The sequence below is a fragment of the Pinus tabuliformis genome, chromosome X (assembly GCF_031772625.1).
Source record: "Pinus tabuliformis cultivar Carrire ecotype Pingquan chromosome X, CPIR1, whole genome shotgun sequence".
In the NCBI taxonomy this organism is placed as follows: Eukaryota; Viridiplantae; Streptophyta; class Pinopsida; order Pinales; family Pinaceae; genus Pinus; species Pinus tabuliformis.
In genome coordinates, this window is record NC_142308.1 from 1,640,213,003 (window position 1) to 1,640,357,181 (window position 144,179).

Consider the following 144,179-nt stretch of genomic DNA (forward strand, 5'->3'; position numbering starts at 1 on the left):
AAAGTTTAGTGGCATCTAATGATTTTACCAGTTTGAGGCCTAGCAAAAGAGCCTCATATTCTACCATATTGTTGGTACATATGAAATTAAGCCTATAGGCCCGCCCTTGTGCATGATTGCTTTGTTTATTATGAATCCACACTCCAGCAGCTGCCCCTAATTTGTTGACTGATCCATCAAACTCAAGGAACCATAAGATCTCCTGTTTTAAGGGATTTTCAACATTCTTTCTATAATTTGGGATTATAAGTTGGAGTTCTTGTTTTTCATCTGGTTTATCTTTGAGGAGTGACTCATCAATTGGTTTCTCAATTTTGATCTCTTGGGGACTCGGTTGCTTACTCTCATGCATATTTTGTTCAAGTGTGACTGATTTATTATCACTCTCAGGACTTGTATCATCATTGAACAGGATAAAGGAATCCATATCTGAATGGACTGCATAAATGGGGAAATTTTGAGGCTTTTCTTCACTGCTCACCATGTATTTCATAAGTGACTCTCTATATAGCCTCTTGGGCTGACCAAAGACTGAGATTGTGGCATATGACATGTCTAACTGCAGGGAACCTTGGATTTTAGCCCCCCATGATCTTGATAATAGCATTCCATATTTGGGTGGGATATCAGCAACTACAACATCCATTAAGATTGTTTTGTTTGGATACTGGACAAGGGATACACATAGATCTTTTATCAAACCTAAACACTTAACTTGGCTGGAGTCAAATGAAAATAGGTCCTTATATGGTCTTGTAATGTCTAGGTTAAGTCTCTCCATCACTGATTTAGGCATAAGGTTATGAGAAGCACCTGAATCAAACATTGCATTGTGTAATATTTTATCATGAACATGCAAGCTGACATAAAAAGGTAAGATCCCTGTAACTGCTGTCTTCCCATCAACCTCTAGACCGAAAAGTAGCTCTGGGGTATCATCCAACACATTGACATCATCTTTATTATGGGTAAGTTGAAGGTACTTTTTGATTTGCTGTTTGTAAATGTCATGCTTGGCTAGCTCTGAAAGAGGAATGACTATATTCAATTTGCCATTTTCGGCTTCTAAGTCAAAGGGTTTTTCAGATTGGACCTTGGTATTGTGGTTGAAAACCCTTTCTTTGTTGTTCAAATTTTCTTGTTGGTTTTGACTCTGATCATGAGGCTTGTCCTTTTTACTCATCTTTTGGGAAGTAATGCTTGGATTAGGCTGCAAGGGTGATGTAGCCATTGATTGTTGATTTGGGGAAGATGCTTCAGTTATTTCTTCAACTGTTACTTCATTTGTAATTGAATCAGTTTTGTCAATTGGCTCTGTGACAATGGTTTTCTTAGGTGGTAGAGTGTCCTTTGTTTTCTCAGGCTGTGTCACATTTATAGTTCTGCTCCTTAGCTTGTATTGTTTATGAACTTCATAAACAGCTGTGTCATAGCCTTGTTTAAAGTCGAATGACTCACCTGACTTGGTTTGAAACTGTTTAATATCATCATCCTTATGATCTTCTTGACTCAGGAAAACTTGTTGATCATCATTCAGGCCCATTAGGTTAATGTGGGTGTCATCTATTTGTTCATTAGAAGTGGATGCTTCTGTATAATTTTCTTGGAATGGAGGTCTAATCTCTGGTTCAGAATTTGCTTTACCAACATTAGGATTTTGGTTTCTTCTGAAATTGGGATTCCTAATAGGATTATTCTGTGGTGCTTCCCATGATGACTTCCTCTCAACTGATTCTACTCTGTCACCTAATCTCTGCATACCAGTGATTATTGCATCCAATTTTTGATCCCAGCCTGAAGGCTCTTCTTTAAAGGTAGTCTTTCTCTCAGTTCTTGTCCTATTTCTCTTGGCTATCAGGTTAGCTTCTACACTTACTGCTATATCTTGCATTTCAGCTAAAGTTCTGGGAGCCCTTTCCCTTAATTGATATGCCATATCTGAATCAAACCCATCAGGAAAGGTATATAAGGCTAGATCCGGTGGGGGTCTAAGATTTTGGGGAATAGCATTGTAGACATTGTTAAACCGAGCACAGTAGTCCAGGACAGTTTCTTGTGGACCTCTTTTGATAGTATTGTATTCAGATAATATATGAAGTGGGTCCTTTTTCTTCTCCCATCTGTTGATAAATGTTTGATAGAGGGCTTCAGGGTCAGCTATTGAGTTTGGTGTAAGTGACCTAAACCATGTTCTTACATCCCCCGTTAAGCTTTGCACAAAAATTTTCATTCTAACCCCATCATCATCTATTTCGTAGTTTTCAAAGTAGTCCTGCATTTTCTTAGTATGTTGAAGGGCTGGATAAGAGCCAATACCATCAAAGTATGAGATTTTGCTTTGGTACTCTTGAGGCATAGGAGCTGGATTGGCCGGTAACTGCAGTGGGGCATATCTATTAGCCATGTTTGGTGGGACAATAGGGATAACAGGGATGAATGGGACAAGTGGAGGAAATGGGATGAAAGGGGTGTGTGTAGTTGATGGAGTGGTTGAAAGGATACCTTGTGAAGTGGATGAAGAACTAGGAGATTGTGGACCAGTTGTATGAGGATGTAGAGAAGCCTTAGCAGGGGTTGGAATGTCAGTTTGGAGACCTGCTTCCGAACTTGAATCTGATAAAGTGCCTTGTGATTTGTGTCTCTTGAGGATTCTTGCAATCAAGTTTGGATTTTGAAACTCAGGTGCTGGATCAGGATCTGGGTTTGATCTTGTGTAACGAGTTTTCTTCTTAGGAGCCAGCTTCTATAAATTTCTGTGTGAGAATTTCTAAGGAGGTGGTGATCTTTTGACAAGGACTGGTCAATTATAGCACAACTATATGAAACCCAATACTAAATAAAGATTGAGTGAGGCAGCTTTTATATACTCCTGCAAATGCAAAGCAGCGGCAGTTTCTAAGGCTATCTGGCTGTCACTCAGGCTTTATCTACAGCATTAAGAATCAGATAGGAGGTTGCAAAGTTCATCCAGGTCCCCAGTGGAGTCGTCATTTATGTTAACACCCAGGTTGTTCCCTATGACTCCCAAGTGAATACGGCCGGGGTAACCAATAACCAAGCTTTGGATCACAGGTTCTAGCCAACCTGTAATCAGAGAGGGCTCTCTCTTTAATTGTTTAACTTTGTTCTTGAGAATCTTAGGCTAGATATGAGGTGAGGGTTTGGTTTGTAATTTTGGTTGAATGATGTCTTTCAGTACTTAAGGTGATATTTTTAGACAGTTTTAGACCATTGGGCAATGGAGTCTGTAGTTGCAGGTTGTCTGAATTTGTTGAGTGGGATTGTCTAAACTGCAGGGCCATTTAAGTATTCCATGAAACAAACTTTAAATCGTGGTGATGAAATATGATTAGCTAGTGGAAGGCAATTAAGAGTTTTCCACTAAACTGGTGGTGTGAGAAAGAGATGTATTGACCAGGAGCAGGTTTGAATTCCTGAATGATAATCACTGTGAAAGGTATAGTTTGGAAGTGCAGCAATTAAGAATTACACTTTTATAACTATAACTGAGGAGAACATACATAATAGCTTAGACTGAGCTCAGGGTATTCCATGAATAAATCCTGGAGCTATTCTTTTTCTTTGCCATTAAACTTGTGAAACAGAACATGAATGGATTATGAAGAAAATAACAAACATAACGAACAGGTTAAAGAAACTTATTGTTCCATGAAATACGCAGGAATCCTATAGCATTCAGCAAGCACACCAAAACGCATCAGACAACACAGAACTTTGGAAATTCCATCAGCTTTGTTGTATTAAAACTCTGAATATTTACAACATAGTATCTCCTGAAGAGAAAATCAACAACCCCTGCAAGCTTATGCGACGGGGAATATATACAATCGGTTATGCAAAAATATCTGAACCGCTGAGTCACTTGATAAATAAATACGCTCACCAACTTTACAAAATAGCAGATAAGGAAGTTATTGCTGCTCTAAATACAAAATGAATACTCTTTAATGCTGTGAGAAGTCTTTTTGACCTTTGGAGGCCACTGAGTCGGTTGAGCGTTCTGCATTAATGCTGAATGATGTGTCTTTATGGATTTGTCATGCTGTAGCTTTCTCGGCCCTGTCATCTGTAGCTGTCAGTATTGATTTAGTGGCCGAATTGGTTTGCTGAGCTGGCTCAGTCCATTCTTCTTAAGACATATTGAATGCATCAAATTTTCCTGCACATGATGGCTTATGTTTTTGATGAAAAAACTTGATGAAAGCCTTTTGTTTACAGTAACAACTGTATCATTTTGGTCCACCATTCCTGTGTTGGCAGTTGATGCCACAAAATTGCATCTAAGGTTTCATCTACCTCTGTATATTTGTAGAAGTTTGGAGGCACTTCAAACAAATGTTTGATCTCATTCATAATAAAAAATAAGTTCTCTACCCTGTCATAGAGACTTTGCCCTGACGCTGGCCCTGTTTCCTCTGAAGTACTTGCTCCTGCAGTGATCTCGTTAGTGGCAAATGTATTCACCCTTTTGGCATAGTTTTCATGTGAAAGTAGCCTCCCTGCGCTGTTCAGCAAGCCAGGAAGACCTCTGCTCTGTAATGCTGCAAACCTTTCCATGAATCTGTTTACTTCTGTTTGCATGTCCTGGCTTCTTCTATCCAATGTTTGTACCAGGCTTCTCAGTGTGAGGACCCTCTTTATCAGTAGGATGGTTTCAGTTCTATTGGGGATCCCAATTGCTGCCAGCTGAGGACCTGTGCGGTTATTGAGCACGTTGATCATTCTGTTGGCTATCTCAGGCATATTGCCTAGAGATGCTCTTGCTCTTTGGACTTCCCTGTGTGCTTTGCCTATGAGCTCCATTTGCTCATGAATAGTCTCTATATACTGCCACTGATCTATTATGGATTGTCCAATGTTGGCCCATAAAACTGTCTTGACCTCGACTACAACTTTGTCAAGAGTGAGATCTTTCTCCAGCTCCTTTATCTTCTCCTTGAGAGCCTTCACTTCTCTTCCTTTTTCAGCTACATTTTGTTTGGATTTGTCATATTTTTCATTTAGCTTAGCTAAATTCTCCTTGGCCTCATTTAGCTCTGCCATTTGGGCTTCCAGGGCTTGAATTTCATTCATCAGCTTCTGCATGTCAAGGCTTGGAGCCTGCTCTGATGTTGTTGCTGGTGCTGATGTTGATGGAGCTGTCTCAACTGTTTGCACTGCAGGAGGAGTGACAATTTGAGGGGGTTCCTCAAGGTTGATTACTTGTGGAGGGGGCTGAACTGTTTGGCCTCCTTCTTTCTGCTGTAGGGCTGCCTGCAATGCAGCCTCTGTTTCTATTAATTTTTCTTCAGTCTGCACCAACTGTTTGTGCAGTGTTACCAGCAATGTTGCTGCATCCTGGTCCTTCCTTTGCTAGGCAATCTCCTCTGTTTGAGGGTGAAGAGTTGCTGGGACCTTTATCATCTTCCTTAGAGCTGCAATGTCTGCATCTCTTATCTTTAGCAGCTCCTTTATAGCTTTAGGGTCCTTTGGGTCATGCCCAAGCTCTATGATTATATCCTCCAAAGACCTTATCCTATTGTCTTTAGCCTGGGAGGATGCCTTTTCTAACTCCAATTGTGCAGTGGTATTATTCAAAGAATTCTGCAATCTATAATTTGTCAATGTATTATCTGCTAGGGTAGCATACACCATCTCACCCGTCTGTTTATGCAATTCAATTTGATCCATTGGGTGGATTTCCTTGGATAGGATTTCCAAGTTTGTTCTTATATAATCAGCTGCGGACTGTGGTTGCAGCGCTGTGGGCTTGAAATGGCTCATTATCATTTTGCCCTCTTGCACATCATATGAAGACATCAACCTCTGCTGGTTTGTAGGAGCCATTTTCAACAAGTGGTTGTATAGTTGTAACCTCAATGGCTCATTTCTGGTCTTGATGTCTATGAATTGTTTCTTTATGCTAGACTCACCCTTTCTTTGTTGCCCTGTGGAGCTGACCTCTCCTCTAAGTGTTCTTTGATGCTCTTGCTGTAATGAGCTAGCTGATACCTCTGTGCTGGGGGGACCCATCTACGTTTGACCAAAAGGCATCTCCTCCTCTGAGAAAGGATCGAGCCTTTGTCTCTTTTCCCCTTGCTGTGATGCTGCGGTGCTAAGGGGTGTCTGTTCCTCTCTATCTCTCTTCTTACCCCTCTCTTCATTTGTAGGGGTTTGGAGCACCGAAGTCTCCACTATAACATTCTGCACTGAGGCCTCCTTTTCTTGCGTTTGCTCATCATTAAGACCAGGAGCCTCTGCCATTTCTTCCCGCTGTTCAGGATGATTCTCAGGCTGTTGATCTTGGGCTGGTTACTACTCTTGAGGGGCCTCTTGTTGTTATGTTTCCTTGCCTTTATCCTTGGCTGAAGTTTCTGCTGTAATTGGGGCTTGGACTGTCTTTTGTGGAGCTGTAGATGATGAGGCAGATGCTCCCACTTGAGTGCCTAGAAGAGAAAATACCTGTGAACAAAGCTCCAAGTCAGCCAATTTTTGGAGATTTCTTATTCCTCTTTGAGCTAGTTCTTCTTGTGTTGTAGCTTCCTCTAAGGTGCCTTCCCTCCATTCTAGTTGATTTGCATATTTTTCTATGTGAGGCAACCTTAAGTGACCATAACTGGCTAGCCTATTTCTGATCCTTCTTAAGCTTATGAAATGAGTTGGGTCGTATGGTTTCCAAAGGAAACTGGTTTGTAAGCCAAGGCTTTCTAGCATTCTATCTGCCTCTTGCCAACCTTCCTCCCTTTTATTGTAAATGAAGTGGCCTAATTGATTTCTAACTTTAAGTTGTGCTTTCTTGCCCCTACTTGAGAAATGGAGCACATCAGCATTCCCAAATTGCCTGAAGTATTCGAGGGCAAACAATCTCATGGGCACATATCTGGGCAATCTGTATGGGGGCAACTCACACCCATATACTCTAATAACTGTGTGGTTTTGGTAAAAATACCAATCCCCAATGCTGTATACCTTGGAAAACTGAAGAATCCTCTGCATCTCATCAGTCAGTCTTGGAGGAGGTGAGCTCATAAGCAGAGACATGGCTGGGTGGATGAAGAGGTCTATAAACTCAGAATAAGTGTATGGGGAATAAGATCTGCAGTGGAAAGCAAAGGACCAATAGACCACTGACCTTGGATTGCCTTATGCATCCACTCTTCTCACAGGGAACGGAAATTTCTCATGCTGATAGTATAGGATTAAATGGTAGATATAGGAGGTGTATCTGAACAGCCTTTCTCTCGCCAAGTTTATCAATTGCTCATGTATTTTATTGGAGATGTAAGCGGCATAGTCATAACAGATTGGGCGCTTACCAGGGGAAAACATGGCCATCATTACCAGCACAGTTTCATCAACAAATTCTATTGAATTATAGCCCAGTATGGGACTAATCATATATGCAAGGTCTCTGCCTAATTGATTTAGGTATACATGAGAAATGGGAGGGTACTTCATGGTCTCAGAGGTTGAATCAATGAACAATTGATTTATCTTAGTGATTTGAGCATCTGTCAGTTTAGCTCCTTGTTTTATCAGATCCAATAGTGACAAGGGGACTAATTTCTTATCAGTCTTGAAGTTCAGCATCTCTCTGATGGCTTCAGGGGTGACATAAAAAACAACTGAGCCTGAAGGGTCAAGCACAGCCCTCTGAGTGGGGCCATAGCAGTCAGCACATCAGTGGATTAGGTCAGGGAACTGGTTGACCTGAGGGAGCTTGAAGATGGGGAGGAAAGAGTCCCAAATTCCCAATATATCCATTCCACTATCATGCTTGAGTTTTAATTCATTTAGCAAGTGAATGTGATACTTGCTATGCATCAGCATTTCCTCTGATATTTGGTAATCTTGATCTGCTAATGGTTTCCACTCCAACTCTCTCTGAGGGGCATTCAATGGGGCAACATTCAGGGCAACATGTGCTACTGGTGTATCCATGTTTTACAAGTGAATTTGGTTTGAATTTCGACTGTTTCTGGAAGAAATACCGTCCTGCGCGGTAGGTTAGGTAATTTGCTGAATTACAACCCGTTTCAGAGCAACAGGGGTGTAATTGGGCACAATTGGCCGGTTTAAAAAGGATTTAACTTAGTTTCAAGGTGTAGCAGGCCTATTTCTCAGGTGAAAATGGTCAATTTCCTGGTTTTTAATCAATGCAGGACGTAACAGAGTGTGCAGTCGGAGAATTGGTAAATACCTGGTGTTATAACGATGGAGGAGCTTGGTTGCAGTCAAATGCTGAGCGGCAGCAGCTCTGGAACGGTCTTGGTAGGTTGGCGGCAGCAAAGGACGTGAAAATGCATGCAGGAGGCAGAGCAGAAAAACATATGAAAATGCGCAAAAACGGCAAAATTCGGCCAAATATGGACTTTTGGGCGTTGGCGCGAAAATTTGGATGACGTCAGCATGACGTCATCAGGTGGGGTCAGGGTCAGGTGACGTCAGCATGACATCATCGGGTGACGTGGCGGCCTGTGATTGGTCCACGGGGACTGCGTAGTTGGCGTGACAGCTCGGAGCGAAGGCGGGTAGGGGTGTGATGTGAAGTGCGTGACGCTTGCATGACAGGATAGCGGAAAACCGGGAGTGGTAAGCGGTATGATATCGCACCGCTATTCATACAGAAGCAAGATTGTTAGAGGGCGGCCCGATAAGATTTGGGGGCGACGCGTGGCAGAGGCCTGACGTCACCCTCTGACAAATTTCGGGAGGTAACATCCGGTCTTCGGGGCCCGTCCGATATGGATGTGGGCCGTCGGATGGGAAAGCCCAGATCTGACGGCTGGCGGGAGGGCAAGTTGTCAGGGCGATAGGGCAGCGGGCGGGAATATTTTAATATATTCTTTGAAATGCGCGCCCAGGCGGAACTTTGGGTTTTGGTAGATTTGCGGGTTTTTCCAATGTCTTTTGTGGAAAGGCGCATGGTAACAAAACTTTGGATAAGGCGGAAAAAATGGTTTTTTAGTGTATTTTGCAAATAGCGCGGGTTAGGAGAAATAGTGGGTTTTTACAAGGCCTTTTGCAAATGAAGTGGGTAAATGATTTCAAAGGTTTGTGAAGGGGAAAGGGGTGTAGCTTAGGTTATTAGACTGACCAAGGGTCAATATAATCCCTGCTTTTAGGCATATGGCTATAATTGCTAGGGGGAGGGAATATTTATACATTGCTTGGGGTTTATACACCATAGTGTTTATAATAGTAGGGGAAAAGGGGGAGATAGGGTATTTAGATAATAAGAAGTTAGGAGTTAATATGAGTGGAAAAGGTGGATAAGGGGGAAAAACCACTAAGTTTTATGTGAAATTTACTTAGTTTAGGAAGTAGATCAAAACGAAAAGGATTTTACAGAGGAAATGTGGCTTTTAAAGAGATAAGAATCAACAAAAAAGTTTGACTTTCTTTCATGAACATAGGTAGTAGTGGGATGTTAGCAATGAGTATAATGGGGGGTATTAGGGAGTTAGACATGCTTCATTTTACTGTTGCAAAACTGCTGAATAGGAGACCTGCACTGGCACCATGTTTTTCCTTTGCTTGAGCCAGTGATAAAGGAATCATGCTTCTACAACCCCATCTACCTACCCACCTACTCCCTAGCATTTTTTGTTACTCCAAGGAGGGTGCACTTAGACTTGCAAACCCCTATGTGCCTTTTCTTTTCCTTTGGCTTTTCTTTTGATTTTTCTATCTAAGACTAGCCTTATTGCTTCCAAGGCCACAGATTAAGCAGTTGGGAACCTTAATTCTCTACCTAACTACTAGCCTGCCAAGATTAGACAGTTTGGACGGGCTTCTTTCTCTGATATACAACACAAAATTGAAATATGGCATGATCCAGATTAGGCTGTTGGACCATCCATCCAAATTCAGTTAACATCAAGCTATGTACACATATTGCATTCCCTTGGAAATATGGGATCTTTGCATCACCAAAGTAGAGCATATTTGGAACTTCCTTTGCCAATCATGAAATATGAAACCTATTGGTATAGGTATCTAACAGGTGGTAACACCGATTGCGATGAGTGCTGGACCTGAAAGGGTTTAGGAATGAAATCCATTTCCCGTGTTTTTAAGTATTTCAAAATATAAGGGGAACAAAGGGACCACACAGGCTGTGATGGACGACAGTGACCCAGGGAGTGGAACCAATGAGAGAATAGGTGATGTTTAAGGAATTTTGAGGTCCTAAGAGAATAGAGAAGGGCAGGATTTACATAATTGCAGTGTTTTATTTATGAAATAGAAAACATTCCTGGTTATCATTTGAAAGGGACTGTTGCAGGGATTTCATAGGCCCGATAGCCAATCCATTTGCAAGATCAGGTGGCCAACCATCCTTAGAAGCATCGTGCCGAAATGTTTAGATGCCAGAAGAGGGATTTGGTTGGGATATAACGGCCAGCGGATAGATCCTAGAAATGGAAAGAGAGGGGCCACAGCATGCTACAACTTGAATCAAATGAGATCATGGAACATCAATGGTTCGGCCAGCATAGCAGCCATCTTAAAAAACATTATGGGGCATCTCTGGCATGAGAGAGCTCCCAGGCTTCACATCAAGCTGCCCAAAAATATATGAATATGGTTAGTCTTCTGTCAGAAGAAGAAACCTACAAATCATGCTGCCGGTTGAGGGAATCATATGGTTAAACAAGACAGAGGGATAGATTAAGAGACCTAAAGCCTCAAAATGCTTAGGACCATTGTAAGCGAGCTATAAATAGCTGAAAACAAGATGAAAGAAGGGTTCAACTTTTGGAGACTGTTCCTCCTCTATTCCTTCAAGCTTCTCATCTGCATCCCTTAGTAATGTATGCTTCTTTTGTTGTTATATGTTCATTATCCATTTCTCTTATGTTCTACGCTTGCACTTGAACAATCTATTCATGTTCTCTGTGTATCTGAGGCTAGATAACTATCATCTTATCTCTACTTTGATATACTAGATTTGCAAGCTTCTTTGTTGCCTGTAGCTAGCCATTTACATGTGTTGTCATATATGTAAACTGCTGGTACAGTTAAGCATTCTCCATCTACCCATTAAATCTGCAAACTATTGAGCATTAGTGGTTTAAAGCCTTGTGTTGTTAAGAGTGTTCATGCATGCCTTGAGTGAGAACAAAGCTGAAACGGTCATCTGACATGTTCCAAATCATCATCCATTCGAATATTTCAGAGAACAATGTTGAAGATTATATGTTACCAGGCATCTCCGAGCTACAACCTAGGAGAGTTTCCTAGAGTGCTAACATAATTGGTGTCATTGCTGGGGAGAGGAAACTGAAGCTCAGCTTCCCTGGGAAACAACATAGACCCAGATTTGATGGTAGACAAAGTCTGGACACATTTTTGGTTGTAATCATCTATTTGGCGACTCTACTAGAGGCCGAACCTCTTGGCAACTCCACTTCATAATTCTGGCTCAGTTTGTGAGGCATACTCGAAGAAATCCTTAGAAATTAGAAGCTGACCCAGTACCCGACCCTGAAAAGACCATCAAAGAGAAGAAAGTATTGCAAAAAGTAGCATCAGGTTCAAGTAAACCTAAACAATATTCTATATCTCTTCAAGAAAATCCTGCAATAGAACAAATGCATGTTGAGAGTACAGATTCTAATACTAGTAGTGAAGAAAAAGTCTCAGAAATTCATAAAGCTCCTTATTCTTTAGTTTCTCCTTTTTTTTTCAGCCCAAAAGGAACCTCACCTCCTATCCATCATACTCCTTTGGTCTCATCAGTCACTCCTCAGCCTTCTGTCATTCAGACTTCTAGTACCCTTTTAGTCACCACAGCAATGGAATGTCCACAAGCACCCACCAAAATGGAAAGAATCATAGCTACTAGGTATGGATCTCTAATGCTGCCCACTCCTTTGAATGCTATGCCCACTGGAGAATATCAAAAGTATATTCATAAGTTCATTGGGACTGAAGGTGTTACTGCTAAAGAACACCTTGAGTCATTTTATATTTATGCTGATAATTTGGACATTAGTGACGATAATGTGTGGATGAGAGTCTTTGTCCAAAGCCTAGATGGGGAGGCTAGAAAATGGTTCAGAGAACAAGCCCCTAGATATATAGCAGATATTTAAGCTTTAGATGATGCATTCCTAAAACATTGGGGGCATAAGAAGGATCTCCTCTACTACCACACTGAGTTTGGAAACTTGAAGAGGGAAAATGGGGAGCTGCTGTCCGATTTTAGCAAGAGATTTAACCGCATGTACAACAAGATACCGATTGAAGTAAAACCTACCACTACCTCTGCTAAACTCACCCATGCTAATGTTTTTGATTCTGACTTCTACCTACTATTGAGAGAGAGGTGATGTGCTACTTTGGCTGACATGTAGGATCCAACCTTGGAAGTAGTATCAAACATCATGGCTGTAGAAAAACTCAAGGTAAATGCTGATAGAAGAAGACAAAGGGGCGAGTGTTCATCATCCTCTAATCCTAAAATAGATAAAATGACCAAAATGATCGAGTCATTAGCCTCTGAAATTTCCAAATTAAAGGTTGAGCAGCACCCTCAGAAAGGGAGAGTTCCCAATACCTTTGCTCCTAGAAATCAAAATCCATATAGAAGAGCTAATGAATAGTTGCAGATATTGCAAAGAAGCAAAGATTCCAATGGAGACCAAAGGGTGAAGACCCTTTTCTACAATGTAGTCATGGAGGAGGATTAGTTTGAAGAAGATGATGAGATCCATTGCCTTGAAGACAAAGGCAATGCTTCCTTTTTGACCTCAGCTGCCTATGAAAAGTCATTATGCAATGACCAGACTAACCAAGAATGGGGTGGTGAAGTTGTTCTGCAAGCTGAAGATCAGTGAAGATATAATTTGCAGTAGAAGATGAATAATGCCAAGGAAACTCCTGTTCAAAGGGCTATTGACCCTGCAGTACAACAAGATAATAAGCAAAAACAACCTACAGTTGATCCTATCATCCTCAAAGCTTGAGCTCATGAGGTAAGAGGCCTTGACAAGTCCCCTTCTCCTTTCAGATTTCAATAAGAAATTCAAAAGATAAGAATACCTATGCCTCTGATTGAACTAGTGAAAAGTGAGTCCTTCAAAAGATCCATCCTCGAGGCCCTTGAACCTAAATCCATCCAAGCCTCCACCGATTGTGTAAATCTACAAGATGACAAGCCAGCTGTTATTCTCAGCCCAATGATTGAAAATGGCGAGGACAGCTCCCCATCATTCTATGTCTCTCTGAATATTCATGATAAAATCCTCCACAACTGCCTTTTGGAAATTGGAGCTAGCCATAACTTAATGCCCGAGGCTGTCATGGACAAGCTGGGTCTCGACATCACTAAGCCTTATCATGATTGATTTTCTTTCGACTCTAGAAAAGTGAAATGTCTAGGATTAATCAAGGACCTAGCCATCACTTTGTCTCAGCTACCTATGAAAAGCATGATGATGGATATTGTGGTAGCATATGTACCTCCCAAATTTTTCATGTTACTTTCCAGAGGTTGGATCAAGAGATTAGGTGGATCATTACAAAATGATCTATCCTATGCCACTATCCTAGTTTTCGGAGGGGAGAGCAAGAGATTATACAGAGAGGTACAGTTGGCTTACATCATCAGCAATGAGAAGAATCCGACTAATCATCCCATCTATGTTGTTGATACTGATTTTGGAGCATGTATTCTTCATATTGAAGAGTCTCAGTTGGCCTCCACGCAACTCAAAAAGCTAGTTTGCCAGATCGCACAGGATGGAAACCCACAGCTTTGGGGTATGTTCTTTGATGGGGCTTGCTCCAAAGAAGCTGCAGGGGAAGGTGTAGTCCTTGTGTCCCCAACACATGAATACATTCATTTGTCTTTCAAATTAACCTTTCAGGTCACAAACAACATAGCAGAGTATGAAGCTTTGATTCTGGGCTTAAGCGCTGCTAAAGAAATGGGCATCGAATGCCTGCAAGTGTTTGGAGAATGCCTGCAAGTGTTTGGAGATGTAAACCTCATCATTCAGCAGCTAAATAAAGCATTCCAAGAAAAGCCTCCAAGGCTGAAAGCATATAGGGATGAGGTATGGAGGCTCAAAGATTCTTTCAAAGATTTTAACATTTCTTATATTCCAAGAATGAAGAACCAGCTTGCCGACTCCCTTGCTATCTCTGCTAGCACGTTTATTCCTCCTTTGCCTCCTAAATTGACATATGAAGTTCATGTAAAATATAGACCATCCCTACCAGACAATGTCAAATATTGGAGAGTTTTTGAAGACGATGAGGAAATTAAAAGATTTTACAATTCGTTAAGGAATTCGCTGAAACGAACATCGACCAAGAAAATCAAAACATGGAAGAATTTGTCCAGTCCAAGCTAAAAAGTGAAATTGGCCAAGAAAGAATCGTCCAGCTGCCCAGTAATCACATACGAAAGGGATCGGTGCCTCTAGAGAAGATTTTCGATCATAATGACATGCCCTACAAGCCAACCACAATAGAGAATGAGTCTGTTGTTTGTAAACATAATATAGGGAGCCCAACCCATCCAAAATTCATCAATCTATCTATTCATTTGTCTTCTGCCGAGAATTTCGAGTATTGCTCCCTCATGAAGCAATTCACGGATATTTTTACCTGGGAATACAACGATCTTAAAACCTATGACCTGGACATTACTGAGCATAGGATCCCACTGGAAAAGAACACCATCCCTTTAAGCAGATATTAAGACTTGCCAGCCCTCTCTTACTGCCTTTGATCAAGAAAGAAATCAAGAAGTTGTTGGATGCCAAAATCATAATTCCCCTAAGGTATTCAAAGTGGATAGGCAACCTGGTGGTGGTAAGGAAGAAAAATGGAGAAATCAGGCTTTGCATCGACTTCAGAAATCTGAACAAGTGCTCTAAAAAAGATAACTATCTCCTGCACAAGATGGAACACTTGCTACAAAAAGTTTCAAGGGCAAGAGTCATGTATTTCTTAGATGGATTTTTAGGTTAGAATCAGATTGTTGTACATCCTGAAGATCAGGAAAAGACTGCCTTCACTACTCCTTGGGGTAATTTCATGTACTCCAAGATGCCTTTCGGGTTGATGAATGCTGGGGCTACGTTTCAGAGTGCAATGGACATAGCCTTCGTGGGAGAGAAGGACAATTTTTTCCTTACTTATCTTGATGACATAACCATCTTCTCCAATAGCTACAAAGACCATTTACATCATTTGAAGAAGGTCTTCCTAAAGTGCAGAGAGTTCAGAATCTCAGTAAACCCAAATAAGTCACAATTTTCTCTAGGTGAAGGCAAACTTCTAGGACATATTGTTTATGCTGAGGGTATGAATATTGATCCAGTAAGGGTTCAAGCCATTCATACACTATCCATCCTGAGGTCGAAAAGGGCATCCAATCCTTCTTGGGTAAGATCAACTTTGTAAGGAGGTTCATTCCAAACTTTGCAGAGTTAGTAAAGAACATCACTTCCATGCTGAAGAAAGGATTAGAGATAAAATGGACAGCTACTTCAAGAAGCTATTTTGAAGCCATAAAGCAAGCTATCATGGAAGCTCCCACTCAAATCAGCCCAGATTACACTAAGGAGTTTTATATCTTCTCTTTTGCCTCTTATGATACACTGGCAGCAGTTTTGTTGCAGAAAAATGATGAAGGCATAGAGCACCCCGTGGCCTTTTTCAGTAAAGCTCTGAGGAATGTTGAACTAAGGTATGACCTTATCGAGAAGCAAGCTTATGCTCTCATAAAATCTTTGAAAGCATTCAGGATTTATATTATTCATTCCAAAGTAATTGCATATGTGCCCTCAGCCTCAATGAAAGATGTCTTAACTCAGCCAAATATTAATGGAAAGAGGGCAAAATGGATTGCAAAATTCATAGAATTTGACATATAGCTGAGGCCCACTAGGCTTGTTAAAGGTCAGGGCTTAGCTAAGCTCATGGCCGAAGAAAATTGCAGCTTGTTAGACATAAATTGTATGGGTCTAAATGCAGATTATGAGTAAACAAAGGGAGCATCAGAAGAGCAAAAGTAGAATCAATCCTTGGCCGAAAATCTAGCCAAATGCGAATGGTATTTCAACATAGTTCATTTCTTGCAGAAGCTGGAAGTTCCTCCAGGGCTCAGCTCAAGTCAAGCTCGTACCATTAAACTCAGATCAACCAAATTCTACATTGACAAAAATCTGCTTTATTGGAAAGACCCATCAGGAATCCTCTTTAGGTGTATAGATAGATAACAATATATAGAGGTCATACACCAGTTCCATTCTAGCATCTGTGGTGGGCATCATTGTTGGAAAGCCACAACTCACAAAATCTTGAGGGTTCGGTATTATTGGCCTAGTTGTTCTCTAATGTGTTTTCTTTTGCAAAAGCTTGTGACAAGTGCCAGAGGTTTGCAGGAAGACAGTAGCTAAAATCTCTACCTTTGAAGCCAATACATGTCAATGGTCCCTTCTAACAGTGGGACTTGGACTTTATAGGTGAGATTAAGCCACATTTTAGTGGCCAACACAAATGGATATTAGTAGCCACTGATTATTTCACCAAGTGGATCAAGGTTGTACCCACTAAGAGTGCCAATCATCAAGTTGTCATAAAGTTCTTGAATGAGAATACTTTCACCAGATTTGGTTGCCCAACCAAAATAGTCACTGATAATGCTGGAAATTTTAAGGGAAAAGAATTGATGGACATGACTGAATCCATGGGCATTCAAGTCGTGCATTCTACCTCATATTATCCTCAAGGCAATTTCCTTGCAGAAGCATCTAACAAGAGTCTGGTAAGGATAATCAAAAAACTGTTAGAGGACAACAAAAAGACCCGGGAATTCCAAGTTGAAGTTTGCACTATGGGTTGACAGAGTTTCCATCAAAACATCCATAGGGAATTCTCCATTTAAACTGGTTTATGGCACTGATGTTGTTTTCCCTATCCAGCTGATCCTCCCTGTGGCTAAGTTCTTGCAAGAAGAACAAGATGAAGAAAATGACATGGTAAGAAGAATGAATAACCTAGTTGAACTATAGTAGATTAGAGAGTAGCTGGTTGAGAAGGCACAAGTCCATTAGAAGAAAATCAAAGAAACTTTTGACAGGAGGGCAAAAGTGGACAATTTATAAGTTTGTGATTGGGTGTTCAAATGGGATGCATTGAAAGAAAATAAAGGTAACCATGGAAAGTTTGACTCCTTATGGACAGGTCCTTTTGTCATCGCTCAAGTTTAAAACAACAATACATTCATCCTCCACAATCTAGAAGGAGGAGACACTTTGGGTAGCCCAGTAAATGGGTGCTTCCTGAAACTCTATTTCATTTAATTCCTTAAAGCCTTATTATTGTACATATGTTTTTCTTTAAGCTTTTATGTCTATGCTAAAATGACTCCATGCCCAATGGAACACTAGGGGGAGATTCAATTTTGTTTTAGAGGAAAGGCATTGATCTATGATTCTTGAAACCTCACAGGGAGGATTTCATCCCCAAAAGCAGCCAGTGTTAGCCTTGTTGGCATTTGGCCCAAAATATGGGTCAAAAACACTCCTAAAGTCTTCAAGAGTTGATTAAAATCATCCCAAGATCGAAACAATCATATGCCAAAAGCCCTTAGAAGGGAAAAAATAAGCTATCGGGAGGCTAAAATACTCCAAAACAGTGGAAAAATAGAGTATTGCAAGTGCGAATAGAGCAACGCACAGCTGCCGTTAGATCTGGCTAATCAATGGCCCAGATCTAACCAGCTAAATCACAATGGGCCAAGCTGAAGGGACAGTTAATTGACAAGTCACATCAGCAGTCCTAGCAGTGGAGAGCATAATCTATAAAGCCTCGGCGTCGAGCGATCAGTGATTGAGATCATATTGCATCGCTACATCGCAGTGGAACATTACTAAGGGTCGGGGCCCACATTGCATCGCAAGTTCACACTCAGCAGGAACATACGCCATGTTATATGAAGACCGTTGGCTGGAGCAATATGCAATTGCGATTAGATCGCATCAGAATATTGCGAAGGAGTAGGGCCTCTATACAGGTGGTAACGCCGATTGCAATGAGTCCTGGACCTGAAAGGGTTCAGGAATGAAATCCATTTCCTGTGTTTTTAAGTATTTCAAAATACAAGGGGAACAAAGGGACCACGCTAGCTGCGATGGATGACAGCGACCCAAGGGGCAGAACTGATGAGAGAATAGGCCATGTTTAAGGAATTTTGAGGTCCAAAGAGAATAGAGAAGGGCAAGATTTACACAATTGCAACCTTTTATGTATGAAATAGAAAACATTCCTGGTTATCATTTGAAAGGGACTGTTGCAGGGATTTCATAGGCCCAATAGCCAATCCATTTACAAGATCAGGTGGCCAACCATCCTTAGAAGCATCGTGCAGAAATGTTTGCATGCCAGAAGAGGGATTCGGCCGGGATATAGCGCTTGGAGGACATATCTTGCAAAGGGAAAGAGAGGGGACACAGCACGCTGCAACCCGAATCAAACGAGATCATGGAACATCAACGGTTTGGCCAACGCAACAGCCATATTAACAAAAATTATGGGGCTTCTATAGCACGAGAGAGTTCCCAGGCTTCACAACAAGTTGCCCAAAAATATCTGAATATGGTTAGTCTTCTGTCAGAAGAAGAAACCTACAAATCATGTTGTTGATTGAGGGAATCATATGGTTAAACAAGACAGAGGGATAGATTAAGAGACCTGAAGCCTCAAAAGGCTCAGGACCATTGTATGTGAGCTATAAATATCTGAAAACAAGATGAAAGAAGGGTTGAACTTTTGGAGACTGTTCCTCCTCTATTCCTTCAAGCTTCTCATCTGCATCCTTTAGTAATATATGCTTCTTTTGTTGTTATACTTTCAATATCCATTTCTCTTCTATTCTACACTTGCACTTGAATAGTCCATTCATGTTCTCTGTGTATCAGAGGTTAGATAACTGCCATCTTATCTCTGCTTTGATATACTAGACTTCCAATCTTCTTTGCTACCTGTAGCTAGCCATTTACATGTGTTATCATATATGTAATCTTTTGGTATAGTTAAGCATTCTCCATCTACCCATTAAATCTGCAAACTATTGCATGTTAGTGGTTTAAAGCCTTGTGTTGTTAAGAGTGTTCATGCATGCCTTGAGTGAGAACAGAGCTGAAACGGTCATCTGACTTGTTCCAAATCATCATACATTCCAATAGTTCAGAGAACAATATTGAAGATTATATGTTACCAAGCATCTCCGAGCTACAATCTAGGAGAGTTTCCTGGAGTGATAATAGTTCCTACTGAAAAGGGAGTAGAAGATGTTAACATTGGCACAGCCGAGAATCCTAAATTGGTCAAACTATCAAAGTCTCTATCTCCTAAAACAAAAGGTAAGTACATGTCTTTAATGAATGATTTTGCTGATGCATTTGCTTGGGATTACTATGATCTGAAGGTTTATGATAAGAGTATCATTCAACACATCATTCCTATAAAGCTAGATAAGAAGCCATTTCACTAGAACTTGAGAAGAATCAACCCCAAGTTGCTGCCATAAATTGAAAAAGAGGTAAATAGACTTTATAAGTCTACAATTATTTTTCCCATTCGATTTTGTGAATGGATTTCTAATCTAGTACCTGTGAGGAAAAAGACTGGGGAAATTTGTAGACTATGTATTGATTTCAGGAATCTCAATAAGGTGTCCTTGAAAGACAACTATCCCATTCCTAAGATGGATAACATACTTCAGAAGGTGGTGGAATCCTCTAGGATGTCACTGCTTGATGGATACTTTGGGTACAATCAAATTCTGGTACACAAAGACGATTAGCTCAAGACAACCTTCAAAACGCCCTGGGGTACATTCATGTATTCCAAGATGCCTTTTGGGCTGAAGAATGTAGGAGGTACCTTTCAGCGGGCTATGGAAATTTTGTGGCCACCAACAACCCCCCTCCTTATTTAGTATTAGCAATAAGACTATGTAAGTGGGGACCCTTAGTCAAAAAATTCAAAAAATCAATTAGTACTCATATATTTTACTCCTTAAGAAACATCGCATCGCACAGAGAAAAATAGGGTATTTCCTTATGAGTCAAAATGATGAAATGCAGATTGCGATGCAAACTCCTTCGCATCGCATGCATTAAGAAAAAATCACGTTGGAAAACTTAAAAAAAAAAATCACCGATATGCGATATCGCATCTCGCGTCTCGCAAAATTGCATAAAAGACACATAATGATTTAACGATTAAGCGATCTGCGATCTTGCAATGCTGCGATCTGCGATCTTGCGATAGCGTGATCAAGCAACCTTGCAATAGCACAACATGATGAAATTGTGGTAATGTGATACAGCGAAATGCGATACTGCGATGCAGATCGCAGAAACATTCCATCGCAGATTTTCCTAGCTCAATATTCAAGAAAACGTTTTCCATAAACTAAGAACTGGTTACGCGCTTTAATGATAATTAATGTATTATATGCCAGTTGTTAATAAAATATGGTTTTGTGTTGTTCAAAGAGCCAGTTCACGTCAGGTGGCGTGTTTTTGCATATCCGTAGCATTTAAAACTTTCCTGTCGTTATTTATTATCATTACTCTCTCCTCACCTGTGAACTGCAAGAACGAAAAACAAAAGCTACACAAAGCAATGTGCAAGAAGCTATGAGGAAAAAGGGTAAAGCTCCAATGTTAAAAGATAGAGAAAATATGCCCTCATAAACAGATACCGTATGCAACAAAGTCGCAGATTCACAGAATGCTGCTGAGCCATCCATTACAGATCTTTCATATACAACCATGGTTGAATGAGTACTGAAGGATGCTGATATCAACAGGCAGTTTAATGCTCAAGGTCAAGAGCTCACAAAGACATTATTTTTACAAATTTTGAAGCTTTATACCCGATAAAGATGAAGAGGCGCAAAAGGAGAAAAACGCATTAGAGAAGCCTGGATCAAAGAACGAAGGTAGTTTCCGATGCGCGCATCGCTGAGAAAATTGTTCAAGAAGGAAAGCCTCTAACTGCTCAGTCACCTGTAAGCCCGAAAAGTGCAAGAAAAAAATGGTAAAAAACAAGCTGGAAATAGAAAGCTAAAGAAAAGGCAGAAGAAATCCAAAGGGTTAACCAAGTGAACTGACATTATTACTGGGCAAACACAGTAAATCCACATAGTCAGAGGATGACTCTCGAGTATATCATCGACTTTGCTGAGAAGATGCTGCCAACTCTTACCAATTCTGTTTGCTTAGCTCAACCAAAAGCGGAAGACAGTTAGCCAACTCTACCCAGGCAAATACTGAATGCTTGCAACATTAAGGAGCAAATGCAGAAATAGTTAGATATTAGATTTAATTTTTAGAAATAGTTTTGTTTTATTTTTGCTTAGAAAAAGGGCGGTCATTTAAACCGTATCCTGAATCTGTGTAATTAAGTTATTTAGTTAGTAGTATTTAAACCCTTCTCATGCATTTAGAGAAGGGTCCAGAAATTTATCAAAAACTTGTCCTCAGAACATGCACTTTTGCACCCTCAGAGGAGGTTTTGGTGAATGAATGGATCAAGATTTGTTGATGTTTGCATTTGATATTTGCTACTGATGTTGCACTTTTGTACTCTTAGTGGATGTTAGAGCAAGGAGAGATAAATCATTGTCGCTTGAAGCTTATGAGTAGGACTAGTCATAAATGGTACTTTTATCTCCTGACCATTTCTACTTATGTGTTAAAGTGATATACAGTTTTTAGTTGTTTATGTATTATTGCATGAATGCCTGAGTTATCATTTGGCACTTTTGTATGGTGATAGCTATTTATTTATGCTTAATGTATGAATAGCTCATTATGCGATATGTTTTTCACAACTATTTCGTTTAACTTTTTATGCGAAGTGGTTCATCCTTATTGATTTCCTTTCTTATAATAGCTGAATGATCTTTATAACCAGTTGTTATTCGAAATCTTTTTAGATCGCATAATAGAAGAATTACATCCCGGGTTAGTATAGACTTAGATGTTGCTGCTTATTAGATTACAATAGCATAACATTAGATTAAAATTAGAATTAGAATATCTTAATTAGGAAGTATTAAATCAGGAACATCAAATTCTACACACACACACTCATAGATTGGGAAACTGGTCCCATATCCCCATTCAGACCTGCTATACCAAACGGATAAGGAGTTGCCAACCAAGGTCCAGACCGGGCGGGTATCCCCCTTGTTGTAGACCCGATTTTCGGGGCTTCAACATATTTGGCGGTAGAAGGAGGGCCTGAACTATGAATGGCAAGTAAATCTAAATCTGAATACCATTCTGAGAGTAAATCGCCCTCACCATCTCCCCCAACTTCTCCATTACACTTAAATCCAGAGTTAGAAGTCGCTCGAGTATCAACCGCTGCTACAAACCCTGACAACTTCCTAAAGTCGAATCTCTGATTCACAAACTTCAGCGATTTTCCATTTCTCCTCAAAGGTCTGATAAATCTCAAGGCAGCATGACTTCGCAATATAACCCTGCTCAGCCCTTATCAGGCTAAAGAGTGAAACGTTTGGCGTTCAGCCAACCGAATTACCTCTTCCCACAAGGAAAAGAGCAAGGAAATCACCTAATAGTCTGATAGTGAGACTCTTTCGTCAAAATCATCCATCTCAAATTCTTCACCGCGAAGTCAACCATCCACTCCACCACTTCAGATCATCGTCCATCCGTCCACTGGAACCCCCACAACTCTTCCTCAATCATCCACAATCGTAGTATCCTCATCTTCCCAGCCACAGAGATCATCTTCTACACTTTCCACTGTTCGTAGTATAGCAATGGCCCAGTCTCCATGGAATAACCCTGGGGCAATCTTAATGCCTGCACCCTTGAGTCAAATACCAGCCCATCCTGAGAAATGGCTGCCTAAATTTAATCCCGAGGCAGGCATGCTAGAAGAGGAGCACATAAACAACTTTATGCTATCCATTAATCTTAATGGGGTTACTAATGAAGATGTTGTTGTTCGACTCTTTCCTTATACTCTGCAAGGAACAATCGGATCATGGTATTTTTCATTACCCTCTGGATCTATCACTAGTTTGGATATCTTCCAGGAGCAATGCTTGACCAAGTTTGGTGATGACAGGTCTACGACTACGTTAATCAATGACCTATCCAACCTTAGGGCCGAATCTAGAGAGCCTATCAAATATTTCAATTTATGTTTCAATAAAATCCTAAACAAAATTCCTACTACTTCCCAGCCCAGCGAAGAAGTACGAAGTGAATGGCATATCACCGCTCTACCATTAAACATAGAAATCTTCATGGACAGGGCTAATAAAACAACCTTAGCTGAAAACATGAAAGAAGCAATAGCAGTAGAGAAACGTATAATAGCCCTGGAAAATAAATCCACGATAGAGGAACGTAAATCCAAGAAAGTCACCTTCAAGGAAGACTCCAAGAAGAAATAAGCAAAGGATCCATTCAATTTGGAAGAATTGCAGAAAGTTCTAAAGACCATGTCCAATGAAATGGTCGACATCAAAAATCAAGTAGCAGAAACTTCTTCAAAAAATCCCTACAGAGCTTTTAAAAGAGGCCCTTCAATGGATTCAAAGCCACCCAATGCTATTTCAAATGCTAAATCCGAAGAAGAGGAAGAGGAAATTGCCACCGAAGGGAAAACTGATGAAGAAGAGGTTGTGGAATTACAAGGAATGTGGGATTTCATCCTCCCACAAGAAGAAGATCAAGAAGTATTCCGAGTTAGCACACGAAGCAAAATTCAACTTGATCCTCCCCAAACTATCCCTAAGCCAAAGAACGCAAGATTTGCAATAAAGGATAAAATCGCAACAAAGAAAACGACATCAAAAGCGACTCAAACCAGCCCAGTCCAAACAGATGAATCAACTCCATCTAAAACACTGATCGTGTCGAATGAAATGGAGTACAATATTATAGAAGATATGAAAAGGACTAGGGCCAACATCACCCTTTACGAACTGAGCAAGTTAAAGCATCAAAAGAAGATAATGATGAAAGAATTACATGACGTGCCAGTTGCACCTTTGCCTGCCGCTGTACTTTCTCAAGCTTCTCATAACATGGGAATACCTCCAACTAATGCAATCAATAAGATTGATCCAAATGACATCGCTCTAATTGGAGGAAGATCGAGATCTCATACTCCCCCGTTTCTCCTTACGTATGAAATTTTCAATAAAAATGTGCACAATTTTTTGGTAGATTCTGGTGCTTCATCCAATATTTTACCAAATTCCATATGTGCCAAGTTAAACATTCAGCTGCAGAAATCCAATGTGCACATAGTTCAGCTAGATCGATCTCAAGTTGAAGTGATTGGCGAACTAAATCAAGTAACCATAAGGCTGTCATCCAACCCGAAGGTATGTCAAGTTATTGACATTCTAGTTGCTGATATTCCAGAATTCTATGGCTTAATTCTTAGCAGGGATTGGTTAGAAAAACTTCATGGGTACTTTGCAACTGAATGGTTGCACATGTGGCTGCCCTACAATGGTAAACTGAATCAAATAAAAGTTGAACGGGAACTACACCAGAAATACATAGTAACAGAGCTAGAGGGGGAAAATGAACCAGTAGCATATAACAGTAGCATTATTGGCAATTACTTGGTAGATTCTTTCCTCGGAAATTTCAATGCTCATGCATCACCCTATTTAGAACACTCTATTTTGTCACAAGTCGAATATTTTTCTCGAACTGATAGTTCAAAATGTATCAAATTTTTTAGATAAACCTATAAATAAATCTTTGTTTTGGAAATTAATTTTTGATGGTTCTAGATCTAACAAAGGAGCAGGAGCAGGATGCGTTCTGATTAGTCCAGAAGGAGATAAAATCATGCTAACATGCAGACTCAAATTTGATTGCACCAACAATACAAAAGAATATGAGGCTTTGGTCCAAGGGTTGTACAAAGCAATCGGTTTAGACGTCAAGTATCTTCAAGTTTTCGGAGACTCTGAGATTGTGGTTAAACAAGTACATAACACTATACATTGCTTATCAGGTCATTTAAAACATTATCAATCCTTAGTTCAAGATCTAACTGAACATTTCATAGCATTTAATATCTCTTCAATTCCCAGACTCCAAAACACAAGTGCAGACCTTTTGGCTAACGTAGCTTCTAAGCTTATTCCTTCAGAAGATTTTAGTCTAGATAGATTCTCAATATAATTTATCTTTAGACCATCCATTCCTGATAACATCACAAATTGGAGAGTATTCAATGGCGATCCTGATATTGTAAATTTCCTCACATCTGAAGGATCCTGCTCCAATCAAATAATTGACGAAGACCAACATGATCGACAATTGCAACAAGATAGCACTAACAATGCTATACCTAAGTCGGTAGTCAAGATAGAAGACTTGTAAGATTTGAAGGATCGGTTTAAAAGGTCTACCAATTCAAAACTCCAAAGTTCAACCTTGAACTACGAATTAGTAAACCTAGGAACCGATGCCAAACCACAAAACATTAATCTAGGTCTCGGCCTAGCCCCTGAAGAAAAACTACCGTATATTCGTCTTTTGAGACAATATAAAAATGTTTTTGCCTGGAATTATGATGAACTGAAAAAATACGACACTTCCATCATCCAACATACTATTCCCATGATCGATAATGAAAAACTTGTCCAACAAAAGCTGAGAAAGATCCATCCCAATTTAGAAAATCAGATAAAAACTGAGATTAATAAGTTATTGAAAGCCAGAATAATCTTTCCCATCAGACATTCCAAATGGGTCTCCAATATGGTACCTGTTAGAAAGAAAAATGGAGATATTAGGATCTACATTGACTTTCGAAACCCTAACAAGGCCTGCCAAAAAGATAATTTTCCTTTATCACCTATGGAACAGATATTGCAGGCAGTGGCGGGCTCAGAATTAATGTCTTTCTTCGATGGATTTTCAGGATATAATCAAGTGTTGGTACATCCTGATGATCAATTAAAAACCACATTTAGAACTAAATGGGGCACATACGCATATCGAAAGATGCCATTTGGTTTGATTAATGCTGGTGCCACATTTCAGAGAGCCATGGACATCGCATTCAAAGGTTTAGTCAATAAATCTGTAGTAATTTATTTGGATGATATAACAGTGTATTCCAAGAAACGAAGCGACCATCTTAGAGACTTGAAACAAATCTTCCAACGGTGTTTAAGGTATGGAATTTCACTTAATCCAAAGAAATCCTTTTTCGCATTAAGTGAAGGGAAACTTCTAGGATTCATAGTGTCAAAATCCGGTATTCACATCGATTCCGACAGAATCAACAAGATTTCTGAAATATCATTACCTCATAACAAAAAAGCCATGCAATCTTTCCTTGGTCAGATCAACTTTGTAAAGAGATTCGTTCCAGATTTTTCACGAATCATCTCTCCTTTGCAAGCCATGATTAAAAAGAACTCAAATTTTAAATGGGGCCAAGATGAACACGAAGCATTCAACCTGATCAAACAAGCTATTATTAATGCTCCATCGTTAGCAACTTTGAATTTTTTAGAACCTTTTATTTTATATACATTTGCCTCAGATAGGTCATATGTTGCGATACTCACTCAAGCAAATCAAGAAAAAGAGGAAGCCCGAATTGCGTTTTTCAGTTCAAATTTACAGGGTGTTGAATTAAATTATTCAGACGTGGAGAAATAGGCTTACGCTATTTTCAAAGCGGTCAAATACTTCAGACCTTTCTTACTCAAAACCCATACTAAAATTATAGTACCATTTCCAGCGGTAAGGAATCTTCCAGTACAGAAGGATGTGGGTGAGAAAAGGGCCAATTGGGTTACTGCCTTACAAGAATATGACATTGAGATTGAACCAGAAAACATTGTAAGAGGTCCAGGCTTCTGCAAAATGCTGGCTAGAGGATCACAAATTTCTAAAATTCCATCTGCAGAGGTACAAATGTGTGAGGTAAGCCTAAACGATGCAGAGTCATTATACGCCGATATCATTTATTATATTAAGAATGGGTATGCTCCTTCACACCTTGATCATACTAAGAAAAGAGCTCTAAGGTTGAAAGCCAAACAATATCAGCTCATAAATGATATTCTTTTTAGAATAAATTATGATTATGTTCTTCTTAGGTGTCTTGAGAAATCTGAAGCTAAAAAAGTTTTGCGGGATCTCCACAATGGACCAGCAGGCGGACACTATGCTGGAGATGCTACTGCACATAAAATCTTGCGCGCAAGATATTACTGGCCCACGTTATTTAAAGACTCACACAGTTACGTGAGGAGATGTCAAGTCTGCCAAACTACTGTTGGAAGACAAAAGAAGCCATCCTTGCCACTATATCCGGTTAACATTGACCAACCTTTCAGTTAGTGGGGATTGGACATAATAGGTGAGATCATTCTTCACTCTTCTAAGCAACATAGATACATCCTCACAGCAACATATTATTTTACTAAGTGAGTAGAAGCAGTTCCACTCAAGATGGCTAATGCTGAAAATATCATTGAGTTCATAGATCAATTTATAATCACCGGTTTTGGATTGCCTTCCGCTTTAATGTTTGATAATGCATCATACTTTTCTGGAAATGCAATGACTGAATTTACACTTAAAAGAGGATTCAAACTTAAATATTCGGCCAATTATTACCCACAATGTAATGGGTTAGCTGAGTCCACAAATAAAAACCTAATCAGGATTATCAAAAGAACAGTTGACCAAAATCATAAAAATTGGCATAAGGCTTTGATATATGCTTTATGGGCAGACCGAATAATGCAAAAAGCTTCTATTGGCACTTCTCCCTTTAATTTAGTTTATGGGAAAGAAGTGGTTCTTCCAACTCATTTAGCAATTCCCTCTTTGTCTCTAGTTCAATACATTGATGAAGTACTCACTTCCTCCTTACAGCTAAGACAAATGGAAATAATCAAATTAGAAGAACAACGAGAACAGGCTAAGAAAACGCATGCTCATCAGCAAGCACTAGTAAAATCCTCTTTTGATTCAAACATAATGACCAGAAAAGATTTTCAGATGGGAGACTTAGTTTTGAAATGGGACAAGGCTCATGAAGAGAAAGGCAAACATACAAAGTTTCAAAGAATGTGGCTTGGTCCTTTTCAAATTGTAGAAGTCATAGGTCCATCAATGTTTGTGTTACAGGATTTAGCAGGTAAAAGAGACTCTTTGCCTATTAACGGACAAATTCTCAAGAAATATTTTCCATAGAAGAGTATTCTTCTATTTTTTGTAGGTTAGTGATTTTTATTTTCATAATAAAACCAGTTGTGAGTAGTTAAATTAGGCATTTACGAAAAAGACACCAATTCTCTTTCATATTTTGAACTTTTCGCTTGTATAAATAGCAAATCTTTTGGAAAATTGATCTTTATTATTGATAGATATAGTTAAAGACTCTAGCCCAGATATGATACTAGTTTCAACTTCAAAAAGTTTGATGAAAACAACCTTTAGTGAAGAAATTGTTTTATCTCAGTAAAATGAAAGGTATCAATAACAAAATAAATATTCTCTGTAGAACAACTGTTTCCAAAAACTCTATTATTGTCGTCCAGAGCTATCTTAAGGAAACAATGACTTCCTCCTTGCTAAGGAAATCACAACTTTCAGAGGAACAACCCAAGGATACACTTTATCTTGAAGAATAAGAGGTCTCATCACGAGTCGGCTTATCATAATCACAGATATTATAACTTGCTAACTTTGCCAATACTGTACACCACAACAGGGAAATGACTAAAGATTGTTGCAATCAAAAGACAAGGGGTCTCATCACGAGCTAGCTTGTTTAGCAAAGTTATAAATCAAGTGAATCACTGTGTCATAATTTGGCTACCAAACCAAGACATTGTTCTTTAAGAGTAGAAAAGAAAATCAAAGAAATAAGTGTGGATATGGAGTTTTCTTTGAAAATTTGTTGGCTACCTTAAGTAGGATACATGATCATTGCTGGGTAACAGGTAACCCTGTCGAGGCTATAAATGCCTGCTGGTAGCAGAGGCTCTACCTACGACAAATGAGCATATTTAAAACTGGTTTACAGAGAAGACTTTGTTTTATCTTTACAAGACCAAGTAATGACTGATGTAAATACAAGGACTAGCCCGAGGAAGCAAATAATCAAAGTGGAAAATAGTTGAAACAAAATATCATTGACAGGTTAGAGCATAATGTACCTTATCTTTCCATAATAAAGTTTAATTTTCTGAAAAAATTTCTGTTTTGGAAGTTTAGAAAATTCAATAGAATAATAGAGATAATTGGTTCTTCCAAGTGAATCGCCAATTTTTGTGTCCACCAACAACCCCCCTCCTTATTTAGTATGAGCAATAAGACTATGTAAGTGGGGACCCTTAGTCAAAAAATTCAAAAAATCAATTAGTACTCATATATGTTACTCCTTAAGAAACATTGCATCGCGCAGAGAAAAATAGGGTATTTCCTTATGAGTCAAAATGATGAAATGCGAGATTGCGACGCGAACTCCATCGCATCGCATGAATTAAGAAAAACTCACGTTGGAAAACTTAAAAAAAAAAAATCGCCGATATGCGATATCGCATATCGCATCTCGCAAAATTGCATAAAAGACACATAACGATTTAACGATTAAGCAATCTGCGATCTTGCGATGCTGCGATCTGCGATCTTGTGATAGCGCGATCAAGCAACCTTGCAATAACACAACACGATGAAATTGCGGTAATGCGATACAGCGAAATGCGATACTGCGATGCAGATTGCAGAAACATTCCATCGCAGATTTTCCTGGCTCAATATTCAAGAAAAAGTTTTCCATAAACTAAGAACTGGTTACGCGCTTTAATGATAATTAATGTATTATATTCTAGTTGTTAATAAAATATGGTTTTGTGTTGTTCAAAGAGCCAGTTCACGTCAGGTGGCGTGTTTTTGCATATCCGTAGCATTTAAAACTTTCCTGTCGTTATTTATTATCATTACTCTCTCCTCACCTATGAACTGCAGGAACGAAAAACAAAAGTTACACAAAGCAATGTGGAGGAAGCTATGAGGAAAAAGGGTAAAGCTCCAATGTTCAAATACAGAGAAAAGATGCCCTCATAAACAGATACCGTATGCAACAGAGCCACAGATTCACAGAATGCTGCTGAGCCATCCATTACAGATATTTCATATACAACCATGGTTGAATGAGTACTGAAGGATGCTGATATCAACAGGCAGTTTAATGCTTAGGGTCAAGAGCTCACAAAGACATTATTTTTACAAATTTTGAAGCTTTATACCGATAAAGATGAAGAGGCGCAAAAGGAGAAAAACGCATCAGAGAAGCCCGGATCAAAGAACGGAGGCAGTTTCCAGCGCGTGCATCGCTGAGAAAATTGTTCAAGAAGGAAAACCTCTAACTTCTCAGTCACCTGTAAGCCTGAAAAGTGCAAGAAAGCAATGGTAAAAAACAAGCTAGAAATAGAAAGCTAAAGAAAATGCAGAAGCAATCCAAAGGGTTAACCAAGTGAACTGAGATTATTACTGGGCAAACGTAGTAAATCCACATAGTCAGAGGATGACTCTCGAGTATATCATCGACTTTGCTGAGAAGATGGTGCCAGCTCTTACCAATTCTGTTTTCTTAGCTCAACCAAAAGCGGAAGATAGTTAGTCGACTCTACCCAGGCAAATACTGAATGCTTGCAACATTAAGGAGCAAATGCAGAAATAGTTAGATATTAGATTTAATTTTTAGAAATAGTTTTGTTTTATTTTTGCTTAGAAAAAGGGCGTTCATTTAAACCGTATCCTGATTTTGTGTAATTAAGTTATTTAGTTAGTAGTATTTAAACCCTTCTCATGCATTTAGAGAAGGGTCCAGAAATTTATCAAAAACTTGTCCTCAGAACATGCACTTTTGCACCCTCATAGGAGGTTTTGGTGAATGAATGGATCAAGATTTGTTGATGTTTGCATTTGATGTTTGTTACTGATGTTTCACTTTTGTAATCTTAGTGGATGTTAGAGGAAGGAGAGATAAACCATTGTCGCTTGAAGCTTATGAGTAGGACTAGTCATAAATGGTACTTTTATCTCTTGACCATTTCTACTTATGTGTTAAAGTGATATACAGTTTTTAGTTGTTTATGTATTATTGCATGAATGCCTGAGTTATCATTTGGCACTTTTGTACAGTGATAGCTATTTATTTATGCTTAATGTATGAATAGCTCATTATGCGATATGTTTTTCACAACTATTTCGCCTAACTTTTTATGCGAAGTGGTTCATCCTTATTGATTTCCTTTCTTATAATAGTTGAATGATCTTTATTACTAGTTGTTATTCGAAATCTTTTTAGATCGCATAATAGAAGAATTACATCCCAGGTTAGTATAGACTTAGATGTTGCTGCTTATTAGATTACAATAGCATAGCATTCGATTACAATTAGAATTAGAATATCTTAATTAGGAACTGTTAAATCAGGAACATCAAATTCTACACACACACACACTCATAGATTGGGAAACTGGTCCCATATCCCTAGTCGGACCCGCTATACCAAACGGATAAGGAGCTGCCAACCAAGGTCCGGACCAGGCGGGTATCCCCCTTGTTGTAGACCCTATTTTTGGGGCTTCAACAGGACATAACATTTGAAAATGAAAAAGATATATTTTTGGTTATCTATCTTGATGATCTAACAGTATTTTCAAAATCTGATGAATATCACTTGCATCACTTGAAGATTGTTTTTCAGAAATGCAAAAAATTTGGCATCTCACTTAACCCAAAGAAGAGCTTGTTCGCCATGGAAGAAGGTAAGCTACTAGGACACATCATCTCTAAAGATGGCATCCACATTGATCCTGCTAGAGTGGAGGTTATTCAGCAATTAGACTTCCCTAGGAGAAAGAAAGAGATTCAGTCGTTCAATGGGAAAATTAATTTTTTGAGGAGATCTATTCCTAATCTAGTTGAGCATTTGAAAGAAATGACAAATATGTTGAAGAAGGACAACGAGGTAAAATGGTCTTTAGAGGCTAAGAAATCATTTCATGTGGTAAAGTTTGCATTATCTACTACTCCTATTCTAATTAGTCCAGATTATACCTCAGATTTCATCATTTTTTCTTTTGCTTCTGAGCCCACATTATCAGCAGTCCTAATGCAGAAAAAAAGATCAGAAAAATCAGCAGCCTATAGCATTCTTCAGTCGCACTATAAGAGATGCAACATTGAAATACAATATTATTGAAAAATAGGCATTGGCATTGGTAAAAGTCCTCAAAGATTTCTGAGATTATATTCTACATTCACATACTATTGCTTATGTCCCTAATGCAGTGGTAAAAGAAATTCTTTTACAAACAAATCCAGAAGGTAGAAGAGGAAAATGCATTGCAACAATGCTAGAATATGACCTAGAGATCAAACCTACAAAGCTCATCAAAGGACAAGGGTTAGCTAAGCTTATGGCGGAATCAAACCTACATGCATTGGATATTAATTTGATGGCTACACTATCAGAAGAGTCAGAAGAAAAGAACCCTTTCTTGCAAGTGTCTAATATGTTCATGTCTTCACCTTGGTACTCTGACATTATTTATGTTTTGCAACACTCGAATCCTCCTCTGGAATTTCCCAAAGGTAAAGAGAGATCACTGAAACTCAAAGCTTCAAAATATTGTATTCTGGATGGAATTTTATTTTGGAAATATCCTGGAGGTGTGCTACTGAATTGTTTAATAGAAAATGAAGCTAATGATATAATGAAGAATTTTCATAAGGGATATTGTGGAGGTCATCATTTTTGGAAAACTACAGCAAACAAAATCTTAAGAGATGGTTTCTATTGGCCCACCCTCTTTTATGATTCATACAAAACAGTCATGAGCTGCCATGAATGTCAGATTTTTCAAGGAAAGAGGAAACTTCTACCATTACCACTACAACCAATTTTGATTTTAGCCCCTTTCTAGCAGTGGGGACTTCATTTCATTGGGGAAATCCATCCATCATCTTCAGCACAACACAAATGGATATTAACAACCACCGACTACTTTACAAAGTGGATTGAAGCTATCCCAACCAGGCAAGCTACTTATTCTATCATCATTCAATTTCTGGACTCTAATATCTTGTCTAGATTTGGCTGCCCATAGAAAATAATAACATACAATGCTGCTTCTTTCAAATAAAAAATAATGGTGGATTTCTATGCCAAATAATGTATTTTTCTAGGACATTCCACTGCATATCATCCACAAGGGAATGACCTGGCTAAATCTTCCAACAAATCTCTGGTCAACATCATCAAGAAGGTCCTGGAGGCAAACAAGAAGAATTGGCATAAAAGCTCATCAATTCTTTGTGGGCAGACAGGGTCAGCACCAAAAAGTCAATAGGTATGTCTCCTTTCCAGCTGGTATATGGAGTTGACACAGTGTTTCCTTCATCTCTTGTTGTCCCAGTAATGAAAATCATACAAGAATTAAGTAGTGAAACTGATGACATACAAAGGAGAATAAAATAGATGATTCATTTACAGCAGACAAGAGAAGAATTTTTTCAGAACACATCCAAACTCCAAGAGAAAATCAAAAAGATTTATGATTGCAAAACCAAGGAGGACAATTTCAATTTGGGAGATGTAGTCCTTCGGTGGGATGTTAGAAATGAAGAAAAAGGAAAACATGGTATGTTTGAGAACTTCTGGAAGGGACCATACAAAATTTCTGCATTCATAGGAAAGAATGCTTCTTGTTGGAAGAGATGGATGGAAAAGACTATTCAGGAGGGGCGACCAATGGTAGGATTCTCAAGCACTACTATGTATAAAATCCAGAAAACTCATTATCATTGTACATACTAGTGTGTATTTTACTTCTAGCATTTTAGATAGTTGTCATTAGAGTTTGAAGACTGAAGTGAAGGCCCTAAGGCTCTTTGAGTCAGTATTGTTTTCAATTTTTTTAGGTTCTTTTGTCAGTCAAAAAATTAGTTTTTATGCATGTTGACTCCATTTCCCAATGAATAAGGCTACTTGGTCTATGGTTTTCTTGACACCTCCAAGGAGTTGCCATCCCCAGTTGGAGCCAATTTTAGTGTCAGTCTTGCTAGCCTGTCACCTGGATCAAAAAAATGCTTTTACCATGATCTTTTCAGGCTTTTATCATCAATTTTTTCTGTAACTAGGTTTACATAGCAAATTTGGTCATTGTATAGTCAGTCCAAGATGGAGTCATTGTCTGAAATTTCACTCATGATGGTTACTTATCATACACCATGAAAATGCGTCAAGTCATCATCATCATTGCATTGGGTCTTAGGTCAACCATTAGGTCACAAGGGTCCCCAAGGTCCACCATTTCCTTGAAAAAAAATCAGAAATAAGTCAAATGTGACAAAGCGTAGATTTGAAGAATTGAAACATGATTTATTCACATTTTCATGACATCAAAGGTTTCAAAAGAAGGAAGCACCAACACTCAGGAGATGAAAAAAGCACATTTGCAATGGTAAAGGTAAAATTTTCCTTCAAAAAAGTGAAATCAGCTCACAAAGGAGGATTAGTTCCTTTTCTCTTTTTGAAAAGGTGAAGAAATTACCCCTATATAAACTCAAAAAGACTCAAATCCTTTTCATTCATGTCTCATTCACTCTTCATCACCGAGCTCCCTCACCTAAGAAATAAAAAAATATCTTTCCCTAGCAGAAATTGGCCAAAAAATGATGGCGCTACACATAGATGCACTGCGGTGTGCTTTGAAGGTAGGCGCTATGCATAGGTGAACTGCGTTTTGCTTTGGCACTGCATGTAGAAGAACTATGCTGCGCGCAGGACAAAGTGCCAGAAACTCACCCAGATTTTCCTAAAATTCAAATTTTTTTCTTTCACACTTGGTCAAATTGATTTCTAAGGTTGAGGAACAAGTAAGTACATCATTTCCCTCTATTTTTGCTTTCCCATTTGCATTCCATGTTGATAATTTCTCAAGCTAGTGTTTGTAGCAAAAATTTCCATGGGAAATGCTAGGGTAGAAATGATCATCACAATTTTTCATCTCCTAAACATGTAAAATGACATTCTACGCCTGCACACATGTATGATGAGTCGTTTTGACTAGTCCATCCACCTCCGAACCAAGTTTAAACACTAAAAAAAGAAAACCCTACCTCATTCCTAGAGTTATTTTGGCCAAATCACATCATCAACCTTCTTGGTCTCACTTACAAGAAGCCAAATTTGTTCACTACTTTCCTCACACATTTCCATTAGTTTCTCAAAGCCATCTCATCTTTCCACAGAATGCCTCCCATCATTTTGTCAAAATCCCTCACATATCACTTCATTTTCATACTCACCTCACATCTATTTTCACTTCCTGCTACTAGGATTTTGTGTCATCGTGGAGATTGATTCTTCACCAGGGAGAAAGAGACAACATAAAGGAGGGAGGATTCTCAGATATGAACCATCAGATTGCAATCAAATCAACTCCTATCCTTTCATCAAACAATGCTTTGAAGATGTTCACTATTTGGAATTTTGCAAAAGAGTAAGTGAAGCAGGGTTTTATGAGCAGCTGACAGATTGGGTAGCTACACACTTGAAAGGGTAGAATGTTGTCATTGCTAGTATTGAGTTTATATTCTCAATGGCCTCCATCACACTAGCAACTGGTTTACCAGACAATGGTGAATATTGGTTCAAGGGAATGAGTCTAGATCTTGAAAAATATAAACCCTTCTTAAAGACTCGATACAGAGACACACATACTCACCTTATGCTTTTCAAATATTTACTTGAGAGGTATGCTCCTTTAATGAAGACCATCATGAGGTTCTTTACCTGTGAAGGTAGATTATCAAGGTTGTATGCATATCACATTCGCCTCTTGATGCACTTCACATCTCAAAAGCCACTCAACATGTGCAATTACTTGTTCAGGAGTATTTCAAAAATGTCTGAGAAGATACAGTTGAAGGACAAAGAAAATCTCCAATATTGTTCCATCATAATCTCATCAAAACCATTATCCTTCATTAGTTGGCAGAGAGGGGTATGGCTTGGGAAGCCTTCTTAGAAACAGCTCTAAAATGGCATGAGGAAAATGCAACATCTCAATCCCCAAGTGCACCAAAACAATAAACAGAGATGGGATCATCTAGCAAACCAGCAAAGAATATTCAGCTACCTAGGCTAGAGGTCACCAAAGTGTATAAGAAAGGGCAAAGGCTTGTGTTTTCTTCTCACAAAGAGAAATGGGCCAAGCCTTCTTCATCGACAAAGCAGGCATCGGCAGCAAAGGGTAAGAAGATAGTTGAGCATGAATTAGAGATGATTGATTTAGAAGAGGAAGATGAGATTTCAATTATGAAGAAGACTATCAGATACAAGGACTACCAGATCAAGGAGCTGGAAATAAACATGGAAAGAGAAAAGTTCATTATATCATTCCTTGAACAAGAAAACAGTCAACTCAAAGCAAAAGAGTTGATATTAGAAAAGAAAAAATCCAAGTTATTGCACTAGGTTGGAAAGGGCAAGGAGATCATAGAATCAAGCGAGCCTGAAGGATCAAAAGGTATAGGAAAGAGGAAAAGACCAAGAACCAAAGGTCTCAAAGAAGCTTTGCCAGAGGAACAAAAACAAATATTGCTCAATGAAGACCTCGACCTAGAAGAGAGGATTTCCCTTGAGGTACATCAAGACAAAGAATATTGGCTCAGCAAGGTGAATGAACACTTGGAGAAGCTCCTACACATGGCACATCACTATCAAGCTCAAAACATGATCGCTAATGTCAAAGTGAAACAACTCAAAAACAAGCTCAAGGAGACCAAAAAATATCAAAAAGATGAGGGAAACTTGGAGATGATTACTGAAGAATCCATGAAGCTATAACAAACTCATTTGTACACCTTCCCTCCAATTTTGAGCTAATTCTGAGCATTTTGAGTTTTTGGGAAAATTTTGGTCTAAATTCAGAAATTTGACTTTTCCAGAAGCGCAGCGCCTTGGTGCTGCACCTTTTCCTCAAGAATCTATTTGAGGAAAGATTTACATTTTTAGAAAGGTTTTGGCATCATCTAAAAACCCATTTGCCTAGATTTTGTAGAGGTGGCTTAGTTTGGAAGAAAAAGGAAAAAAAGTGGCAAAAAACTAGCATTCTGGACCATTTTTTGACAAGCATTGTGCTTCTGCAGTGACCTTGGGAGAATGGATTGTTGAAGGTCTTCCCATGCTCCAGCTTCAAAAATTTAAACTATTCTGGAAACTACACTTGAAGGGCTAATTGACCGTTCTCTCAGATTTTCATTTTGACCCTTAGAAGGCACCTTCTCACTCTCACCTGTTGGTTGAGAGAATCTTGGAGTCAGTTCCTCCACCAAGGAAGCCGACTCCTAAAGGTGGGAAAGTGGTATAGGAGAGTCTATAAGTACTATCTCACCTCAAGAGAAGGAGTTGAACTTTTTGTAAAGGAGGCTTGCATTATAATCATCTTTCAGCTAATACAGGCACAGGTTGCAACTATTTTCAAGGAACTCTAGCTTAGTGAGTTCATGGTGCTTGTAATTCATTCTTTTTGTTTTCTCATGGTCTAAACATCTTTATCTACATTATATCTCTTCTTTATATGAATTCCTTGTGATAAAATACTCAAAATTCTTATTTTACAAGATTTTTTGTATGGTTTTCATGGTTATGTGTTTTGTCTTCCTAAGCTAATGAAATCATGTTTATTTATGCTCATTAGTTTCTTCCACATTATATCCTCTATACTACACTGACAAATACTCAAATTACACCATGGCTTCTGACATCTAGCTCCTTCTTATGTTTTCTCCTACATTTCCACAGCTTAGACCTACTTGTGGTTGCAAACACTAAGTTCAGCAAATCCTTAAAAAAACCAATTTTTCACAAATAAATAGACATATCTAGCCTAAAATTCATTTGCTTAAAGTCATATCACTGGTAAGAGACTTAGAGAGATCCATCTCATGCTCAGTAGGGCTAGCTACTGAGCTAAAGTGGTTTGAGGTTACCCTTGTCGATTTCCTTTTCAGCCTAGGAGATTGTAAGTACTAACAGGTCCAACACCATCAACAGGAGGTGTGGGCGAAGGTGTGTGTAGTGGAGGTGGAGGTGGAGGTGGAGTGGATGGATGATGTGTCTGCGGAAAACCCTATGTTATCAACTGGACAAAACTCTGTAGTGAGGCTTGTACCGCTCCCTCGTTGTTGCTTGAAGAAGGTCTGATCAACAGGATATATTCTGGACCTAATCTCTCTCGATCTCTAAAGATTTTTTCACTTTGGGTAGCTCCAAACATCAACACATTGTCATAACCCCTTTTTCACATAACAACATTCTAATCTAGGTATTCAAAGATCTTAAATACTTACCTCATGGTCCATTGAAACATTGTCGCTCTGCTTCGCTATAGTTGACTGAGGTATCAACTGCGAATTTTGTAACAAATCCTCCCAAAATCTAATCGAGCCAATGATCAACAACCCACACGGTCTATTTTTCAGAGGCTTCTAATTGTCACACTAATTTAGGAGTCCACACTATATGATTATCAAGCTTCCACCTTCCTTGGCGGCTGGTCAATATAGATAACCACTCATACAGTTCGATGGAAAAGTATAGTGTTGGGTGTGGAGCCTAATTATCTTCTATATTCAAAGCTCTTAGCCAGATGTATACCCTAGGAAGATTGTACACCCCTCCACACGGGGGGGTGCAGGGGGGACTTGTCCCCCCCGCAGGGGTTTGGGGGGGCCGATCCCCCACAACTGGGGGGTTCGGGGGCCAGCAATCCCTCGCCGGGGGCTCAGGGGTAGTGCCCCCAAAAGCTAAAAATAGATGTAAAATTGCCTTGTAAAAGTCTAGTAATTTCTAGTTAATCTAGGTCGTTCATTAGGCGAATGATCTGATGGTAGAAGTTATATTTAATTAGGGTTTTTTTCTTTAGAAGGCAACCCCTCACTATATATGAGGGAATTGTATTGCGTCTATCATATCTGTATTTTGAGTGAAGAAAAGAGAGTAGATTGAGAGCGAAGAGGGAGTTACATCGGATCTACTGTAGGTTGTATCTCTTCAGTTTGCTGGATAATATACTAAAAGAAGGATTGGTTGTTTCTCTGTGGATGTAGCCCAAACTGGGTGAACCATGTATATCTGTGTCTTTCTTGTTTTATGTCTTTTCTGTGTTTATATTTCTACAGTATTTTATGTGTTCCATTGCTCTGTAATATATAATTTTCTAACAACTAGTATTGGAGCCGAAGGTCTATTTGGCTGATAAACTCGCTGGAGAGAAGGGTTCCTGGTTCAAGTGGGAGTAATAGCGGAAGATGGTAGGTTTAGGGTTGAAAAATTCAACAGCCAAAACTGCCAGTTGTGGAAGATGCAGATGGAATATTATCTATATCAGAGAGATCTGTACCTACCATTGAGCGGAAAGACAAATAAGCTGACGAGTATGATAGACACAGAATGGAATATTCTCAACAGAAAGGCACTTGGAACAATACGGCTGTGCCTAGTGGCATTGGTAGCGTTTAATATTTCAAATGAAATGACAACAGAGGGTTTAATGTCGACATTGGCGAAACTATATGAAAAACTCTCGGCCTCAAATAAGGTATTTCTTATGAAGCGTTTATTTAATATGAAGATGTCAGAAGGTGGATCTGTTGCTGATCATTTAAATGATTTTAATACAGTTACAAGTCAGTTAAGTTCTATAGGGGTAACTTTTGATGATGAAGTTAGGGCTCTATTATTTCCGTGCTCATTGCCAGAAAGTTGGAATGGTTTAGTTATGTCCATTAGTAACTCTCTCTCTGGATCTAGTACTTTAAAGTTTGATGATGTTTTCGGGGCAATCCTTAGCAAGAAAATGCGATGGAAAAGCTCCGGTGAGACATCAGGTAATGCTTTGACTGCAAAGACTAGGGGCAGAAAAATGGAAAGAGGAAAGAGCCCTGGATATCGTAGTAAGTCAAGAAAAGGTAGATCCAAGTCTAGATTGGGGATAGCATGCTGGAAATGTGGGAAGAAAGGACACCTGAAGAAAGACTGCAAGTCTTGGAATGGAAAAGAAGGAGACACGCAACAAGAAACTAATCATGAAGGGAATGTAACAGGTGATGTGTTTCAAGATTCTTTGATTCTTTCATTAGAAAATATTATTGATGCCTAGGTGGTAGATTCAGGGGCCTCATTCCATGCCACACCTGATAAGAAACATTTTCATGATAATGTTCAAGGGAGATTTTGGACAGGTTCGATTGGGTGATGATAAACCCTGTAAAATCGTTGGAATGGGTACAATTTTATTAAAATAGCAGAATGGAAATCAATGGCTATTGAAGGAGGTAAGGCATGTTCTAGATCTGAAGAAAAATCTGATTTCAACAGGGCATTTGGGAGGTGAAGGTTGCGTAATTACTTTCACGGATAAAACCTGGAAGGTCACTAAAGAATCCCTGGTAATAGCGAAAGGAGGAAAGGTTGCTACATTGTATTTATGCAATGGTATCTCTAATTCTGTTAATGCTTTAACCTCTACAGGAGAATATACGACATTTGGCATCATAGGCTCAAGCACATGAGTGAGAAGGGGATGCAGATTCTTCACTCAAGAAATTTTTTGCCAGGTTTGAAGCATGTCGATTTAAAATTCTATGAGAATTCTGTTTATGGAAAACAGAAGAGAGTCAGATTCCTTAGATTTGGGAAAGAAAAGAAGAGCGAAAATTAGAGCTTGTGCATTGGGGACCTGCTCAGGTATCATCTCTTGGTGGCTCTCATTATTATGTTACTTTTATTAATGATGCAACCAGAAAAACCTAGATTTATTGTATTCGAAATAAATTTGATGTATTTGATACTTTCAAGAAATGGAAAGATTTGGTTGAAAATGAGACAGGAAAAAGGTTGAAGTGTCTCAGATCAGATAATGGAGGTGAATATTGCAACAAAGAGTTTGAGAGGTACTGTTCAGAAAATGGAATTCATAGAGAGAAGACAGTTCCAAGAACACCACAAGAAAATGGCATGTCAGAAAGGATGAACAGGACAATCATGGAGCATGTAAGGTGCATGAGATTGCATGCAGGATTGCCTTTACAATTTTGGGTAGATGTTGTAGATACTGATGTTTATCTAATAAATAGAGGTCCTTCAAGTTCCTTGGATGGTGGTATTCTAGAGGAGGCATGGACAGGTAAAAAGGTAAACTTCTCTTTTTTAAAGACTTTTGGTTGTGAAGCCTTTGTCCACATTAACAAAGAAAATAGAACAAAGCTTGAGGAAAAATCAAAGAAATGTACCTTTGTTGGATATGGTGTTAATGATTTTGGTTATCACTTATATGATTATGAAAATCACAAAATCATTAGGAGCAGAGATGTAATATTCAATGAAAAGGTCTTTTATAAGAATCAGTTGCAGGAAAAGAAACAGGAAAAATAAAACAGAGAATACAAAGTGCTTGATGATATCATAGGAAAAGTGATGGTGCCTGAAAATCATAATGATCAATAGCCAGAACAACAACCACAATAGCAACAAGCACTTCAAACACTTGAAAGTGGTGTTAGAAGATCTACCAGTATAAGTAGACCCCCTGAACGATACTCTCCTTCATTATATTATGTATTGTTGACTGATTCTGGTGAACTAGAATGCTATGAAGAAGCAGTGCAGGTAGAAACCAGGAAGAAGTGGGAGAAAGCCATGAAAGAAGAGATGGACTCTTTAACACATAACCAGACTTGGGACTTATTCAGGTTGCCTGTAGGTAAAACAACATTGGAGAATAAATGGGTTTACAAGTTGAAGGAAGAAGATGGAGGTAGAAAAAGGTATAAAGTTAGACTTGTGGTGAAAGGGTTTACACAGAAAAAGGGTATAGACTCTGATGAGATAATTTCTCCTATTGTGAAAATCACTTCAATCAGAACTATTCTAAGTCTAGTAGCAGCTAAAGATTTTCATCTTGAGTAGTTAGATGTAAAGACAACCTTTCTCCATGGGGATTTGGAGGAAGAGATATATATGCAACAGCCACAAGGATAAGAGGTAAAAGGGAAGGAGAAACTAGTGTGTAGGTTGAAGAAGAGCTTGTATGGCTTAAAACAGGCTCCAAGAAAGTGGTATCTAAAATTTGACAGGTTTATGTCTAAACAAGTTTATACTAGATGTCACTCTCATCATTATGTTTATCTCAAAAGGCAACATGATGGCAGCTATATTATATTGTTATTATATGTAGATGACATGCTTGTTGCAGGTTCTAACATGTAGGAGATAAATGTGCTCAAAAGAAAATTGGTAAACTCATTTGCAATGAAGGATTTGGGTGTTGCAAAACAAATCCTTGGTATGAGAATAACTAGAGACAGGGAGAATCGCAAATTAACATTGTCTCAAAGTGAGTACATAGAAAAGGTGTTGAAAAGGTTTAATATGCAGAATGCAAAACCAGTTAGTATAACTTTGGCCAACCATTTCAAATTAAGTAAGGAGGTGTGTCCCAAGACATAGGAAGAAATGGTTCATATGTCTAAAGTTCCATATGCATTAGCAGTTGGAAGCTTAATGTATGCAATGGTCTGCACAAGGCCTAATATTGCACATGCAGTGGGAGTTGTAAGCAGGTACATGAACAATCCGGGAAAATAACATTGGATGGCGGTGAAGTGGATTCTCAGGTATTTGAGAGGTACCACAAATAGAGCGTGATGCTTTGGTGGTTCAAACATTGCTCTACTGGGATATGTTGATGCAGATATGACAGGTGATAGAGATAACAGGAGGAGCACAACAAGGTATGTGTTTACTGTAGGTGGAATAGCTGTCAGTTGGGTCTCAAAACTACAAAGTGTTGTTGCACTCTCAACAACAGAAACATAGTATGTTGCTGCTAGAGAGGCTAGTAAAGAAATGATTTGGTTACAAAGGTTTCTGGATGAATTGGGTAAGAAGTAGGAGTTGGGCAGGTTATACAGTGACAGCTAGAGTGCCATACATCTTGCAAAGAACTCTGCATTTCATTCCAAGACTAAGCATATACAACTCAAGTACCATTTCATACGGTTAGCGTTGGAAGATGGACAATTGACACTGGAAAAGATACACACTAACCAGAATCCTGCAGATATGTTAACAAAAGTTGTAACCAAGGAGAAACTGAGAATCTTCTTAGTGTCAATTGGCCTTCAAGTATGATGAAGAAGATGAGAAACAATCGGGTCCAAAGAGGAGTCATTGTCTACCAAATGAAGCAGCGGTGGAGTTGCTATAATCAGTCTCCAAGTGGGAGATTGTTGGGTGTGGAGCCTGATTATCTTCTGTATTCAAAGGTCTTAGCTAGATGTATACCCCAGAAAGATTGTATATCCCACCACACGGGGGGACTTGTCCCTCCCGCGGTGGTTTGGGGGGGTCGATCCTCGACGGGGGCTTGGGGGTAGCGCCCCCGGAGCTAAAAACAGATGTAAAATTTCCTTGTAAAAGTCTAGTAATTTCTAGTCAATCTAGGCTGTTCATTAGGTGGATGATATGATAGTAGAAGTTATATTTAATTTATGGTGTTTTGCCCTAGAAGGAAACCCCTCACTATATATGAGGGAATTGTATTGTGTCTATCATATATGTATTTTGAGTGAAGAAAAGAGAGGAGACTGAGAGCGAAGAGGGAGTTACAGCAGATCTGTTGTAGATTGTATCTCTTCAGTTTGCTGGATAATGTAATAAAAGAAGGATTGGCTGTTTCTCCGTGGACGTAGCCCAAACTAGGTGAACCATGTATGTTTGTGTCTCTCTTGTTTTATGCACTTTCTGTGTTTATATTTCTGCAATATTTTATGTGTTCCATTGCTCTATAATATATAATTTTCTAACATATAGAAGAAGATTTCATGTATTTCTTTATATATATTCCTATTAAACCACTCTTCCTTTGAAAAGTGTGGATTCCTATTCTCTTGCACCGCAAACTCATGAATCTTTTGATCCAACCACTTTTCAATTTCTTTCTGGGTCAGATTCCAGTGATGTGACATAACACATCTCTTTCAAGTAGATCATGGTCCCGGAAATGGAACCATTTGTTGGCTTAGGGGGTCCTGACCCAAGTTCAGAGTTAGTTGCACCAACCAACAAATACTTACACTACTGGCCCTTTCCGCAACAACCCATGTAGCGTAGGTTGAAGTCTCACCCGAAGTAGTATGGGGGGATGCAAGAACCAAGTTTCTGCATCCAGAGATGAGTGTTATGTCTTTTAGCACATCAAATATTCCTTCGCACAAATCAATAAGTCCTTAGGGCTCAGTACTGCAACTTTGTTAAAAAAACCTTTAGACCTTCACGAAGGTCTACGATCAACCTTTGCAAGCCCTTACTAGTTGATTTATCCACTTACGTGTATCAGAGAACAACCCTAAATTAGTGTTCGCACATATCTACTTAAGTTATTAGTAAACATAACAGAATTCAATAGAGTCTTTGCAAAATTACTTAAAATGCATTACACACATTTATTAAGGCTTATTCAAGAGAATCGCACATCATTAGATCAATATTCAATAAACACATTATTCATAAACAACATATAGCATTAACAACAGTAACAAAAACACGCAAGAATTCTTCAGAAATAGTCTTTATTAATCTTCAATTCAAGATTACAAACTCAAAACTACCTTGCGCACTCAGCTGCAGTGCTCCGCGCACTCAGCTACAGAGTCTACCTAGGCCTCTGTGCACTCAGCTACAAAGCCTTTATTCTCCTATATGATCCACTTATTTGTGCTATCAATTCTATTCTATTGACCCATTATATCCAATTATGCCTTAGACTCTCTAAGACACACCTATTTATATAATTTTTCATACAATCCCATGGTCCGCGGAGCATGGGTGGATCTCAAAACCGACTCATATTTACATATACAAAGGGCTAAAACCCCTTTTACTCCTAATCACCTATGTGCTCCGCATCCACAAATCATGGAGACTTTACATTAGTTACAAAAACTGATCAAAACTTGGGTTATTTTAACCTCAAAACTAACAGAGGGGACCCCATCCCAACAAGAAAAAGACTTATGCATAGGACAAGAGGATCCCTTGGGGCATGCATATCCCCAACTCAACCACAAAATAAGATGTCCTTAAATGGTACATATCAGGGAATCCTAATTCAAAGTGTGTGAAGTGGTCTCGGGCTATTGACTTGAACTTTCATTTCACTGCATGGCTATCGAAGGAACAATTGCGTAGTCACTAATTTCGGCCTTTGGATGAGCCACACAGGTAAATTTTATAATTGAAACCTATATAATACTTTGATTTTTGTATTTTATGATGCTTTCAAATGGAAAATATCCACTTATATGTTTTGCTGGATGACTTTAGTCATCATCTAAATTGTACAAATGTGTGTATTATTTTCCTATGCTAAAACCCAACTTAACTTGGACACCAAACCAATGGTTGTATGAGCCTAAACTCACTTAGCTATTCGCCTTGCTTCTTTTGGATTCCTAGAGTGAGGCCTGAATGGTTTGGGATTTCAATGCCTAACTGATCTTGATATTGGTAAGATAAATCGAGTCTTTAGCTAAATCTAGATCCAATCAAAGCCTAGGTTTGTGGTCTCTCCAGAGTCGAATCTAGTTCTATATTTAAAATACAAATGAGTACCAAAACTCTCTTTCTTCATATAGGCTAGTGATAAAACTAGAGTGTTTTAAGCATGCAAAAATTACTAATGTCTCGAAAATTCAAACTAGAGAGTTACTGTCATGAGGCATGCGTCCTACTAAAATAACTATTAATTGGTGTGCTAACTCTAGTATGTTCTTCTAAGAAAGATGCACTTTGGTTTTTGTTGTAGTTTTCTTTGGTTCAATTGAGCCAATGTCTTTAAGAATAATTCATTCTATAACATACTGTGGTATTCACAAGCTTATAATTTCCCTAAATTAAGTCAATATGCTCACTATTCACTTTAATTTCCTCCTCATTCATCTTGAAAAAATGTTTTACCTTTCTCTTATACATTCTAAATGTTGGGTAGATAAAGAATTAAATTGTGCAATGCACCTCGCAAATTTTGAATGAAAGAGACTTAGAATTGCTAATTGGTGTGTAACTTTCCCCTTCTACATGCATGAAATCAACTTTATTAATAAAACTTAAAATATTTTTGTATAATATCATTACCAACAATGCCAAAAAAGAAGGAAAATACCCAACAAACCAAAGGTGATAGCACCTATAATAGACCATAACAAATATGGGTGGAAAAGATCAAGTTTCACACTACAAATTATATAAAATTATAGGAATAAATTGAGTGAAACCCATGTCATCTTCAATATAGAATACTATTATAGAGGATAAAGGGTTTGGGCCATCCATTGATCCCACAACCCTTGAAATTTTAGGACTTGAATTTCATTATCCAACCAGCACAATGCAAAAAGCCATTTTTGCCTTCAAACATTATCTTTCACATCAATTATAGCATGTGCATTTGGGTGAGATTTCTCTTCATGACGATGGTTTCCCTTGGGAACAATACTCCTATGTGTTCTACATGTGATTTTTAGGCCCCAAAATTGTTGTATTTAATGCATTTTTTTGCCCCTATGATAATATGCTTATTCCCTTGTTTTAGTAGGTTTGAACTTTTTATGTTGCACTTTCACCCTTCATTTGATGTAATATTAAAGATTTGTATTTCATTCAAGGATGGCAAGGTAAATTATTGCTTTCCATCGAAATGAATTTTCTTATTATGTTTTCCAAGGATTATAATCTTTATAATTCATTAATCAAAGTGTGTTCAATTCCTGCACTCCATAGGGATTCTACACCAAGTATATGTGGACCACTTCATCATTCAAGCTTGCAATGAATGAAAATGCTAGTTGGTAGTACAAGCATGCGTTTATAACTATTTGACATTCATAGGTTCACTTATCGTTCGTTGACTTGTTCTTGCACTAAAGAGCAACATTCCTACACCAATTTGGGTCCTTGATACATTGATAACTTTTCGAGGAAAACTGAAGATGGTTTTTCTCCAAAATGATGTTTTAAAACTTCCACATGACTCAAAATTCACCCAAGTCGTACAGATGGATTTTTAGAAATTAATTAATGCTACAACCCCAAATTCGTAGCAGTTTTCAAACTACCAACTTCCTCCTTGATTTGCATGCAAATGAAGATGAATTTCATTATTTCGGGACATGGGTTTTTCTCCCACTATAGGAAATTGATTGTAATGCAAGTGGTTTTATAAAATTCACCATTTTTGGGAGGATTTGAAGAGTTATTTGTGGGAGTTTTATAAAAAAAGAAAATCTAGAATTCTAGGATCATGTTGAGAATTGCAAAAAAATGGGGATTACATATCAGATCTATGTCTCCTTGACTAGATATCAATTGTTCTAGACATCCCTTTTATGGGAATCTATTATGATCCCCTCTCACTTAGTTTCTTCTTGGTTTGGCTTATTCAAATCCTTTCGTGTTGTTAGGGTCCTATATTTTATAGTACGAGCTGACTATTTGTTGTTGAGTTTTATATATGAGATGTTGTAAATAACCTTTCATTCTCCAAGTTATTTCCAAAAGGAAAAAGAGAAAATGAACAAAAAAAAACAAAGGGGATACAAAAACAAGAAATATGTGTGTGTGTGTGTGGAAAGAATAAAAAATAAAAAATAAAAAAATAGAAAAAAGAATGAAAAATACCCCAAAAAAGAATAAGTGAGCAAATCTAAATGCCACTAAAAAAAATGAAAAATGCATCAGTAATACCTTAGAAAATTCGAATAATGTGCTACTAGTCAAAATGCCATATTGAAGTAAGAGAAGTAGATTATTTATTTTAATCACATTGTTTAAGCATGATTACGATGGATTAAATAGAATTATTTTAGGTTAGTGAATAATCAACCAGACAGTGTAATCATGGTTGAATTAGATTAGTTAGAATAAAATTAATAGGCCTACATGTTTAAATGTGCATTTAGAGGTTAGTTAGATAGATTTAATGTTAATATTAATCTTTAAGTTAACCGCAATTCCAAATTTGTAAATGAAGTTTGATGCGACATATTTTGTCACTATGTAATAAAGTGGGCACATGTCTAAATGGCCTCGATCCACCCCACCTAGATAAATGGTGGGGGATCGTCTTTGTCCCCCTGAGCCCCTCTGATGTTTAATCACAAGGGGAGGTCCACTCCACAGTCGGAGGGAAATTATGGACCCCCCCTTGTGATTAAACATCAGAGGGGCTTGGGGGGCAAAGATGATCCCCAACCATAAGGGTTCCTTTTTGTGGAGAATATCTGATTCTGTGTCTATCATACTCATCGAATTCTTTTTCTTTCGGCTCATTGGCAGGTACAGATCTTTCTGATACAGATAATATTCCACTTGCATCGTCCACCACTCGTAGTTTTGGGTGTTAAATTTTTTGACCCTAAACCTACCATCTTCTACCATTACTCCCACCTGAAACAAGAACCCTTCTCTCTTGCAAGTTTATAAGCCAAATAGACCTTCGGCTCTGATACCAGTTGTTAGAAAATTATATATTATAGAGCAATGGAACAAATAAAATATTGCAGAAATATAAACACAGAAAACACATAAAACAATCTGAGACACAAATATATGTGGTTCACCCAATTTGGGCTATGTCCACAGACAGCCAGTCCTTCGATTTATATTATCAAGCAAAATGAAGAGATACAACCTACAGAAGATCTACTGTAATTCCCTCTTTGCTCTCAATATCGTCTCTATTCCTCGCCAGTCCTTCCATTTATATTACCAAGAAAAATGAAGAGATACAACCTACAACATATCTACTGTAATTCCCTCTTTGCTCTCAATATCCTCTCTATTCCTCGCTTAGAATACATACATACATGGAAACAATACAATTCCCTCATATATAGCGAGGGATTGCCTTCTAGGGGAAAAAACCCCTAAATTAAACATAACTTCTACTGTCAGATTTCCGCCTAATGAATGACCCAGATTGACTATGAAATTACAACATTTTACAAGGAAAATTTACATCTATTTTTAGCTTTGTGGGCCCCTCCCTTGATCCGCCACTGTCTCCCCCCCTAGACACCCTGGTGGCACACATAAATGGGTGGTATTGCTACCACATTACAAAATGGGGTCTAATGTGGCAATACCTTTGAATAAAGAAGATAATGAGGCTCCACACCCAACTATTTAAAAGTCCCTTCAGTAGAAAATTTGAGAAACTAGCAATGAATTGATTCTATAATGAACTCATTGTAATTGAAAATGGGAGGTTTCTCACCAGTTGCAGAAACTGATAAGAAGCCAAAAATGGCCTCTTCAACCCTTTGATCAGATTGATAGCCAAGTATGCATGAAATAATTGAAATCACATGTTTGGTCATCTAAGGGAACATAGAGGACTAGTATGGGGGATTCTTCTTGGGTAATTAGGCATCCTCAGGGAGAAAAACCTCAACAATCTTGGCTCTCTGTGGGAAGGTTATGTTTTTGTAGAATTCCATAAGCAAATCTACTGAAAATGGTTGGAGAGAGTCTGAATTTGGAAATTAGAGCATTTGGGAGATGGATTCTGTAGTGATGGTATTTATAATTATGTTAATGCTTTAACCTCTATAGGAGCAGATACGGCATTGTGGCATCATAGTCTCAGACACATGAGTTAGAAAGGGATGGATATTCTTCACTCAAGAAATTTGTTTCTAGGTTTGAAGCATGTTGATTTGGAATTCTGTGAGAACTGTGTTTATGGAAAACAAAAGAGAGTCAGATTCCTCAGAGTTGGGAAAGAAAAGAAAGAAAAAAATTAGATATTTTTCATATAGATGTATGGGGACCTGCTCAAGTATCATCTCTTGGCAGATCTCATTATTATGTTACTTTTATTGATGATGCAACCAGAAAAACCTGGATTTATTGTATTCCAAATAAATCTAATGTATTTGATACTTTGAAGAAATGGAAATCTTGGGTTGAAAATGAGATAGGAAAAAGCTTGAAGTGTCTCAGATCAGACAATGGAGGTGAATATTGCAACAAAGGTTTTGATAGGTACTATTCAGAGAATGGAATTCACAGATGTAGAATTCCTGTAGAAACTCTGATAGATATAGAATTCTAGTTAAATTAAACACAAGTAATTTGTTGATATTCAAGAGAGGAGAGAAATAATTTGATCCATAAAATCAATGTATTAAATTAATGAGAAATAGTAATACATGAGCAACCAAACCTCTAATCCCAAAGGGAAGTGGTTATATAGAAATTGCCGAATCTAGAAAACTAGGAAAAAACTAGAAAAGGCTAAGAAAAGCTAAAGGGAGGCCTAAAATAGAAAAAATGACTCAAGACAACCTATGCCAACTATCATCCATGATACAAGCATGAGAAGGGGTGGATTTCCCAAGGAAGCCAACTTTAAAACATGCTAAAATGGTCTGGGGGACTAAATCCCTTGATTTAAGGGGGAATCTTCATGTGGGGCGCAAATCCTCAAATAACTCAAGTGGATGAGGTGTGGTTAGGTGTGAACATGCACTTAGATGTCTAAATGGTTTAGGAAAGTGGTTGGACCAATATTTCCATAATATAAACCCTTTAAAGGCAAAAAAAAAGGGAAAGTTGGTCCACCGAGCTATTTTACCAAAAACTAAGTGTGAACATGATTTTTAGTGCATGTGACTAGTCAAGGATACTTAGGCTAAAAAATAAATGTAGATGTTAGGATTATATACCAACACCCCACTTCATCCTAAATCACTTATCTAAATTGGGTCCCCGCCAATATGCCATGTTAGGGACTCAGGTACAATAAATATAAGATCCTCATAAAATGAAGAAAGAGGGAAAACCTCGTGGGAACCCCCCCCCCCGCCCCCCCCCCCCCCCCCCCCCCCCCCCCCCAAAAAAAAAAAAAAAAAGAGGAAAAAAGGGCTAAGTGGCCAGAAGGGCCTACTCAGCTGTCTCCACCACTCCAAGCATAGCTCTCATTTCTGAAAATTTCTTTTCAGTGAAATACTTGGTGAAGATGTCTGCAACCTACTGCTCAGTGGGGCAGTACTGCAGTGATATGACTCAGTCACGGATCAGCTCACGGATGTAATGCATGTGAATCTCGATGTGCTTGGTCCTCTGCCTCTAAACTGGATCAATCAATATCTGAATGGACCCTTGATTGTCACAAAATATGACAGTCGGAAGTGGATACTAAATACCAAACTCGGAGAGAAGCCCCTGCAACCAAACAACCTGTGTAGCTGCATTCACTGCACCTCTATACTCTACCTTGGCTATATATAAAGAAATCATGGATTACTTCTTGCTAGACCAAAAAAAGGTCCTGAACAAAAGCTGAAAAAATAACCAAAGGTGGACTTGTGATCTGTACCATCGCCAATCAAATCTGAATCTATGTACCCAATCAGTGAAAGTGGGAAATCTAGAGCATAAAAGATACCAAAACTAGAAGTACCTTTCACATATCTAAGGATTCTCTTTGCAGCTTTCTAGTGAAGCTCATGGGGCTCCTACATATATCTAGAATAAACTCCTAGTGCAAACTATATATTAGGTCAGGTGTGAGTAAGATACAACAAAATCCCAACCAACAGTCGATACATTGTACTGTCCACCAAAGGTGTAGTACCCGCATCGTCAAATCTGATCCCCAAAAGAAAGGGAGATTTGGCTAGCTTGCATTTTGTCATATAAAAGCAGACAAGTAGATCTGATGCATACTTAGACTGTGCTATCTTGATCCCTGAAGTAGACTGATAAACTTCAATACCAAGAAAGTAGTGCAACAGTGCCAAATTTGTCATGGAAAATCGATCGTGCGATGTTGATTCTTTTGAATCAATAGTTGAGGTAAGGTTCCCTGTCATCAGTAAATCATCTGCATAAAGTACTATCAGAAAAATGGAATCATCATGTTGCAACAAATAAAATTTTGGATCAGATTTGCATTGAATGAATCCAATGGAAAGCAAGAAAGAATCCATCTTTGCATACCAGGCTCTGGGAGCCTGTTTTAGGCCATAGAAGATCTCTTTAAATTGCAAACAAGGGAAGATCTCTGAATGTATCCCTATCGATTCTCCATATATATCTCCTACTTGAGATCTCCATGAATAAATTCACTCTTCACATCCATGTGATGAACTTCCCTTCTATGAGAAGTAGCAATGGATAAAACTAGTCGAATGGAGTCCATTTTTGCAACAGGTGAAAATGTCTTTGTATAGTCTATGCCATGTACTTGTGAGTATCATTTTGCAACAAGTCAAGATTTGTACTTGCTGATCTCACCATCTGTAGCAATCTTTGTTTGATAGATCCATTGGCATCGAACAAGCTTTCTTCCTTTCGGAAGTGGAACCAAGTCCCATGTGTTGTTTTCCATGAGAGCAGAGTACTGTTCATCCATGGCAGCCTCCCAAAGCAGGTTTCCAGCAGCCTCAGAGTGTGAATGTGGATCTAAAATAAGAATCATATAGCAATTTATGGGAATAAATGGTTCGGTGGTAGCCAGGGCTTGAGGAGACCCAAAACACTGTGATCTAGTCCTTCTCACATCCACATGATCACCGACTAGTTCACTCGCATCTTGCAAGGTTTTCTCTGCCCAAGTTGGCAGCTAAGTTGGAGCAGCCATGACCTGCTCCTCATCCTCTGAATCAAACCCAAGATGCTTCTTTGATGGCTGCTCTGAAGTGCTCTAAGAAGTTTCAAAATCCTCCTCATCAGTGGCAAAAAGAAGTTCATCGACAGGGTCTGCTGAAAAATCATGCAGTGATTCTTCTTCAAACTTCACACTTCGAGCTACAAGGAAATTTTCAGTGTGAGAGTCCAGCAATATATATCCTTTGACACTTTTAGGATATCCAAAAAAGATACATTCAACACTTTGAGGCTCCAAATCCTTCCTCTTATCTCTCGTAATGTGAGCCCATTCTCGTGAACCAAAAATGTGAAAGTGCGACACTTTCGGTTTCTTACCGGTCAAACATTCAAATGGAGGGGTGCCTTTGAGTGCTTTGTGAGGAATGTGGTTATGAATGTAGGCTACACAATTAATAGCTTCAGCCCATAGCTTAGGAGCTAATGATTTGGACTGTAGCATACAATTGGCCATCTCTTTTAGTGATTGGTTTCTCCTCTCCGCAACACCATTCTGCTGTGGTGTATATGGCACTGTGTGTTGTAGCTGTATACCTACATCAATACAATGTTGTTGCAGATATTTGTTGAAATACTCCCCCCCATTATCAGTATGTATTATCTTAATCTTACACCTAGACTCATTCTCAACAAGTGATTTAAATTCTATAAGGCATTCGAATACTTCCGATTTTAATTTCAAAAAAAATACCCAAGTAAAGCGAGAGAAATCATCTATGAAGGTGAGTGCATATCGAGCCTTACTGATTGAATACTATAGGAATGGTCCTGTGATGTCACTATGAATCAGAACAAGAGGCAAAGAAGCTCTCTGTGCCTTCCCCTTGTCAAAATTTTGCTCCGAATGCGTTCCAAGAATCCATCCTTGACATACATCTCTCGTGAATTTAATAGCAGACAATCCTTCTACCATGTTTTCCTTGTTGAGTTGATGCAGGTACTTATAGTTTAGATGGCCAAATATTTCATGCCATAACCTATTGATATCATTAGGTTGTGACAAAAATACAGTGCTAAGAGATTTAGGAACAAAGTGCGAGAAGAAATACAAACAATAAATGTGATCTGCAACCCATGTGCAAGTTGTGAGCCGTGGAAATGTCGGTAATCACTGTGGAGTCCAGAGCGAACTCCACCTTCCTTCCAGAGCCGGAATGAGTGATCTAATATATCGAGAGAAGATTTGTGGATAGTGAGGGGACATGAAGCACATTTGTGAAGCAGCCCCCTTCAAGGTCTACAATTCCTTCTCCGCACACCTTTGCGGGTGTGGCATCTCCTAAGTAAATTAGGGATCTGGTGCTTTCTTCGATGGAGGAAAATTCATCTTCCGATGCAGCCATCTAGTTGGATGCACCTGAATCAAGGATCCAATCTAACATATTGGTTGTGACAGCCATTAAATGATGACCATCTCGTGCTCTCCCTCTCCCATCTCCCATTCCGTTATCATCCTTCTTCTTTACATTCTCGAGCACAGTGAGATTGTGCTGCTACAATTGCTTAGCCATCTCATCGACTGTTTTCCTCATGAAATTTTCTTTGGGATGAAAACCTTTGGAATAGTAGTTGCAAAGTGTTATTTCCTTCTTCTTCTTACCGTTATGCAAAGAAGATGTTGGGCAGAGGATCCCCTCATAGCATGTTTTGGGACTTGAAGCTCGAATTTTGTTCAAGTGTGATGTAAAGACCCCGCGAAATGCGGGCACAGAGCGTGAGAGTCTAGGATTTCCCGCCCTAAGACAATGTAATTTAATGTAAAGTGTGTCGACCTACCCATGGGCCACGGACCATGCGATTGTATAAATAGAGTGAGGCTCTAAGTGTAAAGTCAGTCAGTGAAGTTTTGAAAAAGTAATAGATAGATGTGAAGGCATGGTTAGAAGATAGAAGTGAATCTGAAGTGTATTGGGTCGTAGTGATAGGTAGAGGCTCTACAGCTGAGTGCATAGAGGCCTGGTAGAGTCCACAACTGAGTGTACGGACCCCTGTAGCTGAGTGCATAGGGTGAATTTGAGTCTATATTGAATTGATCTTGGAAGGCATCATTAATAAAGATAAGTTGGTTTGACATATTGTGCATCTAGTCCCTAGATCTGTATTTGAATGTTATGTGTTGATGATATCTATTTATTTATATGCGTGCACTTGTATGCATGCTCATGAATGGAAATATTCTAAGTAGTTAACAAACAACCTCTAATTAAGGAAGTCTAGGGTAATTAATACTGATCGCACCGCGACTGGATCTACGTGAAGATCCCGCTAGTCCGTGAAATCTAGTAAGCGCGGATGTTGAAACACTTACCTATCGCTCATATCAGACATCCCTAGGGTGTGGAAACCTAGTTTCAGCACCCTCCCATACTACTTCAAGTGAGACCTTAGTCCACGCCCCACGAACTGTTGCCAAAAGGGCCAGTAGTACCGATATTTGCTTGGCTAACTCACTTTTGAACTTGGGTCAGGCCCCAACAAGCCAACAAATGGTTCTGTTGCCGGGACTGGTATCTGCCTAAGGGATGTCTGATGTTGTGCCACTGGAACCCAACAAAGAAGGAAATTGAAGAGTGGTTGGACAAGAATATTCACGAGTTCGTGACACAGGAAAACAAAACTCCGCAGGTATCCAAGAAAAGGTGGTTGGATCGATACGTGTATATGGAAATCCAAGAGATGTTCTTCACATCTTTTCCTTCTGAAATGTATGAGTGGATCGCAAGGTTAGCCGACAGCGAGGGAAGGTGTAAGCTCGACCAACTGATAGTGTGGAATCCGGAATTAGTGGGCAGACTGGAGGCATTAGAAGATAAGATCGTGTGAGTTGTGGACCATTGGATCGATTGAATAATAGGGGGATTTTTCACTGAGTTCGCGATAGACACAACTGTAAGCTACAGTGAAGCAGCACGATGTTTTCTCAAGGGACCGTGAGGTAAGTACATTAAATCTCTGAATACCTAGATTAAGATGTGGTTATGTGAAAGGCGAGTTATGCGAATTCATTAATGGTTGGAATGACATAGAGTGGAAAGATATACAAGGGTAGCGAGGGATTAGGAAACAGTCCCTTAATTTCACCTTCACTAGAGAGTGAGGAAGAGCTCAGTCGGGTCTCTCCAAGAAGTGCGGTCAGTTTGATAAGGCAACACATTCTGTAGTTACCAACCCCACCCACACCACCACCCACTTCACCTCCCTCACCTCCATTTCCACCCACTCCACCTCCACCAACCCCGTAGTTTAGCATGGCAAGCACGATCAAGCTACCCGTTTTCAGAGGAGTAGGGAATGAGGATCCAGACCAGTTCTAGTTCGTTGTAAGAGTATTGTGGGAAACGCAAGGGGTCATGGACAACAACATTAAGAAGACTACATTTCTGAGCGTGCTACAATATCACGTGTTGACATGGTATATCAAGGACTCTAATGATCACCCAAATGCAGGAATAGCAAAGATCCAGAATGCACTTATTAGAGAGTTTAGTCGGTCAAAATCAGAGACTCAGTCAATCATCGGGTTTAAAGAGATCGTGATGCTTCCAGGAGAGACCCCCTGGGATTTGGATCAACGACCGAAGAGTATGATCTTCAAGTCTAATATGACGCTCACAAATGCATAGCATCACACATGGTTTGTGGCATCTCTGACACCGCACCTGAGGACGAAGCTGTCACAATAGAAACTTTCTACCCAGGCCGAAGCATTGGAAATGGCAATGAGGTTGCATGAGACACCGATAAAAGATCTGGGGCTAGGAGTTCAACAAATCCATGTGCAACTACATAATCTATGCCTCTAGATGCAGATCATGAAGCAGGATAGGGCGCCATGGCCAGAGGCATGCGAGGAAGAATGGTGCCTAAAATGGAAGGGCTAGGGCCATGACAAGGATCACTGTACAATATTTGCGAACTACTTGGTAGGAGGGGGCCAATGACATTGAGACCAGAGGCACAGGCAGGGCCGAGTGCAACACCCACATTATGGTGTGTGATCTATCAAATAGGAGGAAAGCACATGATAAATAATTGTCATTTGCTGCAGAAGTATACACCGGCACCCTAGCAACTATTTTGTAATTTATGTAGGTCAGTGGGCCATGACGAGCATACTTGTCATAGCTACGAGTTAATGATGGATTGGACCCCAGCCTATCAGATGTAGACAGAGATGCAAGCCCTCGACCCAGTGGCGGGGATGGCGTGCGCTAGATTTCAAGAGCGAGGTCAAGGACGAGGAGGAATGGGACTAGGAAGGGGCCGTGGACAGTTAATTAGTTACAATAGCAGAGGACCCGAGCACTAGACCCATGATTGTACCAACCCAACGAAGGTATCTTGTTCATACTGTACTCAATTTGATCATGAAATGGTAGATTTCCCGATGCTAATCTCACAAATGCACGAGAAAGGGGTACTCTAGCCTCCTCTGACTCAAAATATTCAATTGATGAGGTCTGAACCCCACAAAGAAGACCCAAATGTGAACATAGTGCTCAAAGCGGTGTGACCATAGGGGAGGATAAGGGGAAGAAGCTTGAGGAATATGCATGGGTTCACAAGGCTCTTACAAAGGAACTTGAGTTTGACTTGGAATGCACAAAGGAGACGTTCATGGAAGCTAAGAAGAGATTTGTGGAGGCCTCCACTCCAGGTAGTAAGGATCAACCAGAGCCAGTGATGGATCCTTCTATGCTTACTACCTTTTTGGAGACATGCATGAAACTGCTGCATGACAATAAGGCAGTTAGGGGACTACAGGAGTTGATCACTAGGTGCACAGGGTCAGGGGAACCGCACGTAGCCTGGAAACTGGGAAAGCATGCATTGCGCACCAAAAGGGAAATGAGATTGACGGTGCAAATTGGTGAGTATGAAATGGATCAGGTAATCCTAGACCTAGGTTCGGACACGAATGTGTTACCAAAGCAAACATGGGAACGCATGGGAAGGTCCGTATTACAGTGGTCCCCTATGCAATTATGAATGGCGAACCAACAAAAGATTTTGCCCATGGGAAGGTTGCAAGGGGTAATAGTTGATATCGAAGGCGTGAGCACACAGATGAACTTTGAAGTAATAGAGATTGTTGATGACAACAATCCTTATCTCATGTTGCTATGAATAGACTAGGCCAAGATATGAATGGAGTCATCAACTTGAAGAAGCGGAAGATGATATTCGAGAAAAACTCCCTACGTGTAGTAGTTCTGCTAGACCTAGCCGAAGGAGCGCGCTACACTGAACCTGTGCGAGACAATGAGTTGGACTATATTTACTAGATAACCACACAAGACCAAGAGTGGGTGAACTCGACTACAGATGGGAGAATATCCTGGGAGAGCGATAGTTCCTGTACTTCGGATTCAGACAAAGAAGTAGAACATTGGCAGAACCAGCTGCATGAAGTGACAACACTAAATTACAACATGATGATTAGATCACTGCTTTGCGTGACAACAAAGGCAAGGGAACTACCAACCTATGATGGGGTGACAGCAGTGGATGAATTCCTGGACATCTTTGAAAGCATAGTACCAGAACAGTAGCAATACGGTGCGATGGAATTGGCGCTGCGCAACCCCCGGACAATGGTGGGGTACACATCAGAAGACCATTAGGAACTAGCGCAAATGTAGAAGGCGGATGTGCTTGTGATTTGGAAGCCCCTAGCATCGAACAAAGGTCGAGCAGCCAGGAGAAAGTAGCTTGCACGCCCACCTATGTCGATGGGTGCAGACATGTGCTGTACAAGCATATTCCAAACTAAGGATCGAAAATCAGAACCAAACACGGCAATAGGAAAAGTGACGCACACCACATATATTGCACGTTGGAGAATTCAAAAGACTATGCGGAATCATGAACAAATTTTACCAGGCGGAACGAACCGATTGGGACCTGCGTGTACCAACGGTCCGATGGGCCTATAGGGCCATGCACAAGAACTTGAGCATGGGGATGCAATAACTCCCATAATTGGGACAGCACGCGAGGACCAAAGAGAAGAGATTATGCAGCCATGTGAGGATGAACATATGCAGATTCAAGAAACCATTCGACGAGGGAACCTTGAGCTTCGCGAACTTGAAGAAGATTAGGCATGAATGAAGTAGAGAAGCATGAAAATGGATGCGGAAATAAGAAAACTAGAAACCAAAATCATGCAAGCAATATGCATTGACAGAAGGACAGAACAACATATGGGTAGCCATACAACTGTGCTAGAAGATTATCGCTGAAAATTTCTGGCTATGGTACCATGGCTATGACTGCACCTTACTAAACAAAGTAAACAGGGTAGTGCACTATACAAGGAACAAATCGACGCACTGACAGATGTGAGGGTAATGGAGGGGTGCCTATGGAATGGGTTGGCAAGTAACTTGAAGCCTCGCACCGGTGGTGCGACCACTTGACTATCTGTAAGAAGCATAGTCTCAGCGCTCCAAGTAGTTGAAATAGAGCATGGAACTATAAAAGAATCTGTATGGGAGATGCGCAAAATGGAGGTTACGCATAGAGTCGAGACGTCATAGGGGTCATGGCCACGCATAAGGGGCTGCGCTGCTGCGTGAGTAGGCTGGGAGGTGACTGTTGGTGGCACTGTTCATGACAAGATGTTCCATTTAAAGCAACAAGGAGTGGGCGGTGGACAATTAAGATACGAAGTCAAAACTAGATTTGGGGCTAACTGTTGCCAATCTTGCATTAATGAGCCACATAAGGGGGGAACGATTGAATTTGAATTCAAAAAGGCCTGTAAATCATAGGTGGCTCTCCACTGAACAACCCTTGGCATTTTGAGAATCCAGTTATTGCGCTATCAATTGGGTATGAAGCTTACGAATTTAGAAGCTGTGAGAGCAAGTTCAGTGTTTGCAACATTGCTGAAAGAGACGTAAGACATTCTAAGCAGAATGATGTCGAAAACTGAGGGAGCCATGCTGATCCCTACTTCACTGATGGGGGATGCACCAAATATTTCAAAATCGCCCCGGACACTGAGGCCTAGAAAGGAACCACAGGTAGCAGGACTGGTCCCTATGTCTCCATGAAACCCATGGTTTGGTAAGTTGTCTATGGAAGATAAGGGCAAGACAATTAATCTTGACACAGATGATGAGGAGGAGGATCTCCAAGCATTTGGAGAAGAGATTGAACTAGAGATAGAAATGGAGGAAGACATTCAGGAAGTACGTGCTGCAGTAAAGCCGCCCAAGTATGTCTCCCCGCAGAAAGGGAGAGTAAAAGTACCTAAATATTTGGATGCCGTTAAAAGTGCACTCAAAGCCCTGTTCCTCTGAGAGGGAATTATGTTTGAAGGTTTGGCTCTGGGCCGCATGCCCACAATGAAATTTTAATATTGGGACCTTGCAGATAGCGAGAAGTTCCCACATTTGGAAAGTAGCGAGATGATGAAACAAAGCAAAGAGGGGGCAGTTACAATGCTGTAGCCATGAAAATGGCTACGCGAGGTGGAGGAGGCCAGACTACTCCACCTACTATGGATCCCACACTTTCATCAGGCACCGATCATGATATTTGTCATTAGGAAACTGCTTTGCCTGGTGCACGATGGGTACATGTGGTTGGAGAAGCCCATTCCCATCATGATAGAGCTTATTCATAGGATTTCTTAGATTCCCTGTATAGGAACGGACCCCGTCGAAATAGCTGGAAAAAGTGGAGACTTGGCGCTCGCAGAGGCCATGAAAAAGAAAGACAAGTTGGAGAAAAAGCAAAGGGGTTACATCATTACTAGCATCCAAGGAAAAAGGGTGCATGTAGCCACCCAGTTGCTGGTAGGAAAAGTGATGAGAAAATGCCATGGCAACAAGGTACCAGCAATGGTCATTGTGCTAGCTAAATAATGCGCTGAGGGGGTACAGTTCAACTGGGTGTAGTTTCTCTGTGAGGAGTTCCTTATGAACTACATGGAGGCCTAGGAGCAGGGTAAGACCTTCCACTACATGTGGTTGCTCTTATCCATCCTGTTGGTTGAAAGGGAATTGCCTGAGGATAGTCAGTTTCCTCCCTTTGACCAAGACTTGCCAGAGGCAACAAGATATGCGTCGCTATGGGCGACGAAGGATGCCACATGAATCTGCGAGACCAATATTTTCTGGACACTTATGGAGGTGAGCATATGGATGTGGATCAACAAACGGTCTCACCTATCCCCCATGGTATACAACAATCTATGGAGCTTTGCAGACTTTAAGGCCGATATGCACAATGTGTATATTAGGGTGCGGCAAGATTCAGAGTGGAAATGGACCAAACTCCCCTTCATCGTGATTGATGATGTTGTTTTCATGGCGCTCGACTCATGGTCACCTGAATGGTTGCCCCCCAGATCTGGCAGCGCATGATGAGGCAACGATACAAAGACATAAGGATGCCTCCAAGGTGTTGGGACAATAGAAGTGGAATGAGCAACTCGCCAAGGAGGTAAGGGCTTCCATTGAGGCAGAGAAGGCCACCGCAGAGCAGACCAAGGCCGCCAAGAAAATAGAAGTAGTTGGGGCCACCAAGACGCATGAGGAAAGAGGCCTGGACCTGACCATGGGACATGGGATAGACGATACAGTGGAAGGCATGGATCCAAGCACCACCTCTACACATATGAAACGGTCGCACGGTATGGAACGAATAAGGCCATGGAAGAAGACCAAGGCTTCCAAATTGGATGGGGAGCCTATTACACTAACAGAGGGTGTTATATACAACATCGGAGACACAGTTCGCAAGGTCACCAGGGAGGTGCTCCAAGAAGCAATGATGGAGCGGTAGAATGTATTGGGGGCACTCAAGGCACAACTGCAGGGACTTCAGGTGTGACTCCCACAAGAAGGAACGGTAGTCGTCTACGGTGCCATGGGAGCATCGGCAACAGATCAGTTGTTGTGGGACAAAATGGCCAACACCGTTGCACTACCAAAAAGAGCACTGATAGTGGACAACATGGAGGATAGAGCCAAAGTATGACGGATCAAGGGACTCGGCTTAAACTTGCCTACCCTTCCATGAGATATTTTATACTAGCTATAGGATGGAGCGATGGTAGAGCTCCATGCTAGGGAGGGACTCATAATTAAAATGCTAAGTGAACAAAAAATCACCATCAAACAGCTTAGCCTACAACGTGACAAAGTGGTGGCTCAAAACTAGCAGTTGGAGTAGATCATAGAGGAAGCATGTCCCCGCATCCTAGAACTGGAAATTGTTACAGATCTGCCAAAAGGAATGTGGATGCACAAATTGGCCAATGGGTTCTGCGAGGTGAAGGAGGAAGCTACGAGGATCCAGCTAGACCTCAACCTACAAATTATTGAACTATGATTAAAGGCATAGCCCTCCATGCCCCTAGAAGTTCGAGATCAACGTGCTGGCGATATTCGAAAAGGGTTGGAAGAAATTGAATTGGTAGTGCGGAGCTGCACCACGTTGTTGGAAGAATCCTTCAGGGTCCTCACAACCTTACAGGAGGACCCCACTATATAGCAGTTGGAAACAGAGGCACGAGAGCTTCAAATGCAATATGATAGTGTGCCTGGGATGGCGTAGACAGTGGTCCTAACTTAGCGGCTCATGAGGCTACAACAGGTAAAGGAATTGAAGGAGCAAGTGGACACAGTGTGCCAAAAAGAGGCAGTACTTAAAGCAGGCGTCCAGTCTTGGATTGGTGAGGCCTTCCTCATCACAGCTGACATCGAAGGAAAAATCGCACAAATGAAAATGATGCATGATCAAAGACAGGGATTTGACCCTGAAAATGAGCATTCGGCTGAGCGAGAAGAATGGATCCAGTGGATGATAGAGCAGTGTGCTATGGATCTTCACGCAGTACAAACATAGTTGGATGGACTTCACGCAAAGATCTTTGTGCCAATAGAGTGAATCAGGATGAGTCACGATGATTGTGTTGGGGGCATGTTAGGTAGCGGATCCCCCCATAGCATGTTTTAGTGCTTGAAGCCTGAATTTTGGTCAAGTGTGATGTAAAGACACCACGAAATGCGGGTGCGAAGCGCGAGAGTCTAGGGTTGTCAACCCTAAGATAATGTAATTTAATGTAAAGTGTGTCGGCCTACCCATGGGCTGTGGACCATGGAATTTCATAAATAGAGAAAGGCTCTAAGTGTAATGTCAGTCAGTGAAGTTTTGAAAAAGTAACAGATAGATGTGAAGGCATGGTTAGAATATAGAAGTGAATCTGAAGTGTATTGGGTCATAGTGATAGGTGGAGGCTTTGCAGCTGAGTGCGCAGAGGCCTAGTAGAGTCTGCAGCTGAGTGCGCGGACCCCTACAGCTAAGTGCGTAGGGTGAAGTTGAGTCTATATTGAATTGATCTTGGAAGGAATCATTGATAAAGATAAGTTGGTTTGACATATTGTGCATCTAACCCCTAGATCTGTATTTGAATTTTATGTGTTGATGATCACCCTCCCATACCACTTCACGAGAGACCTCAGTCCGCTCCCCGCAGACTGTTGCCAAAAGGGACAGTAGTACCGGGATTTTCTTGGCTAACTCACTTCTAAACCTGGGTTAGGCCCCAACAAGCCAACATAAGAGCTCTCTGAAGCTTGTATGGGTCTCTCCTTCTTCAATTCATTAAATTTACCCTTCCCTTTTGCTTGTCTCTTCCACTGCTCTTTGGAGCATCAGTAGACACAAATTCTTTGTTCTTTGAACACTTGATGGCACCGATTTGGACTAAGTTAGATTGCTCTTGAGTCAATGCTACAATGAATTCATTCAATGGAGGCAATTTCCATTTTTCCTGAGTCAATTTAGATGCTTGAAAAGATGATACAAATATGGAATATTCAGGGCCTAATTTCGAGAGAATTGAAAGGATGAGTTGATCTTCCTCTTTCTTGCCTCCACATGTATCAAGTTCAACGAGGAGGGATTTAAACTTGGTGAAGTATTCTTTCAGGTTGATGAAATGAGTTGGACTGAGGGATATGAGTTCATTCTCCAGTTGATGCACTCTCATTTCATCCTGCTTGCCGAATAGTCCTTCCAATGTGATCCAGACCACATCGGGAGTAGTGGCTCTGCTGACATGAAAGAGGAGTTCTCTGGAAATTGATAGGCATATCAGCCCAATTTCTTCATCTAATTTATTGAAATACTTAATCTTCTCCACTGCAGAAGTCATTTCATTCTCCGTTCCCATTGTTACCCTATAAATCCCTTTGCTTCGGAGGAGCAAAGTTATCTCTGTCTTCCATTCAAAGTAATTGAAAGGATTTAGAACGAGTTTTGTGGGCTGAGAGAGATGATCCATTGGTTCTTGCTGTGCCTCTTGAAGATCTATACCTACAAATAAAATCGTGTACAATTTACTAGATTCGAACTAGCCCTGATACCATGTAGAATCCCTACAGAAACTCCGATCGATCTAGAATTCTAGTTAAATTAAACACAAGTAATTTGTTGATATTCAAGAGAGGAGAGAAATGATTTTCTCCATAAAATCAATGTATTAAATTAATGAACAATAGTAATACATGAGCAACCAAACCTCTAATCCCAAAGGGAGGTGGTTATATAGAAATTGCCGAATCTAGAAAACTAGGAAAAAAATAGTAAAAAACTAGAAAAGGCTAAGAAAAGTTGTAGGGAGACCTAAAATAGAAAAAATGACCCAAGAAAACCTATGCCATCTATCAGCCACGATGGAATCATGAGGAGGGGTGCATTTCCCAAGGAAGGCAACTTTAAAACATGCTAAATTGGTTTGGGGGACCAAATCCCTTGATTTAAGGGGGAATCTTCATGTGGGGCACCAATCCTCAAATAACTCAAGTGGATGAGGTGTGGTTAGGTGTGAACATGCACTTAGATGTCTAAATGGTTTAGGAAAGTGGTTGGACCAATATTTCCATAATATAAAGCCTTTAAAGGCAAAAAACAAGGGAAAGTTGGTCCATCGAGCTAGTTTACCAAAAACCATGTGTGAACATGATTTTTAGCGCATGTGGCTAAGTCAAGGATACTTAGGATAAAAAATAAATGTATATGTTAGGATTATATTCCAACAACAGAGAGAAGATAGTTCCAGGAACACCACAAGAAAATGGTGTGTCAGAAAGGATGAACATGACAATCATGCAGCGTGCAAGGTGCATGAGATTGCATGCATGATTTCCTTTACAATTTTGGGAAGATGTTGTAGATACTGGTTTTTATCTAATAAACAAAGGGCCTTTAAGTTCCTTGGATGGTGGTATTCCAAAGGAGGAATCGACAGGTAAAAAGGTAAACTACTCACTTTTAAAGACTTTTGGTTGTGAAGCCTTTGCCCACATTAATAAAGAAAATAGAACAAAGCTTGAGGAAAAATCAAATAAATGTACCTTTATTGGATATGGTGTTAATGATTTTGGTTATCGCTTTTATGATTATGAAAAACACAAAATAATTAGGAGTAGAGATGTCATATTCAATGAAAAGGTTTTGTATAAGGATCAGATGTAGGAAAAGAACTAGGAAAAAGAAAACAAAGAATACACAGTGCTTGATGAGATCACAGAAAAAGTGAAGGTGCCTAAAAATCATAATGATCAATAGCCATAACAACAACAAAAACAAGCATCTCAAACACCTGAAATTGGTATTAGAATATCTACCAGGATAAGTAGACCCCTTGAACGATACTCTCTTTCATTATATTATGTATTGTTGACTGATTCTAGTGAACCAGAGTGTTATGAAGAAGCAGTGTAGGTAGAAACTAGGAAGAAGTGGGAGCAAGCCATGAAAGAAGAGATGGAATCCTTAGTACATAACCAGACTTGGGACTTAGTCAGGTTGCATGCAGGTAAAACAACATTGCAAAATAAATGGGTTTACGGGTTGAAAGAAGAAGATGGAGGTAGAAAAAGGTATAAAGCTAGACTTGTGGTGAAGGGGTTTGCACAGAAAAAGGGTATAGAATTTGATGAGATATTTTCTCATGTTTTTAAATTACTTTAGTCAAAAATATTTTAAGCCCAGTGGCAGCTAAATATTTGCATCTTAAGTAGTTAGATGTAAAGGCGACCTTTCTCCCTGGGGATTTGGAGGAAGAGATATATATGCAACATCCATAAGGATATGAGGTAAAAGGGAAGGAGAAACTAGTGTGCTGGTTGAAGAAGAGCTTGTATGGCTTAAAACAGTCTCCAAGGTAGTGGTATCTAAAATTTGATAGGTTTATGTTTGAACAAGGTTATACTAGATGTCACTTTTATCATTGTGTTTATCTCAAAAGGAAAAATGATGGCAACTATATTATATTGTTATTGTATGTAGATGACATGCTTGTTTTAGGTTATATCATGCAGGAAATAAATGTGCTCAAAATAAAATTGCCAAACTCATTTACAATGAATGATTTGGGTATTGCAAAATAAATCCTTGGTATAAGAATAACTAGATATAAGAAGAATAACAAATTAACATTGTCTCAGAGTGAGTACATACAAAATGTGTTGAAAATATTTAATATGCAGAATGAAAAACCAGTTAGTATACCCTTGGCTAGCCATTTCAAACTAAGTAAGGAGATGTGTCCCAAGACTCAGGAATAAATGGCTTATATGTCTAAAGTTCCATATGCATCAGGAGTTGGAATCTTAATGTATGCAATCGTATGCACAAGGCCTGATATTGCACATGCAGAGGGATTTGTAAGCAAGTACATGAACAATCCAAGAAAAGAACATTGGATGGCGGTGAAGTGGATTCTCAGGTATTTTAGAGGTACCACAAATCAAGCATTATGCTTTAGTAGTTCAAACATTTCTCTACAGGGATATGTTGATGCAAATATGGTGGGTGATAGAGAAAATAGGAGGAGAAACACAGGATATGTGTTTACTCTAGGTGGAACAATTGTGAGATGGGTTTCCAAACTACAAAGTGTTGTTGCACTCTCGACGACTAAAGCAGAGTATGTTGCTGCTACAAAGGCTAGTAAAGAAATTATTTGGTTACAAAGGTTTAAAGATGATTTGGGTAAGAAAAAGGAGTTGGGAAGGTTTTACTGCGACAGCCAGAGTCCCATAAATCTTAAAAATAACTCTGCATTTCATTCCAAGACTAAACATATACAACTCAAGTACCATTTCATATGATCAGTGTTGGAAGATGGACAGTTGAAGTTGGAAAAGATACACACTAGCCATAATTCTGCAGAAATGTTAACAAACGTTGTAACCAGGGAGAAACTAAGATTGTACTCAGTTTCAGTTGGTCTTCAAGTATGATGATGAAGATGAGAAACAACCAAGTCCAAAGTGGACTCATTGTCCAACAAATGAAGTAGCAGTGGAGTTTCTATAATCAGTCTCCAAGTGGGAGATTATTGGGTGTGGAGACTGAATATCTTCTTTATTCATAGGTATCGCCGCATTGGACCACATTTCATAATGTGGAGGCAACACCACCCATTTATGTGTGTCGCCAGGGCGGTCCAGGGGGGGCGACAGCGGGGGATCGGGGGCAACACCCCTAAAGCTAAAAATAGATTTAAAATTGCCTTGTAAAATGTTGTAATTTCGTAGTTAATATAGGTCGTTCATTAGGCGAAAATGTGACGATAGAATTTATGTTTAATTTAGGGGTTTTTTCCCTAGAAGGAAACCCCTCGCTATATATGAGGGAATTGTATTGTGTTTATGTAGGTGTGTATTCTAAGTGAGGAAGAGAGAGGAGATTGAGAGCGAAGAGGGAATTACAACGGATCTGTTGCAGGTTTTATCTCTTCATTTGACTAGATAATATAATTGGAAGGACTAGACGTTTCTCTGTGGACGTAGCCCAAATTGGGTGAACCACATATATGTGTGTCTCTCTTGTTTTATGCATTTTCTTTGTTTACACTTTTGCAGTAATTTATGTGTTCCATTGCTCTGTAATATATAATTTTCTAACATAAATATGCTTTAAATAATATTTGAATAGAATGACTTAATACAGAGATCAAGGGAGTTAATGTAAGAAGTCAGAAACAACTTGGTGTAAACGCTAATGGAAGCTAACACTTTAATTAAAATTTTGAATTCAAAAACCAAGGATGAGTTAGCAGATTTTGAAATTACAAATAGGACAAAGAGTATCTTGGAACTCAGGAGAGTCCTTACTTAAAGGAACTTTCTAGTATAGTTGGAAAACAAGTTCTAGCATTTCGAGACCGACATCTAGAAGTTTCATAAGAAATTCAATGCATTATATTTGAAAGGACTGATATGAGTAAAGGGAATTGGAGACAAGTTAGTGCCACTACTAGATTATCAACATAAGTTGTATTCAAAAGCCTAGGACAAATCAAAATTTTCAGCTATTGAAGACTCAATCACAAGAAAAGCTTTCATGGAGGCTTTGGAATTTAATCTACTTATTAGAGCTATAGTCAAGCAATTATTTCTAGTCAAACCAAATTTCCAAATATACGCTAAGGTAGATGAGACTTATAGGAAATTTGTTAAAATCCCAATTCCATATGAAGACAAACGGGACCAGCTATGTCAAATTTTGGAGTAAATTTTTTTTTAGCTTCACTAACAGAGCATCACTTTTTCAGGCTCAGTCATCAACAACAAGCCTCAAAGATAATGCCATATCATCACAGTTGCTTCAATTATCTATATTTTTGTTCTATTTTTAAAGGCTGTTTAGGGTATTTTGTAAAAGATCTTGAGGTTTTCACTCAAGATTTTTTTGATAATTTTTTATAAGTACTTCCCAAATCGAAGTACAAATGTTGGGACTTGTAGCAAGAAATGAATACCATTTGATGTAGTATGTTCACCAAGCTAAAGTGATCATTTTTCATTAATACAGATAGTGTTCCAAGATTCATGTGTCAGGCTAAATTGTCGATGTTTATTCTACTTGTAATTTTGTAATATGTTTGTTTTTTCTCATATGCATTTCTTTCCTCTATTGTTCAAAAGAAAATTATGGGTTTAACTTGTTTAATTACAATATGCCTTGGAATTTAAGCAATGTATAAGTTTTCCAACTGAAATTAAATATATAATTCTTAATTTTGCTTTGTTTAATCGATCGTGAACCTTTTTCGTCCCTATCACTCCATCAAGATTTGAAGATCCAATAGCCTAACTACCTTGCCTTGTTATTTTTGGTCTAATATTTATGCACTTGATCACTCTAAAACTTTGACTCCATTTCCCAATGGCCTTACCTTGCAACCTCAACCAAAAAGTTCAAAAAACCAAACACTCTGAACCTAATAACTAGCCTAAAATCCCACATAACAAATCTAAATCTGACAGAGAGATCCCTCTCTAAGTCTTGAAGGGCTAGCTTCTAAACGTAAAAGTGGTTTTGTGGTTACCTCTAGATTTATTTTACAACCTTAAGAAATTACAGAGTGATAACACATGTAATTGTAAATTTTATAAAATCCAACCCATGGCTCTATAAAAAGGAGAACTATTCCATGTCCTAATGTTGTTGGTTTAAGTTTTGGGGGCTACTATCCTTTGATCAATTGTAGTTAGACTACTATAGCTCAAAATGTACTAATGATCAAGATTTATGTTAAGTAATTTGGTTAAAACCTTCATTGGTTGAATGTTGGTATTGAGCAAAGACACCCCCCCTTGATCATTTCATTCAGTTTTGATTCTCAGAGAAGTGAGGGTAATTTGATCCTAAGTCGTAAACCTATACATAATAGTTTTGAAGCCTCAAACGTTAGGAACTTGTACGACACTAGGACTATCTGGTTAAATATATATATATATATATATATATATATATATATATATATATATATATATATATATATATATATATCAATGCAGGAGTAGATTGTATGCATTTTCATTTTTGAAAAGACTTGTTGATAGAGCCAAGATCTAGATGTTTGAACAATATAAATATTGAATTGTGGATAGTTTGTTTTCTTCTTGGTGCAAGCAAAGGGTGGAGAAACATAGAATAATTGATTTACGTAGTTTTCCTGGGTAATCTATGCAATGGCCTATTGTTTATCACTGATTTTCATGAACCATTAGAGAAATTTTGAGATAAAAAATGGGCCTCAAAACAGAAATGTACAACCAAAATAAACTTTGTAAGAACCAATAAGATTGAAGATGATTATGTCAACCATGGGGAATGATTCCCCATTTTTGGAGTAAAAAAGTAAAATGATTTTAAAAAGATAAAATAAAAAACTACTTTATAAAATCATATTTTCAAATTTTCTCCCTATTATTTCACTCAAATTTCAAGTGGGAACACTTGATAGATGTGGAATTTAATTCCTCATCCAGGGAGTACTCATGTTGCATACGTTTGATGGACCCAACTACACGAAAACCAATAAATACATGAAAAACGTGATTGAAATCACGTTCTTCATGTATTTCTCATTTTTCATGTACCAGGATCCATCAAAAGTATACAACATGGGTACTCCTTGGATAAGGAATTAAATTTTGCATCCAACAACTTCTCCCGCTTGAAATTTGAGTAAAACCTTAGGGAGATAAGTTGAAAACATGAGTTGAAATAATCGTTTTTTTTTCCCTCTAAAATTTGATGATGTAATCAATTGTTATTTTATTATTTCCACTATTATTTTATAATATTCCTTAGGAGGCCCATTTTAGACCTCAAAATTTCTCTAATATTTATTTCTATTATGTATTAATAGATATTTTCTGGAAGACCTAGTTTTGATCTCTTGAATTCGGATACTTTTTATTCAGTGGAGTGAGGTTCTTTTGATGATGATTGGGTGAGGACACCAGGGTCATTATGTTTTCTATTGAAAAAATGGATATTAGAGAGTGGTGAGTGCTTTACTAGAACAAATTAGGGCCAATGCAAGAATTATTCTGATAAGAGAGTGCACAAATGTTTTGATAAACTTGTTTGTTTGCTTTGAGACAATGGATTGAAGCCTGTATTTTTCTCGGGATTTTGTTTTCGTGATTTAATCTATTGTAATATTAGTGGTGTGCTTGTGAGAAAGGTAGTTAGCATCCATATCGATCAAATAAAGTTTCCATTGCAAGTAGTGCATGAATCAAAAAATATAATTTTTATTCTTTTCTTTAGGACATGGAAGATTGTTAGTGCATAGTCTAGAAGTAAGGAGTGATTTTTATTTTTCAATGGTTAATAATTAGGCTCTTCTTACATATTATTTATAGATTGGCGGATTAGTGTTTATGATTTTATTTCTAAATATTGTTTTGGAGTGCAACATTAGAGCAGTTCAAGAAGTCAAAGGTGTGAGCAAATAATCTAGGGTATTATTTTGGAGGTTGTTGGAGTCATTCTATGGAATTTCTAGTGTTATGCCTCCAAGTTTACGAACACCTAGATTTAAAAGTAAATGTTAGTCTATTATTTGAACACAAATTGCAACCAAAATTTTGGCTCTGTTGCCGAGGAGTAACTTAGGGGATTGACATTGGTAACCTGTTACGGTTTGGTCTGCTCTTTACCTAGTTGTTCTAGCAAGTTCTTTTTGTTTCTTTCTTGCGCATTTTGTTTTAATTTCTAGGGTGTTGTAAGAACCCCCTATATATAAAATAATCCATATTCTAACTGAATACACTAGCTATCTTGTTGAGAATAAAAAACTGATATTTTGAGGCATTTTTCAATGAGGCGTTTGAGGCTAATATCAATTATCCAATGCACCTATTTCACTAACCAGTTGGAAGGAACATTCGAAGGAGTCTCTCAGTAGTACATGGCGAACCTATTATATTTTTGTATAAAATTGAACACATCATTACCTTCAAATTCCCTATCAAATATCGAAGAGGAGTGGTACAAATGCACAGTGTTCCCCCATCCACTCTACCAAAATTTCAGAGTTTGGAAAATGAATACCTATATACATTCTTATTTGAGTTTGAAGTAATTTGTAGATGATATGATTATTGTACTAATGCTTAAAGGTTGCAAGTGTTTCTTCTTAATCTTAAAGGTGTAGCTCTCCGATGGTTCATGAGCCATTGAGGGAACTGCATTCAAATGTGGGAAGACATGAAGAATGTATTCTTGAAGAAATATCAAGACTATTGCTAAGCTAGTGAATATATTCTTGGAATGATACAAGGGGAATATGAAAGTTTGGAGGACTATGTGGAGTGATTTCGATACAACCTTCAAAAACCAAAACATAAACATTTGGCAAAAGAGATGTTGAAAACACTCCTACTCAAAGGAATCAAAGATGAATATTTAGAACCTTTAAATTTGATAGGACCATGTGGTGTTTTTCACTTACCATATGATGATTTCTATGAATTATGCGTTAGGTATTCAAGAGAAATCTTCAATACTGGTAATAATTCTCAAGAAATTTCCTCTCAGTTTTTGAAATTTTCTACAAAAATAGGAGTTATGAAAACCTCTATAAATTAATTGGATGATTTGTAAGAAGAATAGAAGTAGTGCAAGGAGGATCAGTTGATAAATTATTGCCCATCTTTTCTATGGTTTCAATAAGTATTGAAGGAATCAAGTAAGGAAATCAATCGATCTCGAAGTATAACTCAAAACTCGTCATCGTTTGATACTTGGACTAACATTAATTGTCTGCAATGGGTTCCTCAACATATCTATAACCCTACAGTTCCATGGAAGACTTATAATCCTCCTCTTATTCAATACTCCACCTTATGGCCATATTGGCCCTCTCCCTCGAAAAAGATATTCTAACAACCTCAAGTATAGTTTGGAACTCCCCCTCTAGGGAAATTCCCCATGCAAACCCAATTTGATGAGAAACAATAATTGTAATTCCCATCCAATGTAATACCAATTCTTCCTCCTCTATGGTTTCATTTACATGTGTAACAAAACTCTAAACCTAATCCCAACAATCAAGTTTCACATCAACTTAAAACACCTATTTTTCCTACTCACTCCCCTATTGAATGTAATGTCATTTTTTTTAGAGAGGGGAGAGAAGTGAATTCAGAAAATTCCCATATTACCATAAGGAATTTACCTTCGAAAGAAACTTTAATCCATAGACCATTAGAGGAGAAATCTATGATTGGAATTTGTTAAAAAATTGTTGTTGAAGCTCATGAATAATATCAAGAGAAAAGTCCTATAATTTCCCTTAACCATCCTTGTCAATCTGAAGAGAAAAACATCAAGTTGTGGAAGGCTTGTCCAAGTTAGAGAACCATAAATATGTGGGTCCTTATTGAAGGCTAGATCCAAACATTCGTCAAAAAACCCCATTCCCTCATCATTCAACAACTCTTCGTACCATATAAGTTAAAGCAGTTAGTTTCTCATACTCTAGTTTGCATTGAAGTTTACATTTTAAACCTGAGTGTTAGTATATTTAGCATTTTGTTACAGACATGGCTACCCTAGAAGTACTCTTACACTTGAAGGAGATATTCCTCTCTTTAAATTAGGGTAGGGTAGTGATGGAACTCTAAATTAGACATCAATTAAGGCCCATGCCTCTAATTTAAAACATAAATTAGTCCTATATCCTTCAACACATTAAACCTCTCTTTTTGCATTAGATAATTTATTTTTAACTTTAATATATTCATTAGGAAGGTTTATGAATAATTGAATATTTGTGCCTAATATTATTTATTTTTTGTGGAATATTATGAGAATATTGGACAGATTATGAAGAGTTGGAGGAGGAGATAATTTAGGGACTTGTTCCCTACTACTAGAGGATCAATAATAAATAATAAGTCAACAGGATATTATGGAATTATGGCACAAATTGTGGATGAGAAAATATAGGAATGTGTTCCACTAATCAAGGGAGCAGATCCACCAATCAAGGGAGCAGATCCACTAATCAAGGGTTTTCAGTGGGGAAAGATTCCTCCATCCATGGGGAATGATTCTTAATCATTTTGTATGAGTACCAAATCGAATTTTCCTCTAGGGAATGATTGAGAAAATCTAGGAATGTGTTCCCTACCATTTAATGAAAATTCCTAGTATTGGGGACTAGATCCACTAATCAAGGGATTTTGGTGGGAAATCTTCCTCCATTCATGGGGAATGATTACTAATAATTTTGTAAAAGTACCAAGTTGAATTTTCCTCTGGGGGGGGCAGATTTTCATTAGTGTTATTGTGGAGAGAGCTTGTATCTTTGCAGCTCCATTATATTTTTTTGTAGGGATGTAATTCTATTGATGAAAATAATTAAGATTGGTGTCATGTTGAGATTCTAAATCTTGTTCTCCTCCATAGGTCTCTGAGTTTCCTTAAGCTTGACCATCCCAGGAACCTTAGAGCCCTTTTGTATCATTTTCTTTCCTTCTTTTCATTTCTTATTTGCATGCATCTCTAGTTTCTATTTTTTTCTATTTCTGCATTTAGTATTAATGATTTCTTGCTGTAGGATTGAGTTAAATGGTTGATGTAAGTTATTTTGTAGGATCACAAGCTTTATTTAATCCTTGGAAAATCTTTTTAAGTTAATAATAATCATTTATTTTCTTGGATTAGTTTTCTTATTCCCAAATCTAGATTGTTGGACCTCCTTTTTAGCAAAGAACAGTAAATGTCTGCTATTTTTTAGAGCTTGCTAACAAGATTCAATAGACTTGATTCCACTTGAATTAGATCACAAAAGCATTATAGTTCATAACAAATATTAGCCCATTTCATTTTCACTTGATTTGGTTAGGCATTTTTTAGATTTACTAGCTCACTAGTTCTCAAATTTCTAGGTTTTTGACTAGTAATGTTTTTTATTTTTTTAGAATGGGTTAACAGAGGTCTTTTTGACTTATTCCACTTGGAATGGGGACCTAATACATCCTACTTAATAAAAAAAAATTCCCATACAATTTGGATTTGATTTTCTTGATCATTCGATGAATTATAGTGAATCTATACATCCTGTAGGAAACTTCTCCAGGCTTTTTGAGCAAAATCATCCATCTCCCAACTTTGGTTTTGAGTTATGACTGATCCTAGGAAATATGATTCCATTCCACCCATCTACCACCTTCCATAAGCCTTCCTTCACCTCTAGCACCTTCCATTTTTCTCTCGGCTGTATCCTGTAGGTTTTTAGGGGATCTTGTAGGTTTCTAGTACATCCTGTAGGTTTTCATGAAATGGCCTGTTTTGAGGCTGAATTGAGAGAAAACCTCTAGGAAGTCACCAAAAGCATCCCAAGGGTCTCCCACACCATCCAACCATATCCTAACCCTTCCATCCAACCTCCAACATCCTTAATTCACCTGCCACATCACCAAAGGAAATTAGTTTGCATACTTGATTTTTCATGAAAAGACAAAAAGATAAAAACAGATTTATTTCAGTTCCTTTACTTGCACATTAGTGATGTCTGATGCTTCTTACTTCCATGTTTAGATAGTAGCATTTGCTTCATGATAATTTAGCGTTAGTGAAAAGCATAGTTTCGTGGCAGTTAATTAGGAAATGATGTGATTTAGCATTGAATTTCCATCTCTTTCCTTGTACTTTCTTTCTTGCAATAGGTTAGGGTTTCATTTCGAACATTTCATTTTTTGCAATTAGTTTAGGATTTAACTTCGTACATGCACTCCATTGCAATATGACAGCAAAGGGAGGACACAATGTATGTTTCACATATAGTGCTGACACCTCTTAAGTTTGTACGAACCCCAGGTTGATAATTAAAGTAAGTAGCCTTAGGAGTTACAGCATCCTTGTTGCAATACTGAGACTCATCACTTTTTGGTGCCGTTACCGGGGAGGTGTCAAACTATGCATTGTTTTCTTCCCTAGTTGATTCATGTCTTTTCACTTTTTGCAAAAACAAAATATTTTCATTAGGCATATCTAATTTCAAAAGTAGAAAATTGCATTGCATTATAGTTTTCATTCAATCATAAAAACAAAAACAAAATTTCTCCAACACCACCCACCCCCTCATTTGATCACATGGTGCAGTAAAACCCACATCACCATTCAATTTTTCAGGTAGAAGAAGAACATGACAAAGAATGTAGAAGAAATGTATGGAGATGATGACAATGTTATGAAACCAACTCAAGAAAAGATAGAAAAGATAAATCAACGCCTTAGAATTCAGCCTCTTCGAGGGGGCAACCTCCTTTACATTACATAAATGAACAATTCTTGGATGATTCAAATGACAAAACCTCCTTTCTATATATAGGAGTCTAAGGAGTCACAATATAACCCAACTGACCTAACAATAATAATATAAAGCCACAAAAATAACAATAGAGGGATTCTATGGGGCACAGTAATAACAATATGGGGATAATAGGGGCACAACAATATTAATAAGGGATGCAACTACAATAGTAATGGAGTAATCACTAGTATTATAGGGACCCAACATGCCCCTCTCCTTCAAAAAAGTGTTGTCCTCAACACTTGAGTAGTTCTGGATGCTTCTGTATAAAATTCTCATCCTCCCATGTGGAATCTTCAGCGGATAAGTTCTTCCAGTTGATAAGATACTCCGAAATTGATCGATTTCATAGATGTCAAGTTCTTGTTTCTGTGACTACTTTTGGTTCCAATATAATTTTTCCTTCCTCATCAAGTTCTGGCAATATTGTTTGAACTGGGAGCTTGTCGCCTATAACCTTCTTTAAACATGAAACATGGAAAACTGGGTGCAATCGAGAAGCTACAGGAAGCTTCAATTTGTATGCCATAGTACCAATCTTTTGCAACACCTTGTACGGACCATAATACTTTGGTGATAATTTATTATCCTTCTTCGCTTGCTTGAGGGACATTTGCTTATATGGTTGTAGCCGTAGGAATACCCAATCACCTTCGTCAAAACTTCTTTCATTGTGATGTTGATCTACCTGTTGTTTCATTCTATTCTGTGCCAACACGAGGTTATACTTTAAGAGTTGGAGGACTTGTTGTTGATGTTCGATGTGATGTTCCACTGCTTGAACCTTAGAATTTTCTCTTAAATATGATGTGATGGATGGCAGCTGATATCCATAAAGTGCCATAAATGGGGTCATTTTTGTTGCTATATGGAAGGAAGTGTTATACCACCATTCAGCCAGAGGCAACCATTTGACCCATTGTGTTTGTCTATTAAATGCAAAGCAACGAAGATATCCTTCCAAACATTTTTTTACTATCTCAATTTACCCATTAGATTGAGGATGATAAGATGAGCTATGAGCTAACTGAGTACCAAGACAAGAAAATAATTTTGTCCAAAAATTTCCATTGAAAATGGGATCTCTGTCACTTACAATAATCTTTGGGTTTCCATGTAGCTTTTGAATTGTTTCCATAAATGCAGTAGAAACTATACTGGCCTTAAATGGATGTGATAATGCACAAAAGTGTGCATACTTGGTAAGTCTGTCAACTACCACCATGATGACACTCTTTCCCTCAAACTTGGGTAAACCTGTGATAAAATCCATTGAAACCTCCTCCCAATGTTGGCTTGGAATGGATAAAGGTTGTAATAGACTTGGTGTCTTAATTGTTTCAACTTTATTTTGTTAGCAAACCAAACATTCCACCACAAATTTTTGAATATCTAATTTAAGGCCATCCCAAAAAAATTCCTTATTAACCCTGTGGTAAGTTTTTAAAAATCCTGAGTGCCCTCCTAAGGGAGAAGTGTGCAATTCCATAAGAATCTTTGGTTTTAGTTGGGAATTCTTACAGAGGTATAAGCAATCTTTGTACCATAAAGAATCATTTTTCCAGCTAATTTTATCAGACGTACTGGAATCTTGCTGTAACTTTCGAATAAGTGCCCACACTTCTTTGTCATTCTTCCATTCCTCCCTTGCTTCGTTTATCCAATTTGGTTGGATAATAGAAATGACGCACAACAATGCTTCCACATCCTCATCTTTTCTTGAGAGTGCATCTGCCACCACATTTTGCTTCCCTCTTTTTGTAGATGATTTCAAAGTCATAACCCAACATCTTTGTGACCCACTTTTGTTGCTCTTCAGAGGATAATCTTTGTTCTAACAAGTATTTAAGGCTATCATGATCCGTTTTTACCTTGAAGTGTCTTCCCATTAGGTAGGGTCGCCATTTCTTAAGTGCATGGAGTATTGCCAACATTTCCTTCTCAAAAATAGCTTTCTGTAAAAACTTTCCCTTGATTGGACGACTTTCAAAAGTAATGGGTCTTTCATCTTGCATTAAAATAGCACCAATTCCATTTCCTGAAGCATCACATTCCACAATAAAGGTTTTTGTGAAGTCTGGTGTAGCTAAGACCGGTGCTTGGCACATTGTCTCTTTAAGATGTTCGAAGGCCTTTGTTGCTTCTAGAGTCCATGAAAATGCATCTTTCTTCAATAATGTTGTTAGAGGTGCTGCTATTCTCCCATAATTCTTAACAAACTTGCAATAATACCCTATCAACCTGAGAAATCCTCACAAATGCTTTATGGATGTGGGGATTTTCCATTCCTTAATGGCGTTAATTTTGCTAGGGTCTACCTTAACTCCTTCATGAGATACAATATCACACAGATATTCTACCTCTTGTAATCCAAAGAAACATTTGGATCTTTTTCATATAATTGTTTCTCTTCCAATAGTTGTAGCACCCTGTCAACATGTTCAACATGATCCTTCCAAGACTTGTTGTAGATTAGTATATCATCAAAAAATACTAACACAAATTTTCTAAGGAATGGTTTGAAAATGGAATTCATCAAACCTTGAAATGTTAAAGGTGCATTGGTAAGGCCAAAAGGCATGAACAAAAATTCATAATGACCCTCATGAGTTCTAAATGTTTTTTTCAGAATGTCTTCAGTCTTCATTTTGATTTGATGATATCCTGAACAAAGATTGAACTTGGTGAAGTAAATTGATCCATGCAATTCATCCAGTAATTCATCAATTACGGGAATGGGAAACTTATCTTTAATAGTGAGCTTGTTGAGCTCCATATAATTTGGACACATGCACCATGATCCATCCTTCTTGTGCACTAATACTACTGGAGTAGTGAAAGAAATTTGACTCAGTTGAATTGTACCAGCCTCTAGCATTTCTACAACCATATGTTCAATTTCACTCTTTTGGGCATAGGGATATCTGTACGGCTTGATGTTTGGAGGAATACTTCCTGGAATCAAATGAATAGCATGATCATGATAACGAATAGGTGGGAGACCTTTGGGAGTCTCAAATACCTTGCAATGATTGTCCAAGACTTTTTGGAGATCTGGAGAAATAGATGATTCCAATGTGGAAACATCTAGTGAACATAATTGTGCAATTACACCCATTTGTTCCTTTTTTAGAAGCTTTGTCATACCGTTAGAGCTAATTATCTTTCCCGGTTTCCCTGCAATACCACTTAATTCAACTTCCTTTCCTTCCATAGAAATTTCATGAAAAGTTCTTAAAAGTTAAAAGCTATTGTACCCAAGGATTGTAGCCATTGGACTCCTAGTACAACATCAGCACCTCCCATTGGAATGGAAAGCGTTGGGCTAGTCAATACATATTCTCCCATCGATAGCTTGATATTATGGCACTTTCTAGAGCAATTTATTGTTCCTCCATTTGTAACCATCACTTGAAACTCTGGTCCTAGATATAAGAAGCAATTCAATTCTTTTGCTACCTTACAATGAATAAAATTGTGGGTACTTCCTGAATCAATCAACACTATTACCTTTTTCTTCTTGATTTTTCCTTCTATCTTGATGGTTTGAGGAGCGGTAATTCCCACCAATGCATTACAAGATATGGTTGGATTCATTTCTTCTTTATCTAGGCTTTGTTCCTGGAGTATATCCTCTTCTTTTGACCTTTCTTGCTCATTTTCTTCTTCCTCTTCACAATCTATGTAGAATAATTTCTTCTCAGCGCACTTATGACCTTTAGTGTATTTGCTATCACAACTGTAACAAAGCCCTTTTTCTCTTTTTTCTTCCAATTTTTGTGGTGTCAACCTTATAGGTTGTGGAAGACTAGGGGAAACAACACTTCCATCTTTATAGTTGTTAGTGGTATGCTTCCTTGTTGCCATAATTTTGCTTTCCAATTTTCTTGCTAACCTGAATGCCTTCTCTAATGAATCAAGTTCCCAAAGGCGAACATCATGTTGGATATTATCCTTTAAAGTCCCTATGAACACATGAATCCTATGCTCCTCTAGAATATTTTTTACCCTTATGTTCAATTTTTGGAACTCCTCAATGTGCTCCATTATTGAACCCTTTTGTTTGAGACTTATCAATTGGCTAAAAAAAGTGTTGCTTTTTGTATCCTCACAATGTGCTATCAATTCTTCCGTACAAATTGCCCAAATGATAATTTTTTTACGAGAGCAAAGCCATTGATACCATACAAACTGATTTGGTTCCAAATATAAAGTTGTAATATGTACCTTTTGTATGTTTTGCACATTATTGAGATCGAAAAATTGCTCCATCTGTAATATCCATGTTGCGGGATCCTTACCATCAAACTTCCTCATATTGATTTTTGGAATATGGTGGGTCTTCGATCCCACATTAGAGTCTAAGAAATCATGATTAACATTTCTTTTGTTTTCATCATGAGTTTCCTTTACTACCTTTTCACCATTAGTTTGTATTTCTTATAGAAAATTTGTTAAATCTGCCTTCAAATCTGCCATGTCTGTCTTCAAATCTTCCATGTCTCTTTTCAAATATGTCTTCAAATCTATCTTCAAATCATCCATCTTAGCTTTCACACCCTTTATCTTAGATTCCACGCCATTTATCTTAGCTCCTGTTTGCTTTTGTGAGAGTGACATTTGTTGCACTTGTTCTTGTAATTTTGATATATCATGTAGCATTTCTTCCTCTTCGTCATGAGTCATGCTAGAGCTTTCAGGTTGCTTACTAGGTGTTTGTATTTCCTTTCCCCAGGGCATCAGGTACTGATAGTAATGCTCTACTATGCCCTTTGAATTCCTTCAAAATAAATTTTCAAAGCAATCTTAAGCAAAAATTTAAAAGAATGTACACACATTTTTTCACTTTGTAGGAGCTCGATATATATGTTTTCCAACTAAAATTAAATATATAATTCTTAATTTTTCTTTATTTAATTGATCGTGAACCTTTTTTGTCCCTATCACTCCATCAAGATTTGAAGATCCAATAGCCTAACTACCTTGCCTTGTTATTTTTGGTCTAATATTTATGCACTTGATCACTCTAAAACTTTGACTCCATTTCCCAATGGCCTTACCTTGCAACCTCAACCAAAAAATTCAAAAAACCAAGCACTCTGAACCTAATAACTAGCCTAAAGTCCCACCATAACAAATCTAAATCTGACAGAGAGATCCCTCTCTAAGTCTTGAAGGGCTAGCTTCTAAACGTAAAAGTGGTTTTGTGGTTACCTCTAGATTTATTTTACAACCTTAAAAAATTACAGAGTGATAACACATGTAATTGTAAATTTTATAAAATCCAAACCATGGCTCTATAAAAAGGAGAACTAATCCATGTCCTAATGTTGTTGGATTAAGTTTTGGGGGCTACTCTCCTTTGATCAATTGTAGTTAGACTACTATAGCTCAAAATGTATTAATGATCAAGATTTATGTTAAGTAATTTGGTTAAAACCTTCATTGGTTGAATGTTGGTATTGAGCAAAGACACCCCCCTTGATCATTTCATTCAGTTTTGACTCTCAGAGAAGTGAGGGTAATTTGATCCTAAGTCGTAAACCTATACATAATAGTTTTGAAGCCTCAAACGTTAGGAACTTGTACGATACTAGGACTATCTGGATAAATATATATATATATATATATATATCAATGCAGGAGTAGATTGTATGCATTTTCATTTTTGAAAAGACTTGTTGATAGAGCCAAGATCTGGATGTTTGAACAATATAAATATTGAATTGTGGATAGTTTGTTTTCTTCTTGGTGCAAGAAAAGGGTGGAGAAACATAGAATAATTGATTTACGTAGTTTTCCTGGGTAATCTATGTAATGGCCTATTGTTTATCATTGATTTTCATGAACCATTAGAGAAATTTTGAGATAAAAAATGGGCCTCAAAACAGAAATGTACAACCAAAATAAACTTTGTAAGAACCAATAAGATTCAAGATGATTATGTCAACCATGGGGAATGATTCACCATTTTTGGAGTAAAAAGGTAAAATGATTTTAAAAAGATAAAATAAAAAACTACTTTATAAAATCATATTTTCAAATTTTCTCCCTATTATTTCACTCAAATTTCAAGCGGGAACACTCGATAGATGTGGAATTTAATTCCTCATCCAGGGAGTACTCATGTTGCATACGTTTGATGGACCCAACTACACAAAAACCAATAAATACATGAAAAACATGATTGAAATCACGTTTTTCATGTATTTCTCATTTTTCCTGTACCAGGATCCATCAAAAGTATACAACATGGGTACTCCTTGGATAAGGAATTAAATTTTACATCCATCAACTTCTCCCGCTTGAAATTTGAGTAAAACCTTAAGGAGATAAGTTGAAAACATGAGTTGAAATAATCATTTTTTTCCCTCTAAAATTTGATGATGTAATCAATTGTTATTTTATTATTTCCACTATTATTTTATAATATTCCTTAGGAGGCCCATTTTAGACCTCAAAATTTCTCTAATATTTATTTCTATTATGTATTAATAGATATTTTCTGGAAGACCTAGTTTTGATCTCTTGAATCCGGATACTTTTTATTCAGTGGAGTGAGGTTCTTTTGATGATGATTGGGTGAGGACACCAGGGTCGTTATGTTTTCTAATGAAACAATGAATATTAGAGAGTGGTGAGTGCTTTACTAGAACAAATTAGGGCCAATGCAAGAATTATTCTGATAAGAGAGTGCACAAATGTTTTGATAAACTTGTTTGTTTGCTTTGAGACAATGGATTGAAGCCTGTGTTTTTCTCGGGATTTTGTTTTGGTGATTTAATCTATTGTAATATTAGTGTTGTGCTTGTGAGAAAGGTAGTTAGCATCCATATCGATCAAATAAAGTTTCCATTGCAAGTAGTACATGAATAAAAAAATATAATTTTTATTATTTTCTTTAGGACATGGAAGATTGTTAGTGCATAGTCTAGAAGTAAGGAGTGATTTTTATTTTTCAATGGTTAATAATTAGGCTCTTCTTACATATTATTTATAGATTGGTGGATTAGTGTTTATGATTTTATTTCTAAATATTGTTTTGGAGTGCAACATTAGAGCAGTTCAAGAACTCAAAGGTGTGAGAAAATAATCTAGGGTATTATTTTGGAGGTTGTTGGAGTCATTCTATGGAATTTCTAGTGTTATGCCTCCGAGTTTACGAACACCTAGATTTAAAAGTAAATGTTAGTCTATTATTTGAACACAAATTGCAACCAAAGTTTTGGCTCTGTTGTCGAGGAGGAACTTAGGGGATTGACATTGGTAACCTGTTACGGTTTGGTCTGCTCTTTACCTAGTTGTTCTAGCAAGTTTTTTTTGTTTCTTTCCAGCGCATTTTGTTTTAATTTCTAGGGTGTTGTAAGAACCCCCCTATATATAAAATAATCCATATTCTAACTGAATACACTAGCTATCTTGTTGAGAATAAAAAACTGATATTTTGAGGCATTTTTCAATGGGGAGTTTGAGGCTAATATCAATTATCCAATGCACCTATTTCACTAACGAGTTGGAAGGAACATTCGAAGGAGTCTATCAGTAGTACATGGAGAACCTATTATATTTTTGTATAAAATTGAACACATCATTACCTTCAAATTCCCTATCAAATATCTAAGAGGAGTGGTACAAATGCACAGTGTTCTCCCATCCGCTCTACCAAAATTTCAGAGTTTGGAAAATGAAGACCTAGATACATTCTTGGAAAATGAAGACCTAGATACATTCTTGGAAAATGAAGACCTAGATACATTCTTATTTGAGTTTGAAGTAATTTGTAGATGATATGATTATTGTACTAATGCTTAAAGGTTGCAAGTGTTTCTTCTTAATCTTAAAGGTGTAGCTCTCCGATGGTTCATGAGCCTTTGAGGGAACTGCATTCAAATGTGGGAAGACATGAAGAAAGTATTCTTGAAGAAATATCAAGACTATTGCTATGCTAGTGAATATATTTTTGGAATGATACAAGGGGAATATGAAAGTTTGGAGGAATATGTGGAGTGATTTCGATACAACCTTCAAAAATCAAAACATAAACATTTAGCAAAAGAGATGTTGAAAACACTCCTACTCAAAGGAATCAAAGATGAATATTTAGAATGTTTAAATTTGATAGGACCATGTGGTGTTTTTCACTTACCATATGATGATTTCTATGAATTATGCATTAGGTATTCAAGATAAATCTTCAATACTGGTAATAATTCTCAATAAATTTCCTCTCAGTTTTTGAAATTTGCTACAAAAATAGGAGTTATGAAAACCTCTATAAATTAATTGGATGATTTGTAAGAAGAATAGAAGTAGTGCAAGGAGGATCAGTTGATAAATTATTGCCCATATTTTCTATGGTTTCAATAAGTATTGAAGGAATCAAGTAAGGAAATCAATCGATCTCAAAGTATAACTCAAAACTCGTCATCATTTGATACTTGGACTAACATTAATTGTCTGCAATGGGTTCCTCAACATATCTATAACCCTACAGTTCCATGGAAGACTTATAATCCTCCTCTTATTCAATACTCCACCTTATGGCCATATTGGCCCTCTCCCTCGAACAAGATATTCTGACAGCCTCAAGTATAGTTTGGAACTCTCTCTCTAGGGAAATTCCCCATGCAAACCCAATTTGATGAGAAACAATAATTGTAATTCCCATCCAATGTAATACCAATTCTTCCCCCTCTATGGTTTCATTTACCTATGTAACAAAACTCTAAACCTAATCCCAACAATCAAGTTTCACATCAACTTAAAACACCTATTTTTCCTACTCACTCCCCTATTGAATGTAATGTCATTTTTTTTAGAGAGGGGAGAGAAGTGAATTCAGAAAATTCCCATATTACCATAAGGAATTTACCTTCGAAAGAAACTTTAATCCATAAACCATTAGAGGAGAAATCTATGATTGGAATTTGTTAAAAAATTGTTGTTGAAGCTCATGAATAATATCAAGAGAAAAGTCCTATAATTTCCCTTAACCATCCTTGTCAATCTGAAGAGAAAAATATCAAGTTGTGGAAGGCTTGTCCAAGTTGGAGAACCATAAATATGTGGGTCCTATTGAAGGCTAGATCCAAACATTCGTCAAAAAACCCCATTCCCTCATCATTCAACAACTCTTCGTACCATATAAGTTAAAGCAGTTAGTTTATCATACTCTAGTATGCATTGAAGTTTACATTTTAAACCTGAGTGTGAGTATATTTAGCATTTTGTTACAGACATGGCTACCCTAGAAGTACTCTTACACTTGAAGGAGATATTCCTCTCTTTAAATTAGGGTAGGGTAGTGATGGACCTCTAAATTAGACATCAATTAAGGCCAATGCCTCTAATTTAAAACATAAATTAGGCCTATGACCATCCTTCAACACATTAAACCTCTCTTTTTGCATTAGATAATTTATTTTTAACTTTAATATGTTCATTAGGAAGGTTTTTGAATAATTGAATATTTGTGCCTAATATTATTTATTTTTTGTGGAATATTATGAGAATATTGGGCAGATTATGAAGAGTTGGAGGAGGAGATAATTTAGGGACTTGTTCCCTACTACTAGAGGATCAATAATAAATAATAAATCAACAGGATATTATGGAATTATGGCACAAATTGTGGATGAGAAAATATAGGAATGTGTTCCACTAATCAAGGGAGCAGATCCACCAATCAAGGGAGCAGATCCACTAATCAAGGGTTTTCAGTGGGGAAAGATTCCTCCATCCATGGGGAATGATTCTTAATCATTTTGTATGAGTACCAAATCGAATTTTCTTCTAGGGAATGATTGAGAAAATCTAGGAATGTGTTCCCTGCCATTTAATGCAAATTCCTAGTATTGGGGACTAGATCCACTAATCAAGGGATTTTGGTGGGAAATATTCCTCCATTCATGGGGAATGATTACTAATAATTTTTTATAAGTACCAAGTTGAATTTTCCTCTGGGGGGGGGAGGAGATTTTCATTAGTGTTATTTGGAGAGAGCTTGTATTTTTGCAGCTCCATTATATTTTTTTGTAGGGATGTAATTCTATTGATGAAAATAATTAAGATTGGTGTCATGTTCAGATTCTAAATCTTGTTCTCCTCCATAGGTCTCTGAGTTTCCTTGAGCTTGACCATCCTAGGAACCCTACAGCCCTTTTGTATCATTTTCTTTCCTTCTTTTCATTTCTTATTTGCATGCATCTCTAGTTTCTATTTCTTTCTATTTCTGCATTTAGTATTAATGATTTCTTGTTGTAGGATTGAGTTAAATGGTTGATGTAAGTTATTTTGTAGGATCAAAAGCTTTATTTAATCCTTGGAAAATCTTTTTAAGTTAATAATAATCATTTATTTTCTTGGATTAGTTTTCTTATTCCCAAATCTAGATTGTTGGACCTCCTTTTTAGCAAAGAACAGTAAATGTCTGCTATTTTTTAGAGCCTTCTAACAAGCTTCAATAGACTTGATTCCACTTGAATTAGATCACAAAAGAATCATATTTTATAACAAAGAGTAGCCCATTGCATTTTCACTTGATTTGTTTAGGCATTATTTAGATTTACTAGCTCACTAGTTCTCAAATTTCTAGATTTTTGACTAGTAATGTTTTTAATTTTTTTAGAATGGGTTAACAAAGGTCTTTTTGACTTATTCCACCTAGAATGGGGACCTAAGACATCCTACTTAATAAAAAAAATTGTCCCATGCAATTTGGATTTGATTTTCTTGATCATTCGATGAATTATAGTGAATCTATACATCATGTAGGAAACTTCTCCAGGCTTTTTGAGCAAAATCATCCATCTCCCAACTTTGGTTTTGAGTTATGACTGATCCTAGGAAATATCATTCCATTCCACCCATCTACCACCTTCCATAAGCATTCCTTCACCTCTAGCACCTTCCATTTTTCTCTCGGCTGTATCCTGTAGGTTTTTAGGGGATCTTGTAGGTTTCTAGTACATCCTGTAGGTTTTCATGAAATGGCCTGTTTTGAGGCTGAATTGAGAGAAAACCTCTAGGAAGTCACCAAAAGCATCCCAAGGGTCTCCCACACCATCCAACCATATCCTAACCCTTCCATCCAACCTCCAACATCCTTAATTCACCTGCCACGTCACCAAAGGAAATTAGTTTGCATACTTGATTTTTCATGAAAAGACAAAAATATAAGAACAGATTTATTTCAGTTCCTTTACTTGCACATTAGTGATGTCTGATGCTTCTTACTTCCATGTTTAGATAGTAGCATTTGGTTCATGATAATTTAGCGTTAGTGAAAAGCATAGTTTCGTGGCAGTTAATTAGGAAATGATGTGATTTAGCATTGAATTTCCATCTCTTTCCTTGTACTTTCTTTCTTGCAATAGGTTAGGGTTTCATTTCGAACATTTCATTTTTTGCAATTGGTTTAGGATTTAACTTCGTACATGCACTCCATTGCAATATGACAGCAAAGGGAGGACACAATGTATGTTTCACATATAGTGCCGACACCTCTTAAGTTTGTACGAACCCCAGGTTGATAATTAAAGCAAGTAGCCTTAGGAGTTACAGCATCCTTGTTGCAATACTGAGACTCATCACTTTTTGGTGCTGTTACCGGTGAGGTATCAAACTATGCATTGTTTTCTTCCCTAGTTGATTCATGTCTTTTCACTTTTTGCAAAATCAAAATATTTTCATTAGGCATATCTAATTTCAAAAGTAGAAAATTGCATTGCATTATAGTTTTCATTCAATCATAAAAACAAAAACAAAATTTCTCCAACACCACCCACCCCCTCATTTAATCACATGGCGCAGTAAAACCCACATCACCATTCAATTTTGCAGGTAGAAGAAGAACATGACAAAGAATGTAGAAGAAATGTATGGAGATGATGACAATGTTATGAAACCAGCTCAAGAAAAGATAGAAAAGATAAATCAACGCCTTAGAATTCAGCCTCTTCGAGGGGGCAACCTCCTTTACATTACATAAATGAACAATTCTTGGATGATTCAAATGACAAAACCTCCTTTCTATATATAGGGGTCTAAGGAGTCACAATATAACCCAACTGACCTAACAATAATAATATAAAGCCACAAAAATAACAATAGAGGGATTCTATGGGGCACAGTAATAACAATATGGGGATAATAGGGGAACAACAATATTAATAAGGGATGCAACTACAATAGTAATGGGGTAATCACTAGTATTATAGGGACCCAACATGCCCCTCTCCTTCAAAAAAGTGTTGTCCTCAACACTTGAGTAGTTCTGGATGCTTCTGTATAAAATTCTCATCCTCCCATGTGGAATCTTCAGCGGATAAGTTCTTCCACTTGATAAGATACTCCGAAATTGATCGATTTCATAGCTGTCAAGTTCTTGTTTCTGTGACTACTTTCGGTTCCAATATAATTTTTCCTTCCTCATCAAGTTCTGGCAATATTGTTTGAACTGGGAGCTTGTCGCCTATAACCTTCTTTAAACATGAAACATGGAAAACTGGGTGCAATCGAGAAGCTGCAGGAAGCTTCAATTTGTATGCCATAGTACCAATCTTTTGCAACACCTTGTACGAACCATAATACTTTGGTGATAATTTATCATCCTTCTTAGCTTGCTTGAGGGACATTTGCTTATATGGTTGTAACTGTAGGAATACCCAATCACCTACGTCAAAACTTCTTTCACTGTGATGTTTATCTACCTGTTGTTTCATTCTATTCTGTGCCAACACGAGGTTATACCTTAAGAGTTGGAGGACTTGTTGTTGATGTTCGATGTGATGTTCCATTGCTTGAACCTTAGAATTTTCTCTTAAATATGATGTGATGGATGGCAGCTGATATCCATAAAGTGCCATAAATGGGGTCATTTTTGTTGCTATATGGAAGGAAGTGTTATACCACCATTCAGCCAGAGGCAACCACTTGACCCATTGTGTTTGTTTATTAGATACAAAGCAACGAAGATATCCTTCCAAACATTTTTTTACTATCTCAATTTACCCATTAGATTGAGGATGATAAGATGAGCTATGAGCTAACTGAGTACCAAGACAAGAAAATAATTCTGTCCAAAAATTTCCATTGAAAATGGGATCTCTGTCACTTACAATAATCTTTTGGTTTCCATGTAGCTTTTGAATTGTTTCCATAAATGCAGTAGAAACTATACTGGCCTTAAATGGATGTGATAATGCACAAAAGTGTGCATACTTGGTAAGTCTGTCAACTACCACCATGATGACACTCTTTCCCTCAAACATGGGTAAACCTGTGATAAAATCCATTGAAACCTCCTCCCAATGTTGGCTTGGAATGGATAAAGGTTGTAATAGACCTGGTGTCTTAATTGTTTCAACTTTATTTTGTTGGCAAACCAAACATTCCACCACAAATTTTTGAATATCTAATTTAAGGCCATCCCAAAAAAATTCCTTCTTAACCCTGTGGTAAGTTTTTAAAAATCCTGAGTGCCCTCCTAAGGGAGAAGTGTGCAATTCCATAAGAATCTTTGGTTTTAGTTGGGAATTCTTACAGAGGTATAAGCAATCTTTGTACCATAAAGAATCATTTTTCCAGCTAATTTTATCAGACGTATCGGAATCTTGTTGTAACTTTCGAATAAGTGCCCACACTTCTTTGTCATTCTTCCATTCCTCCCTTGCTTCGTTTATCGAATCTGGTTGGATAATAGAAATGACGCACAACAATTCTTCCACATCCTCATCTTTTCTTGAGAGTGCATCTGCCACCACATTTTGCTTCCCTCTTTTTGTAGATGATTTCAAAGTCATAACCCAACATCTCCATGATCCACTTTTGTTGCTCTTCAGAGGATAATCTTTGTTCTAACAAGTATTTAAGGCTACCATGATACGTTTTTACTTTGAAGTGTCTTCCCATTAGGTAGGGTCGCCATTTATTAAGTGCATGGAGTATTGCCAACATTTCCTTCTCATAAATAGCTTTCTGTAAAAACTTTCCCTTGATTGGACAACTTTCAAAAGCAATGGGTCTTTCATCTTGCATTAAAATAGCACCAATTCCATTTCCTGAAGCATCACATTCCACAATAAAGGTTTTTGTTAAGTCCGGTGTAGCTAATACCGGTGCTTGGGACATTGTCTCTTTAAGATGTTCGAAGGCCTTTGTTGCTTCTAGAGTCCATGAAAATGCATCTTTCTTCAATAATGTTGTTAGAGGTGCTGCTATTCTCCCATAATTCTTAACAAACTTGCAATAATACCCTATCAACCTGAGAAATCCTCACAAATTCTTTATGGATGTGGGGATTTTCCATTCCTTAATGGCGTTAATTTTGATAGGGTCTACCTTAACTCCTTCATGAGATACAATATGACCCAGATATTCTACCTCTTGTAATCCAAAGAAACATTTGGATCTTTTTTCATATAATTGTTTCTCATCCCATAGTTGTAGCACCCTGTCAACATGTTCAACATGATCCTTCCAAGACTTGTTGTAGATTAGTATATCATCAAAAAATACTAACACAAATTTTCTAAGGAATGGTTTGAAAATGGAATTCATCAAACCTTGAAATGTTAAAGGTGCATTGGTAAGGCCAAAAGGCATGAACAAAAATTCATAATGACCCTCATGAGTTCTAAATGTTTTTTTCAGAATGTCTTCAGTCTTCATTCTGATTTGATGATATCCTGAACAAAGCTCGAACTTGGTGAAGTAAATTGATCCATGCAATTCATCCATTAATTCATCAATTACGGGAATGGGAAACTTATCTTTAATAGTGAGCTTGTTGAGCTCCCTATAATCCAGACACATGCACCATGATCCATCCTTCTTGTGCACTAATACTACTAGAGTAGAGAAAGAACTTTGACTCAGTTGAATTATACCAGCCTCTAGCATTTCTACAACCATATGTTCAATTTCACTCTTTTGGGCATAGGGATATCTGTAGGGCTTGATGTTTGGAGGAATACTTCCTGGAATCAGATGAATAGCATGATCATCATAATGAATAGGTGGGAGACCTTTGGGAGTCTCAAATACCTTGGAATGATTGTCCAAGACTTTTTGGATATCTGGAGAAATAAATGATTCCAATGTGGAAACATCTAGTGAACATAATTGTGCAATTACACCCATTTGTTCCTTTTTAGAAGCTTTTTCATACCGTTAGAGCTAATTATCTTTCCCGGTTTCCCTGCAATACCCCTTAATTCAACTTCCTTTCCTTCAATAGAAAATTTCATGAAAAGTTCTTGAAAATTAAAAGCTATTGTACCCAAGGATTGTAGCCATTAGACTCCTAGTACAACATTAGCACCTCCCATTGGAATGGAAAGCATTGGGCTAGTCAATACATATTCTCCCATCGATAGCTTGATATTATGGCACTTTCTAGAGCAATTTATTGTTCCTCCATTTGTAACCATCACTTGAAACTCTGGTGCTGGAAATAAGAAGCAATTTAATTCTTTTGCTACCTTACAATGAATAAAATTGTGGGTACTTCCTGAATCAATCAACACTATTACCTTTTTCTTCTTGATTTGTCCTTCTATCTTGATGGTTTGAGGAGCAGTAATTCCCACCAATGCATTACAAGATATGGTTGGATTCATTTCTTCTTTATCTAGGCTTTGTTCCTGGAGTATATCCTCTTCTTTTGACCTTTCTTGCTCATTTTCTTCTTCCTCTTCACAATCTATGTAGAATAATTTCGTCTCAGCGCACTTATGACCTTTAGTGTATTTGCTATCACAACTGTAACAAAGCCCTTTTTCTCTTTTTTCTTCCAATTTTTGTGGTGTCAACCTTATAGGTTGTGGAAGACTAGGGGAAACCACACTTCCATCTTTATAGTTGTGAGTGGTATGCTTCCTTGTTGCCATAATTTTGCTTTCCAATTTTCTTGCTAACCTGAATGCCTTCTCTAATGAATCAAGTTCCCAAAGGTGAACATCATGTTGGATATTATCCTTTAAAGTCCCTATGAACACATCAATCCTATGCTCCTCTAGAATATTTTTTACCCTTATGTTCAATTTTTGGAACTCCTCAATGTGCTCCATTATTGAACCCTTTTGTTTGAGACTTATCAATTGGCTAAAAAAAGTGTTCCTTTTTGTATCCTCACAATGTGCTATCAATTCTTCCGTAAAAATTGCCCAAGTGATAATTTGTTTACGAGAGAAAAGGCATTGATACCATACAAACTGGTTTGGTTCCAAATATAAAGTTGCAATATCTACCTTTTGTATGTTTTGCACATTATTGAGATCGAAAAATTGCTCCATCTGTAATATCCATGTTGCAGGATCCTTGCCATCAAACTTCCTCATATTGATTTTTGGAATATGGTGGGTCTTCGATCCCACATTAGAGTCTAAGAAATCATGATTAACATTTCTTTTGTTTTCATCATGAGTTTCCTTTACTACCTTTTCACCATTAGTTTGTATTTCTTGTAGAAAATTTGTCAAATCTGCCTTCAAATCTGCCATGTCTGTATTCAAATCTTCCATGTCTCTTTTCAAATATGTCTTCAAATCTATCTTCAAATCATCCATCTTAGCTTTCACGCCCTTTATCTTAGATTCCACGCCATTTATCTTAGCTCCTGTTTGCTTTTGTGAGAGTGACATTTGTTGCACTTGTTCTTGTAATTTTGATATATCATGTAGCATTTCTTCCTCTTCGTCATGAGTCATGCTAGAGATTTCAGGTTGCTTACTAGGTGTTTGCATTTTCTTTCCTCAGGGCATCAGGTACTCATAGTAATGCTCTACTATGCCCTTTAAATTCCTTCAAAATAAATTTTCAAAGCAATCTTAAGCAAAAATTTAAAAGAATGTACACACATTTTTTCACTTTGTAGGAGCTCGATATTGCCTCTGATGTATCTCTGTACTTTCGAATCATCTAGTTCTAAAATTGTGATCTATAGTAGCCCTCTGTGTCCTCTTTCCAATGCCACCAGTCTGATCCAAATTGGATTCTCCAAGGAAGAGTTATGCAAAATCTCCCACAGTGACCTGATTATAGACTAATTCAGTAGAGTGAACTTGTACGACGTGCCACGAGTCACTGCTTCGACCTTTGGCTCTAAAAAATATATACATGAAACTACAGTCTGTTATCTTTCTGTACCTTCTTATGAAATTTCAATCCGATGGTGAGAGAGAAAGTTATGACAATTTTCCCCTGGTCACCTGTTTGGAATGTAATTCAGGAGTTTGCAAAAGGACCAACTTCCTCAGATCATATCTCCGGAAATATAGCACGAAAAGCTCTGAAATTTGGACCCAAGGTTCAACGTGATTTCTTCTCAAATGGTTTTTTTTTTTTAGCTTCTGAAACGTTGTAGAAAAAAATTTATAGGGAAAATTCCATGATGACCTATTTGGAGCAACGAAACCATAAAATCCAAATCTCTAATACCAAATGTTATGAAACTAGCTCAAGAAAAGATAGGAAAGATAGATCAACACCTTAGAACCTCTTCAAGGGGGAAACCTCCTTTACATTACATAAATGAACAATTCTTGGATGATTCAAATGACAAAACCTCCTTTCTATATATAGGAGTCTAAGGAGTCACAATATAACCCAGCCAACCTAACAATAATAATATAAAGCCACAAAAATAACAATAGAGGGATTCTATGGGGAACAGTAATAACAATATGGGGATAATAGGGGCACAACAATATTAATAAGGTATGCAACTACAATAGTAATGGGATAATCACTAGTATTATAGGGACCCAACAGACAATGAGGAAGATCCTCTCAGATTTCCCTTTCAAGATATTGATGGTAGTGTGAACATGAAGAACATCCCTCCCTCTTTTCTTCCAAAATTTCATGGTCTAAGGTCAGAGGATCCGGAAACCTTTCTCTTTGAATTTGAGATTGTTTGTAGATCTTATGGTTACTTATTAAAAACTCAAAAACTAAAATTGTTTCTGACAATATTGAAGGATAGAGCTCTTAAATGGTTCATGAGTTTAGGGACTAATTCAATAAGATCATGGAATGATATGCAAAAGATATTTGTAGAAAAATATAAAGATCATGATCTTAAAGAATTTTTTTTTAGAATGAATCAAAGAGAAGATGTGACTCTAGAGTATCTAATAGAGAGGTTAATGTATAATGTTAAGAGGGGAAAACTACATCATTTAGGATCTAACACACCAAAAACCCTCTTACTTAGAACAATTAGGGATGAGTGGATTGATCTCCTTAATCTCATGAGTATAGGCGATGTATATCAATTATCATTTGAGGAAATTTGTGAAACATGCAAACGAATATCAAGAGGAAAAGCAAGAGTAGGTAAATCAACATCAAGATCGGTAAGTCAAGCTAAACTTGGAAATTTGTTTGATGATTTTAAAACAGAAATTCTTAGCAATCTAACAAGACAAGTAGAAATGTTAAGAATGCAAGATGAAGGAAAATAAAATGCTGATTTTTATTTTTTTTGCAGAATCACATGATGTTAAAAATTGTCCATCATTACCAAGGTTGAAGGAAGTTTACCAAGAGGAAAATAGAGCAATTTAATTGCTAATGCGGCTATGTTATGTAGATCCAAGAGAATCATGGTAGCCTATTCAGCCGGATATGATGCAAGAGCCTAATTCACAATTTCAAGGTTATGCATATCCACCTCAAAGTAATTGGAACACACATTTTCCTTGGTAACATTGGCCATCTCAACCCCAAAACCAATCTTGGCAACAAGGTTGGCAAGGAACTTATGGGATACATTCATAATATCCTAAATATTTTCCTTAATATCCTCCATACCGAACTCCATGTTATCCCTACCATTCATCTCCACCACAATCATAACCCCAACCACATCCACCTCAAATATCCACTCCCACTCAACCACCTGTACCACCATTTCCAAACCCACACATTGAAGTAGCTCAACCCACTTAAAATGCTAAGGTACAACACTTCCAAACATATCCTCTTGAGATCAATGGTATTCACCATAGCTCAAGAAGAGTATTGCAAAAAAGAGATAATCTTAATATGATTGAAGGACCACATCTAGAAGAAGAAGATTCAAATGAGAATACCAAAGGATCATGGGCTACATTTGATGAAGAGCAGACAACAAAATCAGAGATCGAGAAAGCTCCCTCATGGTTACCATGAAATCCTCCATGTGGTCAAGAGAAAAATAAGCAAAAAGAGGAACATTCGAAGGTCATGGAAGAAGAATACATCCAAGATGATCCAAATCAGCAAGTGGACCAGAGGCATCAAAACTATATTGAAATATGGTTCTAGACAATCACTAAGTTGCAACATCACACTCTTCCTCAACTATGCTTGATCCTTTAAAAGTAAAATCATTTGGTCTCTGAAATCCAGGTATATATCAAAGCATACATTTCAAGCCTCCACATCATTTTGTTTGCCATCTTGATTACACATGGCTCCATTGGAAGTATTCTTATACTTGAAAGTGATTTTGTTTTTCAAGTAGGATAGGGTAGAAGAAAAAAAAAATGAAAAATAAGATAAAAAAATAAAAATCTAAGGTGAAAACCTCCTTGGAGGTGCCTCAGATTGGCTCATTGATTGAAAACCTCCATGAGGCAGTCAATGGGTTGAAAAAAAGAAAAAGAGAAAAAAGAAGATCCTAGGTGAAAACCTCCTTTGAGGTGCCTAGGCATACCTACTAGTTGAAAACCTCATTGAGGTGACTAGTAGGCCTAGAAGAAAAAAAATGAGAAAAAATAAAAGAATCCTTTCTCCATGCATGCATGTACTCTTCAACATTCGCAAGCAACAAGAATAAGTTGGTACCAAAAGGAAAATTGGTCAAGCCTAGTCAAAAGAAGTTAAATTTTGACTTTCTCCTACTTCGCTCAAATTCTCCAACAAGGGCAAGGCCATGCCAATCCATCACCCTCATCTATTTTCACCATCCACCCATCATTCTCAAGCTTCTACCACTCATTTTCCTTGTCCTAAAAACTACAGGATTCTCTGTTCTACTACACAATACAAAAATACATAGAGAAGAAATCTGTTTTTTCCATAACGTGAAAACCATGCATCCATTTGCAAATTTATTTCAAGGGGAGATGCATATGGATGATGGTAACATGCTCAAGAAATGTCAGCAAATTCCAGTGCACAGTTTCCAAGAAATTTGCCTCCATCACGTTCAACCATTTTTGCATTTTCTCAATATCCATGCATCCATTTAAAAATTTGTTTCATGGGGAGATGCATATGGATGATGGTAACATGCCCAAGCAATTTCAGCAAATTCCAGTGCACAGTTTCCAAGAAATCGACCTCCATCACCTTCAACAATTTTTAGTTTTTCTCAAGATCTGTGCATCCTATTGGGAGTGGGATCCCCCAAGGAAAGTTTTGGGGCTAAAATCCCATGTTTAAGTCAATTTTTGTAATACAATTGTAAGGACTCCTCATTTTGTGGTTGCGGAATGTGAAGGTGTTATGTGTCAAAAAGTGTAGTCCACCCTTAGTTTTTTAAAATAAATTCAGCTGTAAGAGACCTACCCATGGTCCGCGAACCATGGCATTGTATAAAAAGAGCTAAGCTCTAAGTAGTTTAGTCATCGAAAAATAGAATGCCAGATCATGTAATAGAGTGATAGCTCTGAAGAAGAAGTCTAAGTCTTGGGTTGTAGTGTAGATAGAGGCTCCATAGCTGAGTGCATAGAGGCCTAGGGTAGAAGTTTGCCGCTGAGTGCACGGACCCCTGCAGCTGTGTGCGCAATATGAACAGAGTCTGTAAACACTTGGGAGATATTAATAAAAGGATTTATTATGCAATTTCTATGTCTTTGTTCTGTTGATGGGTTTGAATCTATTATGTATGAATTTCCTTTATTAGGCTTATATGATGCACGAATGAATGCAATTACATTGAATAATTAAATGCAATTATGAATATCTGATTACGTGGTGATAACTTTAAGTATTTGATAAAATAAGCAAATCACTTAGGATAATTGAGGAATCTGCATGGCATGCTACCATAGAAACGCAAAACTACCTGAGCCATAGGTTAGGGATGCGCGAAGGTTGATCGTATACTTTCATGAAGGTATTGAAGACTGGAATGGAGGGTTTGTCTTAGAAGCCCTAGAGTGAGACCACCTACGCGAAGGTAGGGATAGAAGAAATCAAATGAAATCACAACCATCTCAGGGTGTAGAAACTTGGTTCCAGCATCCCCCCATACTACTTCAGGTGAGACTTTGGTCCACGCTCCTTGGGATGATGCCGAAAGGGCTACTAGTGTAGGGATTTATTTGGCTAATTAATGCTAAACCTGGGTCAGGCCCCCTCAAGGCAACAAATGGTTCTGGTGCTGAGACTGGAATCTGCATAAGAGATGTGTGATGTCGTATCACTAGAATCCAACTAAGAAGGAGATTGGAGACTGGTTGGATAGAAAGATCCACGAATTCGAGGCATAAGAGAACATAAACCGCAACTGACAAAGGAATAGTGGTTGGATAGATGCCTGTATAGAGAGATCCACAAGATCGTTTTCTTCTCCTTCCCTATTGAGCTATACGAGTGGATCGCGAAGCTAGTAGATAACCAAGGAAGGTGGAAACTTGACGGTCCTATTGTCTGGACCTGGAGCTAGTGCGAAGGTTGGAAGCATTGGAGGATAGTATCGCCGGTGCTGTCGATCATTGGCTCGATCACGTCATAGGAGGATTTGTGACTGAATTCACGATCGACACCTCAGTCAGCTACAACGAGACGGAATGACGCTTTTTTAAAGTACCACAAGGTAAGTACGCAATATCTTTGAATACCTAGATTAAAATGATATTGTGTGAAAAACGGGTTATGCAACTACCTTGATAATCGGGACTACGCGAAACAGAAAAATGTACAGGAACAAAGAAAAAAAGGGTCTGGAGTATAGTCCCTTGATTTCACCTCCACAAGGTGACGAAGAAGGGATAGCGAAGGTTTCTCCACAAAGCCCAATTTAGTTAATAAGACAAGGATTCCGCAAATACCACCTCTGCCTGCGCCACCTCTGACTTCACCACCCTCACCTCCAATTTCACCCATACCACCTCCACCTCCACCGCGGTTCAGTATGGAAAATAGAGTGAAGTTGACTTTGTTCAAAGGCTTTGGAAATGAGGACCTGAACCAATTCTGGTTTTTTGTGAGGGCTCTATGGGAAGCTCAAGGTGTTACAGATGATCATATAAAGAAGGCGACACTGGTTAGTGCTCTGCAAGATCACGTGCTAACTTGGTATATTATGTACTCTAACAATAACTCGAATGCTGGAGTAGCAGACATCCAGGCAGCACTAAATACGGAATTTAGTATGCCTAAATCTGAGGCACAGTCGATTGTGGGATTCAAAGAGATCACGATGCAACTAGACAATATGCCTTGGGAACTAGATCAGAGGCTGAAATGTACAATCCATGAAGCCAACATGAATTTGACAGACGGACAACATCGTGAGTGGTTTGTGGCTTCGCTACTACCACACATAAGGAGTGCACCGTTGCAGCAGAAGATAACAACTCAGGCCGAGGCCTTGGAGATTTCCATGAGACTACATGAAACTCTGACGCAAGATCCTAATCTAGGAGTTCAGTAGATCCATGTGCAGTTGAAGAATCTGTGCCTTGAGATGCAAAATCTGAAGCAGGACAGGACGGTTTGACTAGAGGTACACGAGGAGGTATGGTGCTTGAAATGCAAGAGTCATGGTCATGACAAAGACCATTGCCCAGTCTTTGCAAACTATATTGCAGGAGGAGGACCAATGCCTTTAAGGCTAGAAGCTCAAGCAGGACCTAGCACAGGGCCTGCATTATGGTGCACTATCTGTCAAATAGCTGAAAAACATGCCACTAATAACTGTCACTTGCTACAGAAGTTTGTAGAGACACCACAATAGCTCTTATGCAACTTTTTTAGGTCGGTAGGGAACGATGAGCGTACTTGTAGGAGCTATGAACTGATGATGGATAGAACTCCCAGCTATAGGGATCAGGCCAAAATGTGGCCCCTTCACTAGAGCGCAGGAGTGGCGTGGACAGGATTTCAAGGATGCAAAAGAGGTCGAGGCGGAGGAGGACCTAGTAGAAGATGAGGACAGTTGATTTGCTACAATTGTGGAGGACGAGGAAACTATTCCTGCGATTTCACTAATCCATTGTGTCCGTCGTGCAAGTATTTCACACTATTTGATCATGAAATAGAAGACTATCCTATGTTTATAGCTAGGATATGTGAAAAATGGGCGCTACCACCTCCGCTGACTTAGAACCTGCAAATGATGAGGTTTGAGCCGCACGAGGAAGATCCAAATGTAAATATAGTGCTATGAAGTGGAATCGTAATAGGAGATTACAAGGGGAAACAACCAGAAGATAGTATATAGGTTCACAAAGCCTCGGCAAGGGAGGCTAATTTTGATTTGGAGTGTGCACGTGAAACATTCATGGAAGATAAGAAGAGCTTCGCTGAGGCCTCCATCTCAGGAAGCAAGGATAATCCTAAGCAGGAGATGGACCCCTCTATGCTCACAACTTTCCTAGAAACCTGTATGAAGTTATTGCGCAACAGTAAGGCTGTGAAAGAATTACAAGAACTCATAAATAGATGCACTGGAACTGTGCCAGGTGGGCTGCGTGTAGTACAAAAAATTGGCAAACATAAAATAAGAACGGGACGAGAGATGAGATTAACCGCGCAAATAGGAGAGTATGAAATGGATCAAGTTATTTTAGACCTCAGGTCAGATGTGAACATCCTACCAAAGCAGACTTGGGAGCGAATGGGGAGACCTGCGCTACAATGCTCTCCAATTCAGCTAAGGATGATGAATCAGTAGAAGATCATCCCCATGGGGTGGCTGCAGGGGGTGATTGTGGATATTGAGGGAGTGAGTGTGCTAGCTGATTTTGAAGTAATAAAGATAGTGGATGATAGCATTCCCTATCCTGTGCTATTGGGAGTTAACTAGGCCACTGATATGAATGGGGCAATAAATCTGAAGAAGCAAAAGATGATCTTTGAGAATAAATTGTTGCGCGTAATAGTACCCCTCAACCCTGCTGAAGGATCATGCTATACTAAACCTGGCCGTGATTATGAGAGTGATGAAAACTTGGACTGTATCTATCATATAACAGCGTGGTACCAAGATTGGGTGAATCCCATCGCGGATGGATGGATTACATGGAATAATGAGAGTTCCTGCACTTCAAACTCCGACGAAGAAATAGAACGCTAGTAGAATCGATTACATGAAGTAACTACACTGAATTGCAAATTGATGACCCGGTCGCTACACTATATGTCATTAGAGGTAAGAAATCTACCTACTTATGATGGTCTGAATGAGGTAGATATATTTTTGGATGCATTTGAAAGGGAGGTACCAAAAAAGTAGCACTTCTAGACCTTGGACTGGGCACTGTGTGCTACGCTTGCAAGATGGTGGGGTACGCACAAGGGAAGCTTTGATGACTGGCGCAAATGTAGGAGGATGATGAGAACACGATTTGGGAAGCCTAAGATGCCACTAATAGACAAGTATGATGAGAAGAATGATCCATGCACGCATCTAGCCAAATGGTCCCAGGATTATGGAGAAAATCCCCAACCTAGGTGGGTGCACCTGTTTTGTCATACCTTGGATGTTATCCCAAAGAATTGGTATATAGAAATAGAGCTCCACCATGGGACAGGAAAATGGGATATCCTGCATGAAGGATTCATGATGACATTCATTTTTGAGGACGGGTTTGAGAGTATTGATGAAACGCTACAAGAAGTGAAAGAAACAATCTTTAGGATGTCGTAGGATCCTTTAGACCTGATTCAGCCTAAATGGGCTACTCAACTGAGTTGTGCACTATAATGTTATAATGTAACTACTGAGGAAAAGGATGAGTATCCATGGAAGATTAACATTCCAGAAAAAGAAGGTCACCGCAAGGTTCAAGGATTGAAAATTGAGAACCTTGGTATAACCATGCTGATGAAAATGAAACAAGTGAAGATTGGTACGGAGGAAGAACCCAAATTTCGAAGATTGGAGACTACTAGGAAAACATGATGGTGGATAAGGCCGCTAAATTTCTCCGTGAATACCAGGACTTATTCCCTACCAAGTTTATGGATATGAAAGGAATAATTGGGGACATAGGAATTATGACGATCACGTTAAAGCCTGACATGAAACCAGTTAAGCAAAGGCCTTACCATCTTAATCTGAAATATAAGGAGAAGACCCTATTAGAGCTAGACAAGATGCTTGCGGCAGGCATCATTGAGCCTATCGAAGAATCTGATTGGGTAAGCCCAATGGTGGTACAAGAGGAGAAGTAGAAGGATGAGATAAGGATATGCGTGGATCTCAGAATACTGAATGATGCTTGTGTGCATGATCCTTTCTTGACTCCATTCATTAATGAAGTGTTGGACAATGTAGGTGGCTAGGAAGCATACTCCTTCATTGATGGGTTCTCTGAGTACCACCAAATCAAAATCACGCCAGAGGATATGAGAAAGACAACCTTCGCAACTGAGTGGGGTTGTTTTCAGTACACTGTAATGCCACTTGGATTGAAGAATGCACCTACAATCTTTTCATGTGTGGTTGTTGTGGCATTCAAGGAATTTATTCATAAGTTCCTGGAGGTATATTTTGATGACTAGACTATGTTTGGGCTGGTTAAGCGCCATGTAGAAAGCTTGCGCTTGATGTTGGATACCTGTCGATGATACCAAATTGTGCTTAATCTCAAGAAGTTTTTGTTTTGCATTCCTTTTGGAAACATGTTGGGGCATGTGGTTTGCAAATAATGGCTGATGGTAGACCTCGCAAATATCATAGTGATACTGAACTTGGAAGCTCTGAGGAGTGTGAAATAGTTGCGCACTACTCTGGGACATACGGGATATTACAGAAAGTTTATCAAAAGCTATGCCTAGATCACCACGCCTATGGAGAAATTTTTGAAGAAGGATGTCATGTTCTGTAGGAATGATGACTGAAAGATGAGCTTGGATATATTGAAAGAAAATATGGTTACCATGCCGCTTTTAGTCTTCCTAGACTAGAATAAAGAGTTTCATGTATGTGTCAACGCGTCATTTATAGTGTTGGGAGTAGTACTAACACAAACTGGCAGAGAAGGCTTGGACCATCCTATCACATTCGCAAGCCACAGATTGTCCAAAGCAAAGAACAACTATTCCACCACTGAGCGCAAGGGGCTAGCTACGATGTATGCGCTCCAGAAGTAGCACCACTACTTGTTAGGAGGCCATTTTAAGATGTATATGAATCACTCTGTGATGAAGTACCTGGTCAATAAGCCTGTGTTGGGGGAGAGAATCTACAGATGGCTCTTATTGTTCCAGGAGTATGATTTTGAAGTTTTCGTGAAGCCTGGACGATTGAACGTCGAACCAGGTCATTTGTTGTGCATCGAAACAAGGGAGGAACCTACTAACTTGGAAGAAGGATTTCCTGACGGAAAGCTATTTGCAGTGTGTGTCATATATGGTCACTTTGAGGATATAATACACTTCCTAACAACATGAACTGCACCAGAAGGATACACTATCCAGAAAAATAGGGAATCAGTGGTGCATGCAGCAGATTTCTCTATCATTGTTGGGGCATATGTACAAAATGCGGACTAATGAGATACTGCGACGGTATGTACCTGAGTTCAAAAGAAGCAGCATCCTTGTGAATGCTCATGGGGGCGCTGTGGGAGGACATTATGTAGGGAGAGAAACCATGTAGAATATTCTACGCGTAGGGTTGTGGTGCCCAACCCTTCATCAGGATTCAAAAGCATATTGTAAGGCGTGTGATGTATGTCAAAGAACGAGCAAGCCATTGTGGAGGGATGAAATGCCTTTGAATCCAAAAATGAAATTGCAACCCTTTGATAAGTGGGCGATAGAATTTTTAGGACCCATTCAGCCATAAGGGAAGACAGGAGCAAGGTACATTATTGCTGCGATAGAGTATTTGACTCGTTGGGAAGAAGTGCGGCTGGTGAAGGATTGCATGGGTGCGACTCCCACGAAGTTCCTATTTGAGCATGTACTGACATGATTTGGATGTCTGAAGATCTTGATGAGTGATCGTGGTATGCACTTCTTGAATAAGACAATCAGCATACTAACGGAGGAATTTCAAGTATACCACCAGAAGAGCACACCTTATCACCCACAAGCTAACAGGACAATGGAGGCATTCAACAAAGTGCTTGAAAACATGCTAACCAAGGTTTACAATTCTCACCGAAGTGATGGGGACCTACGCATATCTGCAGTACTGTGGGCTTATCAAACAACATGCAAGAATTTGACAGGACAAACCCCTTTTAGGCTTCTCTATGGTTTGGAAGCAGTAATGCATATGGAATATATCATACCTAGTATGTGCATAGCAATGCTCACAGGTATGACAGATCCTGGAGCCCTGGAGGAGAGGTTCGCGTAGCTGGATGAGCTCGAAGAAGAAATATTTTTGGTTGGATTTCACCAGCAGGTCCAAAAGCAGTGCGAAAAGGCATGGCATGACCGACGCATCAAGCTGTACACATTTAGGGTAAATGACTTGGTTTTGTTATATGATAGTAAGTATGATAAATTTCCAGGGAAATTCAGGATGCACTAGTTAGGGCCTTATGTTATTAAGGAGATTACCGATGGAGGAGCGGTACAGTTGGTCAAATTAAATGGAGAACCCTACCTAGGAAAGGTGAATGGCAGTCGCTTGAAGCCATACACCAGTAGTTTGGCCATGTGACTAAATGAAAGTAGCACAATATTAGTGCTCCAGACAGCTAAAAGGAGGCGCGAGACTATAAACTACACTGCCCGGGTTGGGGAAGTGCACTACTGGAAGATGGTGCGAAGTGAGGACATGTCACTAGGTCTGCAATAGCGCGAAGGGAGCTACACTACCCAGGGAGAAATCACGTAGGTTGGGCAGAAAGTGTCCGTTAAAGTCACTGTTCATGAAAAGATAGTAGAAGTGAGGCCAAATGGAGCGGGCGACCAAAATTTAAGACAAAATTTATGGCTTAGATCCTTGAAAATATGCCACCAATCCGGCATTAATGAACCAATTTTGGGGGGAATGGTCGATTTGAATTCAAAATGCCCTATAAATTACAAGTGGTTGCCCAACGAAAAACACTTGGCATTTTGAGAATTGAGTTGTTGCACTTTCAGGTGCGCATGAGCTGTGAATTCTTTCGAGATCTGATAGGGAGTCCAATGTTTGAACAATTGTGAAAGGAGACACAAGCACTAGTGAATAGCATCATGTCAACTCGCGCAAAATATATGAACACTGAAGGAGTGGCAGCCGAGGAGAATTTGCAGGAAATTGATATGGGGGCCAAAGTAGCTGCCCCGGAAGTGGTCGAAGTATTAGTGGAGGTCCATAAATCCCCGAGAATGCCGAGACTGAAGCCAACCCCAACCAAGCAGACCATGAAGGACAAGAAGGGCAAGCAACCTGCCATATCGGTGCATGCGTCACCAAGACGAAACCCACCAAAGCCCACTACCTAGGATAAAGGCAAGGCTATAAACGTAGAAGTATAATAGGAGGATATTGAAGACATCCCCATGGATGATGAGGATGTGGGAGTTGAAACAGAGGAGGTTGAAGCTGGGGGTGCAGACCCTATTACAGTGTTGCCGGAGTATGTCCCTCTGCTCAAGCCTAAGTCCAAGGTCCCAAAGGACATTGATGAAAGTAAGACTCCCCTGCAAACCCCTCTGCTACCAGAAGAAACTTCTCTTGATGGTCCACATTTGGCATGGGTGCCGATATTGAAGCTAAAATACTGGAACTTGGCAGACCACGAGAAGTTCCCACACCTAGCGACCAAATAGCTGATGCGCTACATCATAGACACAATACAGGGATGACTGCATTGGTGATCTAGGAGGATTCCGTTGATTCAATTGTATAGATGTTCAAGTGTCGTCATCAATGTTCAGTGTCGTAGTCACTTCATTTCAGCTTCGACAGTTCGACAGTGTGGGTTGTGGATCAGGTTGTTCAGGTAATGTTACTGGTTTTCATGGTGTTCAGTGGATATGGGTTTAGCACTTGGCTTTCGACTTGTGTTCATCGATATTTTTGCCAGGATTGGTCGACGACATGTGTCATGTCATTGCCTCACAATATTTTGATGTTGACAAGGGTTTCGTTGATGGCAAAGGTTCAACATGGTTCATTGTCAGGTTGTCGTCGTAACTGTGGTTTGTGTAGACGATATGCATTGATACGTCATCATGCGACAAATATTGCTAATAACGCTTAGTGACGAAATATTGTACAACGGTTGCTAAATTTGATTTACAAAACCCTAATCTATGTACTAAATCCTAAATCTAAGTCAAAAACCTATGCTACACCTAAAACCATTCACCAAATACATTAATACCTATGCTAAAACCCTAACTATCTACAATACATTGCAATATGTATTTCAAAACCTAATGCTAAAACCTAAAGTCCTAAAACTTAAGTTTAACACCCTTTCGGGGCCATGGAAATACATTGAAAAACATATAAAAATACAAACCTCATCCCTAAACCGTATCGCTAACTGCCTTGGGAAATCGTGGGCATGAGAATAGAGAGAGATCACCGGGCAGAGATAACTCTTAACCACAGCAAATAAGCAAACCGCGTCAGAACCTTAGCCTCATTCACATGTGAGCGGTTAAGGGGATAAGCCGTTGGGGTTACCATAGCAGAGAAGATCCGCGACAAAGAGTTATATCCAGCATGTGATCACATAGATGGTGATTGCGTTAGAAAAGGTTGATAGCTCACTGTAACCGTCAGAGGTTGCTGTCACATGCAAAGTCAGCAAGCAGTTCCGAAACCGTTTGAACATACCTGCAACCATGTCCATTTTTTATTTGACCACAAGCCCACTCATATGGAAATGGTTAGTTCAACACACCATCAACCTGACTGCCAGTGGGAAAACTTTATGATAAAATTATTTTGGGGTTTATTATGGTTTTTGTTATTAAAAATTAATTCAAAGGTCATGAAACCCTAGCCTAGGTGTCAGGCAATCACAAGACCGAAGCTCCTGAACCCAAATTAGGCCAAATTCATCCCTAATCTTAGTGAAGGGAGTTTGAATGTATTTGCAGGACTACAAGAGGTAGATTCACCCTTTGAAAGACATTAGAGTGGTTTTTGACTTTTGTATGCAAATTCTGGAGGACATAGGCGGTTTTTGTTTTCAGTGTTACGGGAGCATCCGGGGTCGGTTTTGGAAACCATAAGAAGCGTTGGAAAACTGGTTCAAAGGGATATCTGATGATAGTGATGAGAAGTGCCTATGTGCACATTAATACTGATCAATTATCTATGTAATCAACACCTTCTTCTCATTCCTAATAAAAACGGTCGCACATCTTGAAAGCAGACCTAGAGACGTAGTCCATCAGGGGCGAACTCTGTCATCAATCTTGTTGTCTGGTATCACTGTGTTTTTTTTGTTTGTACTTCTTTTATGCATTTATTTTATATTTAATCAGTTGTCGTAAAGTGTTCTTACCAAGCAGTTTTCCTTGATTTGCGTGCTTTCAGCTAACATTCAAATCATTAATGGTTAATCAATTCTACATCAGTTTTTAGTTTATGGTCATCTCAGATCATATAATTTAGTATCAGAGTAGGTTGCGTTTGTATAATTTTCCATTGAATGTTAACAGGGTCAAAGTCATAACAAGGAGAAGGAATCCTTGAGCAGATCAATCCAGAGATTGGAAAACAATGAGTCACTCAGAAATCGACCATGTCAGGACTTGATGCAGGTGAAAACACTAAAACTAAGATGAGTGAAGAACAGTTTCAGCAGGAATTCTTAACCATGCAACAAATTTTGGGAGAATTGTATGAAGATAAGAAGGCGAGAGATGTAGCTTCTTCAAAACCATCGAAGAAGGACAAAGGTAAAGGGAAGACTAATAAACCACCTTCACCTCCATCATCTCCATCATCCTCTTCTTCTTCTTCTTCTAGTGCAGAATCTGAAATGGAAAAGAAACCCAAGAAAAAATCTCTTTTGAAACTTGATGTTCAATTTGAGTTACCTATTTATGATGGCAAAATGAATCCTGAAAATCTAGATAACTGGATAAAGCAGTTAGAATTGTATTATTGCATTCAGAACATTTCTATCAATAAAACTAAAATTCAGTTAGCTACACTTAGAATGGGGGGGAAACTTTAATCTGGCAGGAAAGTAAAACTTAGATAGATGTAAATCGTAAAGGAAAAGTCATCTCGTCATGGTCTAAGTTTTTAAAAGCTCTTAGGAAATAGTTCTATCCTTTAGGATAAATTCAGCAAGTTTTTATTGATTGGTAGCATCTGAGGCAAGGTAAAGGGCAGAGTGTTCAGGAGTTTACTCAGGAGTTCAGAAAGAAAGCATTGGTGCTTGGTATTTCATTGGATACACGTGAAACTTTGTTAAAATACATTGGCAGTTTACATTCATATTTGCAACATACTTTATTGATGTTTAATCCTGATGATTTTGATGAAGTGTGTGTTCAGGCCATACATATTGAATTAGATGGCATACCATTCAAGTTTTCATCGCAGTCTTCCAAAGAGTTGGAAACCTAAGATTCCAGTGATAGTAATGGGAAGAACAATTCAAATAGAAAGAAATCAGCAATCCTTCAGAAGGAAAGATCTACTTGTTCTCATTGCCAGATAATCGGTCATGATGAATCAAAGTGGGAAACTTCATCTAGAACTTAAACCCAAAAATTTCTTTAAGGAGAAGGATGAAAAGAAGGCCATTGCGGTAGTCTAGTAGAATGTAGGTTCAGATTCAGGTGATGAAAGGAGGATAACTGCCATGGTTACGACAGGTAAATTTTTTTAAACTAGTTCAAGTTTGAGAACTATTGCATCATCTTCAAACATAAATCCTTCACATGAGGATAAAAGAGTTGAATTCTTTAGCATAAGGATAACTTCTAAGCACATAAAGATAGATAAAATGTTTGACAGTGGATCATAGGTGAATTTAATATCTGAGTATTTAGTTAAAAGTTTGGGTTTGGAAACATGGAATCATCCAAGACCTTACCCATTAGGATGGCTAAATAAGTCAACTGAGATAAAAGTCACCAAACAGTGTAAATTAAGATTTTCCATAACAACTAAATACATTGATGAAGTGGAATTAGATGTGGTTCCAGTATACATATATGGAGTTGTCTTAGGAAGTCCTTATCTTTATGATCGTGATGCAGTATTTTACAGGAGAGAACATAAATATCACCTTAAGAAAGATGGGGTTAGGGCAAAACAAAACAAAAATAAATTGAATTCAGTTAATGTTAATCAGATGAAGTGATTAATAAGTTCAAACAAGTGGTTTGTAATCATGTGTGTAAAGGATCAGCATAACAACCAACATGATTCTTTTTTAATTTATGCAACTCGGCTTAACGATAGTTTGTTTAAAAAAATAGAAACTTTTTCAATTCTGTGTAAAACAAAACATCTAAATCATAAGCAGGGAATACAACATGAGTTACAGTTTGTGCCTAAAGCTCCTCTTCCTAATGTCAAAATGAATCAATAGAGTTTAATTTTGGAACTTAACAGTTGCAGGGATACAGGTCAGTATTGGGCAAAGTTAGTGTTCAAATTCTCCTATATTGTGTCACCATGTCATGTCTCGAATAGTTTGGAAACCTCTTTTCAAGTGGAGAGGAAACCTATTTGTTTTCATACGAAAGCCTTTTCTAAAGCAGTATCATAGTGTCTAATGGGAACTTATGCATCAGGGGAAAGTGCTAACCAATCGAAACATCATGTAATAAATGAAGGAAAAGTGATTCAAACAAATCAACAACTAACTCAATACTTCGAAAATCAAACTAAGTTGCAGCAAATTTCACCTTACAGTTGGATAGGTTCAGTGTAGCAAGTTCACTTAGTAAATAGGAATCAGGAAAATATGTTAAATTAAGTAGTTGATTTGATGTCGAAAGTATCTTTGAATGTCTCAGTCATTCCACAAAGTATATTGTTTATACATGCTGATGGTATTAAACAACATTCAGTAGAGACTGTTTTCAAATATTATGAATCACTAGCTCATTGTTCTTCGTGGAAAGAATTCAATTGCCATGTTGATAATAGGTTGTTTGCTCATCGTCGCAAGTTATGTATACTGTAGATGGATGAAACAGGTCACAGACTCAAAAAGTGCCATGGTCAGCATCATCAGGGTCATCACTTTCAAGTGATTGATCAAATGTATTGGTATATCATCAGGTCAAGGTGGAAAAATACGGAGTTCTACCCTCATCGACTAATTGTTTAGTCAAAATTTTATGTCTAAAAGCTTTCAAGTGGATAGGAATGATCGAGGAGGATTCTATAGATTCAATTGTATAGGTGTTCAAGTGTCGTCATTAGTGTTCAATGTCATCATCACTTCAGTTCAGCTTTGACAGTTCGAGAGTGTGGGTTGTGGATCAGGTTGTTCAGGTAATGTTACTGGTTTTCATGGTGTTCAGTGGATATGGGTTTAGTGCCTAGCTATCAACTTGTGTTCATCGACAGTTCTGCCAGGATTGGTTGATGACATTTGTCATGTCGTTGCCTCGTAAGATTTTGATGTCGACAAGGGTGTCGTTGATGGCAAATATTCAATATGGTTCATCTTCAAGTTGTCGTCGTAACTGTGGTTTGTGTCAACGATATGCATTGGTATATCATCATGCGACAAATATTTCTAATGTCGCTTAGTGACGAAAGATTGTACAACGATTGCTAAATTTGATTTACTAAACCATAATCTATGTACAAAATCCTAAATCTAAGTCAAAAACCTATGCTACACCTAAAACCATACACCAAATACATTAATACCTATGCTAAAACCCTAACTATCTACAATACATTGCAATATGTATTTCAAAACCTAATGTTAAAACCTAAAGTCCTAAAACTTAAGTTTAACACCCTTTCGGACCATGGAAATACATTGAAAAACATATAAAAATACAAACCCTATCCGTAAACCACAGCGCTAACCACCTCGAGAAACCATGGGCATAAGAACAGAGAGAGATCACTGAGCAGAGATAAGCGTTAACCACAACAGATAAGCAAACAACGTCGGAACCTTAGCCTCATTCACATGTGAGCAGTTAAGGGGATAGGCCGATGGGGTTACCGTGGCAGAGACTAACTGCGATGGAGAGTTATATCCAGCATGTGATCACATAGATGGTGACTGCATCGGAAAAGATTGATAGCTCACTGTAACCTTCGGAGGTAGCTGTCACATGCAAAGTCAGCAAGCGGTTCTGAAACCGCTGGAACAAACCTATAACCGTGTCCATTTTTTATTTGACCACAAGCCCATTCACATGCAAACGGTTAGTTCAATGCACTGTCAACCTGACCGCCAGCGGGAAAACTTTATGATAAAGTTATTTTAGGGTTTATTATGGTTTTTGTTGTTAAAAATTAATTCAAAGGTCATGAAACCCTAGCCTAGGTGTCAGGAAATCTTATTCAATTTCAACATATTTCCAGAAACTTAAACACATTAATTGACTCATTAGCAAACTATGTGTTAGATAGACATTTGCAACATTTATAAAAAGAAACACATCATCAATGTTTTTCATGTGGATCATGTAGCTCAACCAAAATAAAACTCTGAAAATCAAAAATATATATAACTATTTATGGTTTACACATAATGTTCTGTAACCAAGAAAAAAACGGTCAAATGACCCAAAAACGGAAAATACTAGGGGACACCCTAGTCTAATGATGCTCGTGATAGCAAGTCACAGCCTGTGCGATCATGCGTAAGAGACGAGTCCATCGTCTGGGAACACTAGTAGTATGCTGTTGTAACCACAAAGGTAGCTCATCGGTCCTCACATCTGGAATACCGAGAGTGAGGCCCTCAACCTGCTCCTGTAATGCTGTGAGAGTCTCGGCCACATCAAGGTCACGAAGAATAGCCCTTCCAGCGGCCTCTCCTGCTGGGGCAGCAGCTGGCACTCTCAGGCGAACTACTGGACGAACAGGACAACATCTGCATGTACACATGAGTTTGATTAAAGTCTTGATAGAATAAAGCACAAGGACATTATAAACAAAAAACGATAAATAGGAATATGGTCAAAGATTTTACCAATGGCGCCCCACTGCTCGCCATCCAGCAGTACTAAATCTGGATCACCCCGGAAGTCCATGCCAGCGTATGGATACTTAGAATAAACCATCTCCTGACGATCAAACCACCTAAAGAAGGTATCAGAAAATGAAATCTGAGACTGGCCAGCATGCCTAGACATATGGTCAACCCATCTCTGCATACGTGGTTTAGTAGGAGAAGGTAAATTGAGTGAAATGTACTACGGATGCATTAGTGGTATCTTCTCCAAGGCAAAGGCGGTCAAAATATAACCATACCCAAAGTTCTTCAACCTCCCGCTCTTTATCTTGGTCAACTTTTCTTTCATCACAGGAAGTACTGCATCACACCAGTTGAACACCTTCGGTTGGAGGCATTCCAAGGCATGCTGCATGTAAGATCGGTTGGCTACATGAAGAGCCACACCATTGGCTATCCTACCAAAGGTAAATAGAATAGTCCTGAGGGACCTGTCAGTGACATCGCGGATAATGATCTTGCCGTCTTTACTCGGCTGAGATCCTTCTCTGCAGTACCGACGGACATAATCTCTCACAAAATCGCCTCCTCGAGCCGAACCTAACAAAGAGATGGGGGCACCCCGCCTCGACAAGCCAGTCAAGAAATAGATGTCTACTATAGTCAAGGGGATAGATTTTCCCCTGATCTGGAAAACCTGATTGGTAGGATCCCAAGCATCGAGCAAATACTGCAGTAAGTTGATCTGCTGTCTCATGCTAGAAATGTGGAAGAACTTCAGCAAGCCACAATTCCGCAGCGTGTTCACTGTAACTGGATCATGTAGGGCAAGCATGTCCTCTTCTTCATGCTCACGTTCTCGCCATGTAATGGTCATCTTACTCCAAAGATCTTTAAAAAACAAACAAGAGAAGAGTTAGATCCTGATTTTGGCAAGAAACATGCAAAATTTCCATCAAAAATTGTGCACAGAATTCCTTCTCTGCGCCCATCGCACCTGCAGCAGTACTTTGGGTGCGTTGCATGTCAGATGGCCTTCACAATGGCCAACATTCAATGCACCTTTCGATACACAGAGGGTGCGCTGAAGGCAGAATGAATTTTTCAAACACCAAGGGCTTAGAAAAACTAGGAATCAAGCTCAGAATGCAAAATGGAAACCACTAAATGAAAGAGCTCAGGTTTAGCTCCTACCTGGTCCAGACGACGCCGAGAATCGTCCACCGAATCTTCCGAAATCAGCTGATGAAAATCAAGGGGGAAAAACACCTCTGAAGCTCCAACAAACCAAAGTTCAAATGAAATGGTAAAATGAGAGGTAAAAACACTTTTTCATTACTTTCTACGTAGTTCAAAGTAAAATATTAGTGTTCTAACTCGTTTTCAAGCATATATTGTTCATTTCTGACTAGTTTGATGAAGCAGTTGAAAATACAGTACAATCCTTGAAAGAACTAAACTATTTATGGTAAAATAAAAAAGGGACCATTCAATCGAGCAGTTTTAGCACATAGTTCAAGCTCGTTAAAAAATAAACATAAGACATGAGCAAATGTTTCCACCCACATTTAAGCTCGTTAAAAAATGAACTATTCCCCAGTAAATAACCATCGTGAATGTAGTACTTCAGCCATTAAAGCCTTGGTCGTGTTTAGACCGAAGCTCCTAACCCCAAATTAGGCCAAATTCATCCCTAAACTTAGTGAAGGGAGTTTGAATGTATTTGCAGGCCTATAAGAGGTAGATTTGTCCTTTGAAAGACATTAGAGTGGTTTTGACTTTTGTATGTATATTCTAGAGGACATAAGAGGTTTTTGTTTTCAGTGTTATGGGAGCATCCGGGGTCGGTTTTCAAAATTGTAAGAAGTGTTGGAAAGCTGGTTCAGAGAGATATCTGATTATAGTGATGAGAAGTGCCTTTTTGCACATTCAGACTGATCAATTCTCTGTGTAATCAACACCTTCTTCTCAGTCCTAATAAAAACAGTTGCCCATCTTGAAAGCGGACCTAGAGACATAGTCCATCAGGGACAAACTCCATCATCAATCTTGCTATCTGGTATCACTGTGTTTTTGTTGTTTGTACTTCTACTATGCATCAATTTTATGTTTATTCAGCTGTCATAAAGTGTTCTTATCAAGCAGTTTTCCTTGATTTGCGTGCTTTCAGCTAACATTCAAATCATTAAAGGTTAATCAATTCTACATCATTTTTTAGTTTATGATCATTTCAAATCAATTAGAGCTATGGAAGTGGCTCATAGTAGTAGAGAAGGCAGGATTACTCAACCTGCTCTAGGTGTCGCACTATAACCACACCCCCGTGACAGTGTTGGTCATCAAGCAGTTGTTGTGCTTGGTGCATGATGGGTGTTTGTCGCTGGAGGAGCCAATACCCATCACCGATATGTTGATTCACAACATAATGCACCTTCCGTATACAGGTGAAAATCCAGCTATGATATTTGGCGGCAAGGGTGGCAAGTAGGCGCTCGGAGAATCAATGAAAGAGAACTTCAAACTGGTGAAGAAGCCGTGTGGGTATGCTATCTCTAGCATATGTTACCCTGTTGTGAAGGTGGAAACACAGATCCTTGCAGGGAAGGTGATGTGGAAGTGTCGTGCTGATGAGGTGTTGGCTCTTGTCATCGCACTCACATAGCAATGCATGGAAGGATTCCAGTCTAACTGGTTGGACTACCTTCATGGAGAGTTCCTGGAGAACTGAAACGAAGCACAAAAGAAAAGCAAGACCTTCCACTACATGTGGCTCTTTCTATTGAGCATGATGGTAGCATGGGAGCTACCAGAGGAGAGCCAATTCCCCTCGGTCGCACCAGACCTTCCTGAAGCAGCAAAGTACACTTTGCTATGGGTGACCAAGGATGCACCCACGGTATATGCTAACCTGCAGGTCTATGTCGAGTTTAAAGTTGATTTCCATCAGATCTCAGTGAGGGCACCAAATGACCCTACGTAGAAGTGTTATGATTTGTCGTACCTAGCCACAGATGATGCCATCGATGTGGTGCTTGATAAATGGCTGGCAGAGTGGTGCACTACCATGGACTTGGCGGTGGGTGGAAGCAAGTCCACCGCATAGAAGAAGAAGGAAGAGGCTAAGCTAAAGATGGCGCAGCTAGTCGAAAAGAGGAAAAAGGAGGCTATTGAGGAGGCCCATGTAGAATAGGCAGGAAAGGAGGCAGGAAAACAAAACAGGTGGCACAAAGCGGGGCTCTGACAAAGGTGCATGGTCGCCTTCACCTGTGACCGAAGAAGAGGACACAGAGAAACATGGCGTAGACCCTCAGGAGACGTCTGCCCGCATTAAGAGCCTGAGAGAGCTAGAGAAGGGAGGGTCCAGAAAGAAATTCAAGGCAACCAAGACCTCACTGAACCCTATGACATTTACGGAGGGAGGCTTATATGGCATTAGTGACACAGTCAGAGTTGTCATTGTGGAGGCCCTACAACAATTTGAAAAGCAGTAGTAGATCATTCTAGGGGCCATCCAGACCAAGTTGTAGGAGTTGTAGACTTGCACATCGCAAGCTAGTATGCTGTCCACTAGCTTGGCTAACGGCACATCAGAGGCTACCAATACTCTGCACACGAAAGCGTCTAGTGCGATAGTGCTACCAGATGGAGCATTGACCACAGAAAATAAGGCTGACAAACCCACTATCAGCACCATGAAGGGATTTGGACTGAACTTGCTAGCTTTTTCGTGTGAAGCACTCCACCTCTTGCAGGATGGAGTAATTACAGAGCTGAGGGCCCGCAAGCACCGTGCCTTCCAGGTGATCAGTGAATAGAAGATAAAAAGTGAGCAGATGGCCCTATAGAGGAATGTTGACATCACCGCCAAGGATGAGGTGGCCAACTAGAGCAATAAGATCATACAGGTCGTGGAGGAGGCATGCAGAATGGTCCCAGAGTTGGCCATTTCGAAGGAGGAGCCAGTCGAGGTTTGCATCCGCAAATTGGCCATAGGGGTGTGTGACACTCAGACAGAGATGGCGCGAGTTCAGTTGGAGCTAAACCTATAGATTACAAAGCTCTAGTTGAGGGCCCAGCCTTCAACACCACCAAAGGTAAAGAAACAACGGGCGGTCGCTGTCATAGAAGCAGTCACAGTGGTGGAGAGTGCAATAGCAAACTATACACAGTTGTTCGAACAATGGTTTGAGGTCCTGACCAGCTTGCAGGAGGACCAAAACATCTAGAGGCTATAGACAGAAGTGCGTGAACTCCAATGGTGCTATGATGAAGTTAAGGGCACAACGCGAACTATCATGCTAACACAAAGGTTAGCTAAGCTACAGGAAGCCAAGTAGCTGAAGGAACAATTGGACATAGCGTTGCACAAGGAAGCAGTGCTGAAGGCATGATTGAATCCCTAGCTGGAGGAAGCTTACGCAGTCACAAGAAACATTGAAGAGAAGCTTGTGACTCTACAAGCGACGCAACAACTAATTCAGGCTGACAGTGCAAGGGCAGTAACCGATAAAATTGTTGAAGATGCGAAGCAGGCAGCAGCTCATTGCATAGCCAAATTTGCGCTCATCAGGGTCAAGATGGACAAGCATCATGCAAAGATCTCCGCGCCTACTAAGTGACTCGAGGGCGAGTCATGATGTTTGTGTTGGGGGCCTGTTAGGAGCGGGATCCCCCAAGGGAAGTTTTGGGGCTAAAATCCCATGTTTAAGTCAATTTTTGTAATATAATTGTAGAGACTTCACATTTTGTGGTCGTAGAGCGTGAAGGTGTTATGTGTCAAAAAGGTTAGTCTACCCTTAGTTTTGTAAAGTAAAGTCAGCTGTGAATAATTAAACGCAATTACGAATATCTGATTACGCGATGATAACTTTAAGTATTTGAAAAAAAAAGTAAATCACTTAGGATAATTGAGCAATCTGCATGGCACGCTGCCATAGCAGTGCAAAAATACCCGAGCCATAGGTTAGGGCTGCATGAAGGTCGATCATATACTTTCGTGAAGGTATTGAAGACTGGAATAGAGGGTTTGTCTTACAAGACCTAGAGCGAGACCACTTGCGTGAAGGTAGGGATAGAAGAAATAAAATGACATCACAACCATCTCAGGGTGTAGAAACTTGGTTCCAAAATCCACCCATACTACTTTGGGTGAGACTTCAGTCTGTGCTCCGTGGGCTAATGCTGAAAGGGACAGTAATGTAGGGATTTTTTTGGCTAATTAACGCTGAACTTGGGTTAGCCCCCATCAAACGAACACATCCATTGACCAAAATGTTTCTATGGGGAGGTGCATAATGATTATGGAAACATGCTTAAGAAGTTTCATCTCAATCCAGTCTTCCATTTGGGAGATATGGGCAAAACAAGTTGATGTCCTGTAAACCTATAGGATACAAAACAACACCTACAGGATTGGCAGTGAGCAGTTTTAAAGGAGATATAGAGGTCACAGAAGCTCCTCCAGAGCTTAGTAGTAGCATTAGGATCATTAGCATCACCATCCAACACATGCACATCAACATCAATTCAGGAGCAACATGCATGTCTCTCCAACAACCATCCGGTAGGTACAAGTATGCAATATTCTTGAACTCTTGTCTTGAGCATATTATAGTTAAAAATTTGTTTTCAATGCATGAGAGATGATTTTTTATAAGCTGATGGGTAGTAGTCTAATCCATCTTAAACAGTTGATTGCAGCTCACTCCTTCACTCATGCAACATTGAAAAGTCAAATTATGAAGGGTGATGATTTCAAGGAATGAGGACAGCAGTTAAAAGAAGAAATTTTTTCAAAGGCCAAGGTCACCACAGCACTCCAAGCCCTCCATCCACTTCATATTCACTATATATTCATCATTCATCCATCCCATTTCATTCTTGAAAAAAAAGAAAAAAGAAAAAAGAGAGCATCCTCTCCATTTTCATGAAATTTCCATTTGTAGGTCAGCAAGAAGGACAGTCAAAGAGAAAAGGAGGATCACAAAGAGACCCTTGTCACTCAAATTTTTATTTTTCCACTCATTACCGTTCATTCCTCCACCATTTCTATCATTTTTTCCACTCCTTTACTTTAGTTTACAAAGGGACTGTGTTTTCTACAGGATGATCCTGTATGAATTATAGTGACCCAAAAATCCTATAGGGGGAAGTCCTAAGGAAAATAAATGACTTTCTATGCTAATAGAATGCACACCCTTCATCATTCCATCACCATACCTTGTCCAACATCAACACCCCTGCATTCACCCTTGAAAACAAATTGAGTTTCAAAAAGAAAAAATTAGTCTTCGAAAAGAAGGGAAACATGGAGGAATAGAGAGCATCACCTGAGTATTATTTTTCTCCACACTCCTAGTCTTTCTCTCCATCCATGCCACCATCTCAACAAAGTGTATGATTAAGAGTTCTGATGGAGAAGCAGCTACATGACATCATGTAGAAAATCCTGTAGCAACATATCCCATAGAATACAAATCATAGCAGTAGCAAGCCTCCAGCATGATGATCCAAGAGAAGAAGGAGCTCCAAAGCAGCAGCACCACCACCATCTTCAACCATAGGTACCTGCACAAACAAAGGAGTCTTCAAAAAACAACAAGAAATGGAAGAAGACTGTAATACAATTAGAAGACCCTGAAAGAGGAGGAATGACTACTACAGGAAGGAAAAATGTTGCTACAAGGAAGAAATGAACAAATTATGCTAAACCCCAAGATGGCAAAGACTTTTTAGATAACTCCAAGGTGATTAGGAAGACACCTAGGCCCCAAAAGAGAAGAAGAAGGCAACAAAAGGAAGTGGGGCATTCACCATGAAAATAGAACTCAAACCGCAGTGATAAAAAGAGGGTTTCCAAGAGGTCTCCAATCTCTTTCTTGATTTTGTCCAAGGCCTAAAAGATGTTATAAAAATGGGAGAAAGGCATGGAAGTCAAGTAAGGGCCTTCCATAACCTCAGACTATCATTTATGCTAAAAAATGGTGTCCTGTACTTTTAACAAGTTTTCCAGTAGTTTTGACAGAAATTACTACAGGATGTCCTAGTTGTCATCTAAAGGAAATTTGAAGGTTTTAGAGGTGTCCAAATGGTGGAACAAGGTAGCAGAAGGTTGATAAGGATATGGAAGACCTTGATAATATATATACATACATACACACACACATACATACATACATACATACATACATACATACATACATATATATATATATATATATATATATATATATATATATATATATATATATATATATATATATATATATATATATAGATAGATAGATAGATAGATATAGATATAGAGAGATATATATATAGATATATATTCAAGAACTCATCTTGAATAAGGGCAAGAAAGCAAGCTAATGGTATCAAGAAACAATGATTTTTCTTTGAACAAATATGTTTTTGGCTTGTCCTTGTAGAGCTTACAACCAATATTCTTAATAGAGAGAGGCCACCAGGGCCATGAATAAGGCATAATGAGGTCACTAAGTTGCTCAGAGGGTGAGCAACACTTTCAGCAGGGGGTATGATGGGCCACTAAATTAGACATAAATTAAGGCCCATGCCTCTAATTTAGAACATAAATTAAGGCCTATGACCAACCTTTAGCACATTAAACCTCTTTTTTTGCATTAGATAATTTAATTTTAACTCTAATATATTCATTAGGAAGGTTTATGAATAATTGAATATTTGTGCCTAATATTATTTATTTTTTGTGGAATATTATGAAAATATTGGGCAGGTTATGAAGAGTTGGAGGAGGAGATAATTTAGGGACTTTGTCCCTACTAGTTGAGGATCAATAATAAATGATAAGTCAACAAGATATTATGGAATTATGGCACAAATTGTGGAACTCCAATGATTAAGAAAATCTAGGAATGTGTTCCACTAATCAAGGGAGCAAATCCACCAATCAAGGGAGGAGATCCACTAATCGAGGGATTTCGGTCGGGAAAGCTTCCTCCACCCATGGGGAATGATTCTTAATCATTTTGTATAAGTACCAAGTCAAATTTTCATCTAGGGAATGATTGAGAAAATCTAGGAATGTTTTCCCTGCCATTTAATGCAAATTCCTAGTATTGGGGACTAGATCCACTAATAAAGGGATTTTGGTGGGAAAGCTTCCTCCATTAATGGGGAATGATTCCTAACCATTTTTTATAAGTAAAAATTCGGTTTTTCCTCTAGGGGGTGAGATTTTCATTAGTGTTATTGTGGAGAGAGTTTGTATTTTTGCAGCTCCATTGCATTCCCTTGCAGGGATGTAATTCTATTGATGAAAATAATGAAGATTGATGTCATGTTCAGCTTATAAATCTTGTTCTCCTCCATAGTTCTCTGATTTTCCTTGGGCTTGGCCATCGTAGGAACCTCAGAGCCCTTTTGTATCATTTTCTTTCCTTCTTTTCATTGCTTATTCACATGCATCTCTAGTTTTTATTTCTTTCTATTTCTACATTTAGTATTAATGATTTCTTGTTGTAGGATTGAGTTAAATGGTTGATGTAATTTCTTTTTCAGGATCAAAAGAATTATTTAATCCTTGTAAAATCTTTCAAAGTTCATAATAATCATTGAGTTTCTTGGATTAGTCTTCTTATTCCCAAATCTAGATTGCTAGACCTCCTTTTTCGCAAAGAACAATAAATTTCTGCTATTTTTTAGAGCATGCTAATGAGCTTCAATTGACTTGATTCCACTTGTATTAGATCAAAAAAAAAATCTATTTCATAACAAAAATCACCCCATTGCATTTTTGCTTTATTTGGTTAGGCATTGTTTAGATTTACTAGCTCACTAGTTCTCAAATTTCTAGATTTTCGACTAGTAATGTTTTTTATTTTTTTAGAATGGATTAATAGAGGTATTTTTAAGTGATTCGAATTGGAATGGGGACATAAGACATCCTATTTAATAAAAATAAAAATCCCATCCAATTTGGATTTGCTTTTCTTGGTCATTCTATGAATTATAGTGAATCTGTATATTTCGTAGGAAACTTCTCCAAGCTTTTTGAGCAAATCCATCGATCTCCCAACTTTGGTTTTGCGTTCTGAGTGATCCTAGGCATTTTATCACTCAATCCCACCCATATTCCACCTTCCATAAGCCTTCCATAACCTCCAAAACCTTCCATTTTTCTCTCAGATGTATCCTGTAGGTTTTCAGGGGATCTTGTAAGTTTCTAGTACATCCTGTAGGTTTTCCTGAAATTGCCTGTTTTGAGGTTGAATTGAGAGAAAACCTCTAGGAAGTCATCAAAAGCCTCCAAAGGGTCTCCCACACCATCAAACCATCTCCTAACCCTTCCATCCAACCTCGAACATCCTTAATTCACCTTCCACATCACCAAATGAAATTAGTTTGCATACTTGATTTTGCATGAAAAGGCAAAAAGACAAAAACAAATTTATTTCAGTCCTTTTACTTGCACATTAGTGATGCTTGAGGCTTCTTACTTCCATGCTTAGATACTATCATTTTCTTCATGATAATTTAGTGTTATTGAAAAGCATAGTTACCTCATAGTTAATTATGAAATGGTGTGATTTAGCATTGAATTTCCGTCTCTTTCCTTGTACTTTCTTTCTTGCAATACGTTAAGGTTCCATTTCAAACATTTAATTTTATACAATTAGTTTAGGATTTTACTTCAGTACATGCACTCCATTACATCATGACAGCAAAGGGAGGACACATTGTATGCCACACATATAGTGTCGACACCTCTTAAGTTTGTATGAACCTCGAGTTGATAATTATAGTCAATAGCCTTGGGAGTTGCAACATTCTTTTTGAAATACTGAGGCTCATCAAGTAGTATAAGAGAAACAATAAAATTTTTATCTAGAAATAAAATAAGTATAATAACACTCTTGAAATTACGATTCCTAAGGCATAACTATTGAAATTTATGTTATTATGCACTCTTATGGTAAGTCTTGTCAGAATAAATTCACTCTTAATGCCTTATCATTTTGTAAAGTCACTATAATTTATGGAATGTTTCCTCTTTATAATCGTTTGGTCATCCATTGAGTTAGTGACGGGGACTTGTCATTGTTTGTTATGTAACTAGCTCACAAAAAAATAGAAAAGATAGATCATCAACTTAAAAATTATCCTCTTCAAGGGGAAAACCTCATTTACATTACATAAATGAACAATTATTAGATGACACAAATGATAATACATCCTCGATATATATAGGAGTCTAAGGGGTCACAATATAATCAGAGCTTACATAATAATAATAACATAAGGGTTATTAGAAAATTAGATATTACAGAGCAATGGAACACAGAGAATATTGCAGAAATATAAACACAAAAAACACATAAAAACAAAAGAGACACAGATATATGTGGTTCACCCAATTTGGGCTATGTCCATGAAGAAACAACCATTCCTTCCTTTTATGTTATCCAGTAAAATGAAGAGATATAACCCACTGGAGATCTGTTGTAATTCCCTCTTCGTTCTCACACAATCTCCTCTCTCTTTCTCTCTCAGAATACACATCTACATAGCCACAATAAAATTACCTTACATATAGCAAGGGGTTTCCTTCTAGGGAAAAAACCCTAATTTAAACATAACTTCTACCATCAAATTTCTGCCTAATGAATAGCCCAAATTGATTACAAAATTACAACATTTTACAAGGAAATTCTACATCTATTTTTAGCTTCGAGGGCACTGCACCCGATCCCCCACCAAGGGGTGATCCTAAAGATCACTTCCCACCCCCAGATCCCCCTTTGTAGTGCAAATAATACACAGAAAATGAGTTCCAATGCGATGATACCTCTGAATAAAGAAGATAATCAGGCTCCACACCTAACAAGGGCACAACAATAAAAATAGGTGTCTACACTAACAATAAAAAAAAGGATAATACACTAGTATTATATAAACCTAATGTGCCCCTCTCCTTAAAAAAAGTGTTGTCCTCAATGCTTGATTAGTTTCAGATGTTTTTGTATAAAATTCCCATCCTCCCATGTGGAATCTTTAGTGGGTAAGTTCTTCCACTTAATGAGATACCCTAAAATTATGATTTCGTAGTTGTTGGGTTCTTGTTTCCATGACTGCTTCAAGCTCAAATATTATTTTTTCTTCTTCATCCAGTTCTGACAACATTGTTTGAACTGGGAGCTTGTCATCGATAACCTTCTTTAAGCATGAAACATGGAAAACTGGGTGTACTTGGGAAGATGCAAGAAGCTCTAAATTGTATGCCACTGTACCAATATTTTGCAACACCTTGTAAGGACCATAATACTTGGGTGATAATTTATTATCCTTCTTAGCTTGATTGAGGGACATTTTTTTGTATGATTTTAGGCATAAAAATACCCAGTTGTCTACATCAAAACTTATTTCACTGTGATGTTGATCTACCTATTGTTTCATTTGATTCTATGCCAAAGTGAAGTTATCCTTTAAGAGTTTGAGAACTTTTTTCTTATGCTCGATGTGATCTTCCATTGCTTGAACCTTACAATTTTATCTTAAAGATTATGTGATGGATGCTAGATGATATCAATAAAGTGCCCTAAATGGAGTCATTTGTGTTGCAGTATGTAAAAAGTTTTATACCACCATCCAGCTAGAGGTAACCACTTGACCCATTGTGATTGTTTATAAGATACAAAGAAACGAAGATATCCTTCCAAACATTTCTTTACCATATCAGTTTGCTCGTTAGATTGAGGATGATCAGGTGAGCTATGAGCTAATTGAGTACCAAGACAAGAAAATAATTTTGTCCAAAAAATTCGAGTGAAAATGGGATCTCTTTCACTTACAATAATATTTTGGTTTCCATGTAGCTTTCGAATTGTTTCCATAAAGGGAGTAGAAATTGTACAGGCTTTAAAAGGATGAGATAATGCGCAAAAGTTTGCATACTTGGTAAGTCTATGAATTACCACCATGATGACATTCTTTCCTTCAGATTTGGGTAAACCTATAATAAAATCCATTGAGACCTCCTCCCAACAATGACTTGGAATGACTAAAGGTTGTAACATACTCGAGGTCTTAATTGTCTCAACTTTATTTTGTTGGAAAACCAATCAATCAACCACAAAATTTTGAATATCAGATTTTAGGCCATCCCAAAAAAAAAAAATCTTGACCCTGTGGTAAGTTTTCAAAAATCCTGAGTGCCCTCCTAAGGGGGAGGTGTGCAATTCCAAATGAATAATTTTCTTGAGTTGTGAATTCTTACAAAGATATATGTGATACTTTTACCATAATGAAATTATCATTTTTCCAACTAAATGTATCAGATGTATTGGGATATTGCGGAAACTTTTAAATGAGTGTCCACACCTCTCCATCATTCTTCTAGTCATCCTTTGCTTTGGTTATCCAATCTGGTTGGATAATAGAAATGTGACAAAGAAATGCTTCCACACCCTCAACCTTTCTTAAGAGTGCATCTGTAACAACATTTTTCTTACCTTCTTTATAGATGATTTAAAAGTCATAACCCAACATCTTTGTGACCCATTTTTTCTACTCTTCTGAAAATAATATTTGTTTCAAAATGTATTTAAGACTATCATGAACTATTTTTACCTTGAAGTGTCTTCTCATTAGGTAAGGTCACCACTCTTTAGTGCATGTAGTATTGCCAAAATTTCCTTCTCATAAATAGGTTTGTGTAAATACTTTCCTTTGATTTGATGACTTTAAAAATAAATGGGTCTTCCTCCATTCATTAAAACAACACCAATTCCATTTCTTGGGGCATCACATTCCACAAACAATGCTTTTGGGAAGTCTGGCATAGCTAAGACTAGTGCTTGGCACATTTCCTATTTGACATGTTCAAAGGCCTTAGTTTCTTATAGAATCCAAGAAAATTCATCTTTCTTTAGTAAGGTTGTTAGAGGTGTTGTTATTATCCCATAATTATTAACCAACTTATGATAATACCATGTGAACCTGAGAAATCCTCAAAGATGATTTATGGTTGTGGGCATTTTCAATTCCTTAATGGATTTAATTTTGTTAGGGTCTACCTTAACACCCTCATGAGATACAATATGACCCAAATATTCCTATACTCCAAAGAAAAATTTGGAAGTTTTTACATATAATTGTTTCTCCTCCAATAATTTGAGCACCCTGTCAACATGTTGAACATGATCCTTCCAAGACTTGTTATAGATTAGTATATCATCAAAAAATACTAACACAATTTTTCTAAGGAAAGGTTTGAAAATGGAATTCATCAAACCTTGAAATGTGGAAGGTGCATTATTAAGGCCAAAAGGTGTGAACAAAAATTCATATTGACCCTCATGAATTGTGATTTTTTCTTTCATAATTTCTTCAGTATTCATTCTAATTTGATGATATCCTAGATGAAGATCCAACTTGGTGAAGTAAATTGATCCATGTAATTCATCCAACAATTCATCAATGATAGGAATGGGAAATTTATCTTTAATAGTGATCTTTTTAGTTCCCTATAATATGGAAACATGTGTCATGATCCATCTTTCTTATGCAAAAAAACTATTGGAGAAGAGAAAGAACTTTGACTAGGTTGAATTATACCAACCTCTAGCATTTTTGCAACCATACATTTTATTTCACTCTTTTGGGCATATGGATATATGCAAGGTCTAATGTTTGGAGGAAAAATTCTTGGAATCAAATGAATAACATGATCCTAATCAAGAATGGATGGGAGGCCTTTGGGAGTCTCAAATACCTTGGAATTATTTTCCAAGACTTTTTGAAGGTCTGAAGAAATAGATGATTTCGATGTTTGAAACTCTAGTGAGCATAATTGTGAAATTATGCCCCATTGTTATTTCTTCTAAAGCTTTGTCATACCATTAGAGTTGACTATATTTCATGGTTTCCCTATGATACCCCTTAATTCAACTTCCTTTCCTTCCAAGAAATAATTCACGAAAAGTTCTTGAAAATTAAAAGCTATCATCTTGAAATATTGTAACCATTGAACTCCCAGTACAACATAAACACCACCCATTGGAATAGAAAGCATTGGAGTATTCAATAAATATTCCCCCATGGTTAGCTTGATATTATGGAACTTTCTAGGGAAATTTATAGTTCCTCCATTTGGAACCATCACTTGACACTTTGGTGCTAGATATAGAAAGCAATTCAATTCCTTGTCTATCTTACAATGAATAAAATTATGGGTACTACCCGAATCAATCAGAAATATTACCTTTTCCTTCTTGAAATATCCTTCTATCTTGAGATTTTGAGGAGTGGTAGTTCTTACCAATTCATTACCATATATGGGGGTGATATCCTCCTCTTTCAATGTTTCTTGTTACTTTTCCTCCTCTTCACAATTTATGTAGACTAATTTCTTATCAACACACTTACGACCTTTAGTGTAATTTCTATCACAACTGTAACAAAGCCCTTTTGCTCTTTTTTCTTCCAATTTTTGTGGTGTCAAACTTGTAGGTTAAGGAATACTAAGAGTAGAAACACTTCCATATTTATAGTTGTGAGTGGTAGACATCCTTGTTGCCATAATTTTGCTTTCAACTTTTCTTTCCACCTTGAATGCCTTCTCCAATGAATAAGGTTCCCAATGGTGAACCTCATGTTGGCTATTATCATTTAAAGTCCCTATGAAGGCATCAATATTATTCTCCTCTATATATCAGTTACCCTAATATTCAATTTTTTGAAATATTCAATGTGCTCCACCATTGGACCCTTTTGCCTGAGATTTATCAATCCACTGAAGAAGGTGTTTATCTTTGTTACTTCACAATGTGTTATAATTTACTCCATAAAAATTGACCTATTGACAAGTGGTTTACAAGAAAAAATCAATCTATATCTGTAGTATCCATGTTACTGAATCCTTTCCATCAAACTTCCTCATATCAATATTTGGAATGTGGCAGGTATTCAAAAAAAAGTTAGAGTCTCTAAAATCATGATTAATATTCCTTTTGTTCTCATCATGAGGTTCATGGAATACCTTGTCGCCATTAGGAAGCATTTCTTGTAGCAACTTTGTAAAACGTTCTTTCAAACCTTCGATTTCTCCTTTTAAACCATCCTTCAAAATCATGAGCCCTAGTATTCCATAAAGGGCACTGCAACTCCTAGGGTGACCAACTTTACTTTATCAACCCAAGGTTCATACAAACTTGGAGGTGACAGTGCTATATGCACAACATATGCAACAATCTACTCTTGTCACTTCTCAACTGGGGCGATAGACCACTAGGATTTTTCAAACCAGTCTTCTATTGACTAGAAGGAGGCTGACTACTAACATTGAATGTAAAGATATATTTAATGCATAAATTAAATGCTTTCCTATGTTAAGGAAATGAAAGTGATAAATAGAAAGTGCTATGGAAATGACATGAAATCACCTAGCTAGGAATTAACACACATTACTTGCAAAAGAGACCTAATTTAACCTTGCATTCTATCATCTAGTTATCTGGACTAAGTAGGCATGGAAATGATCCTAATATTGTTAAGACTGATGTATGCATGCATTAGCTAAATATTGCAAAAAATAGTATTTTGTTTTTTTTTTTTCAATTTAAAAATGTAAATGTTAAATTAATTAAGATGATCTTTTACCGGGGAGGAAGGTATGGGAAAAATGGTAAAAAATGGCATTGAGGGGTATGAAGGTCAAGTTGAAGGCCTACCCTAGGCTCTGATCATTATTTCTACCCAAAACAGTCTAAAATAGGTTGCTACATGGTTTCATGTAGTTGCTACAGGGTTTCCTGTAGTTACTACAGGATGTCCTACTTTACTAAAGGAAACTTAGCTTAAAGCTATAGGAAGGTAGGGAAGGTGAAAGGAAGTATTGGGAAGGTGTATGATGGTGTAATAAGGTATGGGGAAGGTGCACTCTACCCAAGGGTCAACCCAACTCTTCAGTATGGTTGGATTTTCTCAAGGTGGTTGTGCACGGTGGCTATAAAACAAAAATATGAACTGATGATTGGTAGGGTTTAGCAAGAGATGGAGAAGAATTAGATGAGGAGGGTGGAACGATTTCTCCCTGCATATTAGAAACTCTTGCAACAACACATATTCAATTCTAAATTTATGCACAACTTTATGTAAATGTGGAAAAGATGAGTTGAATTTAAGAAAATGATGTATTGATGGCCAGTGGATCAACTCTATGGAATGGAATGCTTTCTAATACACAAAAAACTTAAGAAACCAAAATGACAATTGCAATTGCTTCAAAGAAATCATGAACAATGACCTACTCAACAAGAAACCCTAAGTTATGTAATAACCAAAAGATAACTATGTTTTTGGGGTTGTGAGAGTGGGGCCCTCAAACCATGATCCCATGAGGGTGATGATGATGCAGCCATTGTCACAATCTTTTCTGAAGTATTTTCTTTCACTACTATAACAATGATCTACTTATCCAACTAATCAAAGCAAAACTAACGAATCATTCAAATACTTGTAAATTAAATGAAACGAAAACAATATCAGCAGTTAATCTATGATTCTAATCTAAGGATAAATGTACAAAAAGAAGAGGAACCTCTTCTGCTAGGGTTGGGCCCTAACCCAAGAGATTCAGCCCCCTGATAGTTATATCAAAACGTTGTAATAAAAGAAACCATATAATAATTCTAGCACTCACATCAGGTTTTTTCATCAAATATTTAATAGCAACATGGTTAGTATGTACAAAGGTTTGGTAACCAGTGATGTAATGTCTAAATTTATTCAAGGAATGGACAACATCTAGGAGATCTTTTTCAGTCACAGTATAGTTCAATTCAACCTTGGATATATTTTTGTTGATGAAATAAATGGCATAAGGCAACTTGTCATCTATTTGTCCTAGAGCTACTCCTATAGCTTTGTTAGAGGCATCAATATGGATGTGGAAAGGAAGAGCTCAATTTGGGCCTCGGAGTATAGGTGCAGTAGTCAACTTGTCCTTTAAGGTTTCTAAGGCCTCTTGGCAACTTTCTGACTAGAAAAATTCAAATTCCTTGGTTGATAGTGCAAACAAAGTGTTACACAACATTTTGTCACTGTCCCTATACTCCCCATTCCTTGATCCTAGAGGACCTCTACAGTGAATCCTATATGCTTTCCCGTCATGAAGAAACTCCCATTATCTCCCTCTTCATGAGCAGAACATTTCCCTTTTGCATCATTTCCCAAGAATATTCCTTTTACCCCAGTTTACAAGACCGGCGCTAATGACCCATTCCTCCTCGCGCCAATTTACAGAGTCTAAAACTTGGCCTAGTGTTGTACAACGCAAATGAGCTTTTTCTCAGTCGCACTGATCCTCTTTTGGCAAGTTTTCTAAATATGGAGTCGAAGCTTCTAGGTCTAGAAGTTTTGTAATGGAAGTTTGGTAAATGGTTGGGCTGAATGGAGTCGAGGAAGTCACTTTGAGCTCATTCCCCTATTAAGATGGAACAAACCAAAGAGATAAGCCCTCTCCCATCATAAGAGGAACCATCTCCCCTCCATCAAAGCTATATAAACTCCTCCTTTTCCAAGCTAATCTAGTCTTAGTCTTTTTGGAGCTTGAATAACCAGCAAGATATCTATAGCTTGTAGCTTTCTAGTTTATGTTTGTGGAGGGAGAATAGTGTGTTTGGTTTGGTTTGGAACTAAAGGGAAGAAGCCTTAAAACTTCCATTGCTTGGGCTATCCATGAGATGCTAGCAGAGGTGTGGGAACTAGGATACATCAAAGGAGACCAAAAACATCAAGGCTTTGGTTGTAATGTCTTTCTGAACTTATATGAATACAACTATTGATTGATTTCCTACATTAAGTGTTATCTTACATTTGATGACTTAAGATTCCTTGAGCCTTTAAGTAGGTTGAATGCAATTTGTATGCTATCACATTTGTTGTTGTTGTTTGTTTGCTTGTTTCAGGTGTTCGAAGCAAGGAAATGAAAAGTAGCTGGAGTAAGGAAGCAAGATCATTACCAAGCGGAATAGTGTTCTAAGAGGTAGGCCCTATTATTTGATTCTAGCTTAAGGAAGTTTTCCATAGATTGTTTGTTTGTGGCTAGACCCACTCTCTCGGGCTAGAGGAATTGTCTTTTTCCACATCGAGAATTTACCTACACCATAAATGGATGACCATACTAGGGAAGTTATCCTCTCATTTGATTGATTTTAATTTCTTTTTTTGTGTGAACTTTTGTAGTATCACCTTTTCCCTTTGGTTTTCTCTTCTTTGCGTGGTTTACTACTCTGACTCTAAAATTCACAATGGCAGGTCTGGTTTTGGCTTTTGAATTTTTTTTCCTTAAAATCCTCAGTCAGCATGCTTAATTTTCGGACAGTGGTGTTGATCAGCGTGATTTTCTCTAAAAAAGTCGCATCGTACCCCCCTGTGGTGCTTGTTGTCAGTTAGGAAATCACGTCGATTCTTGTAGGTGAAGATCAAGATTTCTCATGGATCATAATCAGTCTATCTTTCCCTCTTAATTTCTGCCTCTTAGCCTATTTTTCATGTGTTCTCCCTAACTAGAAAGCTTCATTAGCTTGGTTTGTGTGCTTCTTTGGTTTGCCTTTTCCTTACTTGATTTTTTGAGTCTTTGGATGGTTTGTGACCCTAGGGCATCTAGATCATCGCCCATTCTGCTATTAATGTGCTCAGCAAGTCAAGTTGTTGGTTAGCTTCTCCATGCATTTTGTGTTTTAGTCCTTTTATCCCTTTGATTTCAACTAAACAAGTTTGAAAAGATTTGTTTGTTCTTCTCTTGATTAAGCATCTCTTTTCAGGCATATATTACATTGCTCATCTTGTTTTTGTTTGAGTCTTTGCATCATTGGTTTGGAAATAATTCACTTTTTTTGCTTCGTATTTTCTTGATGTTGATTGTTTGAAAATTTCCACTGTAGTGCATGTGAAAAATTCATCTTATCATTCAATTGAAAATACACAATTCTAGTTTGCTGAATCAATATGTTACATTAGCTAGCATCATTGAAAACTAGAGTTGCATCATCATTTGCATTTGAAAAGAAATGAATTCTCTTTATTGTTGAAAGGACTACTTGAAGTGCATTTGATAGGAAAGATAGAAAGTTGAAAGAACTTCCATTATTTTGTTTTCAAAGGTGAAAGAGTGAAAAATTCATCTTTCTTTCAGTTGCTTGTTTGTTGCATTGATTGGTTTCTCTACTCTCATTAGTGTAGACATTCATTGAATTGAAAGGGTTTTGTCTCATTTTGCTGCATATAGGAGTTTTTTAAAGTCACATCGATAAGGCTTGAAAACCGAGACATAATTTCAAGATCAACTTTAAAATATGTTCAATTAACCTAAGGTGCATTTGAAACTTAACACTCAGACTTAGAAGGTCTAGTATAGAGACATGTTCGGCGTCTTTAAACCTAGCAGTGGTCATTCACTTTGGCACTAGACAGCAGTAGTACGAACTTGTGCTCCCCATACCATCGCGTATATCAAGGGAGACCCCACTAGGTTTGCAATCCTTTATCCGTTGGAAGCCGAGTCTTCAGCCTTGTAAACATTATACACCGAACACATCATTTGGGGAGATTGCTTCCGTGTACTTCTTGGTTCATTGGGAGGTATTATGCAGTTCACGGTTACTTGGTAATCCTTCTTGCCTAGATTATCCTAAGTGGTTATTTTCATATTTTTGACTCCCTACATATAAAAGATCACTGATTGTTGGCTTGTTGGGGCTTGACCTAGGTTCGGAGATGAATTAGCCAAACAAATCCCAGTACTATTGGCGCTTTCAGCAACATTATGTGGAGCACGGACTGTGGTCTCACCCAAAGTAGTATGGGAGGGTGCTAGAACAAGGTTTCTGCACCCTGGAGATCTCTGATGTTTTCAAGTGGTTCGTTGTTCGACCGTACGTGCACATCGCTACGCGAACTTACCCATTCCTTGCAGCTTGTGATGCTACCTTCGCGCAACCCTACTCGGGGTCCGAATAGTGTTATTACCCAAGTCCTTACTAGTAACCTGATATTAGTTAATTAACTCAGCTTACTGTCATGTAAAAAGTATACTTAGCAGTATAAATCATTCATACAAGTGCGTGCAGTAAATAAACAGTATAGTTGCAATTCATATTCAACAGATAATAACCCAAGACAGATACACATAATTTAGAAAACACTTCTCTTTATTATTCTCTTCCTTCGGTTATAGACTCTATTTTTCCCTGTGCACTCAGCTGCAGAGTTTTGTGCACTCAACTACAGACTCTACTAGGCCTCTGTGCACTCAGCTGGAGAGCCTCTTCCTACTACTGCAACCCAAGATACACTTAGACACTTTCTCTGTACTTCTATCTCATACTTCACTCTTACTTCCTTACTACTTTTCACACTTAGAGCTTCGCTCTATTTATACAATCCCATGGTCCGCGGACCATGGGTAGGCCGACATTACATTCAAACTTAGGGTGGATAGCCCTATGACTCTAACATACATTTCGCGCCCACAATTTGCAGAGATTTACAATAATAACACTCAAAAATTGGGCTTTGAGCCCCAAAAGATGTTGTGGGGGGATTCCATGTCCAGCAGGCCCCCAACACAAACATCGTGGCTGGCCCTCGAGTCACTCCGTCGACGCAGCAATCTTGGCGCGAAGTCCCTCCAACTGTTCTCATACAGTGCTGATGTCTACAACGCACTGAGCTACTGCTTGTTGAACCCGATGCAACCTTTGTTATGATACCTTTGTGGCTGATGCGCTTTCTTGCATTTGTGTATGCATCCCCTGAATGTGTGCAACCTTCCCTTCAATATTCGCCGTGATGGTGAAGGCCTCATCAATCCATGATTAAACACATTCTTTGAGAACTGCTTCCTTATGGTGTGCTGTGTCCACCTGCTCCTTTAATTCCTTGGCTTCCTACATCCTTGCAAGCCACTAAGTGAGGACTACCCTCTGCGCAACCCCTCGGATGTTGTCATATTGCTGCTGGACTTCTCGCATCTCTGTCTCCAGGTGCTAGATGTTGGTATCCTCCTGCAACATTGTGAGGACCCCAAGTGCTTGTTCCAACATGTCAGTACAGTGGCACACTACTCCTCCAATTTCTTCCAACCTCGCTATAATAGTGCTAGCGCGTTGTTCTCTGATCTCTGGGGGAGTGGAAGGCTGCGCCTTCAACTGCATCTCAGTGATTTGAATATTCACCTCGAACTGAAACTTTGTCATCTCTTCCCTGGCCTCGTGGACTCCAGTTGCCAAACTGTGGATTTGCACTTCTACTAGTAGATCTTCTGCTATGGCCAGCTCCTGGATGCATCGGCAAGTGTCATCTACCGTATTCACCAATTGTTGATTCTACGACACCAATTCGTCGCACTGCAAGCTGAGTTGTTCTATGTTTATTTTCTACTCACTAAGAACCTAGATCACAGCTCTCCCTGGCCCGCATCTCTACTGTTATCCCATCCTATAACTAATATAGTGTTTCCCAGGGAAGGGCAGCCAAATTAAGGCCAAGGCCTTTCATCATGCTAACCGACAACTGATCCATTGCATTTGATGACACTAGCGCTCCCTCTAGCAACACTATTGTGTTTTCCATCCTTGCGTAAAACATCTACTCTACTACTGAAGTGCCTGCTGTGACATGGGTTGACAGGGTACCTTCCTGAGGGGGTCATACCTATAACTCCTGTAGCTGCACCGTGGTGGCCCCCAACACAGTCTGATGCTCCTACATGAACTCCTGAAGCGCTTCACCTGTGACATCGTGGACTGTCTCGCTGATGTCATGGAGATCACCTTTGGTGAAGGTAGTCGGGTCAATGGCCAACCTTGAGGCCTTGACCTTCTTCCTTGGACCCGATCTCTCTACGATGCACGGGCGCTTTAACTGTGTGGACGCGGCCCCTGGGTTCGCGCTCCCTTCTGTTGTTTTTGTTTCCTCTGCCTCATGCCCTGAGGATGTTGGTTAGCCCTCGTCTTCCTATGCTATTGCTACCTCTGCTACTTGCATGGCTACTACTGTTTCTATAGCTTTCTTCTGCTCCGTAGCTTTCTGTGCTACTTCACGCACTGCCCTTACATCAACTACTGCTTTTTCGTTCCGCCTTTTCTCTGCTAATTAAGTGACGCACAGCTTAGCATAATCCTTTTTCTTCTGGGCTGCTACCTTCTCCAGTTTTTCCTGGTCTGGAGCGTGCCATTTGGGAGGCCATGTCTTCAAGACAGTAAAAATCACATTGTCAGTGGCTACAAATGGTAGCTTCGTACACTACTTCGCTAGATCATTTCGCGCCCTTATATAGATGTTTTGCATATCAACTTTGAATTCTGCAAAACTTTGTATACTATTGTGCACTGTAGCTGACAAGCACAGCCTCCTATTGATCCACATCCAGATGCTCGCCTCCATGAGCACCCAGAAAATTTTGATCTCGCGAATCTATTTTGCATCCTTGGTGGCCCAGAGCGAAGCGTACTTCGCGGCCTCTGGTAACTCTCTGTCAATATTGGGGAACTGACTGTCCTCCAACAGTTGTCATGCTACGAGTAGTATGGATAATAGCAACCATGCGTAGTGGAAGGTCTTACCCTTCTCCTAGGCTTCGTGAAAGTTTATCAAAAATTCCTCGCAAAGGAATTCAACCCAGTTGAACTGGACCCCCTCTAAGCACTGCTCGGCCAGCGCAACCACCGACGCTGGTACCTCATCAGGGTGACACTTTCTCATAATTTTGTTGGCCATGAGTTGGGTCGCTATGCACACCCCTTTGTCCTTGATACTTGAGATGACGTAGCCCCTCTTCTTCTTCTCTAGCTTATATTTTTCCTTCATGGTTTCCACAAGAGCCAAATCGCTACCTTTTCTGGCTATAGTCGTGAGGTCCTTTCCTTTACAGGGGAGCTGAGAAATTTGGTGAATGAGGTCTACCGTGATGGGAATAGGCTCCTCCAGCCATAGATACCCATCATGCACCAGGAAAAGCAGCTGCCCGATGATGAAAATGGTGATGGGTGCACGGTGGAAATGTGGTATCCATAACAAATGCAACAACCCAGCCTTTTCCACACCGCGCAGCCATTTCCGTGGCTCTAACGTGATCACCTCCCCCTTGGCGTTATGCTTCATTAAGTTCCCAATCTCTAGGTGCAGGAACTTCTCCCTGTCAGCAAGGTCCCAGTCTTCATATTTCATGGTTGGTACACGGCCTAGGTGCGTGCCCTCAAATACAATGTCGTCAGGGAGGAGCAGGGTCTAGAGTGAGATTTTCGTTTCATCCAAGTTCTTCGGCAATTTGGTTTTCCCTTTGCGCAAAGGGACATATGCTGGCAATTTTGTTGCAGAGCACAATGGTTGGATATCCTCCTCCACCTCTTCTTCTTCTTTCGGTGCAGCAACTCATGATGGAGGATATGTTGGTGGATAAAGATCAGTGGATTGCAGTAGATCTAGGTACTAAACCAACAGGAGTGTCCGATGAAGAATGGAAGAAGTTAGATCGGAAGGCAAAGAGCACAATACGATTATGTGTCTCAGATTTAGTATTGCTGAATGTATCCGGGGAAGCTATGGCTAAGGATTTGTGGAACAACTTAGGGACTTTGTACCAATCTAAGTCCCTTGCAAATAAACTGTTCCTGTGAAAAAAGCTATATAACCTGAGGATGAAAGATGGAGACTCGGTGATACAGCATCTGAATGCATTTAATACTATGGTATGTCAATTATTATCTGTTCATATTAAAATTTCAGATGAAGATAAGCACATGATTTTGTTGTGTCCTCTACCAGATTCATGGGATAGTCTAGTTATTGAAATAGGTAGCAATAAAACTGCCTTGCAGTTTGATGAAATAGTCTCATCCTTGCTAACGGAGGAGATGAGACGGAAAAATATGGAGAACCAAAATGGTGATGCCTTGTCTGTATGAGGACGGTCCCAGAATAGAAACAAAAATAAGTCATCGAGTGGGAGATGTAAATCTAGAGGGAGATCTAAATCTCTAGGAAAACCTATAAAGGTGGTGTGTTGGAAATGTAGAAAGGAAGGGCACTACAAAAGGGACTGTAAATCTAAAGCTCCTGATAAAGGAAAGGGATATGATGATTCTCCTTCGGCAGAGGTGAAAACCACCTCAGATGAAGGTGGGGATGTGTACTTGGCTTCTTCAAGTACACATGTAGATCATGAGGCATGGTTGATTGACTCAGGTGCATCCTTTCACTTCATTCCCCATAGAGAGTGGTTCCGTGAGCATGAGAAATATGATGTTGGTTATGTCTTCTTGGGGGATGACAGGAAGGCTAGAATCATTGGTCACGGAAAAGTAAAGTTGAATTTGCATGGTGGAAGGGTTAGAACACTTCCAGGTGTTCTGCATATTCCTGCATTAGCCAGAAATATGATTTCTGTAAGCAAGCTAGATGATGCATGTGTAAAAATAGTGTTCAAGAAGGATACCTGCAAGATGGTTCGGGGGGCACTAGTATTGATGCGGGGAGTTTGAATGGGAACTCTGTATAAGCTGCAAGGTAGCACTATTGTTGATGGGTGCAATAGTTCCGTGGTTCCTAAAAGTGGAGTAGAAAATCCAGTGGTCTCTCGAGAGAAGACCATGTTGTGGCTTCAAAGGCTTGGACATATTGGAGAGAAGGGCCTTTGAATACTTCATGGTAAAGGTATGGTAGAAGGTAAGAGTAATAACTCTCTGGATTTTCATTTCTGTGAAAATTGTGTATATGGGAAGCAAAATCAGGTGAGTTTCCCCTCTAGTGGTAAGAGGATGAAATAGATATTAGAGCTTGTGCACAGTGATGTGTTTGGACCTGTGAAGGTTCCATCACTGGGTAAGTCTATGTACTATGTATCATTTATAGATGACTTCTCAAGGAATACATGGATATATTTCCTTAAGAAGAAATCTGAAGTCTTTGATAGGTTTAAAGAATTTAAGGCTATGGTGGAAAACCAGATAGAAAAGAAGATAAAGGTGTTGAGGATAGATAATGGTGGAGAGTTTTGCAATAACAAATTTGAAGAAATTTGTAAGAAGTGTGGTATAGCACGACAGAAGACTACTCCATATACAGCTCATAAAAATGGAGTTGCAGAAAGAATGAACAAGACATTGATGGAAATGGCAAGAAGCATGCTCAGTGGTGCCAGGTTAGGACATGAATTCTAGGCAGAGGCGCTGGAGACTGCATGTTACCTGGTCAACAGGTCACCTTCATCAGCATTGGAGGATAAGACTCCACAAGAGGTATGGACTGGTAAGAAACCCACTCTTTCACATCTGAGGGTATTTGGATGTGATGCATATGTACATGTTCCAAAGGAGAAACGAACCATGTTGGATAGTAAATCTAAAAAGTGCATCCTTATTGGGTATGAGGATGGTTTAAAGGGTTATAAGTTTTGTAACCCAATAACAAGGAGGGTTGTGTACAGCTGAGATGTGGTGTTCAGAGAGGTGAAAGATGTTATTAAACATGATGTCAAACCAAAGGAACCTGAGAAGATAGATTTTGAGCTAAAGAAGGAAGAATCAGACTCTACAGCAGAGGAGGAATCAGAAGATGAAGAGCCACAAACTCTGGGTGTGAGAAGATCAGTTCAAGAAAGAAGGCAACAAGAAAGGTATAGTCCATCTGCATTCTGTTCAAATTGTTCTTTATCTATTACTGATGATGATCCCAGAAATGTGAAGGAAGTAGTAGATTTAGAGGATGGAAAAATCTGGAAAGAGGCCATGGTTGATGAAATGGCATCTTTGCATAAAAATGAGGCTTGGGATCTAGTGGAGTTGTCGGCTGGAAGGAAACCCATTGGTAGCAAATGGGTGTTCAAGAAGAAGACAAATGCAGAAGGAAAGGTGGAGAAATACAAAGCTCGATTGGTAGAAAAATGTTATTCCCAGGTGCAGGGAATTGATTTTGGTGATATTTTTTCTCTTGTTGCCAAGGTAACTTCTATTAGATTACTTTTATCTCTTGCTGCTGCTTTTGATTTTGAGGTAGAACAGATGGATGTGAAGACAAAATTTCTTCACGGGGATCTGGAAGAGGAGATCTGTATGAAGCAACCTAAAGGCTTTGCGGTGAAGGGTAAGAAATAACTAGTATGCAAGTTAAATAAGACTCTATATGGGTTAAAACAGTCACTAAGGATGTGGTATCAGAATTTTGATACATTTATATGGGGACTTGGCTTCACCAGAAGCAAAGTAGATCATTGTCTGTATTTTAAATTAATTGGTGACTGTGTTATTTATCTGGTCTTGTATGTGGATGATATGTTGCTGGTTGGAAATCACAAAGAAATTATCCAGAATTTGAAGACCCATTTGTCATACAAATTCGACATGAAAGATCTTGGTGCTGCAAACTATATTTTGGGCATGGAAACTAAAAGATATCAGACAAAGAGGAAGCTCTGGTTAAACTAGAGGAAGTATGTCAAGAAAATATTACAAAGGTTTAATATGCAGGATAGTAAACCGGTGAAGGTTCCTATTCCTGTAGGTATAAAGTTATCTACTAAACAGTGTCCCAAGACACAAGACAAGGAAAATTTTAAGGACGGAAAATTTTCTTGAAGTTTAAAATATTGGCGAATCTCACTAATCCCTAATATGCAAATTATAAATGTTTATTGATATATTTGTAAAATTAATCAAATTTATAATTATTTTATATATAGTCTCTATATAATGTTGGCGATTTTTAAGGTAAAATAATTTTATATTCTAAAATTTGGGCGAATCGTCTTTTATAAAATTGGAAATTGGCGAATCTTTTTTGTGGAAAAATCATGGAAAATTAGCCCACTGGGCGAACATTAGCCCCTAAAATTTTCCATGACACAAGAAGAGGAAGAGGACATGTCCCATGTTCCATATGCAAGTGCAATTGGTAGCTTGATGTATGCAATGGTCTGTACTAGACCGGACATTGCACATGCAGTGGGAGTATTGAGCAGGTTTATGTCAAAACCAGGGAAGGAGCATTGGACAGCAGCGAAGCGGGTTTTCAGGTATTTGCATGGCACTAGTGATTATGGTTTGTGCTACCAAGGAAGACCAGGATTGGACGAGTGTTGGATATTCATGGCTTTGTTGATGCAGACTGGGCTAGAGATATGGATCAAAGAAGATCTACAAGTGGGTATGTGTTTAACCTATTTGGAGGTGAAGTCAGTTGGATGAGTAAGAAATAATCTATAGTGGCACTATCAAATACAGAGGCAGAATACATGGCAGCCACTCATGCAAGCAAGGAAGCAGTTTGGTTGTAGAGATTGTGTTCAAATATGGGGTTAGTACAGGGAGCTATATGGATAGACTGTGACAGCCAAAGTGCAATTTTCTTGGCAAAGAACCCTACCTATCATTCAAAGACAAAGCACATTGATGTTCAGTATCACTTTGTGAGGGATATGATAGAAGACAAAAAGGTGTTGCTGGTAAAGGTGGACACTTTGAAGAATATTGCAGATGCATTGACAAAATCTATGAGCTCTGAGAAGTTTTGTTGGTGTAGAGAAACAATGGGCATTGCGGGGCTGGATAAATGACTAGGCTCTCTTGTGGCCCCCTATGGAAAGAAAACAACAAGTGGGAGAATGCTGGGTTGTGTTATATTCTTTCCACCACTAGCCCATGTAGTTAACTTGGAGGTTAGAAGGGGGCTGGAGCCCCCACATCGTTGCGCCAATTGCATAGTGAGGGGAGTCATAGGGGGTTTGAGGGGTGCAGGTAACGCCACTTTATGGGGTCCGGGGCATCGCCTTAGAAAATTTTGGTTTTGGACCCTGTGTTAGGTTGGGCGGCCCTACCTATGGTTTTGTGCATGATTTTCGCACATGGTTTTGGACGCGATGGCTTTCGGTCCATGGTTTTGGACGCGATGGTTTTCGTTCAATGGTATTGGATGCTTCGGCATGTATAAATATGTATTGTAACATTGAAAGGAACATAATGAAAAATCAAGCTGGTAGTCTCGATTTTGGGATCCAGGGGAAAATCTTTATGTATATGTGTTTTATGTGTTATGCTCTCGCATTGTCTTTTTTCTGTGTTTTAGAATTCATATGCAGGTAATTTCTATACGGGGTTAAAACCTACATACCATTTGGGGTTATGGCCTTGCCGATGGGTACCTCTTCAATTTCCAACCCATCCTTAGTGGTCGTCATCATCTCTAGACTGTATTCTGTCTCTCGTGAACTTAGGGGCTCAATTATCTCTCGAATCTCAATGTTCTGTGCTCCGCTCAAGTGCTCAATTTTCAAATAACCAAGTGTTGTTCGTTGGCTAGCCTTTTGAGCTCTATAGCACCTTTTGAATTTGAATTCGACTGTTCCCCCCAATTTCGAGCCATTAATGCTTTCTTGGTAGAAGATTTTCCCAAATCCTGCCCATAACTTGCATCTTAAATGCCTGTTGCCCACTCCATTTGGCCTCAAATTGAACATCCCATCGTGAATAGTGACACTAACGGTCACTTCCCAACCAACCCTCATGGCAGCGCAGCCATCCATACGTAGTTGCAAACCTTGTGAAGTTCTGATTTTGTTGCATCTCTAATATCGTGTAGCTCCTAGGCATAATATTTTATAGTCCCACGCTCCCTTGCAACTTCCTAGAGCACTAAGATTATTCTTCCTACAGCTAGTCAGGTGGTCGCACCACCCTTGCGGGGCTCCATCCCGTCCTCTATCATATTTCATGAAGAATCCCCATCTTCCATTGTGGTGACTAGCATCGCGCACTTTACTACTTGCAACGCATTATCCTAGTCACTTCGTTTGGTGATATGCAGTCCAAGCCATGGCAACAGACTAACTAGTTCACGACGATAGTCCTCCAACTTTTTAGTATGCTCGTACGCACCTTGCCTTACTATTCTTGGCTTTTCAACAAGAAATTCTTCCTTTATTTCTTCTTCTAGCTTCTTGACCTCCACGTCCATCAAAACGCTTTTCTTCCTTAGCCATACCCGGTCTTTTTTTAGTTTGCGAAGTCTAAATTTTCCCCGTCGAATTTCTTCCTCAAGTCTTATATATTCTGCTTTTCATAGCTTTTTGATTTCGTCATTCCCATCTACGTAGACCGTCATATCTATAGGTACTGTTGGCTTCACATGCTCCATAGGGACTACATCCTCTGCTTCATAAATCAGATTCAAAAATGCTTGCACGGTCATAGTTTTGCACATGGCCCTATAAGCCCATACAACCACTGGTACGCGTAGGTCCTAGTCAGTGTGTCTCACATGGCGAGCCTTGTTCAACACTTTGCACACCTTGTCAAAGGCTTCCCCGTGTATGGTTTTTGGTGAGCTAGGTTGTATCATCCTTCGCCATTCACACACTTGTCCTGCCTGCTTCTAATTGCTGTCCCTATTTCCTATCATTAGAGCAGTGTGCGTTCGTGCGAGCTACGTACCATACGCCTGTACCAATCTGGAAAGGTGGGTGCGAAGGCTATTTCTTCCACCCTTCCTAGCTTCTGTCCTCATCTAAGGCTTCCCAAATCATAAGTGCATCATCTTTCTTCATTCACGCTAGTCTCTGAAACTCTGCTGGTGTGTACCTCACCACTTTGCGGGCATAGCGCACAGTGCCCATTTTAGAGCATCAAACCATTGTTATTTTGGCACTTCTATTTCAATTTTTTTCAGGAATTCATCCACTGCTGTCAACCCATCATACATAGGTAGATCCCTCACCTCTGTTGTTACGCAGTGCAGTGATCTTACCATCATGTTACAATTGAGTGTGGTTACCTCGTGTAACCAATTCTGCCATCATTCTGTTTCCTCATTTGAATCTAATGTGCAGGAGCTTTCATGCTCCCACGAAATCCTACCATCAGTTGTAGGATTTACCCAATCCTATTCCTGAGTAGTTATCTTGTAGATACATCCTAGCTTGTCGTCACTCTCATCGTCACGCACTGGCTTTGTGTAGCACGATCCTTTCGCGGGGTCTAAAGGTACCACTACGCATAGTGAATTTTTCTCAAAAAATCATTTTACACTTCTTTAGATTTATCACTCCATTCATATCAGTGGCCCAATCTATTCCCAGTAGCATGGGATAGGGATTGCTATCATCGGCAATCTCTATTACTTGAAAATCTGCAAGCACACTCGCACCTTCAATGTCTACAGTTATCCCTTACAGTCTTCCCATCGGTAGGATCTTCTGCTGGTTCACCATTCATAATTGAATAGGGGACCATTGCAACGTGGACCTGCCCATGCATTCCCATGTATGCTTTGGCAGTACATTCGCATCTGATCCTAGATCTAGAATTACTTGATCCAATTTCATACTCCCTGATTTTCACAGTCAATCACATTTTTCTTCCTATTCGCGATGTATGTTTCCTGAGCTTCCGGACTATGTGAGGTTTTCCTGACCTAGAGCACCTAGTGATAAGTTCCTGCAATCCTTTCATAGCCTTGCTATCATGCAGCAGTTTCATACATGTCTACAGAGAGGTAGTGATCATTGAAGGATTCAACTCCTACTCTAGTTGATCCTTACTGCCTAAAGTGGAGGCCTTCATGAAGCTCTTCTTAGCTTCCATGAATGTCTCCTTCACGCGCTCCAAATCAAATTCACGTTCCTTTGTAGGAGCCATGCGAACCCACACACTTTCTTCAGGCTGTTTACCTTTGTCATCTCCTGTTGTGATACCACTTCGAAGCATGATGTTTACATTCGGGTCCTCTTTACGCTATTCAGACCTTATCATTTGCAAATTTTGAGTCGGGGAAGGCTGGATTATCCCTTTATCGCACAGCCTCACTATCAATGTAGGGTAGTCCTCCATCTCATGATCAAACTAAGTACAATATAAAAATTATGCTCTCATCGGATTTTTAAAATCGCGGGCATAACACCCTGTCCCCCCCCCCCCCGCAATTGTAACAAATCAGTTGTCTATGACCCCTTCTTGGTCCCATTCCACCTCGACCTCATCTGTGCCCCTGAAATCCAGTGCACACCATCCCTATATTTGGATCAAGGGCTCATGTTTCGGTCTGCACTCTATAGGAAAGAGTCTGATCCATCATTATTTCATAACTTCTGCAAGTGTGCTCATCATGGCCTACTGACCTGTAGAAATTACAGAACAATTTTTGGGACGTATGTGCATACTTCTATAATAGGTGATAGTTATCCATGGTGTTTTTTCCTCTAATCTAACAAATCACACACCATAATGCAGGTGACATGCTCAGTCCTGCCTGTGCATCTGGTCTCAATGGCATCGGCCCTCCTCCCACCAAGTAGTTCATGAAGACCGAACAATGGTCCTTGTCATGCCCCTGGCCCTTACACTTTATGCACCATACTTTCTCATGCACTTCGGGGTGAGTTGTTTTGTCCTGTTTCAAACTCTGCATTTCCAGACACAAATTTTGTAGTTTCACATGGATTTGTTCAACTCCCAGGCCAGGATCTTGTATTGGGGTCTCATGTAGTCTCATTGCAATTTCCAAAGCTTCGGCATGGGTGGATAACTTCTGCTGTGACAGTGCCATCCTTAGATATGGTGTTAGTGATGCTACAAACCATGTGCAGTACTGCTCATCCGTCAAGGTCATGTTGGCTTCATGAATCATACTCTTCAGTCTCTGATCTAGATCCCACGGGGTTTTCGCCTAGAAGCATCACGATTTCCTTAAACTCGATAATCGATTGTGTCTCCGAATTTGGCCTGCTAAATTCCTTATTCAGCGCAGTCTCGATATCTACGATCCCCACATTTGGATGGTCATTATAATGCTTAATGTACCATGTTAGTGTGTAATCCTACAACGCGCTTACCAGTGTTGCCTTCTTTTTACTATCATCCACAACTCCTTGTGCTTCCCATACGGCCTTTACCACGAACCAAAATTGGTCTGGATCTTCATTCCCTACTCCTCTTAATACCTGTAATTTTAGTGCACTCACCATATTGAACTGTGGTGGTGGTGGAGGTGGTGTGAGCGGAGATGGAGGTGAAGATGGTGAGACTGGTGGTGGTGTAGGTGGAGGTGGTAGGCACAGAATTCATTGCCTTATCAGACTGACTGTGCTTCTTGGAGAAACTTTTGTGAGCTCTTCCTCACTTTCCTACCAAGGTGAGATCAAGGGGCTATTTTCTATCTCCGTGCTACCTTTTTTTCTATAGATCCTCCCACTTCGCATAGCCCCAAGCATCATTTTATTCACATAACCCGCTTTTCACACAATAGCATTTTAACCCAAGTGTTTAAAGATTTAATGTACTTACCTCGCGGTCCTTTGAGGAAGCGTCGTTCCGCCTCGCTGTAGCTAACTGTCGTATCTACCACGAAATTGGTGATAAATCCTCCTATAATTCGATCGAGCCAATGGTCCACAGCACGCGTGATATTATCTTCTGATGCTTCTAGTTTGCTCACTAATTATGGAGTCCACACAATCGGTTTGTCGAGCCTACAACTTCCCTGATTGTCTGCTAATTTCACGATCCACTCACACAACTCAAAGGGGAAGGATGCAAAGGAAATTTCATGGATTTCCATATATAAGTAGCAATCCAAACACTGTTCCTTTGACACTTGCAGATTCCTACTTTCCTACGCTGCAAACTTGTCAATCTTTCTATCTAACCATCCTTCAATTTCTTTCTTCATTGGATTCCAGTGACATGACATTAGACATCCCTTATGCAGATCACGGTCCCAACAATTGAACCATTTGTTGGCTTATCGGGGCCTGACCTAGGTTCGGAGATGAATTAGCCAAACAAATCCCGGTACTACTAGCCCTTTCGGCAACAGTCCACAGAGCGCAGACTAAGGTCTCACCCCAAAGTGGTATGAGAGGGTGCTAGAAACAAGTTTCTGCACCCTAGAGATGTCTGACGTTTTCAAGTGGT